We start from the raw sequence: 118,553 nt of genomic DNA, 5'->3' as shown, positions 1-118,553 counted from the left end.
CTCCAGCTGCACGGGGGAAATCCTCCCCCCGGCTCCCACTGCACTGCAGCTCCTGCTGCACGGGGGAAATCCTCCCCCCGGCTCCTGCTGCACTGCAGCTCCCACTGCACTGCAGCACGGGGGGACAAATCCCCACCTGCAATTCCCGCTGTTCCCCCTGGCTCCCTCTGCAGTGCAGCTCCTGCTGCACGGGGGGAAATCCTCTCCCCCAGCTCCCAGTGCTCGGGGGGACAAATCCCCACCTCCAGCTCCCACTGCACGGGGGGGGGGGGGGGGGAACAAATCCCCACCTGCAGCTCCTGCTGCAGTGCAGCTCCTGGTGCTCAGGGGTGGGGGGAAGGAGAAATCCCCACCTGGTTCCCAGTGTGCTGCAGCTCCCGCTGCACAGGGGGAAATCCTCCCCCAGTTCCCACTGCACTGCAGCTCCCAGTGCACAGGGGGAACAAATCCCCACCTGCAGCTCCCACTGCACAGGGGGAAATCCTCCCCCCGGCTCCCGCTGCACTGCAGCTCCCAGTGCATGGGGGGACAAATCCCCACCTGCAGCTCCCACTGCACAGGGGGAAATCCTCCCCCCGGCTTCCGCTGCACTGCAGCTCCCAGTGCACGGGGGGACAAATCCCCACCTGCAGCTCCCACTGCACAGGGGAACAAATCCCCACCTGCAGCTCCCACTGCACAGGGGGAAATCCTCCCCCCGGCTCCCGCTGCACTGCAGCTCCCAGTGCACGGGCGGACAAATCCCCACCTGCAGCTCCCGCTGCACTGCAGCTCCCAGTGCACAGGGGGACAAATCCTCCCCCCAGCTCCACTGCACGGGGGGAAAGGAGAAATCCCCACCTGCAGCTCCCACTGCACGGCACATCGCTCCCAGCAGCACCCCAGGGTGCAGCTGCCCCTGCTCCGGGCCCAAGCGCAGCCCGGCCCCGCGCGCCGCTCCACTGCGGAGCACGAGGCCCCTCTGCGCCGAGCGGGGCCAGCGCGGCTCCCCCCCGGGCCGGGAGCAGCCCCCGGGCTGCAGCGAAGGAGCGCGGCGGGAGGAAGGCCAGGCGCCCGTCCCGCTCCCGGCGCGGCGGCCTGGGAGAGGCAGGCAACGGCGGCGAGGCCTGAGCCCCTCGGCCCCGCGCCGGCCCCCCGGCGGGTCACGGCCAGGCGCGTGAAACCAGCCCCGTCTCCCACCTCCGCCAGGCGCAAGTCGGCGCTGCGCTGCTCGGCCGAAGTCGGCGGCCGCGCGAGATGGTGCCGAGGGGCCCCGAGCGCGCCCGAGCCCCTCGAGCGCCCGAAGCGTCGGGGCAGCGCCGGCGGCGGTTCCCCCAGCAGCGCTTCTCGGCCAACGGGGCCAACAGCACGCTCCCTTTCTCTTTTTAAGAGGAAAACACAGCTTTAACGAGGACAGGCTTCGGAGAAAGCCTTAAGAGGCTCCCAAACTGCCCACCAGAGTTAGGAGGAAAGCTGCGTACAGCTGGGTTTTTAAAAAAAAAAAAAAAAATCCACCTTTTCCAGACTGCCATATTGGTGCTCTGTTTACAGCTGTATTTATTTCCTCAATTGTCAAAAAAAACCAGACATCAGTAAAGTCATGCTTAGTTGTAGCAGCACAGCATTCAAATTATTAAAGAGTCAGTGACGTTTCAGGTACTTTTCCTTCTGAACTACAGAAAATTTACCCTTTTAAAGTAAATTAAATGTTACACCAAATTCCGCTCATATCCCTTTAAAACAGCTACTGCCATGCTGCTTTTTCCTTAGCGAGCCGACCTGAGTTACCACAAGGAAACCAAGCGGTTACAGACTCCACCACTGCATCACTTACCAAGCGAGGCGCAGTAGGGACAGGGGGAGAAACCAGAACCAAAATTGTTTGAATCTTTTCGTATTTTGTTGCAGCGGTGAAGCATTTATTCAAAAATCTTGTACTTGAGCAGATTGCAGTATGCAACCGAGATCAAGAAACAGGGAATATAATCAAGAGCAAAATTCATTAAAGACACAGCTGTCAAGCCCCTTGAAGACCGTGTCCTACCATCTGGGGCTCACCTCTCACGCTGAGCCCAGTCCACTCCTGGCAGCTTTCAGCCAAGGTTTCTACCGGGCTTCGCCCGCAAGATTCCTCTTGCGTCACAACAGTAAAGGTGCTGGAAGCCACGGTATCGGGCCGCACGCATACAGCGAACGAGCAAACTGCAGCAGCAGCCTTTGCGGAGAGTTTTAAAAAAAAGTCCAAAGCAGTAACTAACCACTGACCCTCCCTCCTTGTCGCAAGGCTTGGTCAGGCACAAGGCGTTCTGCACGCTTGGGATGGACAAGAGGAGGAAGATTGTTCCTGCAGTAGGTCCTCTGCCTCTCGCCAGCCCTTCTGATGTTTCTTTCGCCTTCCATCCATTTTTTGGAAGACGCCAAGTTGAAGGACAGAAAGCGCAGGAGAGGTGCGTCCCAGGTCAAAGAGAACCCAGGCCTGGGCACCGGCATACCGGAGAACTCAGAAGCGGCAGTTACTGTGGAAAGACGCTTTTCTTTAGCGACACGTAAAGCTCCCTGGACACTGGGTCGGCCTCCAAGGCACGAGCAGGCAGCCTGGGCTAACTGCTGGTTCATTCAGAACAAACGCTGCTTCATGGTACAGCAGGGAAGTGGGGTCATTTCAGCTCTCTCCTCGGCTCTCTGCCAAAACTGCAGGCAGGCAGCAGGACTGCAATACCTCAAAGTGCTATTGTGAACTGGCAACACAAGTTCCCCCAGAGACACCGTTTCAGTTGGGGAGGTACTAGAAAAATTCACAGCCAAATCCCTGTGCCGATTCTCTCAGGGCATCTGGGCTGCAGACAGATGTCCAAGCGCTGTGTATCCCACGGGTGCAAATAAGTTATTTCCAGACACGGAGAGCAGAAAGGTGGCCTTACTTCAGGTCCCTTTGGTCTGAACAGATTTTACTCCACGACCAGGACTAAGCATCTCAGCCACCCCAAGCAGCAGCCATTCAGAGTTAATCCACTCCCCTCTCTAAGAACTGGATTTGTTTTCCCCGAAGTTCATCCCATTCGCCCACTTTCACACACTACGCCCAGTCAGAAAAACAGCCCGTCGGGATATTCCCTCCCTGTGGTTTTCAGGGCGGCTGCAGACTCGGGTCATACAACACTAGTCTGAGAAGAGAGACAGCTTTTAAGCCCAACGGGCCAGCCTAAGATGGTTTCTCAGAGGATCTGAGATCTAAGCCTGATTTAATTTGGCAATATATGGGCCACCTCTCCATTTATAACATCATTTCTCTGGCCTTTCTTGAACAGAAGGTGGACCAGAGCAGGTTGCAGGGGTAAGAGGTTAATCCCAGCAGCACACAGCATCTGCTCCCATTTAATTCAGGCCTATACACTGGTATCTTCCACATTCAGGGGCACAAGATAGTTACTACCTGCATCTACCAGAACGGTTGCTCTCTCGGCTGCGGATGAGCGTCCAGCTAGCAAGTGCTAGTTCACAGCATAGCACAAAGCAGCTCTGCTGGCTACTGGCAGCAAGGAACATCCTGGAGTAATCTAGTTGCTACTCAGCTGTTAGACATGCAGCTAGTCACTAGACAAGTTCCTTCTTCTCAGGATTTTGTGCAAGCAGACAAATTCCTTCTTCAGCCTTGTAGTACTAATACAAGTAACAGAGATCACAATTAACAGCAGTAAGGAGGTACATGCAAACAGGCTAAGTTAACAGTGAAAAGGTATAAGCAACAGTGCAATCTCTAAGCCAGCATGCTGCCTGGAAAAGTTACTGTAGTCTATGAGAAGACAAGTCAGAGAAGAGAAAAAGCCTACAGAACAGCTGGACAGTCGCACAGTCCTGTTTCTAAAGCCAGGCCACACAGCATATTTAATAAACTAAGCCCTTAACTGGTGGTAGCAGAGCAGGTCCATCACTGGCCTTAGTGGAGACAGAAGTGACAGACTCAGAAGAGTTTAAGTAGCAGCATGGAAAAATTTAAATCTTCAGATGGCAATTTAAGTTACGTGCATTTTGTCTCTGCGTTTTAAATGAAGACATCTTGGGTCCCAGTCCCACTGTCTGCTTTCACAGTGGGCTCCTATAAAAATAACAAGAGCCTTTTTTTTTTTTTTTCTTTTTAAGGCTTCAAGGCTTGACTCTCCCCTACCCCAGCCTCTGAGCCACGTACCAACACTTGTAAGATGATCCATGTGTGACAAATGTGACAGTTTGAGAGTCAGGAATAGAGGGATAAATATTCATCATATAAATATGCTGTAGAACATCTCAACAAGGGCAAAGTGCTTTTTTCCTTAATTAAAACAAAATAAAAACCTAAATATGACTGTCCTAACCACAACAGAATGCTTAACTCCTAAAACATCTGAAGAGCCTAAGTTACAATGGAACTGACATTTAAAGTGATTCAGGCAGAGTGCTTAGTCCTTCGGGACCCGGAAGTTATCCTTCTCTTTTCTGATGGCTCCCATTGTTCGGATAGGGTCAGTCTCCCCAGCGTGCTGCTGAACTGTCTTCTCCCTACCAAAACAGAACACCAAGGACAGTAAATACACATGCTGCAAGGTGAACATCTCATCGGGAAAGTCACCACTATCTCATTTCATCTGCATCAAGGGGAGATTTTGCATTTAAGATGAAGGACTCAGGCTTTGCCAACAGGCTTATCAGCTCCCTTGATTTAAACAATCACGGGCAACAGAGGCTGCAAATACCCTTGAAGGGCATCTTTCACTGCACCTGTCTGCCGAACTCAGCACGACAAAGGAACGTAATCACACAGTAGAATATAGCCTGTTGTAGCTCCTGAGCCGAGACCCCAGCACAGGCAGAGATGCTCATCAAAACTCTTCAAATTCTACTGGAATAAGCCTCTGCCAGGACAGCGAGTATATTTTACCAATTTATTCTTGTACCATATTTACTCCTGGAATGCAGATGTTTTAAGGAATGTCTTGGCAGCATCCAAACAGAAGCACGTGATGCAGGATAGCAATTCACTCTCATAGTTATTTTTTGCAGACCTCATCCTCCCTACACACACCCACACCCCAAGCACAAGACAGAGGAATCTGTCCCACAATCCCTCCCTACCTCACTCGCATGAAGGGGTTGTATGTAAACTCTTCTGCAATTGTGGAGGGTATGGTTGGTTCACCACTGTCGTATTTTGCCTGCAACAAGGGGAGAGATTTCTGCTTGATGAGAAATGTTTGGGGGAACAAGAAGCGTCCCAGGTATGAACTATGTAGCAGGCTTAATGCTGCATCTAATTACTTGAACCGCTCCCCAGGCCAGGCCTTTCCCAGGGCCATGCAGTCAGACAAACACACAGGTGCACACAGAGGGACACGGGTCTTAGCCTTCCGGGGCAGAGCTCATCCTCCCAGATGGATGTGGAGGGTCAGCCTGTACTTATACCAAGAAATTCCCAGAGATGGTTATAGCTCCACAGGATAGCAAACTGTCCTCTCTGGGACACACACAAACCCTGCTCCCAAACACACTGCCCCCTTGAAAGCACGAGCTACTGCTGCTTCTGGCTCTTACTACGCTCTTCCCTCCCCTCAGCCTCTCTTTTCTCTCATGCTGTGCCCTCTCCTCTGCCTTCCCAGAGAGGCTTTACCTCCACAAAGACATCCAGCGAGTCTAGAGAAAGGATGAACCAACTTACCTTGGCCCAAGCAAGCTTTTCTTGGATAGCAACGTTATTGGGCTCAACATGTCGCGCAAATTTGAGATTGTTGATGGTGTATTCATGACCACAGTAAACTCTCTAGGAAGAGAAACAAAGAGTTATGCAGGGCTCTCGAGAGGTGGACTGCCAGGCACTATCATCAGTGTTATGGTACAAAGCAGGGCACAGAGTCAACCCTCCAGGATACACCATCCTCTCCATGGGAGACATGCACAGGCAAAGTGCCAGGTGTGATCAGCCAGACACTGGGTGCCAAGTTAGTGGCAAGTCTGATGAAAGAACCCAAGCGTCCTTGCTCTCTAGTCTTTGTTTTAATAAATAGCCTCTACTCTTTCCCCACAAAACACAAATGTATTTGGGGTAGGTATTTATTTCTCAAAGGATTCCAGCTATTCTGCATCAAAGACAGCCCTTGATGTAAGCATTCATTCCTTCAACACATGGGAAATTCTATCTTTGAACAACAGTATTATTAGGAAAATAGTTTCTTATGGTGTCTGTAGTACGTTTTGGCTAGTTAACCTACTAGCACAAAAGGAGTTTCATACCGTTTCAGGTTCCAAGCTGCCCAAAATCTCAATCAGCGCTCTGTACATTTCCTCCGGAGTTCCCTCAAAGAATTTCCCACAACCAGCCACAAACAGCGTGTCACCTGAGAGCGAAGCATAACAGGGCATCAGGACCGGACAAGGCTCCTGACACCAAAGACGAGCAAACGCTCCCCGAGGGCTCAGTCCCGCCATTGCTCAGTCCTTGCTGCAGCTCACGTTGTGCTGCAACTAGCCAGACGGTACAAGGACTTTGCAGCACTGCTCCTACTGGTACAGGGACACCCAGTCTATGCCTCTGCCCCACACAGGCTCAATGCTACACGAACCCACATGAGAAATGCCTCTCACCCACTCTTAACTTCTAATGCAGAAAATCCCACCGCCTCCACAGGCGAACAATCCCTAGCTGTGAGGCAATCTCCCTCGCCGTCCCTTCTTCAGTGGACGAGGAACACTGATTCTCTTTGCTATGAACTTGAACAAAGATAGAGGCATGTGTGTACTTTCAGTTTCTTCTGCATTTTCTCCTCAGTGCTCCCTAAACCTCTGCTCAAGCAGTTACTTCTTCTAGACACCAGCGGGTCCAGACTCTGGGGAACACTCACCAGGAGACAAACGATATGGCAGTCCAGGAAGACTAAAAGAAGTCTCATTTAAAGGGTAACCCTACTCTCCAAAATAAGAACCAAACCTAGACTACCAGAGATGGAGCACCCATCCTGCCGTATTTCCCCCCCTTTCTGTTCTCTCAATTTTGTAATGGACACAGGTACAGATATATGGAAAAGCAAACAGTCTTTGGAATCAAGACACAGGTTGGCCTGAGAGCCGGGGGGGGGGAAGAGGGTATACAAAAACCGTCTCTCGTTTCAGACAAGAAAGTATTAAAAGTAGGACTCATCCAGGGCTCTTTCTAAACGTTGCTTGCAGGGTGTCCGGCAATGCCTTTACAAACCCAGAAGGGTTTCAGTAGGTTTATCTACAATTACTATTTGGTAGCTCTTGCTAAGGGGACAAGGTAAGGAAGTCAGTCAGCCCCAGTTGTAATAAGGAACAAATACACATGCAGAGTCAGGAGCACCCAAGCAGAGGAATAGTCCATTTCTTTGTGACATAGGCTGCAGGCGATGTAACCTTCCAACTCCTCACCTGTAAAAACAGCAGGTGGCTCAGAGCTATTTGGCTTAGTCACATAATAACAGATGTGTCCAGAAGTGTGACATGGCGTACACAGGCATTTCACGTTAAGAGATCCCACCTGAGAAGAAGGCAGAAGACTAGAGTTTAAGCTACTGTTTGCCAGCATGCGTATGATTAGAAAAGAAATCTCCACTATTACAATTATCTAGTAGTCCTACAGGCAAATTCTCAAAGTTGGCCAGTAAGTCTTGGCTCCGTTCCCTGGACAGTCCAGCAAAAAGAGTTTTATGGTGAGGACTTGGAAGGGAGCCGTTTCCTCCTAGCTGGTGTTGTTACCAAGAGACCTGCCAGATTCTTTAATTTACATGCAGAGTGACTCAGCATTTGGTTGACAGCAAGAGCAACAAGAGCAAACAGATCCAGAGCAATACAAAACCCTAAACAAAGTTAATCAAGTGTAAAAAGCAAAAAAAAAAAAAAAGAAAGAAAAAAAGAGGAGCTGAAGGGAAGAAGTGGAGGACACTCAGCAACAGGGAGGGAACTACACACACTCATTAGGCTAAAGGGACCATTCCCCACAGCTCCGATTTGCACATCTTCCCATGTGCTTCTGTGCTCCCTTCTGTGCTGCTGACCCCCTGCAGGTGCACTGCAGGACTTGCAGTGACATTCATGCCAGCCTGCACATTTCACAGCAGTTTATGTCATCTGCCAGCCCACCTATAATTAAAAAGCTATGTTCCAACAAGGCTTGCTGCTTTAGCTCTGGAAAAGCAAGGCAAGCAGCTATCACTGCTGGCACACTTGCTCTCCACCCTGTATTCTCCACCACGATTGGGAGAGGACCACTTGCATTTGCTCGGTATTAACCGGGCTAGAAGGAGAACGCAAGCCCTGCCCTTTCACGCCTATGTTCTGACCTCCCCAGCAAAGGCAGCTGTCAAACAGCAGCTGGACACCTCGCATGCTGGGCAATACAGATGTGTAAGCCATACCAACGTTCTCATCAACAAAGTATCACCAGCCAAAAGGAGGCAGAGGGGTTACAGTTCATACGGTTGGAAGAGCCAAAAAGCTGCCATTAAACCATCAACTGCTTCCAGGAGATGTTAAGAAGGTAAAAGAGCTGCAACCACAATACTAATGCAAGTTGGACTGCACTAGTCCATCGCTAAAGCTGTTACACAAACGGAAGATGCCCCCAACCGAGTCCCGCAGCTCACTCCCTTTACCTTGAGTGATGTAAGGTGCGACACTTTCTGTGTTAGCGCTCCAACTCTGCTGTCTCCCCCATAAACACGCAAGCCCGTCTCCATCTTGACAAGCTTTTCATTTCCTCCAGCATGGTCCCTGGAAGGTTAAAAAGATAGCTTTGGGCAGGGATGAAGACAAATGTCTTGCAACTCAAATTGCAATAGTAACCTCCAGGTGATCATTTCTGATCAGCTAGTCTCCCAGCATCCACACATCTAACCCTGTCCTCATAGCAAAGGACATGCCACATCTCAGCACCAGTGGAGATAGTTTCTTTCAGTGCCATTTACACAGATTCCAGCGTTGTAGAGCAGCAAATTCAGGAAGGATTTCAAGACGTGACCTTGGTCAGCAGCTCTCCAAGAACACCCCTTGAGTTCACCCCTAACTGGGGAACTCTGGCTTTACGTACTTATATCAACTCCCCACTAAGTAGGAGAGACTGTGAGCAGTGAGAGACTCTGATAAATGGAGATATGGGTAATTCCCTGTCCCAAAAGATACTGGGGAGCAGGTGAACAGATGCCCAAACAGCTCAGCATTTACTCTCAGTGCTGGTCCTGCCTGGTTGTGGCTGGCTCCCAGATGACTCCACTATGACCCATGGGAGGGGTTAGTCAGGTTCAACGTTGCATAAAGTGCTAGAGGAAAACGTTCATTTTTACCTCCCCGGCAGAGTTAATCTGCAATCTAGGTAAACCTCCCACAACAGCTGACCGTGAGTAGCATGCCTTACCAGCATGTCCTAGCAGTTCAGGGCAAACGTGCTCCCTCCTGCAGTCCTTCTTTCTCACCTACCACCACACACACATTTCACTAACCAGCTGGAACAAGCCAGCATTTTAAAGGTTAAAGGCACTGACACAGAGAACCCACAATATAGACAGCGTGTCAGTTCATAGCAAGAATTACTCATAAGAAAGCTTGGCTCAACTCCAGGCACAGGAGGACTTTCCCATCTTCGCTGTGTACTTAGTTATTTTGTACTGTTTCTCTGCACTTCACTTCCTCATGTGTTCACTGTGCCTCCACAGGACTGTCCTTCCCCAGAGCTATTCTGTGGTTTCAAACACAAAACCACCAAGACGGACTACTTGTGTGTCCAGTCTATTAGCAACCTGGACATCTTTTAGGGAAGATTTTGGTGTAAGCATCAGCTTCTTAAAAGCAGCCCTTCACCAATCACACCCCTCTGAGTGAGAGAATCTGTTCCTTTAACTCACAAACTATTTCTCCACTGTGTTCCAGAAAGCCTGTGCTAACACCGAATTAGCCGTAGCGCCAAGTTACCTGGTCAGACAAGCAACTGTCACAGCAATTGGCCTCCAAGGGAGCACAACAGTGGGCTGATCCAAGCCACTGTCTCCCCAATTACTCCCAATTACTCCTCCCCCTCCATTTAACAAGCACTTACACTAATCCAAAACAGCGGTGCGGAAGTGAATGGAACATGCTGTTCTGGTGCACCAGATGGAAGAGGAAGGGGACGTTATGCTCCAAACCCAGACCTGCCCTGAACACCTATGGACCTATGTTCTCAGCGGTCCCTCTGGGTATGCTGGTATCAGACAGCCCAGGGGACACTTCCTGAGCTCTGGCCCTTCTCCTCACGCTGAAGTTCCGGCTTAGAGAAGACAGATCTGATCTGGATGTGCAATAGTTCTTGTCCGTTTGTGTTTATTCAGAGGAAATAGGGATCTCACTACAGCAGGTAAGTTTACCAGTGATGGTGTGTGGTCAAGACAGCGGTCAGCTTCACGCCATGCTTTTTGACTGCATCCAAAACCTGCAGGCACAGGACACAGCAAGAACATTTCAGCTCACATAAAATGACTTAACAGCACAGGTTGTGCCTAGGATGCAGCAGGCACCAGCACTACAAGGTTTGAGAGAGCCACGATCCACATCTGAGCTCCCCAGCGACTACGCAGAGAGCTCATCTCTCTCCAAGGAGGGGTTACACATCAGAACATGAGGTCTCTGATCTAGCTAGACTGCACCTAGGCCCCCAGTCCCATTTCCTCTGTTCTGCACCAGAGCAAATCAAGGAAGGGGAAAAAAAAAAAAAACAAAAACACCCCACCACAACAACAGGTTAATAACTCTTGAACTCAGGGACAGGCTGTCCAAGCCCAAAAGAAAACAGCCTATGAAGCCTTGTCCACAGCTATGGATGGCCGGTATTTCCTGCCTTTCCTCCAAGCCTGAGTCAGACCTGTGACTAATTCTGCCTCTGGCATACACAGCGGCCTGGAAGGATCTCCCAGACTGGTAGAGGTGAGCATCCCACGCACAAGGGCGGCATACAACATTACCTTCTGGGGCTGCACAGGATCAACTATAGCAGCCTCCTTCGTCTCCTCATCGATGAGGAGATACATGTAGTTGTCCGTGAGGGCTGGGAGCAACTCCACCTTCATGTCGGCTTGGGCAACTGTCTTTGACTTCCTCCGCTCGTGCTCTGTGTGCAGGAAGACGGCTCGCAGCTGTGCTGGACCTGGGGACCCCAAAAACAGTCAAATGTCAGGTCAGCCTAGGGAGGACAACCCATGGGACAGAGCAGAGCAGGTCCCCAAAACCACAGCCCCAGAGAAGGTCATCCACAGCCTGAGGCTGCCTCCTTCGGAGGGAGAGGAAAGAGGCCACGGAGAAATAGAGCAGTTAATGCTTGGCTGCGTTACCCTGCTACCCACAGCGTGGGAAGCTCCTGCTATACTTCACTTCCAGAGACATGCTCGTGCAGGCGAAGCACTGGGCCCCTATTCAAGGGAAGATTTCAAGAGGGAGCAAAGCAGAACAGAGAGGGGACAAATGGACAAAGGTCAGCCTGGAACAGTGCCTTTGAGGGTGGGAGGGGAGAAAAAAAGCACACAAAATGCCATGTTACAAACAAACAAACAAACCAATACTAGAGAAATACAGACACTGACAACACAGAAATATCTGGTTCATTAACTGAGGAATCACACCCTGCACAGGGCCATGGAGAGAAGACAGGCTCTCTGTGCAGAAGCTCCCCACCTGGCTCCCCACCTGGCCAGATACAAGACATGCACCGCAGAGAGGTTTCTTGCTAATGAGTTATCCTGATGCAACAGCAGCACTTTGCTATTTACTTTTGGTTAAATGTTTAATCAGATCCAAGAAGCAAATAACCTAGGGCCCACTTTTTCCACGCTGTTCAGCTCACAGATACACGGTTCTTAGAGAAACATCCAGACAACAAGAGAATCTGCCATAAAAAAAAAAAGAAAAAGAAAAGGGAAACAAAGAGAAAGAAGCCCTTCCATTGCTGGAGCCCTGCAACACAGGCCTGAGTCCACGCGCTGGAACGTAAAGTGCCTCAGTCTCTACAAATCAGAAATCATTTTTCCTAACTTCCAAGGCCCACGCACACTGATGAAGGTGACTGCATTATTTTGAATTGTGCTGGCTCAGCTGCTGTTTCATCTTCCACCACCGACTCCAGCCTCAAAGCACCAAGCACTGAGTGTTAGGAAACTTCCGTCAGCGCCAAAGGGAGGGATCACCACGCTCATAATCAACCTGCCCTCCTCTCTCAAAACAGGTCAGTCCTGCCCGCCTCCGATAAGAGACTGCTTTAGAGAGCAGAGGCCTCACACTCTCACTGCAGCCAATACAGACAATCCCCCTACAGTTCCAGAGACTGACACAACACACAGTGCTGCAAAACCAAGATCAAAGTTCTGACTGGTGCATGCAACAACTGCCACAAACCCTGGACACAGGGACAGCGGGGGCTGTGAGTCCCCTCTGGCACATTTATCCCGCCCAGACCCATTTTTCCCCTTCCCCATCCACCACCAACTCACTTGCTTATAATGAAAATGAGGTAAGAGGGGGAGAATGCAAGTAAAATTAAACACAGTACTGCAAATAAAATCCTGAGGCACAACAGTGTAGGCATGCACTGGGTATTGGACATAGAAGGCACGTAGTACTGAAGAAAGCATCCATACCTGCCAAGCGTTCCTTTGGAGCAGGAAAGTCCTTTCAAAAAAAAGAACAAAAAACACAAACCCTTGTCATTCCTTGACAGGGAAAAAAAAAAAAAAAGCAATCGCTCCTCAGCTGCTCCCTAGCACAAAGCACTTTGCTGTTGGGTGCTGTCAGTCACAACAACTGTATATACACTACATGCGTGTTTGCAGGACCAGGCACTAACCGAAAAGAAATATATAAACAGAAAAAAAAAAAAGCCACCTCAACAACTTAAGTTGAAGTCAAAGGAATTATTCATATACTTTAAAAAAAAAAAAACTTTCTTCCTATGAACTATTTCTAATGTTAGCCATGATCCTAAAGTATCTCTGCATGTTTAATTGACATTCTTGCAAAACCAACTACACCACACAGGGAAATGTTTTCTAAAATGCAATTTAAACAAAGTACTGACAAAGCATCCATGAAGTCTGAAACTCATCCTGAATTCCCACCTGTAGCTAAGCTGCACCTTCCCAGCTCTTCCCAATCGAGGAGCAGGTCAAAAGCTCTCTCGGGCACGCACAGCGCTGCTCTTAATGAGAGGAGCAGGTTCTCAGAGCCCGTTCTGCTCAGGGAAGCTGCCCTAGCGGTGGGTGACTCCTGCCCTGGCTCAGCACCTAGCACAGAGACCATTTCAGAAACCCCGTAATGCATGCAAGCCTGTTCTAAAATAAAGTTTAATAACTTCATTTTCACTCAGTTTTGTAATGCACTCTTCCTGACTTCATGCCTGATGCAAAGGCAATTGGGGATAACAGGAGTTTTCCACGGGAAATCAGCAGCCTTTGGATCACGCTTTGGTTTTCTGCAACGGTTCATTAACGCAACTCGGCTCACCAAGAGGAAAGGGTCTGCAGATGGGAAGAGCGTATGTTATCACATAAACGCATACATGCTAGAGACTAAAGGCTACAAGCAGCAGCACAGTTCAATACTAGATGCCTTTAGAAAGGAGGGGCTTTATACCTTTTCTCCACAGTACTTTGTTCTACTCTCCTTTTATTATGGATAAGAGGGGAAAATTCCCATTTCAAACTTATGGTCACACGCAGAAAGCACGACTGCACAGACGCACCCAGATAAACGGCTTCGCGTTGCCGTATAAGCAACGCCACACTCACTTCTTACATAATGCGCACTCAGGTATTTTTTGGATAGCAAGCTCCCCGAAGGCTCCCCGAAGGCGGCCGAACCCTGGGGGCTGCAGGGCAGACCCCAGCCCCGCAGGGAAGGGCTCCACGCCCACCGGCTCCCAGGAGCAAAGCCTGCACGCACGCTCAACCTGGCAAACTCGAGACCTGGTAGGTACTCAAGAGTTTGACATACTTGTTCCGAAGACAGCATCAGGGTTTCCAAGACTGGTAGTAATAACGCCCATGGATTCTGGATCATTAAGGCCAGGCCTTAAAATTGCAATAATGCAAAAGGCCTCTGGCAAGACTCGCCAGAGACACTGTCAAGCCAAAGCCCAAGCTCCAGTTCAAAGAGTCACTTCCAGAATTTAGGCCCCAAATTTAAATGCAGAGCTTAGAGGGGTTTTCAACACTACCAATACAATTCCCCACCCTTCAAGTTTAGTTTAAATATAAGCCTCCCTTCCCCGAGACCCCAGAGCAATAACCAGTGCTTTGGGAGCCCAGGAACTTCGCAGAAGCCTCCCAGACTGGTTATCAGTGCAGAAAAACCACCGACAGACAACAGACCGGCTCCAGCTGAGCAGATACTGACCTACTTGGGGCTGTGAGTCAGCTTAAAAAGTCTGGCACACCCCTGAGCCGTGCAAAAAGAGAAAACAGCATCAAACTTCTGAGCCGGCGAGGGGGACCTGCAGCCAGCCAGGTCTGAGCCCACATCCAGCCCCATCACCCAGCAAGCACAAGAGGGTCCCGACAGCCCCCCCCAAGCCTCTACCTTCCCCAGCTGCAAGAGAGCACAGCACTGCCCCTATATCCCACTGCAAGGTGGGCATTGCACAGCCCCCCCACAGCCCAGCCCCGCTGCAAGGGGGGTACCGCACAGCCCCCCCGCTGCAAGGGGGCTATTGCACAGCCCCCCACAGCCCAGCCCTGCTGCAAGAGGGACACCACACGGCCCCTCCTAGCTACAAGGGGGACATTGCACAGCCCCCCAGGTCCCCCTCCGCAAGGGGGACATTGCACGGCCCCTCCTCGCTGCAAGGGGGGCACTGCACGGCTCCCCCCACTGCAAGAGGGGCACCACACAGTCCCTCCTCGCTGCAAGGAGGACATTGCACAGCCTCCCACGCTCCCCCCCCCCCGCTGCAAGGGGGACATCGCACGGTCCCCCCTCGCTGCAAAGAAGGCATTGCACGGCCCCCCCCCTCGCTGCAAGAGGAGCATTGCACGGCCCCCCACGCCTCCCCCCCCCCGCTGCAAGGGGGACATCACACGGTCCCTCCTCGCTGCAAGGGGGGCACTGCACGGTCCCCCACGTCCCTACCATGCTGCAAGGGGGACATTGTACGGCCCCTCCTCGCTGCAAGGGGGGCACTGCACGGCCCCCCACGTCCCTACCCTGCTGCAAGGGGGGCACTGCACGGCCCCTCCTCGCTGCAAGGGGGACGTTGCACAGCCTCCCACGCCCGCCCCCCCCCCGCTGCAAGGGGGACATCGCACGGCCCCCCACGTCCCTACCATGCTGCAAGGGGGACATCACACGGTCCCTCCTCGCTGCAAGGGGGGCACTGCACGGCCCTCCACGTCCCTACCCTGCTGCAAGGGGGACATTGCACGGCCCCTCCTCGCTGCAAGGGGGGCACTGCACGGCCCCTCCTCGCTGCAAGGGGGACGTTGCACGGCCTCCCACGCCCCCCCCCCCGCTGCAAGGGGGACGTTGCACGGCCTCCCACGGCCCAGCCCCGCTGCAAGGGGGGCACCGCACGGCCCCGCCGCGCCAGAGGGTCCTACCGAGCTGCAACCCCTCCGCCCCGGCCCGGCGGGAGCGGGCGGGAGGGCGCCGGGCGAGCCGCGCTGCCCGCCAGCCGCTCGCACGTACCGGCTCGGAGCAGGGCCCCGGCTCGCAGGGCCGCCAGGGCGGTGCCGAGGCTCGGCCAGCCCCCGCCGAGCATGGTGCGCGCCAGGCCCCGGCCCCGTTACCTTCGCTCCCCGCCCTGCGGCCGGCCCCGGGCGGCCCCGGCCCCGGCCTGCAATGGGGGCGGGCGGCCGTGGGAGGGCAGCGCCCGCCCCCCTCCCGGGCCGGGCACTTTATGCAACCGAGCGATTTGCTAACCCGGGTGGAGGGGCTGGGCAAGGAGGCGGGGGGCGCACGGCGGCGCCGGGAGCGGAAGGCAGCGGGGAGGGCGGACGGACGGACGGACGGACGGGAGGGAGGAGAGCAGGGCCGGAGGAGGGGCGAGCAGCTCGCCGTGCGCCGCGGCGCCCTGCAGGCCGGTTGGCGCCTCCCGGCCCGGCAAGGACGCCCCAAGGTCAGCTGCGATCCCCGGGGAAGGAGACCCGCAGCCGGCCCCCCCCCCCCCCGCCGGCCATGGCCTCCTCCAAGTCCCTGGCCCGCTTCTGGGAGTGGGGCAGAAACATCGTCTGCGTGGGGCGCAACTACGCGGAGCACGCCAAGGAGATGGGCAGCGCGCTGCCCCGGGAGCCCCTCTTCTTCCTCAAGCCTTCCTCGGCCTACGTGCGCGAAGGCTCGCCCATCCTGCGGCCCTACTACTGCAGCAACCTGCACCACGAAGTGGAGCTGGGGGTGGTGATCGGGAAGAGAGCCCAGGCCGTGTCCCAGGAGGCCGCCATGGAGCACGTGGCAGGCTATGCCCTGTGCTTGGACATGACCGCCAGGGACACGCAGGAAGAGTGCAAAAAGAAGGGTCTGCCCTGGACCTTGGCCAAGGGTTTCAGTACATCGTGCCCTGTCAGTGACTTCGTGCCCAAGGACAGGATCCCAGACCCTCACCAGCTGAAGATCTGGCTCAAGGTGAATGGAAAGCTGAGGCAGGAGGGGGAGACCTCCTCTATGATCTTCTCCATCCCCTACCTGATCAGTTACATCAGTGAAATTGTCACCCTGGAAGAAGGAGACTTGATTCTGACAGGGTCTCCCAAAGGAGTTGGGTCCCTGCAGGTAAACGATGAGATAGAGGCTGGGATAAGCGACATCCTGTCCATGCGGTTTAAGGTGGCACAGCAAACACGTCGATCCTAGCCGAGAGCCTGGCTGTGACCCTGCTCTGCACAGGAAGAGGCGCTTTTGGAAATGGCTAGTGAATGAAGAGACACGCAGGCACATCTGCTGCCCTGGATGTTAAGCGCTTCTGTGGCCTAAGCATCCAGTTGACTGCCAGGCATCAAAAACATGTAGCCCATAAGCTCTGAAGGCCTTTGACTGAAACACCCCCCTTCCCCACAGAGGCTTCAGGCTCCTCTGAAGCAGTGAACCTCCAGAGGAAGTTGACTGCTTGGCTGAGGTCAGGCCAGGAGTCCAGCTCAGCTTGGGGGAAGCTGGTTAATATCTAAACTTTAACTGGGAACTTTCTGTGCAGACAGTGTGCCATACAGCTGTGAAGGGAGCTGGAGAAATGAAAATAGGGTAGAAAATGCAGCGGTGGGGCTGGCTGTCACTGTTTCCCCTTCCATTCTATTGATATTTTGAGCTTTGCCATTGTATCACCTTAAAATAAGAATAAAACATTAAAATGGTAATGTACACAAAGTGCTCTGGGGCCCTCGTAAGGACTGCAGCTGTCCATGCAGTGCTGTGCCGCATCCGTAGTTGGAAAACATGCATGTCTTGGCTCACCAGTACATCTCTGAAAGTCAGGCTGACTAATACGGGGCCTTAGGGTTCCCCACACACCCAGTTCCCAGTTCCCACCACAGGGGCACAGAAGTAGCAAGAAAGGGTGCAAGGGAAAATAAAAGCTTAACCCAAAGACGAATTCCCCCAGGAGGGCAGTTTCAGAGAACAGCATGACTTGTGCACTTGGAGTTTGCACCTGTGTGTCGCAGCGACTGGCAAGGTGGGGTCCTTCCATATTGGGCAGCTGCAAAGGCCCTCTTGGGGGTGATCAGCAGCAGTTGAATGTGCTGTGTTCCTGGGTGCTGGAGACCAGCGCTAACTCACCGTCATCATTAGAAAGCCGGAATGAGAAAGAACTGGAATGAAACAGTAAACCCTGTGGGAAAGGTGTCTTTTCAAGTGCTGTACAGGTTCTTACCGTTACAGTGAGCAAACCATAAGACGGTAGAGCATCCAGTGGTTTTAACTAGGATCGCTTTAGTTTGCCATCATTTTGAAAATTACACTTGCAGAGCTTTTTCATTTGATTCACTTGCTGTGGGTGGGGGGGGCTAGTTTTGGTGGTTTCATTTCCAAGACTTAGGATTGCATTTTGCAAATATATACTCCAGGGGACTGTCCTTAAAAGAAAAATCTAGCTACTTTTCAATTTTTTTTTCTTCTGAAAGCATCCTTATGCACAAGAGTTGTCAAGGTCTATTGTGTGTCAGGGGAGAAGACCACTCCAAAGAGCTAAAATTTAGGATGTAATTTAAAGGGCTATTCATATACAAATTTAGCAAATTAATCTCATACATGAATGACGGAGTTATAACATATGTAAGTAGATAACATTTCTTTTGCTGATGGTTACATTAGCTTTAGGCCACTATCCTACAAACCCCAGATATGCATTGACCAAAACCCCAACTGACCCACAGGGATTATTAGCCTTACCCACCTCTGTAGTTGCAGGATTAGAACCCTAAAATTTAATTACAGGAGATGTATGCTTATGAATAGAAATATTTCTACAGGCTGACTTACTAAAAAAAAAAAAAAAAAAAACTTCCTCTCTTTTCCATGGGTGTAAGAGGAGGGCATGAATTAATCTAGCAAAATGTCATTGTGAACAGAAACCATCTTTGCACTCTTAGTCGTGGATGGGAAAAGGGTACACCAGGGAACAAAACTGCTCCACTGCAAACACAGCTGTGCAGCAAACCAGTGTAACTGGAATAGAAGACCAAAAGGAGAGCAGCACACGTGGGCGCTGGATTAGGATGGCAGCAGTTTACAGAAATAAACGCTGCTTCTGGGTGCAGGGGTGTTGCATGCAACAGCTTTCTATCTGAGAACACACACTGTGCCCTTCTGCTGTTCTTCCTTAGCAAAACTTCTCTTTTCAGAGTTAACCAATAAAACCCGCACACGGTACACACTGCTTCTTACTAGAGGAAAAACACCTACTCCATGACACAGGGAGGCAGATGGCCTTGCTTGCTATATGGCTCATATTGTCAAATTTGGGTTGAAAACTCTTCACAGAGCATGTCAAGGAGATGTAACTTCTATAAGAGGGAATAAGAGGGCCAAGTGAGGGAAAGCAGCAAGGTATCTCTCGCTCACTTGTAATAAATCTGTTGGCCATATATCATAGCTGAGCTGGAGGGCTCACAGAGCTCCACTGAGGGAAAACAAGCACTGGGGAATGTTGCTGTGTTTTCCCCAGAGGAGTGATTATCATCTCTGGCCTGGGAACAGAGAGCATCTGTGGGCCAGCAACCATGGAGAGTAACTTTTGGCTGAAAAAACCAACATTAATTAAAATTGGGAGCTAAAACTCACCCATGCTGTATAAAATCAAAGATGTATGTGTAACAGTAAATCAAGAATTACAGCTTCAGAAAGAATATCTCTCCTTGGGGTATTCTGCAATAAAAAGATGTTTGCTTTTTAGATTAGTTTCATGATTCCTTCATGCATTTTTCAAATGTACAAATTAAATGAGAATTGCTTTCCTTCCCACTCCAAGGGGTGTAATGCAGCAGGAAGTACACCAGATGCCTGGCAGATTTCTTTTTTTCTAAAAAAGCTGAGCTTTAAATATGCTTCTAAAAGTAAAATAATACAAAAGATCAAGAATAAAGAAGCGCATTGGTAAAGATCATCAGTAAACTTATCTTTACTTTTACAGATTTAAATATATTTTAACAAAATATAACCGCAGCATTTAACATTATTTATACAATGCAATGGAACAGTTGAAGATTTTAAATATTTCCAGCTGTTAAAAAGCCATGCTGTTTAACTTTCTTCCCTGTTTCCAAACTCCAGCTGATTCAACTCTACCAGTTTGCATGACAGGGAGTCCTCTTTCAATTCAAAGGCGTGACAAAGTAAGTTGTAAAATAAAATTTTAAAAAACTTCCCCTCACCACAAACATCAAAACTTACCATTTTCAAAGGTTGCACTGAGTTGTCTAACAAAAACAGATGGATTATTTTGTTACATGCTTGTAGGCACCAAAGTTAAATGCTTCCATTTATTGGAGCCGGATCTTAATAACCGCTAGGAAAAAAGTTTTGTTTTAAAAAAATACTTTTGAAGAGCATACACAGAAGAAATTACTGTAGCCCAAAAACAAGCACCTCCATGCAAGAACAGCAAGGTCCAGCATGCTGTAAATCATATGATAAAAGACAGCAGAATATCTTGCATAAGAAAAATAGAAGATTTTCTATCAATCCATTTCTCCAGCTGCATGCATCTGTAGTACATCACTGCAAACCCTTACACCTGCGCATGGTATTGATCCTGCAAACATGTATCTATTTCAGCTCCCTATAGTGTGACTTAAGCCAATGGCTTAAAGCACATGCAAAAGTTTTTTGTGTGATGAGGCTTCGTAATCACTACATGCTCTGAATATAATTCAGATTTTATCTAAAGGCAGGCTAAAAAACTGAGGCCCACTAAAACAAACAGCCATTAAATCTGAACATCAGTGTGAAAGCTGTGCTCTGAATTTGGTGTGCAACTCCCTGACAAGCAGGGCTGGGCAGAGAAATTTTGGGTGAATGATTCTGGGAGAGAAAGGATTAAATTCTGCACTGTCTTCACTGTCTGCACTTTCTGCACTGTCTTCTTTACATTGTGCTCGGTCAAACATTTCTGTCTACTGCAACAGCAACAGTTTGGTCTTAAGCACTGGCTATTGATTGCAAAGCTGAGCTGTGATCAAAATTACTGAAAACATTCACTTCAACATTTTCCAGCTGTAACAGCTAATATTCTAAAGCTGTTTATTGCTGCAACAGCAGAGATGGAATGACCCACCATTTGCAATATGCATTTGTACATTTAATTCCATGTTCCTACTCCCACTCAAAAGAGTAAGGGGCTGCAATTATTGGTGTTTTGCTTGTCAAAATTCACTGTTTTGGTAGCTGTCTCTCTTTGCCATGGTGCTTTAATGGGTAGGTAGCATACCAGGGATAACAGAGTTTCTTAAGGTGTTCTACCCCCACAAATACTTTGCAACGGAAGGGCAGCAACATCTTCCCACAATTTGAAATTGGCCAAGTCCTAATACGCTCAAAAGGTGGGGACTGGTGTATGTAGGAAATACACCAACTGCAGGGGAAGCTAAAGGCAGAAATAGATTAAAAAAAAGAAAAAAAAAAAAGAATACATACCTGGGGAAGAGCAACATGTACATACAGGGGTTCTTTATGTTCAGGTAAGAACAACAATCCTGGTGAAGAAAAGCCCTTTCTTCTCTGCTACCTTACCTTGATCATTTGGCTGCCACAGGTCCCTTGGTAACTGATTACTCTGTTCCAGTAAGCCTTAGTCCCCCCCTAAAGAAAAGCAGCCTTGCAGAAATCATGGCTATTTCCTTGCCTCTGCAGATGCCAAAAGTTCTGTGTTTGGACTTGCTGATGTACACCACAAACACAGGCAGTACTTGAAAGTGGGTCTTTATTTTCTGAAGTAACACAGACGTATCAAGGCAGTCAAAAACACAGAAGCTCAAGAGATGTCTTGTACTACTTGTTATTTCTGAATTTTTCATATATATTCTAAACTGAATGAAAAAAGCTTCCCTCCCAGCTCTAAAGGATTTAATTCAGTAGGATTAACTTTTCTTAAACTAAGGCCCTAGTAAGGTTTTTAAATTACAATCATCTAAAAAAGATCGACACAGAAGCCCCCTCATGGGCATTAGTAATGTATATTCCTTCTTTATCATCAGAACATACTTAGAATGCTGTTGTCATTGTATTCTGCTATCTCTAACAATGTAGTGAAGAAATGGCCGGTTTTCCAGCCTGTTATCAAGCCATATAGTGTAATCTTTTTTCTTTTTGCAACAAGCTCTGACTTGCCTCTATGGGGTCTGCCAGTTTGCATGAAAGCACATTCACTTTCAATCCAGTTCTCCAACTGGGTGACAAAGTAAGCTGTAAAAATAATTAAAGTTCTTTGTTTTCATTGCTATAAAGCACTTTGAAATTTATTATTTACAAACATCACACAGCATGTTTAACTGACATATATGGTTATACATATTTTATATTATTTTATACATAAATATGCATATTTAATGTTATACACCTGTCACTATTGAAGTAAAATGCTTTCAATTTTGCTGGAAATAGGTATGGGGGAGATGGGAGAGTAAGAAGAGTTTTGTTAAGAAGTAGTAAGATAAGAAGGGTAAGTTTAAAAATGGGAGTCAGTTTAGAGTTGTCCTAAAATGGGCAATTCAATGAAAAAGGAATCCTGACCAATCTAAAGCATGCAAAAAAAAAAAAAAATATCAAGAAAGTCAAGAACATTGCAAATAATAGCAGAGGTTTTGACACTTTCTCCAGGTATGTGAATCTAATATTGTCACTTTAAGGATGAGTGCAGATTTCAGCAATACCTCAACATATTGTCTCCAAAAATACAAATCAAAAAGAATAAATACAGATAACTAAATAATAAATATATTTAGGTAACTCCATATTCCACATAGTATGTAAAAAAAATCGACTTAGCTTTATTCTTGCAAACACACACTGTTAACTTTGACCATTATAGCCCTACGGCCCTAGAAGTCAGTGACTTCAACTTTATCTTATACAAGTTTTTGCGAGATCAGCACCTTAATCAGTATTCGCTAGGAGCTGTTTGTGTCTTTCCTAATTTGCCTGAAAGGGGCCTGCATATCTGATTCTGCAGAGACACCACCTGCTGCTGAAATTTTGATAAAGAATATTTGCTTGGAATAGTCAGAATTACAAAAATTAAAGCTCATTTTAAAAATTCCAGTAGAACTGACATGCAATTTTTCCATACTAAATATACCGCCTAATTGGAAACTTCTACTGTTTAGTTTAATAGTAAATACTAACTTTAAAATAAATCTTGCTTCGTTCCAAAAGAAGGTGCCATTTCAATGCAGTCTTCTTGTCTTCTGTTAGCATTAGGAACTCATGGACCTATTAAGGACATGACATGATACCACAGAACAGTCCTTCAGCATATAGCTGTAAACATCTCCAAAACAAAAATGATGATGAAAAGAGCAACCTACTCATTTTAATACATTTCTAAACTTTTTTTTTTTCTTTTAGCATAGTGGTTGATGTGATATATGCACGAAGACAGTCAGATTGATCACAATAAATTGCAGGGTGTTTGAGAATCAAAGTTAGGGAATACCAACTATGTTCTCAGAAAAGTAGAAATTAATTAAAATAAAGTGGTATTTTTAATCGGCTATTCACTCTTACATTTAACATGTTTCTTCTTATTAGCATCTATTGCCTCTTAAGTTTTGACTATTTAAAAAACATGTACATGTGTGTGCATGTATGAATGTATATGTACATGTATGTGTATTCATACATACATACGCTTTTTTAAAACAGTGTATATATACACATATATATGGAGAACATTTAGATATATTTGTAATTTTCATCAGGCTCAGATCAAACAAGAAAAAAATAATTTGCTTCTACTTACTGTGCAGCCTAATGTTTCCTCAGCTACACAGTCGGACAGGTAACAAGAATAAAGAGTGCCTGTATGATCTGACAGATCAACAAGTATGTCAAAGCTTGTAAAAGTTGACTTTGCATCTGAAGAGATGTCACCGCAGAAAGTGCACGTGCCTGACATTTCATTCACCACAAAACGGCATATTGAACTGAAAGATACACAGACAATTAAAGCACATACGCAATCACTGATTGCTTGAAACCGTTTTCTGGAATTTGAGATTTCCCAAGGGATTCTCTCTCTTTGACAAAGTTCTTCATCTTCTACACTCAAAGTCCATCTGAGACAAAATGGCCTTTTTCTTCTCTGCCCTAGGACCAGAAAGAGCAAGTCCTTCATAAACTCAACTGCTTCTCCTTGCTCCTTCTGAAACTACACAACAGATACTCACACAGCATCATCCAGAGCAGTCCTCTTTCTTTTCTGGTACTAGACTAACATATTGTTCAAGCTTATTTGGGTTAGGGAAAGAAGGATAAAAATATTTTAATATAAATTTAAAACAAGCAGTTGCTTACCATCTGTTGCGAATAACTTTAGATGCATCGTTATCAATGTCCAACGTAGAAATGTAGCCATAAATAATGCCATAGACAGGTTCAAGTTTTCCATTGTTCTGTAAAGCTTTTACTTTCAGCTGTTCCACAGTATAAACATCCACTATAGCCTCCACTAAAAGTTAAAATGACACGTGAAGTATGTCTGAGAAAGAAACAACATAGAATAGCAACAACAACAACAAAAGGATTTGAGGTTAATAAAAAGGAGAGGATTTGATCTAAAGCAGCAGAAAAGCCCCCAAGAACTTTCCTTTTGGAGCAGGCTTATGATTTGGGGACAAAAAAAAAAAAAAAAAAAGAAACAAAAGGTGAGTCAAATCAGGAAAATATCTAATATTTAATTTTATACCCCCTCAAAACAAAATTTTGACTAAAAACTTTCCTTCTCCTTTTTTCTTATTTATTCAAGCCAAAAAGAACAAGTCAGACAGGCTGCAAGATGGCATAATCACAAAGCCTGAAGATACATAACTGATACTGTTATGGATAGTCCAGTAACAGTCCGAACGTTAAGTATTCAGCCAGACAACACCTTAGTTTTGTTTCTATAAACACATAGAATAAGAAATTGAAATTTAAAGTGCACCATAATACTACACTATACCATCATATGAAATCAAAGCACTTGGATCCATACTTACAGTTAGTGGATTCTTTTGATTGCTCCTCCATTTTATTGTGCAAAGCTCCTGATTGTGCACTCTCTTTTAGGAAGCTGAAGAGAATATTTGCTTCTGCTGTGTCTTGAAAAATATATTTAAAAAAGCTGTGACCATATGTAACTTGTCAAAATGATCAAATCATTATATTCTACAACTTTTTATTCTGGTAGTACCACCATCATGTCTCTCGCAATTAGTCAAGGGATGCTTTTCTCTTTTTCTTCCTGTCTAACCATTAGTCCTACATGGAATACACGGCAAAGGCTTAGATAGCACACAACAAAAAGCAGGGAAGCCAAAAGCATTGGTCATTAAGTAACTGACTGCCCCTTCTGTAGTATGGGGAAAGTTGCATTAAAAATACGAGCAACTGACACATTATCAATGATGCATCATTACACCATCTCAAAGAACACAGGAAAGCTGAAGGACAGCTTTAGACCAGCTTATTAGAGCATCTGAAGGCTGGCCCAACCCATTCACCTCAGATCTGCGAAAGTTACACTATAAAAGACCATTGCACAGCCACATCTCGAATATGCTGTGTCATTCTAGTTCCCCCACCTTAAATAGGAATATATGAGAACTAGAAAAAAAGCACAAAGAGGGGATGTCAAAAATCTGGAGTTATTTCCACACAAGGAATGACTAAATAGACTAGGAATCTCTAACTTTCACACAGCAATAACAGACGTATATAACACCAGTGTCATCAGTCGTGAACAGCAAGGCAAAGGTGAGTAGGGAGTAACTGTTTACTGTTTCTAAAAATTCAGTATGAACGAAAACAACACATGAAAGTGGTATTTTTTCACATAGCACTGTCAAGCACTGTTACGCTGTGAAATACATTGACAGGAGTATTCTGTGTGCAAGAAATTTGCATGTTTAAAAGAAGTCAGATGAATTAATTCCAGTAAAATCCATCAAAGATTGCTAATTATTAAGGATACAGTCTACAGCTCGGCAGGTCCTTAGGGCACAAACTGTTAAAAGGTTGAATGGGAATATCAAGGAAATATCTCTTTCTGCTTGAACTATGCCCATTCTCCTCCCTTGATAACGGTTATCTAGAAAAAGGATACTGGGCAAGATGGACCTTTGGTCTGACCAACTGACATTTATATGAGACAAAAAACACAGAAAACGTTCCCAGATGGTTAAGGTCACTCACAAGCAGACAGCTACGATGAGATTAGGCCATTCTTTTTTTCAGTTAAATTTTAAGTAAAATTTCATTTAAGTTAAATGAAATCACTCAAGCTAAATGAAATTTTTATACTTCTCCATGGACAGATACGGTTGGCCAAATTCTGCATTTTCAAAGGCCCACATTTATTGTTAGGTTCACAGAAGATGCACGTGAAATTATGAGGAATGAATCTAGTCCATGTATTTAACCAAAAAGATATTTAAGTTTGTGTTCCAGACCCAGCTCGGGGAGGGGAGGGGAATACGGTTAACTATACAATGCTCAGATAGACAGGCAAGAAGCAGGGAGTTTTCTGAGGCAGGCAGAGAGAACAAATCAGACCTCCAATTGATTCATTCATGCATTCTGTTCTATAACGGTAACTAACAGCAAAGAATACTTAACAGATCTTACCTGGATTAGTTGTAATAATGGTTTTTGATATTACAGTTGCAGTCATGCAGTTCCTAAATTTGTCAAAATTTATTCTCACATCTGATGCAAATATTACTAGGCACAAAAACAAGTTTTTTGTTACTTTATAGTAAGTATCATAGTAAGAACTACAACAAAAATATCAAAAACTGAAAACGATACCTGTTTCTCGTGGGATCCAACTTTGTGCAAGCTGGATAGATTCATTATCCCAACTAAATTTAAAAAAGTTAGTCAGTCAAAACATTTTGAAACAGTGGTGAACATATGTGAAAAATGACACATACTCCTTAGTGGCATAAAAGCTAGTATTAATCTCATCTGCCCTCAAACTACTAAATAATAGTTATAATTAATTGGTCAAAGGGGACACTATCCCCTTGTTGCACTCACATGCACATTCAACTGAAATGCTGTGTATATCCAAAGCTGTCTAGTTTGCAGCCAGGTGGTATGCGTTTCCTACTGATCTAATACAGTCCCTATCTTATCCCATGCCAAGCAGGATAAAATAAAGGGCTATTAGGTTGTTCAAAATGATTAATGCAGCATATACCTGGAAAAATATTGCGTCTATGTCAGAGCTTTGAATAGAGCAATTTTTAACTAGAGCAAATCAGAGTAAAAATAACTGCTTCTCAGCTGAGTCTTTTTTGCAGGAAAAAGCTGACTGCTCACATCACTAGTCCAGATGTTCAGCCAGCTTTCCGACACTGGAATCCTTGTAACTGTGGGTGATGAAACTAAACTGAGGTCAGTGGTATCCCTCAAAAACCGTAATTTGATGGTTAGGTCCCTGGACAAAACCTCATTCAGCTCCTTGTAAGTTCGGAAGGATGGCAGAATACTGCCAAAGTTTTTCTTTGTTGTTGTTGTTAATCCTTGGAAAAAGATTTCAAATATTTGCTTTTCATCTGGCATTGTCCACCCACCTCCTCACTGACAGCCTCTGAAATACCCTAACTACAATGTTGTTGCTTAAGAACTTCCTGAATCTTTGCCTCTACCTATAGCTTCACGAGCAAGAGGCATTGTTTATGCTGACTACAGTAACACTGCCTGTAGTCTGCTTTTGAGGACTCCTAAAATATACAGCTCTATCATTATCACTGCATACCAGTACTGAAACAGGAACGTGATATCTGGTCAACATGACTCAAAGCAACTGCTGCAAATTAACATATGTGGCAGCTCAAGGGCTTGAAAACTGCACATAGTACAGATACTTACTAGTGTTCAGATGCATAAATTTATTGTGTTAAACACGACACTGAATGATAGCACAGTTTATAACTCAGACATGCAAGGCAATCTTGCTATTTGTATCTAGGGAACAAAGGTTATTGCAACCAACAAGCACTAAATTTAGTGCAAACTAATACCTCCATATCCTTGCAGGTAGATAAGCCAGGAGTTTACCAGACAAACAAGACTTGTAAGCTATATGCAAAATGCAAATGTTCCTGGGTAAACAAATCACTGTTTATACACACAAATGGTAGGTATGTATGCAGAGTCTCGTTTGTAAGTGGAATACGGTTTGAAAATAGGGCCAAAACAGTATCAAAACTTTTCTCTCCTGTTTTAAACATTTAAAAACTATCTCAGCCTATCTCCACTTCCCTTGTTAATTCTGCTTGGCTTTTAATATGAAGCATACTCTTTTCCCCCCACCAGTTTGTGGAAGAAACGTACTGCCTTTGCAACCGGTTTTAAATGCTATGTCCTCAACCAGTTCAAATCTCACAAAAAAAGGATGTAATTACAATTTACTTGTGTATGTGCTGAGAGACATATATAAGGAAACTAATGCAAAAGCTGAGCTGTGGCTGGGACCAAATTATACTTATTTAATGTGTAACATGTCTATTACTCTGTGAACAATTCATTGATTTTTTCCCTTCATAATGTAGGTGGAACTACGCTTCATTTTGCCATCAGATAGGTAATATATTCAAGGTCTTTCTACTGAATCTTTTAAAAGTCTCTGTTTAATCAATATTGCTGCCTCATCACCAAACCAAATAGCATCAGCCAACCAAATAGCAATATATTTAAATTAAAAGACAATATTATAGCAACAGTTGAAATATAATTTCGTTACCCACTCTTGCATTAATTGGTGTATTTTAGTGAATTAAAATACATTTTACCATACTATTGGAAAAGACATCTCTGTTTCATCATACAGCTTTACTTCACACCTCTGACCTTTTCTTTTGTCTGGAGTGATAAAATACTTTGGCTCCCCAACCTTTAAAAAGTAAGACAGGCAGTCACTTTTCCTCTAAAGAACGTTTAGCAGAATAAAAGTGGTAAGCTAGAGAACAAGCAGGAAAAAAGCCCTATGCTCCACCAAAAGAAGGAAGTTTAACAGTAATTGTACTTCAAGAGAAAGGTACACATTTTGAATATTTCATAAAAAAACATTTACATATTTGCAAGGTATGTACTGGAAACCTGTCTCTACATAAAAATGTTGTTTGATATGCATGCTTTCAAAAAGATAACTGATCTAGAACGTTTCCATTTCCTTAATTTTCCCCCAAACCTTGTTTATGAAAATTTTAAGTAACTTGTATGGCTATTGTACCTCAATCAAAATGATTGCCAATCGAAACAAAAACCAAAAAATATTAATTCCTGTCCACTATGAGTCCGGAAATCCATATTCGCATTTAAGTCAATTAAGTTACCCAAGCTACAGTTGAGAAAAGCTCTTCATTCTCTTGTGGCCCCTTAACTTACTGACATTACAGCTGCAAGCACATTAACAATTCTTCCATCAAGGCTTTGTCCATTTGCAACGATGTCACCCAGCGAATAATAATCTTGAGGGTCTTTGACAGGCAGATGCAACAGAGAAAGCAGTTTGGTGTCCATTTCATAGGAGGAACACGTTTTGACCACTGAGTGATTTTCACTGATCAGTAATTTGTAGCAGCTAGATAGTATACACAAAACAAAAATCAATCAACATTTCACTTACCAATTTATTAACAAAGTGCAAAATATTAATTCAGTTCACAATGGAATATAACTGCTGATTTTTGCTTTATGATTTGCGCTAAAGATACTGAAAAGTTTGAATTAGTTTATAGATTTGTAAAATAACTTTAGAATTTTCCTCTTAAGAAAAACTAATTATTGTACGCCCTATACTTAATTAGCATTGGAAAGGCAGCATGAATTGTTAGCAATGTACAATACGTATGTATAAGTCTTTCAGCTCTTACCAAGTAATTTTTACTTTGTTGTATAAAATTCATGTAATGCAACATTTACAAAATGCTGAATTACATCATCAGTAGGGTAGCACAGTGACAACAGTCACTGCAGGATCTGGCTTCTAAACTATAGGGGAATAGTAGAAATAACACTACCAGTAAACATGCAGAAAATAGAATTATTCATCAGAATGAGTAAGTTATTTCTCCATAGCTTCAATTGTTTAGAAAGTCCATAAGGAAATACAAGTTTCTTGGCTTTTCTAGCTCTAACAATTCTCCTTCAGTATCTCACACCAACTGAGTAGGCAATACCTGGATTCATTTTTATGGTACCTCTGACAAACTCTGCTCTGAACAAACATCTTTATCAGACACAGCTGCAGCACAGCATGCTGGTATAGTAGCAATTTGCTACTGCAGTAGATCGGCCTACACCGAGGCCTGTACTGCCTCACAAGGCTGCTACAGTGGCCAAGCTAGCCAGTTAGAAGTTTCAGGCTGGTCCGTTAACTATATTAAGATATTTCTTGCTTATACTAAACTTTTGCAATAATAGATATACTTACAACAATGAGCAATACTTTAGGGTGACCTAACTAAAAGTTGTGTTCATTTGTAAAAGGTATCTGAATCTGAACGATAGACTGAAATATGTCTTACAAATACACTACTCTTAACGCTTATATAGTTGTTTTTTTTTTTTTTTTTAACAGCAATGAGAGCAATTAATTTTGTGGTACAATTAAGGGTTAGTTTGAAATGTCTGTAATCCAGGTACCTGAGAGGTTTTAGCAATGCAACATCACAAGACATTACTACAGTCAGGCTGGATTTGGTAAGGTATTTTCAAAGGTAATAGCCCTATGACTTTAGTAATATTTACACTGCACTATAACCCAATGGAAATAAGGTATATTCAATACACTCTGGATAAATATATTTTTAAAAAGCTTATGAAATCTACACATTTAGAGAGCGAAACTCCTTTCCTCAGGGAAGTTTCTACCTGACATTTAATCTTCAACTTCCTTCTATTTAGCCAAAAAGTAGACAGTGACTGCAGCTACTATGGATATACCTTCGCAATAAAACTTAGAGAATGATCAGTGAACAAGAACATACAACTTTTATCTATCTTGCCAATTTAAAGGGCAATATTCCTACAATATATTTAATCCTATAGTGGTCATCATATGACCACTTAGGAAAAAAAAATCTAATTAAAGAACAGGTGTATTATTGGTCTATCTTTACCTAACATCTACATCTCAAGATATCTAAGAGATCTCAAAGCATATCTAAATTAAGACTTACAGTGCTATTTAGTTTCATTATGGCAGTTCAAATTGCTCAGTTTTTAGAGAATACGTTGAAAGACAACATATATACATAACGTGATACAAAGGAAATGACAATGCCTTACCAAATAAGTAAGAAATAGCATTACAGTATATTTCAAGAAAATCTTCATGTGAACGGATTTTCATAAGAATAAAGACTCTTCTACAAAAGTTATGTCTGACAAAATATGATGTGACAAAATCAGATTAAATTCAATTGATTTTAGTAGACCTTTCTTGAAGAATGAAATTGTCTCTATTTAGTTACAAAGAGATTATTTTATGACAAAACTCCAAAGACCATATCACGACAAATATATTTTCTTCTGAGATCGTTCTGACCACGTATGCATAGCTGAACGTAGGGAAGAAGGTACAGCTATGTAAGACTAACCCCAAGTACTCCTACCAATAGCATGATGCTGCAGTCAGCTAAGAATTAAAGAAAATATTAACTGTGATCTTTCTGGAAAGAGCTACCAGTCTATGCTTTAAATTCACCTAGGAGTTGCAGGGTTGAACTTTTCTTCCCTTTCTGCTTCCTTCGTCTGAACTAAAGGATTTTCAATTGTAACTAAAATAAAACATTGATAAGCAATATTAGAAAACTGAAAATATAAGTATATGTGTGTATATATATATATAAATACACACACACACACACACACACACACAGAGAAACAGCTTTGCAGAATGGTTATTTTCCAGGTCGGATAGGGGAAAAAATACTTACATATGTATATGTGCAATAATTACTGGTAAATGTTTTCATAGTGAAAAACACAGCTGTCCAGACAGCTGACATTATAACCAAAGTCCCACCGGCATCCTCAAAACATTTAATGGAAACAAAATGACACAGAGTTCTAATGTATAAATTCTTCATAGTAATGAGTTTCATCCAAACGCTCTGATCCAACATCTGTGGGCAGCAGAGTCTTTTTATTGACTTACATAAGAGCACAAACCATAAATAAATACAAGCTTAGTACATTTTTGTTATATTTTCATAAACAAACATAGTAACTAAATAAAGACATAAATACTGAACTACTTTACAGAATTCATTTTTCACAATTTATAAGAACTGAATATAATGTAATCATGTAGATCAGTTAACTGTATATAAGTTCTGGGTGGCAGCACTCAGAGGATTTATATACGGTCCTTTTGTTGACATATTTAATGGTTTTGAATCTAAATTCTAGAAATCTTATTCCTTTCCTCTTTATACTTAACTGAGCAACTTGTTTCCAATTAGACTGTTTTCTGAGTCCTCAGAGAAAAATAGAGTAAAACCACAAACGCATAACACTGATTTACTAGAAAAAGGACACATTCAAACAGAAACATGTTGAGAATAAACTCCAACTTACCACAGTCACCAACTCTAAAGCTTTCTGAAAGTGATCTAATATAGTCTTCTCTGCCCCAAGAGTTTACATTTATAAAATAAGTTGGTGAATCACGAATAGTAAAACTGAAGGTGTATCTTTCAGATCCAATGTCTGCAAAAAGAAACAGTATTATTAAAATTCATTAGCACAGCTTAGTTTCAATCTAGAGCAGGTAATACAACTATTATTTCAAGACTAGATTTTGCCATTAAATTTAAAGTGTTAAAAAAACACGCTAATCCCATGCTGGTGAGTACCACTAGAGGTCAGCAGATCTTTCCGTAAACACATTGGTGTTCATGAACGGGGACCGTTAACAATTCACAAAGCAGTTGTAGCTGTATTTACCTTATCAATGTATACATATCACTTAACCTTAGGCAGCATCATATAAACCTTTAGCTCTAATGCTAGAGAAATAAAACTGCATGATGCTACATGCATCATATACACAGACAAATACATAAACAGCACTAAGAAATAAGGGAACAGTATGAAAAAATATACTATTAGGCCAAATTTTCTAGTACGTAGGCCATCTTTAGACAGCTGTAACTATGCATGAAAAGAATACAGTAACCTACATCTCTAGACATATCACTGTCTAGATAGTACTACAGGATTTAACAGAATAAAACAAGGTGTTTCTGGCCCTATGAAAAGCTCGTGATCAAGACTGTGTCAGTGTGGCTGTGCTCCCCTTTCAGCTAATTAAAAAAAGCTGAAAGTATCATCCATGATTCCATGGATCATACTGCATTATGCAATGTGTTACTTTTCAGTTATCAATGAAAACTATATAGTGATCTGCAGACAGTAAGTCTAATCTGATTGTAGTTGCACGGAGGCCTAAGTATGAAAGCACTGAATTTTCAGACTATGTAGAATTGTTTCTGAGGAAGACGAGATGACCTCCTTCCAAACATTCACCCTAACAGGCTCAACAAGACAACAGTACCAACAGAAAAGCTGAGCCCTTGACACAGAGCTGGAGTTACACTCTACAGCTGGAAATGCTTCCTAGTACTGCCTGTGTCATCCCTAAACTGTAGACACATAATTTCAATTTCCAACTCTATCAATTTAGGATTTCAAATGTCATATTAACAATATATTATTCCCTTTTCTTTTCCTTAGGAGTATGCAATAATATGAATCTGGTGCTACTCAGACCAGAAACTACTTATTTGTTTCCCTCTTCAAGACATCCCCTTAACATTTCTGTTTCAAGAAAGCATATGAAGAGACTAGAATCAATTCCAGCAGCATTTATAATAAATGTAGGTTCAAATTGATACCATCTTCTTCAGACCCCGAGGCTGAGTTACAAAAATCTGGATCTGAAACACTTCCATACTGGAGTTTTTCAAAACAAATTCTAATTGATAAGGTTTGGCCAAACTAATGCTGCTCTTCCCTCTTGCTTTCCCTCCCCAATCCAGATTTTTTTTTTTTTTTTTTTTTTTTTTTTACACACTTCTATTCTACGCATTTTGCGGTAAGAAGTCTGCTTATCATTTAACTATTAAATTCAGTCATATATGCTAAACTACACAGCATAAGAAAATGAAGTAAAAATAGTTAAAAAGGACTCTACTTTTTCTGTCTGGAAAGCCTCTGACATCTGTTTTCCCAATAACCACACCGATTACATTCTAAAAAATAAAAAGATTATAGAATACAAATATTAAACACAGATGTATATGATAAATTAGATTTCATGAACTTCTACTCCACTGATGATGGTAACCATATTTCTGACTGGTAATCATTTTAATCTGTTTATTCCTCAGTACCTTATGAACCAAGGGCTAAAATATAAATATTCAATTTTAAAAAGTGACTAATACAAAAATATTAAAAGAGATGTGTATATTTCTGGTTGTAAAGACAACAGGAGGATACCAAGTTCACCCCAAAACATTCACAATTTTGGCTGTCCTAGAGCATTCTCTCTTCAGGTAGGCATGGATACTTAAGGTCCTTTAATGCTCTGTGCACAGGCCTCAGATCTCTTTAAATCTACTACGAATAATCTGGACAGGATTAATTTCAAAGTCGAGCGTCTAGGCTTCCCAGGCTGTCAACATTGAAAAACACACATCTCTACATCCAGAGGGAGGGCCATTTATCCCATCCGTGTCTAAAAGACGCAACTTTCTAAAGGTCTCTCTTTCTTGCTGTTATCTCTCAGTTTGACTACAAAGGGAGCTTAGGCAATGAACTTTTCTGATAACTCAGGACAAAATTAATTTTACTCTCTGTTTTGCTAAACCTTTTGTTATTATGCAACAGCACTTCAGTCTCAACTGTGGAGCAAAAGGATCAGGAACAAACACTCTGATACTCTAATACTGCATAAAGACAGAGGTAAAGAGACAGGAAGCCCTGAGGTTATGGAGGTACTTTCCTCTTTTACAAACTAGTATCATAAATTTATTCTTCAACAAACCACCCTAATTGCTCTAAATTCCCAATGGTCTTTCCAGAAGGCATAATGCAAATATTGTGAATATTTGAAAAAAACGAAGCGCACCATGTCTCTTCCGCTTCATGTATGCACTTACTTGCAGTATTCCCTCATTTTCTTGTTCCAGCAAGGGAACCACAGCAGTCAGTTTGCCAGGTGCAACTGTAGCAATTTAATTATCAACACAGACTGAATTTTACACCCATTCACCAAGCTGAGCAACCCAAATGATTCCCTGAAACTATGCTGTATTCAAGTGTGCTCAAAAATTACATCTTGTGTGCCCAGTTTACTTTCCATCACTAGATGGAGCCAGGTAGCTGTCTTATATCCTATAAGGATTTGAATGAATTCATTAAAGGGACATATGTGTACGACAGTTATTTGAATCTTTCCTACACTGTCACTGTCAGCAACATATAGTGATTTAGATTAGGGTTTTTTGTTGTTGTTGTTTTCTTAAACAAAAAATTCCTTTCAATTAAACCAGATTGCAACACATCCTGTATCTCCCCACTGGTAAGAAGAACTGAAATTTAGGATGACTTTTCACATTAATTAAGCTGATGTAAATCTCCAGTTTCAAAAAGAGAAGATCTCTCCTTTCCCTGTTGTGAATATTTTTACCTCCCTTGCGTCAGCACTAAGCCACCACGGCAAGCTGGCTGAAGGAAGTGATCTAGCTGAAAACTATTTTTGGAGGGCAGGAGGAGGGGGGTGCTGAGGGAAAAGAGGTAGAAAAACTTCCAGAGAGATCATTTCCTCGATCAGCTTATTCTGCAACTACACAAGCAGCTGTTTCACAAAAAGAGGAGGAGCAGAACACATGCCTGGGACAAGGGAGTGGGCCATACTGCCTTTTTTGGCAAGAGCATTGCTTAAGGCTGCTCAACCAAATCATGAGGCTACAGCATTAAGACACTGCAAATTTCTTAGACTTTGATCTATTTCACTGTCTTTTTGGAGATAAACTGCAAAGTAAGTACTATGACATTTAGATACTTAGAATGATGTATACTCAACTGCTTTAACCTTCTAAATACAGGCTGGTCAATTCATCACCAGAAACTGGGGAGCTACTTTTATACAAAAATACTTTATTTACTATGTGTTACTAATTGCAATACTCAAAATTAGTTTTATTTGTAAAATTAAACATTTTTACAGAGGTAATGGATCACCGTATTTGGGAATAACTGTGCATGAAATACTTAAACTTTGCTGAAGACCAGGAGTTTATAATAAGCTGTAAAGAATATACAGTCCTACTGTGAGTGTGTATAAAACTCCCTCTCCTAGTTCATCCCTCTTCTGTGACTTCTCTTTCATTGTTTAAAATAAATGAGAACAGAGGGGTAAGTTGTACCCCTCCCAAATAAAAAGCTGTGGGAACAGGAAAATTCCTTGTTTTCAGCTCTTGTTTTACAAGGCATTAGGCCTTCCGTGGGACATACAGCCCCACTTTGTGCATCTACTTCAAGTTCTATGGAGAGATATGGTTATAACACCACAACATAGCTTGCAGTGCACCCATGTGGAAACGCAGCCTTTCTGTTTTGTTCTCCAAGCTCCTAGTCCCAGCAGCACTGAACGCTTGAAAAACACGTTATCATTGGTGGGCTACACAAGGGTGGGAAATGCCACAACAGAGACAATAACATAGCCTTCTCCCTCCCGTATTAAAATATAATCTTGAAGAGCAAAGAATGAAAAAATTGGGGCCCCAAGATTTCCTATTTTTGATTCAACCATCTAAAAACACAAAAGAAAAACGTTGAGTTACACTGTGCACCCCATTCTCCAACTCTTATTCTAGTGAAGATAATCCTCACTCAAATCAGGACAACAACAAAAAGTAACACTTTTGCACACATGCGTATCCAAACGTATGTATAAAACCATTGAGTACAAAATGTTGCTGTTTGCTAAGTTCACTTCTTGCAAATTTCTACTTCAAGTTTAAACTTTTACTTTCATCCTACTCTCCTATATTCCCACAAGAAAATTCTTAGCTCTTTATAGCCTGACAACTGTAGAGCCTATTTTTTGTTCTACATAAATAAATAGCAATAATCCCATTTGATATGTAATTGTGAGATTTTTATGCAGTCAAAACACCATAGTATTCAATGAGAGTTTTGTCTGAATAATTAAGGACTACATTATTTCACTCAGTGAGATTGAGCACACAAGTAAAGAGTGCAGGATTGGGCCTTACGTTCATAGCTTGCATTGAAAGACTATTGTAGGTTACGCATGTATTGTGACTACATAATGCTGACTCTGTACATGCCTTTACTAATTCAGCATTCATTTAAAACATTACAAAGAAGCCTCTTATGCTTTCAGACATTGAATTGTCCAGTCAGTATCTATAGTTGTGGTATCCACATACTATGGACAACAACAGCATCAATTTTCACTTTGCTAGTTCATACACAAAGAAGGCAAGGTACTTTATATTTAACAATTATACTAATGCTATTAGTGACTAAATATACATCAATTACATAATTTTGAGTAATATAATACAGTCACATACAATTTCATTTGGGAACAAAAGTACTATGACACTGAGACCTACAGGACGAGCAAGATTTGGATGTAGATCTGAAAGTGCAACAAAGTCCCATGTTGAACTGGAATAAGCCATTCTTTATCTGTAATTTGAGAAAACTAATTTAGAATTAAAAAAAAATCAAAACAAATCACTTAAAACTACTCATAGCAAGAATAACAAAAGGTATTTTTTAATAGAAATGTTTTGACATCTATAGTGTTTGTCTTCAATAAAAAACATTTCAAGCCTTCTGAACTAGCAAATTCCTTACTGTTTATATTTTGATACCTAAGAGTTACAATTTTACTATTCTACCTATGCTTCTTAAATAAATGTCTGGGATTTGTTCTAGTATTAAATGACTCTGTCAGCACCACCTTCCGAAAAATATTTACCCGCCTTCTCCTCTCTTGGAAGTCCAACTGAATTTAATGAGATAGTTCATATACAAAAGGCCATTTACGTGGGGAAGAAAAAGTGCTGAGCTGCAACCTTAAAGTAGTTTAATATTAAGCCCAAAAACTCAATTAAAATGTAAGTCCATTCCTTCCTCAAAAACGGAATTTATCGAGTCAATTATTTTCAGACTACCAATGTAGCTTTAGTGCCCATTCCTGTGAGCTACTGCTCAGTCAAGTCCTCTATTGATGCCAAAGTTGGGCCATAGCTGCTTCATTAGCTTTTCTGAATGCCTGTTATAATTTTAGTATTTCAGTTCTATGGGTGCACTCAGAGACATTACTGATATTTAGCAAACAGAAGTCAGGTTCTATTTTTTGTAACAAGGACCGTCAAGTTGCCAAATGCTTAATAAGCTAACGTTGAAGAACTGCTGCCATTTTTCAGAGGGCATCTGTTCCAAACTATAACAGAAGTCTGAAATGATTTCAGCTATCCTATACCTGGTACCTTGTGCAAGAATTTTTAACCTTGTTATTAGACATTAGTGTAACAATCTGTTACAGAACGTGACACAGAAGTGCAGTCTAGACTTCAAAGACAATAAGCAGTTATCTGAGAACAGAAAGCAAATTCCCTAAAACAGAACTTAAAAACAAACTCTCACAGAAAGATGTCCCAAATTTGTTTTATAAAAACTACTCAACATTGTGACCCTCAAACCTACTCCCACCCCACTACACAGCACAGAACTCACATTCACTTACGTAGGAAAGTCACCCTCAGCTATCCCCCTAAAACATGCCAATACCCTTGCCTTAAAAGAAATAAGGATTGCTAAATTATTTACCTCAAACCACAGCTGAATCAGGTTAAAGACAATAACACTGGGAACACATTTATCAGAGGAAGATTAGCAAGGCAATTCAAGATTTAAAATGCTACAGGCCCTGACAGGGGAAACTGTAGCATCCCACAGTACCACTCATTTATCCTCTCCTCTGAGGCCGGGGTGCAGCCCTGCAAGGGCACCTGAGGAAACTTTCTCTCAGCGCCATCCAGGCTCAGGCCTTTCCCTGAAAGGACAAGAAGGAAGCCACAATAAAAATAAGTACAAAACAGTTGGCATGGCCACTCCATCAACCCATCTCAAAGTGGTAACTAGCACCAGGCGAGCCTGCGTCCCCAAAGCCCAACTAGGCTCTGCGCTGCAGAGAGACTTCCGTGCGCCCGCCATTTCCAACCCCTCACTCACAGAAAGGGACGGCAAGAGCTTCAGGGCTGAGCACGGAGGAGCGCTAACACCCAGCTCCCCCTGCAGCCCGGGGTGGAGCAGGGGTGGAGGGAGAAGCAGGACAAGGCAGGAGGGGAGGGGAAGCCGCAAAAGGGAGAGGCGGGGAGGGGGAGTTGAGGGCGCAGAGACAAAATGGCACCCAGGCCCGTGGGCGGGAAGCGGTTTCGCGCCTCTGTGGCGCGCGCCGCCCTCCTTAAAGGGCCAGCACGAGGGTGAGGGGCATGAGGGTGTCACGGGGCATGTGTGGGTCAGGGTGTGTGGTGTGCTTTTTCCCCTCTAAATCCCGCCAAGCACAAGCCAAAAAATAGAAATACGGAACATTCACACAAAGGCTTCCCCATGAGGCTTAACAACAGGACCGAGCCTGGAGGGTCCAACCCGAGGCGCAGGCACGGCAGCAGCGATCTTCAGCGCGCTCCGCGTCGGCGCCGCGATCGGAGCTGGGTTTTACTTTCCGGATTTTTGTAAAACATTCGGCTCTTTGGGTTGGACCTAGTCCACCTCTAATCCCACTTTCCGATTCCAGCTGTGGTAAGGACGTGTTTTAAGTAGGGCCCGTTTTCCAAGGATAAATTCCTCGGGGGAAGAGAGCTCTTCTCGGCCTCTCCCCGGGCGGCCGCGCGCCCCGTTGGCAGATCGACGCCTTATGAAACGCAGGGACCGTTTCCAGGGGCGGCATCGCCCTCCGGACGCGCCTCTGCGGGGCCGGCGGCGCCTCCCCGCGCCCCCCGCCGCAGCTCCTGAGGGATCGCTGGCGGCTCCCGGCCCGCCGGGGCTGACGAAGCCGACGAAGCGCCAGCCTAATCGTCCAGAGTCACCCCTATTTTGTTAAAAGTTTCAGTGCCCGACACATTAAGATGTGCAAGCAAATTTCAGAAAGCTTTGGAGTAACTATTCCCTGCTGCTTTTTCTTTTTTTTTTTTTTGTTTTTGGTGGTAGATCTAAGGAAAAAAAAAAGCTGCCTATATTTCACAAATGAATTAGAATTTATGCTTTAAGACATTATTTGTATTGATTTGAACACAGCGCTCCTGGGTTTTTCAGGCCGTGCAGAAGGCCAGAGCGGGCCATTTTGTCCGTGTATGTTGCGTACAAAATTATTAAAAAAAAAAAAAAAGTCAATACTCTCCACTTCAGTACCATAAAATATTTTACTCCTGATCAGTGATTTTATGACCTCAAGGTCATAGGTATTGAAGTTTTTTTGCGTAGCCTGACAAATTCTCTGTGTTGACTCTGTATTACAGAATCTTTCACTTCTTCAATTAAACAGCTGAAAATGGATACCACCTGTGCTCTCATATTTATTGGGTCACTAAAGTCCCCGATAATTATACTGTGCTGATGACAAATGGCATGCCAGAGAGCTGACAGCCCGGGGATTTTTTTAGGTCACCTTTTATACAGTATCTCCGTGGCTCTAACTTTGTTCCCTAGGTTGGAAGTCTCCAGTAAATAGAACAAGCATGGGGCCATTTCTCTGTTTAATTCTGTTGTGTTAATTCTATCAAGCTAATGAACAAGCAGAAGATAATTAACGTGCTAATGGGTTTCCAATCAAATGGGAAGGAGGGCTTGCACGCTAGCTGGAGAACAGTCGTAGAGGCACGGGTAGCCACCGTAAAAAAGGAAACTCCCCAAAACGAGATCTGCATGGTCTCCACCACTGCAGAGAGTGATGAAAGCAGATCAAAACCCGGGGGCCTGCAGGTCTCGGCTTTGTCTAACATCTCAGCGAGGTTTTGGTGGGATGCGAACGCTGTTACAAATCGAGCTTTGCTGGACTGAGCTAAGATCCTGTACTCCTGGCCAGCACAGGCCAGCGCAGGCTTCCTTCAGGTTTTGTCCCGGTTTAGCTCCTTTCCTCCCGCAGGCATCAGGGGCAGGTGAAACCCGACGCGGCCGGCGATTTTCCGGCCAGGGCTACGGGCTTTGTGCAGTTTCAAAGCCATTAGAACAAGGGTGCTGTTGTGCCCCATCCCGGCGCGACTGCAGCCTGAATAGACGCTTAATGATGGGGTGGTTTTGCCTTGTGGTTTACTTCCCACTCCCGGCTCCCATTTTCAGCATGTCTACATTTCGAAAAAAAGCCACGTTTTACTTTCCCATGATAGCTCCTGCTAGGGAGATGTTATCGGGCACGTCTCGATGGGAGGAATGGCAGGAAAGGATCACATCGCATGGAGGTGCGCCGATCCGGCCAGAGGCACAAAGGCAGCAGATGTGAGAACGGAGTCGTTTTGCTGGGAGATGTGATGAGACGCTGAATTCCAAACTTGCAGATATTGAGAGGAGAATTTGTTCGACTTAACCTGTCCCTCAACGATGCTGGTGAATTCCTACAGCACCTGGCACCACAGGGGACAGTCAACAACAGGGACCCCATAGGCAACTATAAAGAAATAACATCCTTACTGGTGCTTCTAGTAAACAATGACCCTAACCTGAATGTGTCCAGCTAATTTACAATATCAGCAGCTTCTCCAAGTTAGAGGTTATGAATACAAACACTGAAGAGAGCCTGCAAAAACAAGGGTTACTCCAAAAACAATAAGCTTTTCTCATCAGTTGACCTCAAAGTGGTTCGTAAAAGAAATTGGCATTTTTATGTCCATTTGACAGCTAGGAAAACGGAGGCAAGAGAAAGACCAGAAGCAGCTTCCCAAAGGCCAGGTAGCACACGAGCAACAAGGAGCCCCAGGCCCCTCCAGCCTGCTCCCTTCTCCAGCACCAGCACCAGCACTAGCCCCTCTGGGAGGGCGATAGTATAAAATCACTATTTTCCTGTTCTAGTATTTGGTCCCTAGAAAGGTCTGAGTGATTTTAACTCTCGCGCACTTCAGCAGCACTTAGCACTCTGCTGGATTCAATCTGTGATTAGCAGAGACTTCCCATCCACAGCTGCAAATTGAATGGTCCCTGCTAATTAGGCCTTCATGAATGGATTTATTTAAATTACACTCATCAGTATGGTCAAGGAGTGCAAATAGCATTTCGTAATTCACTTAGCAATTTGTTATGTAATGATTAGTATTGTTTGCATGCAGGGGAAGCTAGTCTGAATTCAACAATAGTAAGGACATTGAAGACAGTCTTATCTTCAAAAGGATCTTCAAAGCCAGAGCACATCAGAATGTTTGCTCTGTAAGTTTTATGCTGCCCACAGCTTTTACTGGGTGGACTCATTTAATATTTATACATTCTTAGGACCAAAAGAATCTGTAAAATGGGAAGGCCAGACCTGTAATTTTATGTAATTGGCCTGACTGAATGCATTAAAAGCAGCAAGTTATTAAAGGTATTCACTGTTCAGTGGCTTTGGCTGATACCTGAACTGGATGGGAATTGGGAGTGCTGATGGAGTAATGATGGACATTTTTAGCAGAAGTGAGGCAGGTGCTGATGCAGCGAACAGGTGCTCAGTACATTAACGGATATTTAATCTAAACCTTCTCCCAGTCACCGCAGGGAGCCGTTGTCCATCTCCCGCTTTGCCCTGTGTCTCCCCTCCCGGACCACTGCACTGGGGTCGTCCCAGTGCTGTTTCAGTGGGATTTCCTTGCTCTGAGCAGTGCCACAACCTCCTGCAGCTCAGGAAGATGCAGCAACATGGGAATTAATTTAAAGTGAACATGAACATGGACTGTGGCTGATTTCAGCCTAAGTGCTAATTAGCCTGTGCTAATTCTGGCTGCTTTGGTGCCATTTCTGCAATGGTCTGTGCTGGGGAAGTTAGTGTCCTCGTTCTCTATGGCCAGGCCTCGATGCCCGTTCATCAGCAAGTTCAGTTCAGAACTATTTCAAGAGTAACTAATCCCTTCTGCAACATTAGCACAACAGCGGAGCAGAAATATCATGTAACGCAGGCAAGCAGGCACACAGCAAGGAGGAAAACAAACCACCAGTGCCAACCCATACACTGCAATATGCTCACATCAAGTGCCTGTTGCAGAGTTTAACAAAAATGCAAACAGCATAACTGAAATCTAAGATAGTGGTTAACATTAAGTAGTCTATATATTTTTAGCAAACTGTTTGCAAATAAACACGACCCAGAATTAATCCTTCTCAGTGTCTTTACTATTGCAACAAGTCAAAATAAGATATCTGAACAGAAATTCACTGTTTGAAAATGCTGACACACACCTTCACTTTACCTGTCTCTTCATTCACAGACCGATACCCTACCTTGCTTTTCTGAAGACGAGGCGTTGGCTGCCTGCGATTTTGCAGACGTCAGCCTGCCGTTTAGCTTGTGTGAATCTGCAGCCATGAGTAGTGCTTCTTTTTGGAGCCTCCAAGCCATGCTGTAGCCTTCAGGCTTTAGAGACTGAATTCTGCCCCATGTAATTCCAAAATAATTTCAGTGAGGTCAGTGAAATTACTTGGATTTTCATCACTTTCCCTAAGACCAGAATTTCCACTTCTCTCTATGAGCAAATGAATGATGAATATTTTCCAATAAAACATCATGAATTAGAAAATACAACAATTAAAAATAGTTTTAACGACAGCTCCCTAACACTGGGGAAGAATGCCTTGGAGGAAAAAAAAGATTTAGAATTAGTTGGCTGCCATTCAAGCATTTTCAGCTATTCAAATCAATGAAACCAAAACCAAATAAATTATATCTGCATTTCAGTTTGAGAAACATGATACTCAACAATACCAATTAGAACATATTGGAAAAGTGTCTTTCAGCAACAAAAGTGGGGGAAAACACTCCCAGCCTTGTGCTGATCTGTTGCTTCAGGTTCCAACCAAGTCTAAAACTCAGTCTCTTTTCATGATGCACCAGCAGTTCATGAGGAAGAAAACTTAGGATATGATTCTCAAAGACAGATGTAAGGGAAAACTGGAATCTTCGAGTCAATAAGATTTTTTGCTCACCACAAAATTCAGTGAACAGAACATCAGTGAAATCCAAATGATCCGTCCAAGCTAAACTTTCCAGCATAAATATATCTCTGATCTGCTGGCTGAGCCCTTGGCCAGTGGCAAGCCTCCCACTGCCGCTGGGAGCCAGGACCGCATCCAGCCCCTTCCTATAGGTAATCGCGTGTCACCATTTCCACGGTATGCCTGGCTGCCCTTCAGGCAGCTATTTAGAAAATTCCTTCAGACTGGTACTGACATTTTACAATGTCAGTAACAAAAAAAAACAAACAACTCCCCCCAAAGTCTGTTCAGAACGCAACAGAGAGGAGACCTGGTCAAAACAGGACTTTCCTGAGAAATCGTCCCTTACGGAAATGAACACTAGAGGTCAATCTAACAACTTGTCCCTGAAATATATACCCCTGGAATAAAGCAGTACAGACTTTTTCTGTAGACCGTACACCTCTCTAACTACATCCAGATTCATTGACTTGGCAACACACTTCATAGCTAACAAGAGTTTGTTCTATTCCCTTAAATTTGTTCTCGTCTTGCTATACATTACTACTTCCTTTTCTAGAGTTTGCCTGTATGATCGCTGTCCCGATTCACGTGGCTTGCTATGTACTTAACTCCCCGTTTATGAAATGAAGGGGGAAATTGGCACTTGCGTGTGTAAATACTAGAGGCCAAATGTGTCCCTGATGTAACTCCGCTGCAGCCGGTTGAGTTAGATTAAAGATGAGTGCAGAAACAAAGGAGCAGCCATCGCTGCGCAGATGAAAGCCCGTCCAGCTTGGCATCCGGTGTCTGGTGGATAATTCCAAGGTTTCAGAGCAGAGAGCCAGGCTGGGATGCGAGCGATGGGTTTATAACTTTCAGCATGCAGTTCTGATTCCCTTCAAAAGCATCTCCCATCTAACGGAAATGTGGATGACTTCATTACCTGCGTCTAACGCTTTGTTCAGCTCATCTGCCACGCTCGGAGTCTGGAGGACCTCGTGGCTATAAACTCCCGCTGACTACTTATGCATAATACAGACTAAAATATTTTTTTTCTTTAAATCTTTAAATGCCTGGCCTTCACTTCAGTGAATTCCCTCCTCCCTCTTCCCTGCTCTTCTCCACTGGGAAATAACGTACGGGACCACTGGCCCGTTTCAGCCTCCCCACTGCACCCTTCTTCAGCAAATCTCCATCTCCCCCTCTCATAAGGCTCCTTTCTCTACCAAACTAAAGGATCCGATTCCAATATGCACCATATGCAATCTGACTTTTTGGTCCACTTCGAGGCAGGTGGCGGGGGCAGTTCACGCTGGGCAATGCTGACGCACAGCAGCTCTGTCCATGAACGCCAGGGCATCAGCAAACTGCCGCTGTTGTTTGAAGCAATTATCTGGTGGCTCTGGATTAGCAGCCACGTCGTTCCCGAGGTCTGCAAGACTGGCAGTGATGCGAAGAGACGGGGACGGCAAGCGCAGGCTTCGCCGGCACGGGGGCTGCCTCCCCTGGCAAAGTGGCACGAAAAGCAAGTCGGATGAAAGCACAGATCCAGCAAAGTGTGTTTAAGCACAAATCTTCTCCCGGGCAGTCACCAGGACCACTCATGTGCTTCCCGCTAAGCACATATGTGAGTGCTTTGCTGAACCGAGGCCAAAATGCAGTTCGTCTTTGTGACCGGGGGCCAGATCCTGTAGCACTGAGCAACGCCGATGAGTAACACTTATTCACGCAAGTGGTCTCTGCAGAGGAGGGCTGCCAAGTCCTGGCCCTGTATGATTTTTTCTCTTTAGCAACCAGCCAGAGCACAGCTCCATATGGCAGCGCTGACTCCTCACTCAGCAGCTTGCCTTCTGCCAGCTCCTCGTGGAAACGGCCCAGTGAGGCAGAAACGTTCCAAGCTCAACCTTCATGTTAAAATTACCTTTAAAAACCTGCCAAATAAATTCCTTAAAATCCTTCCAGGGAGTTTCTTCCTGCCATTGCTGCCTGGAGGGCCCGGCGTTGCGGTGGCGGAGCTTGGTGCGGTGGGCCCCTGCCGGCAGCGTCCTCCCGGGCCGAAGGGGCCCGGGGATGGGAGCCGGGCTCCGGCGGGGATTGCCTCCTGTTTGCACTCCCTGGTCACGAAGAAGCTCTCGGTAGCGACTGAAGCAACTCCGATGGTCGGGACACTCATAACAGTCCTCTCCCAGGTGGATGCACGAATGTGCCCTGGAGGCTGAGCCCATGCTATGCTTTTTCACTCCAAGGTGCTACTTTGAGTCTCTCTCCTCCACCCTGCCAGCAAATTCCTATGAATGTAGGTGCTTGGACAATAACTCAGGCCTCAGCCGGGCTGGAGAGTCACTGGGACATGCTTTCCTCCAGGAAGGGTTAATGCAGACGGTGGCAGCCCTGCAGCATCCCCAGACCCCGGTGCCTACGGGCTGCGACCTGCATGAGCCGCTCACCCACAGCGGCAAGGCGGAAGCAGAAAACAGCGCTCAGTCCCTCAGAAAAGGAGGTGCTGCCTTTCACCCGAGCCCTTCACAAGGGGAAGGTGCCCCCCCCCACATGTCCAGATGGTGTCAGTCCTTAGCACCCAGCTCCTCGGTGGCCTGGCAAGTCCCAAGGCCGGTCCCCGGCTGGGGGCTGCACCCGGGGGCGAAAACATCGCTGCCCCGTGCTTAGCGCTGTCAGTAGCTCCCTGGCAGGAAGCGGAGTGAAAAACCTTCCCGCGCTGCAGAGCCGCCCCGGGCCGCGGCAGGGAGCGGCTGCAGCGCCCGCGGGCACATCTCGGCCCCCTGTGCAGCTGGAGCCGGTGGCAGGGACGCGTCCCTCCGACGGCCCTTTCCGGTTAATGCACGCGCAGGAGAGGCTTCCCAGGGGTATGAGACCGGCACGTTGTCCCACCACGCAGCCGGTCGTGCGTTAAACCCTTGTTCCAAGAGAGTTAAAATTGAGCGGAGCTGAACGGGAAAACTCCCTCCTCATAGACCCTAACTTGAACTTGCCCCCATAAACTTCTCACCTGTGTAGCTCCTTTTTCTATAAAACCTGCGAGGGAAGAAGCAAGCCTTCGCGTCGCTGGTGCTGCCCTTTCCTGGCACCCTCCCAGGCTCACGTGGGGCGATGCCAGCCCGCGCCAGCCCCCAGCGACAGCAAAGCCACACCGCCATGCCCACCTCCCCGGGAGGGGGGCACACGCGTGCAAAAGCAGGGGCACGAAAAGCAGGTGCTGTTCATGCACATCTGCCTGGGAGCCGCTGCAGCCCAAGGGCCTGCGCGCCCAGAGGGCTCCCGCTGCAGCCGGCAGCCCGCCCATCGCAGCACGCTCCCCCGCCGCGGCAGAGACCCTCCGCCAGGCCCCGCTTCTGCTGCGCCAGCCAGACGGACCCTCGCCCGAGGCAGCCGGCATCGCAGGGAACCTCACCCGAGGTGCCCGGTCTTGCAGGCACCCTCGTCTGAGGCACCCCGTCTTAGAGGCACCCTCGTCCGAAGCATCCGGCATTGCAGGGACCCTCACCCAAGGCATCTGGCATTGCAGGACCCTCACCCGAAGTGCCTGGTCCTGCAGGGACCCTCATTCGAGGCATGCAGCATTACAGCGACCCTCACCCGAGGCATCTGGCATTGCAGTGACCCTCACCCGAGGTGCCTGGTCCTGCAGGGACCCTCATTCGAGGCATCTGGCATTGCAGTGACCCTCACCCGAGGTGCCCGGGCCTGCGGGGACCCTTGCCCGAAGTAGTGGGCATTGCAGGGACCCTTGCCTGAGGTGCCTGGTCCCACAGGGACCCTCGCCCAAGGTGCCCAGCACTGCGGGGACGCCCGGCAGAGAGCAGCAGCAGCCGCACGTGCCGGCGCCTGCACGCATCCCGTGCTCTGTCCATCCTCCATCATCCCCATCTTCCACGGGGGCCGGTGCACGTAATTACCAGCTACGAGCCTTGCAGGGGCTGACATTTTGCAAAGGGCTCCAAAGAGGCAGAAAAGCGTGCTGATGCAACGTGCCTGCCGGGAACGATTGGCAGCAGTCGATGGGAGCCGGGCTTCGGCGCACGGCTGTCCGACGGGCTCGTCGCAACCCGCGGCTGCTGCCCGGCCGCTCTCCTCTTGGGGTCGGCGCCTGCAGCGGAGCCAGCAATGCCGGGGTGATGCTAGGGGGGCAAAGACCACCGTGACGCCTGACGCAGCCTGGGCTTAACCCAGCCGGGGTCAGGCCCAGCAGCAGCGAACCCAGGTTACGGCTAGGGAGCCTTTGCATCCCCGCACCCTTGGCCTTTCCGAAGCATGCTGCTGTTACTGCCAGATCAATATGTGCCTTCCTAGTAAATAATTGTGTCAGTGGGATTTTAACGGCACGCAGCTCTCGTGGTGTCAAGACTCTTTTTGTCAGCGGAGCAAAAAGTCATTCGCCCCCCCCCCCCCCCAGCTTCCCCCAGCGAGCCTTCCCGAACGCATAAAATGGGCTCCAGACCCACCTCCTGCGAGGAAATGGGAACCAGCCGCGGAGGATCACCCAGCAAGAAGCCTCTGTTCAGAGATCTGACGCCTCTTCAAAGCCGGGGAGCAAATGCGCTTCTCCCTCCGCTGATTTACGGCCAACTTCTGCGGCCCCGATGCAAGGGAAACGGTTAAACGCTAGCAGAGGGCCGGGGGAATCGAGCGCTCGCTGCCCGCGCTTGGGGGTTGCACTCAATAACCGGCCTGTTTATCATACTGCATTTTCACACAATTAGATCTATCTTACATTTTAAAGGAAAACAAACAGCCTAGCGACTGCAGCACATGCTGCCGCCTTATCTGCCCTCTAACAAAATAAACGCTGGTGCACCGCAGCCGGCGGAGAGCGGGAGGGAAGGGGCGACGCGCTGGAGCCGCGGGACGGTTCCCGCGCCGCGCTGCCGGGAGCCGGGACGGAGGCCCCGGCCCAGTCGCACCCAGCGGCCGGGGCTGCGCTGGCCTCGGCGACTCGTCCCCGTGTGCAGCCTTTCACCCGGCCTTCAAGGCAGCTCGGGGAGAGCAGGCGGCCTTCCCTTTCCGGTGGGAAAGAGCCGAAATTGCCCGGGTTAGAGGCAGGACAGAAGCAGGGTGCTGGCTCCAGGTTCCTGCTCCCTCCCGGACCCGGCTGGGCAGCGACCTGCCGTCCGGGGGGAAAAAGCAGCAGAATGGCTCAAATATGAGGACCATGGCCGCGGAGCATGTCTCGAAGCCGCTGTTTCCTTCCTTCCCCTCCGTGTTAAACTCTGGGTGTAAATTGTTCTAAGTTATATCTGTTTGCTTTTAATTTCTGCTGATGCCCCAGTATTATTTACGCTCTTGAAATACAGTCGCAGGCACATGTGCAGCGTTGCGTTCGTGAAATACAGCCAGCTGCCTATAGTATTTATTGATCAGAGCAGTAAATAACCCCAGCAAGCGCCATTCATTTGGGTGAGCAGGGGACAGAGCCGAAGGCTGCCCGTGCGCCCGGCGCCCATTGAAGCACGTCCGCAGGCAGGGCTGCGAGGGAAGGGGTTTGCCAGCGGCTCGCTCCCGAAACGCGCCGGGGGACATCCCAGGGGACGCGGGGCGGCCCCGCGCGGCCACCCGCGCCCCGGGACACGCCAGCCGGCAGGCACTGGGGAAATAAAAGCCCTCCGCAAGGAACTTTTCCGTTGGTTTGACCACACCGGGGGCGAAGAGGAAGGCGGGACGTGGCCGCCTCGGGTAGACGTTGTTGCTCCATTAGCATATTTAATGTCTGTGGAATTTATTCACTGCCTGTGAATTCTTGCATTTTTTTTTTTTTCTCCAGCGTGAAAATCAACAGGGGAATCTGCATAATGCTGTGTAGGCAGAACTGTGTCTCTCGGCTGTCCCGAATATTTCGCTGGAAGCCCTCCCTGCCCTGCAGCAAGCAACGGGAACAGGGAGAGCCAAGCGCTGCGCAGGAGAGCTTTAACGTCGGCATACTGCGACTCGTGCCGCTTAGCTCGAAGGTGAAGAGACGCCAGCCTCCGGGACAGGAGCTCCGCAAGCGAAGCAGCGGTGGCACCCGACCTGCAGCCCGACCCGGCCTCGGTCGCGCAGCTGCGCTGGCCCGGACGAGCTTGATTTGGGCCAGCGAGGAGCCACGCTCGTAGGCTCAAATTCACGCCCAGCTCTTGCTGGAGCCGTCTGTCCGGCCGGCGGAGCTCGTCCCGCGCCTGCCCGCTGTCCCCCTTTGCCTTCCCAAGGTCCCCCCAAACGCCCTCGCCCGCCCTACAGCCACGGAGAGAGACGGCGGCGGGCGCACGCGCTGCCTCCCCTGCCCCAGCCGGGGCACCTGCCCCCTCCCCATCCGCGAGCCCCGGGCACCCGCAACACCCCCCCGCTGCAAAACCCCCCCGGGTTTATGCCCAGGGCTGAAGGCGCAGGCCCCCGTCACCGCTGCTGGCGGTGCCCTTGCACCCCCTGAGCCCGGGACGAGCCGCTTCGCCTCGGCCTGCCGTCGGCGTGAGAGCTCCTTGCCGAGCTCGGGCTTAGATCTAGCAACAGACGTTTGCGCTTTGGCTGACAGCTCCCGCAAACAAGCGCTTTAATCCCGACTTGCTTTTGTGCGCCAAGAGCCAAAATTGTCTTGTTCAATGCAGGAAGCAACCAGCGCTCGGAGCGAAGAAGGTTTCAATGGCTGCTTGTGCGCGGGGTTATTCCAGGCTTGCCTCTCTTCCCCTCCGGAGAAGGATTACGAAACGTGGAAATTATTGCAAAGCCTCTCCGGGCTTGCAGTCTATCCCACTGCTCATAGGCGCTCGCCGTGGGCAGCGCTTCGGGCCGCGGTTACGTCTCCCGCGGCCGGCCCCGCGTCAACGCTCGCTGCCGCTCAGCCCCCGAAGCGGCTTTGCAGCCCAGCCTGCCCCCGAAAAGCATCCCGCCTGCAGGGCGGCACGGAGACGGGAAACGCAGGTTTTGTTGCCTCTTCTCCCACCCGCTGAGCGGGAGCCCTCGCACTGTGCCCGGGAGCTGCCGGCTCCGCCGCCTCCTCGCCCCGCTCGGGAGCCCCTCTCTCCCACCCCTTTTTTCCAGCCCTCTGTAGCATTTGCAGTATTAAAGTTTCATTTTTAGCTTTTATTGTGATTTTTCCAAAGATAAAAGCGCGCAGTGGAAGCGAAGGGAGCCCCGGCACTGACCATGTCATCCGAGTTGACAGACGGGAGAGTTTCAAGCTGGGAAAGCTGTTGTGAGCGGGGCCGGGGCCGGCTCGGGAGGAGGAGGAGGACGGTGGCATTCAGCGGCGCCGTCACTCAGCCCCGGCTTTGATCACAGCACCATTGAGAGCTGCTTTTGCCAGAAAGCGGGGAATTTCGTTGCTCTGAGCAAAGCGCCCTCGGCGGAGCGGGGGGGTTGGATCGCTTCCCCTCCGCAGACGCGGCTGGTGAGCAGAAACCTTGGGAATGGGGACGAGGGGAGGACGCCAGATTGGGGATGACTGTCGGTTTTCACCGGTTCTTGGAGCAAGGGCTAGGGCTGCAAGGGAAACGCATAACACTGATTTTTTTTTTTCTAAACACAGACAACTCCACGCGATAGCGCTCATCCTCGCCCAGCCAAGGAGCGAACCGGCGGCTCTGCTAAAGCCAGCTCCTGCGTTACCTGTAGCGCTGGCGGTGACGCATGGGGCGCTTCCCTCCCGTGCACTACGCTAATAAATGCGAGCCCGGGGGTACATGCAAATCCCAGCGGAAAGGGTCCCCCTCTAAATGCTTTCCTCCCACCACGCAGGAGCAAATTCGGAGCAGAAACCTCTGCGGGCGGACAGGGCTGCGCTCCGAGGCAGCTGCCGCCGGCGGGGGGGCGTGCTGCAGGGGACGGCTGGGGACCGTCGCCGGAAGGGAACCGCTCCAGGAGAGCATTGCTCCTAAACCGCTCCAATATGGCAAAGCGATGTCAACCAGCTGGGAACGGGCTTTAAAGACCCTTAATTAAAGGCTGCTGGTTGCACAAGCCCCTTTCCCATCCCCACCAGAAGCCTTTCCCAGGTTCCCTGCCGCTCTCCCGCTGCCCTCCAGCCCTCGCACTTTCCTCCCGCTGGCAGCAGCGTCCTGGGGGCTCCTCGCCAGCTGGGAGCCCGCGCGGGCGGGAGTTTGCTCTTGCAGCAAAGGGAACGGGTGACAAATTCTCTCCCCGCTGGCTCTGAAGCCCGGTGGGAGGCAGCGGCGGCCGCGGGCAGCCTGCCCGGCCCCAGCAGCCGGCTCGCGGGGTCCCGGCTTCCTCCCCGCGCGGGGCTGGAGCACGCCTTGCTGGCCACCATCACCTGCGGGCAACCGGGCTTCAATGAGCCCCTCCAGCACCTCGCGGGGGTCTCACGTTGTCACCTGCGGGGTTATTCGGTCCCAAACGCTACAGAAACCCCCCTCCTTTCCCTGCCGCCCGGGCTCTCCGGACCCCCCGGCCGCAGGCAGCGAGGGGTCCCGGGTCTCGCTGGGGCCGAGGGACCAGAAAGGCATCCTCGCCAGAAAGGCATCCATTTATTTTTTTCAATTGATATAAATTGGGAAATTCTGCTAGGCGAGGCATTGCTGTTTCCAATCAGAGAAAAAAGCCCGATGCTCGTGCATTAACCGAGGGGAAGCGCTCAGCCCACGCGACGGCTCTGCGGCAACGGGCCGGCTTTGGCCGAAATTCGTGACGGGCAACCCGAGGACGAGCGCTTAGGGCCGCGCTTTCCCTCCGCTCCGCTTTGCTCGCCTTGCTCCCCGGTGCTGGCGCTGCCTGACGGCGTTCAGGCCCCCGCGTGCAGCCCAGATCGCGGGTTACGTGGCTTGGAGGCCAGCGAGGGGCACGGGGCTGCCCTTAGGGCCACCTCTCCCCGGGTGCGGGCATGTCCCCGTCGATTGTGGAAGATGGCCTGAGTTTACTCCATGCATGGAGATTATGTCGGGATTTAAACCAGAGCATCAGCCAGCGGAGCCGGCAGGCCCGGCCGTTGCTCACGGTGCCCGGGAGGCTCCGCGCGAGGCGGGATGCTCCGAGGAGAGACCGTGCCGCCGTCGTGCCATGCCCGGCGCCGGGGAGGCCGCGTCCGGCTGCGCCGCGGGCCCACGGGTGCCCTGGCAGCGTCCTCCCGCTCGCGGCTGAGGCCGCCTCCGGGCTGCAGCTCGTTTCACGGGAAGGCGCAACCGAGGCACGGCCGCCCCACCGTGCGTTTGCAGCCCTCTGCCGCTCCGCTGCACTTTCACTAGTGCTTAAGCACCAGTAGCCTCCAAACCCCCATCACACCCCCCCCAAAAACACCGGAAATTGAGATGCACGAGCACCCGCAGCTGGTGCCCGAGCGCCGCTGCACCCAGCGGCATCGCCCCAGCCCCGGGGGGCTGCGCCACGCTGCCTCGCCACCCCCGTGGCACCTCCTTCCTGCAAGCAGCCCCAAACCTGCTCGCTCCCTCGGAGAAACACGACACCGAGCAAGGAGCGGCGGCGGGAGCCGGGGCGCCCCGGGGCGCCGGCTGGGCAGGTGAGGGAGAGAGGGCTGGCCGGGGCTCACCTGCATTTCGGGGGCTGCACCGAGCGTGGCAGCACCTCAGCACCCCGAGCAGCTCCGATGGGAGCACCCGAGGGTGCAGCATTGGCCCCGGGCTCCACCCGGCAGGGCTGCCACCGGGGCCCCTCCAGCTCGGCCCTCGCAACCGGCGGGCACCCAAACCCGCCGCAGCCCTCTGCACCACCGCGCAGCTGGGCCGCATCCTGCGCCCTCCCCGGCTTTATAGCCCGCAGGTGCCCCGGCGGCGTCAGCCCCAGCTGCGGGGCTCCGAGGAAACGCCGCGGGCAGCAAACGCCAGCGGCCGCGGGTGGGCGAGCGGGGCGGGCGCCGGAGGCGGGGGGGAACGGACCGGACGCGGGTGCCCGGGAGAGGAGCCGTCTCCCCTCCCCGCGCCACCCCAGCGATGCTCCGCGGCACGCAGGCGGCAGGGCAGCGCTTTCCCCAGGGGTTGCTGGCCCGGCCGTCTCCGCACGGAGGGGCTGCGTGTCGCGCGCCCCGTCCCCGCTAATCTTCCTTAAATTTGCTTTCTCACTTAAGCCCGCGTGGCAGCCGTGACCGAGGCCGTGTCCCCTCTCGCTAGGCACGAGGGACGCGTTAGGTTAGCGCGCGAGGGGGTCCCCGTCCTGCCGGGGACGGGACCCGCTGGCCGCCGGGAGCGGAGCCGCGCCGCCCTGGCAAAGGCTTCTGCGCCAGCCGCCCGAGGCGGACTTGTGAATCTTGGTTTTTAGCAGCGGGCGTCAAATGCCGCTGATGGCTAAAAGGCACCAGCGAGGGAAACCAGCCCTCGAGAGCAAGAGCCCTAACCCCAAAGCCCGCCACGGGGCACGGCGCCCGCGTCGCTGCTCGGGGCGACGGCCGGGCGGTTTCGTCCCACCTACCGTCCCCCTTCCGCTCCGGAGCTGCTTTTATTGTCTTGAGCTCATGAAGTGCAGACTTCACCTGGGCAGACCCACAAGTGGCTCCTCTCGGAGGCAATGAATACAAATACTTGACCTCGTGAGCCGTGGGGCAGCAATTAGTTTAAGCAGGGCGTTTGTGTAACACTTCAAAAGTCTTAATCCGCGCGGTCAGCCCTGGCACGGTATTTGCCAGAACCTATTGAGTAGTCTTAATGAGTCTGCAAAGCAAGCTTTCAATACATTTTGGGTCGCTTCAGATGCTTTAAATGGCATAGTCTATATGGTATTGTGCGGCTTGAGAAAGGCCTGGGCTTTAAAAAAGTATGGCTCCCTTTCACAAGGCAGACAGAAACCATCTTTAGACCGGGACCCTTAACGTTTTGCATATCAATATGGCCTGGGCTGAATGCAGCCACTCAGCTGAGAAATAGGATCACTATCAGCGTTTCCAGGCTTTCACAGGCACTTGGGAAACTTTAAAGCCCTTCGCGGAGAATAATTTGGTCGAATGTCGTGGCTGGAAACAAAACCTAAACAAGCAGAGCGCAGTCCATCATGTGGAGCGGCCAGCCAGGCTGACAAGGGGCTCCAGCGGCTCCGACATCCAACCCGCAGCGGGGCGGCGGACGGGGCACTTCCAGCCCCGGGGCTCCTCGTCCGGGCGGGATCCCCGCCGGCGCCCAGCACCCTCCGCCGCGGCCGGGGCTGCGGCTGCTCCGCGAGCGGGCGAGAGCAGCCCGCGGCGGGGAGCGGGGCCCTCGGCCGGGGCGCCGGGACAGGACGGGACACCGGCCAGCTTGGGGGACCCTCTCCTCCTCCTCCTCCTCCTCCTCGTCGTCGCTCGGCCCCACGGCTGCGCCGAGCCCCGCGCTGGGCTGCCCGCAGGGTCCCGCTCCAGTGGAGGCGTCACTGCGGTCATGCCCGCCGGCTGCACAAGCGGAAACCCGTGCAGCTTTCAGCGCTGGTCACTGTTCTTCTCCAGTGTCCTGGTGTCTCCATCAGGCAGCAGCCTTGAAAGCCCCCAGCTCCTGCCCGCACCCGGGGGTCTCCGCGGAGGCTCAGGCTCGCGCGCGGGCACCGCCGCCGGGATGCGCGCCCCGCTCGCTGCCTCCCAAAACGACTTCCTTCGCCCCGGCAGGGAGGAACGGGCCGCGAGCCGGCGCCGGGCAGGACGGTCGGCGCTCGGTACGGAGGCGGCACCGGGCAGTAACTCTGGGGAGCCAGAGCGTATTTGCAAACAACGCAGGGCCTGAGGGCCCTTGAAAACACATAATTAGCTCATTAAAGGGACAAATACAAGTCACTAATAAGATATCGAAGGTTAATTAAATGTTTTCTCCATCTTTAATTAAGGAAAAGTAGTTAATTCAGTTTAAACTAATTTCTGCAGCCTCCCATGCTGGCCCTTTATGGCTGCAGGTTTGAAAATCTACTGAGATTATTGAACTAAAAGGTCGGAGTTTGGGGGTTGTTTGCTGTGCCTTCCCGGGTAAATTCGGGGGAAGCGGGGATTTTCATCCTCAGGGCTAGAAACGTCCCCCTTTAGCCGCCGGGTTACTGCACGAGCGTGGGCAGGCGTGCGAGGTGCAGCTCCCTCCGCCTAACCCCAGCCCTGGCATTTATTCACAACGACTGCTGTTAATTGTTTTTCTTAACGGGGAAATTCTTTCCGATTATTTTCAGTCTGTAAAAACACACCGTGCTTGGGGCGCGCGTCCGGCCGGACTCGCAGCGCGGCGGCAGCCCGTCCATGCCCATGCGCAGGATGGAAAGTCGACTCAATTAAAAAAAGAAAAGATCAGCCGACGAGGCTGAGAACAAGCTGCAAAACGAGCAGAGAGCACGGGAGCGAGACGCCGCTCCGAAAACAAGCCGGGCTCGCGTGCCCACGCGCTCGATGAGCACCGGCGTCTGGCCGGAGTCGGGCTCCGGGTGCTGCAGGGCCAGCGATGCTCAGGCACCCGCTCGGTGCGTGACGTGATGCTGCTGGACACCAGAAAGCCTCGGGGTGGGATCCGGGCTGGACGGGGCTGTGGTCCTGCCGTCGCTGCGACCAGCCCAACGCCCCGGCTTATCTTTTCTTTTTCCCCTTGGCACACGGGTTGCATTAGCGGAGGAGGGCTGCACCCTGGGGTGCTGCAGGCTTGGCAGAACCGATGCAACTGCCTCGCCACGTCTGAGCACACCAAGAAATGGCTTCGGTGCCAAGTTTAGCCTTTTGGCTTTGAAAACACTCTCATAAACCCTCCTAACCACAGTACGAAACCTGGTGAGACGTAGTCCCTGGGCACAGGGAAGACGGAGCTCCCCACAGCCACCTGCGCGGCCCTTTTGGCAAGTTTGCTCTTTACATACGAAAGGCAGAAAAGAAACGGAGAGGGAACGCAGAGACCGGCCCGACACGGCCAACAACAAGGGCAAAAACAAAGAGCAGTCTGCAATGAATGTCACAAATATATATATATATATATATATATAAAATTAACAATCTGGGCTCGACAGCGGTCACTGACTCCCCTGAAAGCAGCCCAGGGGCCCACATGCTCTTGCGTAAATATAAGTCACTTTTTTTTCCCCTCCTTTGCTGGAAGGGGCCAAAACTTCAGCTGGCAGAAGCCACCCAAACCCCAGGGGAGCGGATCTGCGGCGCCGACCCGTCGCTGGTTTTCGCAGCCGGACCGGGCCCCCCGAGGGGTCGGCCCCGCGCGCGGGAGCCCGGCAGCGCGGCGAGGCACGACCGAGAGGCCCGCTCCTTTCCAAAGCTTTTATTGTGAATCTCGGAGCCGTCGTCACCACGCAGCCACACACCCACCCGCCCCAAACGCTCACGGTTAATATAGATTAGCGAGGTTTATATGGAAGAATATTTACTCTGGTTGGGGAATTGGGGGCAGAGGGGACATCTGGGTTTTTATTTCTTAAATATTTCTCTCTACTCCGTAAGGGTCCGTTTCTCGCCCGAAGAGCTCCGATATAAATTAGAACGAAGGGAGGAGTTTGTCCGAAGGGCGGCCCTGGGCGGCCCGGACCGCCTCAGTCCCACCCAAAGTCCTGCCCTGTCATCTGGTAAAACTTCATGTTGAAGGGTCTGTAGAACTCCTGCAGGCGCTGGACCACCTGCAAGTCGATTTTCGGGTGAGGCCGTCCTTTGGATTTCCCCAGGCAACGGGGCCTGCTGCTGCCTTCCGGCTTCTTCAGGCAGGGGAAACCCTTGGTCTCGTTGAAATAGAAATGTTTGTCCGTCACCACCCTCTTGAGACCCAGAAAGTCTTGGACTCGGCCCATCTCCCCGGCCGGGTCGCTCACGAGTCTCTCCCCGCTGACGAAGAGGAATTTGGACAGGGGGAAGTATTGCAGCCAGTTGTCCAGGTGCTTGGCGTAGATCCCGATCCTCACCGCGCTCCAGGTCGTGTCGATCAGTCCCGTGCTGATGTTTTTGAAGGCCAGGGCCTGGAAGCTGGGGATGGTGGGGTTTTTGGAGAGTGTCTGCGTGTAGTCCGAGATGGCCCTGGTGACGGGGTTCCTCACCACCACGATCAGCTTCGTGTCCCGGGACATGTTGTAAATCCGCCTGGGCGCCTCCTTGGTCACAAAGTAGCTGGGGGTCTTCTCCATGGTGATCTGCCCCTCCAACGTTCGTGGCATCAGGCTCCTGGGGACATAAAAGGACAGCGGTCAGGGCTCGGGGCTGGCTGCTCCGACAAGCTGCGGTGACTGGCGCCAAGGAGGGACTCAGTCCCTGACACCAAGCCAGAAATGCCCAGCTGCTCCCCGACAGCCTCATCACCTTCCCTCCCCGCCGCACCGACGCTGCCGCCTGGGGACGCCGCCTTGTCAAACCCCATCCGTCACCTCCTCTGCTTCAAAACCCTCCCTCAAAGCCAGCCTCTGCCCAGCTCGCGCCTCTCCCCCAGGCCAGGGCTGTGGCCGCTACCTCTGAGTTTCAGCTCACCCTTTTGTAGCCTCTCCCCACCCTCCGTGGCCCCAGGCCAGGGTCTGTCCCAAGGCAAGGACTCCCCTCGCCACGCCGCCCGGTTTGCAGCAGGACCCTGGCTGGGGCTTGACGCTTCTTTAATGCTGGTGAAGTGGATGGAAACAGGCTGGCCTCCTGCAAAGCATCCGTGCATTTTAATCACAAGACCTGGCCTTCCTGAGCAGGGACAAGAAGGAACGTGGTCTCACGCCCTGTCACTTCCCAAGCGAAGCGTGGGGCTACGGCCTTGTCTCACTAACGCTGCGGGACACCTGGATTCGTCTGCAAGCGGCTCGCGGGCAGCCTCGTGGCCGGGCGACGAGGGTGAACCGTGCGAGGCTGTAACTGGGCTGATGCCAGGGGAGGTCAGGGGAGACGGTGCTTTCTCCTACTTGTATTCACTGCCTACTTTGGGGCTTCCTGGAGACAAAGCAAGTAACAGCAGCAATGCTCAGGTAGCCACTGCCCCCCGACAGCTGCCTGGGGCTCAAGACCTGCGCCGACTCAAGCTGCTTGACTACCTGCATTGCCAAAGTCGTCCCCACTGTCATGGCAAATTGCCACCAAGGCTGGCACCCTCAGGAGGGACACCAGGGAGCGCAGAGCCTGTCCCTGAGTGCAGAGCAGCACTGGCCCCCCCGGCGAGGGCCAGGCTCGGGGACACCAAATGCCCTCGAAGCCTCCAAAACCCAAAAGCGCCCATTGTGTTCTCCACCAAAGTAAAGTAAAACCCCAGTAACCCTGCTGGATTTTCACCACGCTCCCGACTCAACGGTCCCAGCCGTTCAGGTTTAAAGCACTCCACAAATCCTGCAAACGCAAGGTGACGGTGGGGTCCTAGACTTCCATCAGCCTCATCTCACGCGACGGTCGGAAATCGAAGCTGCAGTTACTTTTTTGACGAAGGCCATCAGCCGGGCACCAGGGTAGACGTGCACAACAGCCGGCTGCTTCTCACACGACCGCGCACGAGCCGTTCTACGCTACGGATTTCCAGGCGGGACTGGCTCCCATAGGGGTAAGCGCACCCAACTGCGCTGACGCCCAGCTTTCAGGCTGTCCTCCTGCCTCCCACGCTGCCCGCTCGGGGATGCAGCAGGGGAGCCACCCTCTTCCTCCGCCGTCAGGCTCAGGCCGGTGCCGCGCAGGAGCAGACCGAGAACTGGCCTCTCCAGCCTGCAAGTAACGCGCAAACTCAGCCCGTCTGCCGAAACCCCCGCGCGGGCTGGCAGCGGCCTCCAGCGCCCGGCCACGCCGGCGGGACGGCGGGCGCCCACAGCCGCTGGAGGCTGCGCGAGGAGAGCAAAGGGAGCAGGCTGCGTTTCAGCGCAGCCGGCTCTGTCCTGGCTCGACGGGCGAGATGCGGTCGAGTTCGACGCCTTCGCCGCCCGGGCTGATGGGCTCCGCGCTGCCGCGTCCTCGGGGCTGCAAGGAGGGAAGGGACGGGCCCGTCGCCGCGGGGGCCTCGCGGTGCCGCGGCACGGGGGACCCTCCTGGCGGCCCCGGGAGAGGCCAGGCTGACCCTGTGCATGCCGAACCGGCCGCCAGGGCCCCCGTAACGGCCCGTCGGAGCCTCGCGGCCCTGGCACGCGCTCAGGTAACCTTTTGCTCCGGTTCGGCACGCCTCTCCCAGCAGGTCTCTTTCTATCCCGGACCTTCTGGCCTTTAAACATTCGGAAATCGCAGCATTTTCCGCGCACGGCCATTCGGCAGGGCTGCCGCGGCGCGCCCCACGGCCTCTCGCTGCCCCCTCGCGCTGCCTTTACAGCCCAGCAAGCGCAAGGGAAACGAATGAAACCGCTGATAAACGAATCGAAGTGGCGATGGCAAAAACGAGGCTTAACTGGGAGCCAAGCAAAGCCCTCGGGAGAAGGAGGCGCCTGAAGCGGGCAGCGCTCCCACCCTGACAATACGACTAATCAGCGCCCTAACAGCTTCCTTGATCCTCTGGCTCCAACCATCCCACGGACGGGAAGGGGAACGGCGCGGAGCGGGGCAGCAGGTGGAGGAGAGGCGCGATCGGGAGGCGAGCGCGCGTCCCCGCTCGGCCGAGCGAGCCGCAGCCCGAGCACGGCCCAGAGCGGTTCAGCGGCGGCTCGGACGGGGTTACATCCGACGCGGGGATCTGTTAAGTGACCCGGACGGACAGCTGCTCCGGCCTCCAGAACTGCCCTTGAGGGCGCCAGTCCCTTCCTGGAGCCGGTCCCAGCCACGCGAAGGCGAGTGGAGGGGTCCCTGGGCGCTGCCACTGCAAGAGGCAGCGCTTGGAAGGCAAAGCCCTCCTGCCGGCGGTCCCGAAGCCCAGCAGCGCGGGGAGGCGCCTGCTCCGCTCTGCTCTTCTCCTCCCAGGAGCGTTTAGAGCATCTGTAAGTCGCTCGGAAACGTTATCGATACCTGACCATCAGGCAGGATTAGGGACGAAGTGAGAGAAGCAAAGCCGTTACAAGAGCCAACGCAGGAGGAGGCTGCGGGCCCCTTGCAGGGCAGAGATGTTGGACCGGACAGGCCGTTTCCTGCAGAGCCTTGACGTCTCGCTTGAGCTCGGAGGAACCCTGGTGTCGAGGCTCCCAGGGAGCCCGCGCTGCTGCCGCGACCGCCGGCGTGCCAGGAGGGGCGGCAGGGCCCCACAGAGCAGAAGAGCCCCTTCCGCCTCCTCCGCTGTCTTCTCCAGACGCAGCGGAGGTTTCTCACACCGCTTGCTGGAGGCCAAGCCGAGCCGCACGCCCTGCCCCATAGGCGCGCTCCCTCCCTTTTTTAAACTAATTACTTACTAAAGTCCCCTTTGATGGGCTCCTAGCCCAGAGCTTTGTACTTTCCCGTTCTGAGCGATGCCCAAGCCCATAAAATCAACTGGCTAATGCCTCTGGAGGCCGGCAGGGACGGTGCCCCCGCCACGCGGGCGCGAGGACCGGGGAGGACCGGGGAGGACCGGGGGGCCCTTCCTGCCGAGCCGCGACTCGGTGCCCGGAGCGGCACCAGCAGCGCTTTCCGCTTTGGGACGTGGCCGCGACGTCAACGGCCGCTTCTCCCAAGCCGGAGAAGGGGAAGAGCAGGAGTTTGCTTCCTGGGCTGCGTGGCTGGCCGCAGGCTCCTCCAGGCTCAGACTGGCCGAGCGTTGGAGAGCCAGCTCGTTTCCCTCAACGGCCAGTGGGAGGGACGGACAGAGGACGACGGACGGACGAGCCACCTCGGCCAAGCCCCCGCGGGAGCAGCGACGCTGGCAGGGCTCGGCCTTGCCGGGGGAGAAGGGCGCCCCGCGGCGCTCCCCCCGCAGCACAGGTTGCGCCGCCTGCGAGCCGGGGCTCAACCCAGCAGCATCTGCTCCTTATGTAATGGGAAAAGGCTTGAGGTTTTGGGTTTTTTTTTTTTTCCCCCTGGACACAGGAAGGAACACTTTATTAAAAGCATTTGCGAGTAACGCTGGGCCCCGCACAACTCCTTCCCCCGAAGGGGAGGCAAAAGCCGCTTGTGCCTTTTTTTTTTTTTTTCCTCCTTTTCCCACGGTGCCAGCATTTACAGAGTCACTTACTCATCCGCAGCAAGGGAGCAGCCAGCCCGTCCCCTGCGCCCGGCACCGGCGGCGCCCGCGCAGGCTGGGCGGCAGGGCGCCCGCGGGGTGCACGCGTCCTGGCGCAGACGTCGGGTGCTTCCCTGACCTTTTCAGTGCCTTCTCCTCCCAAATAACCCCGCGCTTGTGCTTGCCGAGGCAGGAGCAGCCCAGAGGGGCTGGCTTGGAGGAGTCGGTCGAGCGCTGCGGTCTAGCAAGGCTTTCCCTAGGCAGCTTATTGCTTTCTCCCACCCTTGCAACTTCAGATGCATCTTAGACCTAAGCCGTAGGGGCCCCTTTTCAGCCGTGCAGGAGCTCGGAGGGGAGTTAGAGGGCACAGGCGCCTCCAGCCCCGCGTACAGCCAGGGAAGGGCTCTGGGGGACGTGAGCCGGGGCTGCTCCCAGGCGTCCCGGGCGGCTCCCGGACGCAGACTCGGACAAGGAGGTCAAACCGTCCGCAGAGCGGACCAAAAGCAACCGCACGCCTGTAAGATGCTACTAGCGCCCCGCGAACCCGCCGCTAGGCTCTCCCCGCCGCCCAAGGCAAGCCAGCAGCGTGTGCTTAACGCTAATCACATTCAGAAATCTGCCATAAGGTTTGCCAAGCTGTTTTACGCAGCTTCTCTGTGCCGACTTGCTGAAGAATTTATGCCGGTCTCCAGTGCTTTCCTGGGATGCCATTGATATTTCTGAACAGGAAAACAATTCTTTCCATGTGCTGCTCACCAGCATAAAAACATCACTCAGCAAACATGAGCTTAAGAGCTAAATCAGTCACTCTCCTCAATGGGCAATAAAATGTTTATTATCAAATGGGAAACGTTTGGGATGACGTCATCCGAGATAGTGAAGGGTCCGTGTTAAACCGAAACACTACTTTTCTCAAGCTCTGCTCCACAAACTGGCATTGATTTCACCTGAGCTCAGGAATTCATGGTTCTGCTCAGCTTTCATAAAACATAATGGTTCGGATTTATTTTAGTTGCCATAGCTGTGTTCCCTAAGATATAAACTTGAGAGGAAATCCATAGGATTTGGTAGCAAGCAGAGGCAGTATGTAATATCTCTGCAATAGCAGTGCTTTCTTTAAAGCTGGCTACACTAGCATTGGCATTTGGAACAGTAAAAATGTTATCCTAGACATTTCTTACGGCAGGTGAAGTGCAAATTAAAAGACAGGGAGACCCACAGTCACTAATCAAGCCAGGATACACCAGCAGGTACCCCAGGTGCATGTGGGTGGACTGCTGGGTTTTGAGAAAAACTCACCAGTCCATTTGGAAATCACCAGACTTTCTGGGCCAACAAGTACTCGTCCATCTGTGCTGTCCGTGGCTATTTGCAGAAAGGAATACAGCCCTAAGCACGGCGCTCACACCACGTTTTAGGGCCTGACCCGAGAGAGCCCCCTCCGGGATTGCTCCGTTTCCCTGGAGCCCTCGGTGCCCAAAGATGTGAGCGACCACAACAAGCAGAACGAGTCTGCACACCCCAAGCAAAGATTTTTGCTAAGACGCTTTATAAAAGCCATTCTACCCCCTTCCTCTTCTGGGAGGGGGGCAAAGCCAGCCAGAGCCCCGCGGCGACGCGGCAGCTTCAGGGGTGCCATCGCGGCCGGCCGCCCCGGGACCCCGCGGGGACCCGAGGCCAGCGGCGCCCCGCGCTGCCCTCAGCACCCGTTCGGCTGACCCAGGGTTTCTCAACGCGCTGCAGCGGCACCGGCTTTAATTAAAGCCAACCCTGCCATCTTAAACTTAATTAAAACAGAATTTTAACAAAAGGCCGCGTTAGGGCAGGGATTCCCAAGGCTGTTTGCGCAGGTACCGCCAGCGCGGGAACGGCGGCTCCTGCCTGCGCGGAGCAGGGCCGTGCCGCCAGGGCAGGGCTGGCAGGAGGCTTCGCCCATCAGCCCGGCGTCCGACCTGCCCGCGCCGGCGGTCCGGGCCACGTGCTGCGGTGGCCACTCGTCTGCCGGAGCCTGTAGCGACACCGCTGCAAGCCAGTGCTTGCATCGACCCTCGAACAGGCTTCAACGCCACGTCGACCAGCTTTGCTTCCGATGGAAACGAAAGGTGGCCGCTGTGGGATTGATTTAGCTGCCTCGGTTTAAAACCCCTCGACCCCACGTTCGGTTAATCCAGAGTAACCGCCTGCTCAGGGCAGGTCGAAGGTGGAAAAATTCAGTCCTGACGTCATCCGGGGACCGTATCAGAAACGGCAACCTCCAAAAAGTTAATTGTGCGACACATCGTCTTCCTCAGCAGCTCAGTCACACAAATTCCCAGCTACTCGCAAGGTAATTACACTATTTCACATTTTCATTAACTCCCTAATACTTTTCCCTAAATTACGCCAGTTAATTATTGATAAACCCTGTCTCTCTCCAGATCTGGCTTAAACTGGCAAATAAAAGACCAGGTTTCCATTATGCTCCACTTCAGCAAAAGCACTGGAAACTTTAATTAAATTTACAGTTAATTCTTATTGACCTTAAGAGAATGTCTTTGGAATGCTAAGTATTGCCTACAGGTACATGCAAGATATTCAAATGACGGAGCGCTCCAGCAGCCTTTGAAGGAATTCGTATTTTAAGAGGCAACAGAATGCCCAGGAGGAGGGAGAAAACACTTTTACCTCTCTATTAAGCAGATAAGTTTCAATTTTTAATAAATATTAAAGTGATTGGCATTTGATAGGCATCAGAAGTGGCATTTCCTACATAAAGATATGCAACATGTGAAATTGTTAACGTTTAAAAAAAAAAATCACAGAGAGGGATGGAAAATGTCACGTCTCTTCAAAGGCCGCGGCGGGCTCCCAGGAGCTATTTAGCTGATCGTTCCATAAAGTTTTTCTTTCTGCCTGGCCTGGGTGACCCAGCTTCCTTCTTCTCTCCTCCGTACGAGGTGCAATGGGTCATGGCAGCTCTTTGCAGCCATCCCAAACCGGACATCAGAGTCTCAACCCTCAAGCAAACCCGGGGGGCCATGCAGTGCTCCCAAAGAGCCCTCCTCACCTCCCAGGCCTGCGAAAGCCGTCCGCGTGTGACGTCCCCGCGCTGCGGCCGAAGGCATAAACGGCAGCAGCTGCCTGCGCCCCTTCCTGCAGCGAGCGATCCCGGGTCGCAGCTCTGAGCGCTGCCAGATTTACCAGCACTGCAAGAAACCGGGCACAGACTGCGTCGAGCACTGATCTGGGCTGCGCTTGGGGAAACACCAGTGCTAAGAAGGAGACACAAGTGGTCCAGAAGCTGGAACATAAATCACAGAAGCTGCAGAGCCGAGAGCATCACTCCCCTTCAGCCCTCCGGTACCTGTTTACTTTGAGGCTGCGTAATTGCTCCTGTACCATTTCGTACTCTGCACGTGAAACCAAACACGACCCGGGGCTTCAATTATCAGTCACGGAGAGGTTGAGCTAACAAGCTCATGTCTGTAACATCCTCTAATTGCTATCGGTCGAGGTGCGTTTCTGAGGGCTGCTGGACCTCTCTGAGACGGTATCCTCTATTATAGTCAAAGGGAAATTGCAGATTAAGGCTGTGCTCCCAGGGGCCCTAGTTAGATTAATTACCTCCTCTGTTGAGGTAGCAAGGTGCAATAAGTTACAACACTGATAAAAATGCAGAGAGCTGCATTAAATACAGATTAACAGCCATAGCAGGCAGGTAATCAAAGCAGACTTCAAAAACCTGGGCCAACATAACTTTCCAGGGTTAATTGGTTCATGATTCCTCGAGTCTGGGATGATTTTGTTGTAGAAGAAGAGCTTCTCCCAGTAACAAGCGGAGAGCATACAGTAATGGATGCGCCTGTCTGAGGACAAATTCACTGATAAATAAGACTCCAGAACAAGAGCCTCCCACATGCCAGGGCCTGGAGAAACCAAGCGGAAGAGCGTACGTGCGAGTCAGCCAGGAGCCAGCGCTCGAACCCTGCGGCTGCCCTCCATGCCCGCACCACTCCTGCCCTCCGCGCTGCTTTCTGACCTGCGGCACGGGGGCTGTTGGTTGAAACCACGTGACTGTCGTTTGGCCCCAGGCCCACTGCAGATGTGTGGTGGGACATGTTCACTGAATCCCCTCCTTGGGGTTTGCCCTGGTGCGCGTCACCTCGCATTTGCTGCAGATTAAGAGCACGCGCAGGGACGCTACCGCTGTCGGGGGTTACCTGCAATGGCCAGTTGAGTCAACAGACTGAGCTAGGAGCCAGGAGTTGGAGAAGACATTGCTTCCTGCACATCAAACTGCCCATTCAGCACCAACTGCCTTGGGTGTTGGGTGACAGCTTTCACCTGCAGAGCTTCTGCTCGCTCACTTCTTCATGCCAAACAGCGTCTGTAGCAGGCACATCTAAATCAGGACTCTGTGCCAGCACTGCACAGAGATCCAGCAGACGTCTCCCCTGGTCCAAGCCTCTCCTGAAACGCTCCAGATAAAGGAAGCCGGCACTCTTAGTCCAAGAGCATCTCTGCGTTAGTATCCACAACGGCCACTTGCAAAGGCAGCTGGCCTCACATGCAGAACAGGCTGTACACACACTTTATTCCTCCCCAGAAAATCCCCCTCGATATCCTCAGCATGGACACAGGGCAGAGCAATTTCGTTATCACCCCTCTCATCTGCGCTCTGACGGATGCTCCATGGCTTCTGGGGAACACTCTCACTTACAGAGAATAAAGAGGGATTTATTCGCCAACATGTGCCAGGTAAGCGCCCTCCCTGCCCAGCGCAGCAAGACCCTAATAACGCAACGGGGAAGGAGGCGTCCGCTGCCCTGCTCTCTGTCCCCACACCGACAGAGCTGTAGGGAGGCTGCTGTGGTCCCGCCACTGACGTTCTGGAGCAGCAGGGCCTTCAAGGGCTAATAGCAGTGACCTCCTTGAAGGACAGGCATGGAAAACCCAGCAGCCTTCCTCCAAAACCTAACAGGAGCAGGAGGGTGGCCCACACTTCCCATACAAATGGCAGAGCACAAGCTGCAACAGGCCAGGTTTTCAGCGGGCTTTTCCTGGGCTTAATTGCAGCATGTGCTGCAGATATTCAACATCTTCAGAAAAAACCATCCACGGGGCAGGGAGCGTTTCAGGCTGCACAGGAGGGAAGAGACAGCTGAAGTCTGCGGCTGGGAGGGGTATCTTCCCTTTACCCAGCTGCGGGGCATCTCCCCTGCTCCGGAGCACCGTGTCCCGCGCTGGGTCACACACCAGGCCACGCAGGGTGTGAAAGCAAGAAAAAGGGCCATAGAGCAGGGCCCGGAGACGCCAAGGGGACACGCTGCCCCCCACGTCCCGCGGCTCAAGCCGCGCCAGGGCCCGCGAAATCCCAGCCGAAGCAGCCGCAGGTGAAGGGTGAACAGTCCAGATCAGAGCGTTCAGGTTCTGGGTTATCACCGCATGCGCAAGGAGGTGAAAAGCCCGCTCCATTGTTATTTAAAAAAAAAAAAAAAAAAAAAACCCCGACCAAAAAAGCCCCCAACAAAAGAAAGCGGAAAGCAAAGGGCTTTCTGCTGGCGTGGATATGGTTGAGAGCTTTCTCCAAGCGCTAAAGACAGTGACTCTTTCAAGGCGGTAAGAGGGCAAGGCGACGGGATCAGGGCGCGGACAAAACCCGCAGGGAGAACAAGGCGGCTTAGCCGGGGCCGCTCCTCTGCCCGGGCAGGGCTCGGCCCCGGCGCCCCATCCAGGCAGCCAGCCCTCCTCCGGGCCGCCGAGGCAGTCAATGGAGGCCGCGCGGCCGCAGCGAGGCTGCGACCTCCTCTTTCAAAGGCAGGGTGACAGGCTGGCCCCGGGGACGGACGGAGCTTAACGGGGGACAGAACCTTTTTTGTGCAAATGTAAAGCAGTTTGGATCCAGGAAAGGGGACAAGGCTTGGTACGGATTTATCCCCTCGCAGCAGACATCCAGTGCCACCCGTATCTGCATATGAATCCCCCGAACAGGCTTATCTCCCCCCCGGCCCGGAGACAAGGCGGCCTTTGTGACGGAGCGCAGCCACCGCTATGAAGTTGTTAAACGGGAACTAAGTTACACAGACTTTAAGATACCGGCCTTTTCCTCCAAGGCAGCTAAAATAGCAGCACCTTCGCTGAAAAACAAGGCGCTGGGCGAAAGGCAGGATTTCAGGAAGGACGGAGCCTCGCGCCGGACGGCGCCAGGACGAGAGAGGGGCCTCCAAGCCCCGGCCGGGCCTGGCTCCCCTCTCCGGGGCCCGCCGCCCCTCCTCGGCCCGGGGGGAGGCACCAGGGCATCGGCCGAATCCCTGGCCGCCTCAGCGCGAGGCCCAGAAGCCTCTGCACTCCAGCAAGCGGCCCGGGAGCAAGTTAGGCCACGTTCCTTTCTACTTCTAATTACTCTAATCATCGTCCCCCTTCTTCTTTCCCGTTGCCCCTTTGGAGGGGCCAGCGGCTCCCGTCAAGCGTCTCGCAGCAGGCGCTGGGCCCTCCAGGCGCTTTCGAACCCGGGCCTGGCTCCATTATTTTTGATTCTTGCAACGATTCAGAAACGTGCAAATGAGGCCACGGCTTTCCAAATCAGGCCTGGCCGCGAGCTAATTGGCTTTAAGAAGGGAAACCTGAATATGCTAATGGAGGCCGTAACGAGCCTATGATGCGCCTGGAAGGGAAGCCAAGCCCTCGGCTCAGCCACGGCCTGACTCTGAGACACGTCAATTAACCACAAGCAAGATAATTTATTAATGCTCCTTTGCCTCCCCTCCGCCCTTTGCACCTAATTACAGTGTGATACAAGAAGAAACATCCCGGAGGTTGCCCAGTCCTCCCCCCGGCCCCGGCGCTGGCTGCTGCCCCATGGAGCGTGCTGTATTCCCTGCAGCTCCAGAGCATCTCCTCCGGGGCGGGCTTTGGCCAGGCCCCACGGCTCAGGACTGCGAGCTGGAAGGTCCTGAGGCTACGCGAGAGGCTCCACAGCCCTGCCACAAAGAGACCAAGGGGACCGTGGCCCCCCCACCGGGGTCAGACGGCAGCAGAGGCTCGTAAGAAGAGGGAGGCCGGTGGGACAAGCCAAGCCCGGGGACGCCACGGGGCCCAGAGCTGGTCCCCTTCCTCACGCCAGGCTCGGGACAGCAGGGATGGACCCCTCTCCAACAAAGCCCCCTACACAGGCAGCAGAGCCCAACCCCTCTGGCCTGCGAAGGTTCAGCGGAGTCAAGGCCCGCGACCTGGGAGCCGGCGATGGCGTCTGCTCACCAGAGCTCGGGGAAGGGCTCGGAGCCAGGAAGTTTTGTGTTTGCCTTTCCCAGCTACTTCCCGTCAAGAGCCGGGGGATTTGGAGCGACGGAAAGGAGAGACTCCAGAGCCGGAGCCAACGTTATCGTTTCTAATCGGAGCGGCTGCTCTCACAAGCTACCCGACACCCTGCTCTTAACCAACGGCAGGAACCGGGCCCGCTCACGAGATGGCGGCCGCCCCTCGGGCGGCGGATGACGCCCGCCGGTGCCGCGCGCGCAGCGCGGGAGCAGCGGGACCCCCGCACGGCCACCGAGAGGAAGCGCCTCCGCGACCTGCTCGGGACCGCTCTCCGTCCTTGCAGCCGGGATAACGGGCCCGCGTCTTCCAGACGCTCCTCGAAACCTGAACGGGTGGATGTGATTTTTAGGTTACGCTGTGATGCCTCCTGCTACGGAAAAGCTGCAGGCGATCTCGGGAGCCCCTGCGCACAACGAATCCTAAATCTGGGTAGCAGGGAGATAAAAAGGCCGTTTTGCCCCCCACCAACGGGGCAGCTAAAGCTCTCTGTAAGTGCTCTTGGCGCTCTTGCAGACACAGCCCCAGCTCCCTTCCACCCGCATTTCATTTGCATTGACATCATGCTAATGTTTATGGCTGGGAATTGTAATTATGGGCTGTTCGAGGCCCTGAAGGGTTTTGAGTGACTCACAGTAGATTTTTTTTTTCCCTTTTCTTTTGAACCAAGTGTCTCAGAAAACCCATTCGAGCCGGCTGATTCCTCCTCCGATGCGTGGTGCTACGGGCTGGCACGCCAAGCCCTCCAGTGCCACCTTTTCGTCTGGCGGCGTGAGGACGAGGGCAGCGACGTCCCCCGCCTCCGGGAAGGACTGCCGTGCTTTCTTCCCAAGTCAAGCAGCCGTGGTTATTCCAGCGGGGTCATTAAGGCTGTTAACTCAACGGGGTTCCTGGTGAGTACCCACAACGGCCCAGGACGACGGAGAGCAGACAGCAGCCGCAACTGGAGAGAGACCTTACGGCTCTCTTAAGAAAACCAACCTCATACTCCCAAGAGCAACGCTTGGCTTTCAGCGAAGGCAGGCACCTTTTGAACGACCGCTAGTGCAAAAGCAGCTGAACCCAGCTTTACGGTTAAAACCGCTGAGAAAGGGAATAGTGAAACGAATCCCCCCGCAAAACCGCAGAAGGAGTGGGCAAGCACGGCCTTGCCGCCGGCGGCTCAGCCCCGGCCTCCGAGGTCGCCCTTTCCCATTCATGGACGTGGAGGCTCGCGCCGGGCGGCCGGAGGAGCTGCCGGACGCCACCCTCAAACAGTCCTTGCCCTTAAACAAAGGGGCTTGGAGAGCCGCTATTGACGCGAGCGCGAAAGCTGGGGAGCGCGCTCGGGGACGCCCTAGCTCCCGCCGCCCTCTCGGCAGAGGCAGCCTTCCAGGGCCAAAGGAGAGGCGGCGCAGACAGGAAGAGTGGCGCGGAGGAGAGGGGCGCCGCGCCGGCCCCGCCGCCCCTCCACCCGGCGGGCACGGACGTCTCTGCAGCGCGGCCGTCGGAAACGCGTTCGGCGCGCCTCCTCGCACCGGCCGGCCCCGGGGCCGAGGGACGGCCTGTGACAGGTGTCCTGCCTGCCACCCGGGTCAGCTGAGGGCTCTGATCTCCAAATGACCCTTTCCAGCAGTGAATACGTACCCGCGCTCAAACAGCTTGCAGATGAAGGAGCAACAGACTGGAGATGATTTATTCAGGAATTAAAGGTTCAGTACCCCCTTTAAAGGCTGATCCTCAGCACTGTCAGCCTTCATTGCACACAATTAAAGGGGTTAGCTACCCAGGCCTGCCACGGCCCTCCTCCCTTACGGGGGAATAAAATAAAACAAAAACAACAAAAAGAAAAATCCCCACCCCCAACACCCACAATCCAATTCCTCCAACATATCGTTTAGGCCGTTACCGAAGGACTGGCAGACTCGGCTCACTAATGGCTCTCAGCTGCAGCAAAAAAAGAGGTGCTCTGGCTCAGCTGTCTAGGAGGGGTTGGCTCAGCTCCTACCCTGCTCCCCAGGAGGAGAGGGAGACAGTCGGGCCCAGATTCCCTCCCCTCTTGTAGAAAGGGAGAACCGGGGTCTGGATCTGCGCTTGGCTTGCTGCAAAGTTATCCCGAGCGCAATCGGTGCCAAGTGCATTCCTCCAGGGCAGCATCTGGGGCCGCATGAAACTAAAGGAGCTGCTGCTGTCCGGGATTAGAGACGGAGGGAGCTGCCTGGGAACAAACCTCTTCTGCTGGGACGCCTTGGAAGCGATACCAAACCCTGCCACACAACCCGGGAAACATCTCGAACCAGAGCTGACGCCGCTCACAACCACGGCCGCTCCCACTGCCCCGCAAGGGGAAATGCAAGAAAAAAGGGACAACGGAACGTGGAAACCAAGCTAAAAGGAAACTGTCACTGCTTGTCATGAAGCAAGCGCCCGATGGCGATAAAAGGAGCTTGGAGGAGGTTGCTCGCCGGGAAGCGGTCAGCGCAGGGCAGCTCCAGGCCCAGCGGTGCCACCTCCGGCGGCTCAGAGCCCGCCGCCCAGCCAGATGCAGGCGCTGAGCGCAGAACGCGCTCAAGAGGGTCTTTACTTGCAAGCTCACACTAGCACAGCTTAAACATAGAGTTGAACTACACCCTCACACCAGAGAAAGGGTGTAAAGATAAAATCTGGGCTCCTCTCTATTATTTTTTCCCTTCAGAGCTCTGAGAAGTGAAATGAAGGTTTTACCGCTGGCGCGAAAGCAGCACTCACAGGCAGAAGCAGTAGGAATTCAGTCAAGAGCTTCCTTCCTTTTGTAAAAGAAAAAGAAATCTGCTGGCTCCAGCGGCTGCTAATAATCTCTTCCCAAGGCAGTTAATTTTCCTGCAGCTTCCCCAGCAAATAATCCAGCCGATTACTACACCTTTCAGCGGAATCAGCCTTTTAAATATGTTCTGCTCTAGCCATGTATCTTGTGTTTTATGACCGGCTGAGGATACTCGACTTGCTGTCTGTGAGCAGTGAAACAAAAATTATGCTCTTCTGCAAACGGAGTAGAGGCACCAGCGACAAATTTTATACCTCTGGCAACCGGGATCCTTGGGCACTTCAATAAATAAGGAAAATTTGCTCTTAAAACTCCATGGGGCTGCCAAGCTCGGGGCTCTCAATCATTGCAGCAAGACAGTCTGGGGAAGGGGGGGACCAGAGCCTATCGCTCCAGGAAGGCACAACACCGAACTAGGCAATTGCAGTACCATGCCAAAAAGGGACACGCTGCCAGGATGGGTATAACAAAGTTAACGCGTACTTATGTACTTTAAACAACAAGCTATTTTTTACGGACCGGTTGTCCCCAGTCTGAATATTCCATACAGGCTGAATACTTCAAAGCAGGCAAGTTTAGATGCAAAATTTGTCGCTGTTTAAAAAAAAAAATCCCTGAGACTGCTAAAAATACTTCAAACATTTTTGTTTTCAATTCAAAATAAAACAATACATATATTGGCTTTGCCTAAAATATTGTCTTGCAGCAATAGGCTGATTGTTCCTGGTTTCACCTAGTCCTAGAAGAGCACAAGAAGTAAATAAAAAGCCTGCAAAATTTTGTTTTCCAGCTTTTAAAGCTACCTGGCTCTTATCTCACAAAGCCTGCCTTGTTCCTTTAATAGTTTTCTGCTCACACCCTTGCTCCTGCCTGGCAGCGGTGAGCTATGAGGACACTGCCAACAGAAGTGGGAATCCCTCACACTTAATCCCCATGCCTGACTGGGCAACAAGGAGCCAAGTCGACATAAAAGCAATTCTTAAAAGACAAACGAGAAAGCACAAGGCAACACAGTAAGTAATGCCTTTCCTGTGGCACGGCCCTTGTACGAGAAATGCATAAAACGTCCGTTCCTCCATATCTCCTCCCCTACCTTCTCACAACTCCACCTCATCCAGCACGGCCAGGCTACAGCCACATCCTCAGCCCGTCTGGGATGTTCCAGAGACAGAAAAGCTCCTTTCTTGCACGCGTGCATGGTTTTTCCAGACTGACGAACTCCAAAGCGCTGCACGAACCCTCTGCTCCGAGGAGGTGTTGCTCACCTCTGTGCTGGAGAAAGGAGCTCTGCTGGCTCCCCGCCGGCCGCCGCGCTGCAGGCGAACGTGCCGGGCGCCCTGGCGCAGCGTGGCCAACGTGCCCGAGCAGCAGCTCACCTCTTCTCATCGCCCTCGGAGAAGAACCGGCATAAAACTACAAGCACCTTTGGGAAACCCAAAAGCTCGGTTGCAGTGCCTAAGGGGCTATGGGCAGCCTGTGAGCTATATTTAAGCAAGGTTGCCTGAGGAAGGCGGTGTCCATGGGCAGGCAGCGTTTGTGGACTAACCTCACAGCACTATCCGCTGCCTTCGGGAAGGGAGCAAAAAAAAAAGAAAGTTATCTATAACTCAGCAATTGCGCCTGCAGGGCATTGCGGGCTGTCGCACAAAAGCGACGATTCTGCACGGCCCGCCGGGCTCTGCCCCGCCGAGGCGGTGTAATTCACACCGACACGGCGTGCAGCCTCTGCAAAATCACCAGCGGAGGCGGTCGGGGAAGCCGCAGAGCGGGCAGCTTTGGCTTCCCGCAGGGCAACCCAGGAAGGCTTCCAGTGCTGCCAGCCCTTCCCCAGCGACGGCCGCGGGGGGATCGCAGAGCTCGTCCTCGAGCAGCGGGAACACGAGAGCGCTAGCTGGGACAGAAAAGAGCAAAATCCTCAAATATTTTGAAAGCATGCATCCCCTCAGGTCGGGTCCCACCGCAGCGCGGTGCAACGCGCTGGGGAGCGGTGGCTGCAGACTGTGCCGCCGTATGAGCAGTGCTAGGCCAGGGCCACCAGCTCTCAGCTAATTACCCGCGCTAATCAGCCAGGGCTCAGTCTCCGTGGCTCTGTTGCCAGACAAGCTAAAGCTGCTGCTGGCTCGGGCGCCAGCGCAGCCAGAGCAGAGTGGCGAGCTCCGCAGTGCCCTCCGCCGCGGTTTCCGCGCGCCCGCAGGGGAGAGGTGCTCTGCAGCCGGGCAGCCCGGGGCTGCGCGCGCCCCACGCTGCTGGGCCCCGCGCGCAGATGGCTCCGGGCAGCGCAGGTAGGCAGCAGGCCGCTGCTCCCCGGCAGCCTTCCCAGGTGCAGGGCCAGCAAGAACAAACACCGGGGAGGAAGAAAGGAAGAATTCGCACATGTGATCCAGAGCGAGACCTTCCTGTTTGCCTATGAATTGACAGACGCGTTGATTTGATTAGCAGATGCTGACAAGGCATCAGGATGAGTCCCCAGAGCCATGAATAATTTCACTGTATTTGTATTTATTTGATCTCAGTATGAGGCTGGCCCTAGCTGCCTTTTCATCCGGTGCTCTCACAAATCCCACCTCAGTCACTTCATATAGCAGTGCTGCAGAAGCGGTTTCTGGGCTCTCCAGATGGTCCGTGCATGGTCACCACTGGCAGGGCTGGCTGCGTGCTGCCTGTCCCCCTCGTCACATGGCCGGGAACACAGGATGCTCCAGGTCAGGCTATGGGGAAGAGAGAGATATCCCTTCACCCCCCATCTCCTTCCATGCAAATCTGCATCTCCTGCACAGCCATCTCCGGGTTTGGGATGAGGAAAAGGAACCCATCAGCAGCTTTCAAGAAAAGTGATGTTTAAGAGAAAAGAGCTCCCCAGCCTTATGACATTTAACATAACTGGTTCCAACATTTCCAGGTCTTTTTTCCTGTTTCTCCTTTTCTGAATGGACAAAAATGAGAAGTTTGCACTATCTGGTTCCCAGACCAAAGCGGAGATTGGAAGCTAAGGCACCAGGGCCTTAGCCTTAACGGTCCTTTTAAAATTGCCAATGGGTCAGATGCTCATAAGAAAGTAATTAACACACTTGACAGTAACTAACTGGCCATAAACACCCCCATTAGGTGATATAGATAAACACACCAAATGTTAACCATGAACCAGTGTAATTAAGTGCTGCACATACCAAATAGCTACTCTCCATGATGAATGAGAGGGGGAGATGAGGGAAGAGGAAAAGGGAGATACGCTATCGGCCTGTTACTGAAGGAGGGCAGGGAAGGGAAGCTCTACAGCGCAGGACTGCAGCCAAACCAAAACAGCGAGCGGAAAATGCTACATGCAAAAGTGATTGAGGAAAAACCCTCACACTGAGGTCTACCACAGGAGACGTTGCACACAGCTCCTCAGCCCCTCTGCCAGCGGCCCGACACTCGCACACATCCATGCGACGCCTCTCAGTACCACCCAGCAGCCTCATCCCTGCTCTTCCATATCTGCACCCCCGCCATGCTGATGCTTTTAAAATCTCTTGAACTGCAACCATTGGTTTCTCCTCCTTTGTGCAGAGCACCGGAGGCAAACGGACCCATTCGGAGCCGAGGCGCTGTAGGCCAGCTTGGCAACAGGGCCCAAACTCAGGACGAGAGCTGAGATACCGCCTGCTGGATTTGGGAGTTGTCAACCTGGGAATCCAAACTCTGCACACATATCGCTGCACAGCTCCGCCACGAGGCCGCTGAGGATCGGTCCCAGAACAAGAGGGATGCAGGGGCACCGACTGCAGTAGGAAGGCTTGAAAAAGCCCCTCCATCCTGCCAGACCCAACAAGCCCCTGAGACTCAGTACCTGGGAATCCCTGGCACTGTCTCCACATGGGAGAAAAGGGATCCTGGAGAGATCTGGGAATGTGCTTGCATCCTTCTAGCTTCAACCCCAGTGAAAACAGAGCCTTCTGAGCACGACCCACAGCTTCAGCCTTGCACAGCCCGTGGGTGGGCAGCACCCATGCCGGGCAGAGGTCCAAGGGGAGCACCACCCAGCCACGGGGCATCCGATCACACCACGTTGTCCACAGCCAGCCAGGAGCAAAGCAGCTCCGAGCCGAGCGCCGATCAGCAGCCCCCTGCACGCACGTGCTGCTCAGATAACGCTGCCGTGTGAGAATTTCCTCCAGCAGCTCCAGCGGAAGCAGCTGCTGGATCTCCTGTTATCTGCAGAGCAGAGAGGCAGAGCAACATCTGATTTGGATATTTTCCTTCTTGGGATGAAACCACTCCATGAAACATGAGCGGACTCCAGAGACGGGATAACTAATCTGGTGTGGAAAAGCTGTCAAATTTGGCCAGGGGACAGAGCCTTTTTTTTTATTTATTTTTCAACGCAGGGGGCAGGTGGAAGGGCTGTTTGGGGACTTAATTCACAGTTATAAAAAGACAAGCCCCTGTTAATAAACCCAGAAAAGAGAGAAAAACGGCTGTACTTGCTCCCTAGTTTGGAGTCAGGGACGTTGCATGCGTAGGCATGCGTCAGCCTCATCCCCCGATCTGGGAAGGCTGGTCATCGCCTGCCCTGGGCTGCCTTCACATCGGTTCCCGAAGACACGGGGAACCAGCAGAGGGATGTCCCGCCTGGGGAGGAATACTGCTGTATTCCCAAAGCCTCCCTTTTTATCACCTGAGCGTGTACGTACGACCAGGAAAGAAATGCAATAGTTGGAAAAGGAGGCATGAGAGGGAAGAGAAGTGGACTGTCAACTACATTGCCAAACCGTTTAGAAATACCTTGGTGTAACTTTGCTTTTAATAAGCAAAAAACCTGAAAGTCTACTGATTTATGTCTGCACATCATAGTTTGCATCTGGAATATTTAGCTGTTACATACTGTTCATTACACTGTTCACCCTTCTCGCAGCAGAGTCACTCTCATGGGACCAGCAGCGAGATCAGACGGCTCGGCCAACGTGCGGGGAGCAAAGAGGGCTTTCCTCCAACGCCAGCCCCGCTCCCCGTCCGGCAGGGTGACCTGAGCAAGCCACAACTGGCAGACGGGACTACCGACGCAGAAGCAAAACGTTGAGTCCCTCTGCACGCACCCAGCACCAACGGCGCCTGCATGGCTCACCGGGACAAACAAACTTCCTGCAGAAAACACCAGCTGCTATTTCTCATTACCGATACTACGAGGTGGTGTGCCTGGCTGGGGGGCAGGTTCCCCTTTTAACGGGATGATTTGCTTGCCTCTTTTCCCAGCGCAGGAGCCAGCTTGAGGTTATGCCTTTCATTTTATTTCACAAGAGAGAGCTTTCCGTTTCACAGCACCTGAACTTCTGCGAGCTGGACAGGTCCTGCGCTCACAGCCAGCGTTTAGCTCTTGCTTCAAACGGCGGCTTTTCTTATTAAAAGCCTTCTCTGAGGAGAGGGCGCTCAGGGACTGCCAGCACCGCCGGGCCCCACGAGCACCCGCCGGTGCTCTGCCCTTCCTGCTCCGCGATACCGCGGACGGCTGAAAGAGCCCGACAGCGCCAGGAAAGGAAGGCACGGGTCTCTGTCGGGCTTCCGACCACGGGCCGCGATTGCTCCCAAAAGCAGTGAAGACAACAGAAATGAGTAACTCCAAACGGCTCCCATCAGACACAGACCTGAGGTCCTCCCTGGGCAGTCTTGTCCCCCTCAGCTCTTCCCATCCCAGGAAACACGGAGCAGAGGAAAGCCAGACCTTCGAGGTGGAGCCGCGGTAAAACAAAGCAGACAAGAAGCTGCTTCTTGAAGCAGCACGAGATGAAAGCATGAGTGAGGCTGGAATCCAAACAGGGCACGTGCCCCTGCCGGGCAGGACTTCCAGACAGTAGTGTGGGACCTGTAGGCAGCTTGCTCTGCAGACCGGGGCCATGACACGCCACGGTGCCGTCACGGGGCTGCAGGAGCCTACAGGGACCAGTTACACCACGTTGTCAGCTCACAACAGCTTGTCCTTGGAGCTGAGGGACCAGATGCTGACCCCTGGCTTGTTCCCCCTCCGTGCAGGAAGCACATCCCTGCCTGACTTTGATGGAGGGCTTTATTAGAGTAGCTCTGAAGAGAATCAGACCTGGGCTCTTCTGTGATGGGACACTGGAGCCTTTAGGATGAGGGGAAGAACGAGGCATAAAAGCAAATCTGATATAACAGATCTACCGAAAAGATGCTTGGCTGCTTGCAAAATTGTGCCATGATATTTAAGGCCCTGCACGAAAGTCCCTCCTGCCTAGAAGTACATGGTGAGGAAAGATGACAGAGATGAGCCCATTTTCCAGGTCATGCTCCACAACCAGCAAAGGGGGCACAGAGACCCCACAAGCAGCTAAGGCTTAGGAAGAGAGTGGGACAGAGCACAGGGTCCCTCAGCCCCCTTGCCAGCCCCTTGCATGAGGACGCAGGAGAGCTGTGTGCCCCTCTCCCCTACTGCTCATCATCTCTTTTGTACACGCCCTGCAGAAAGAGCTGGCGAAGGTCCCAAATTCCTGGAACAGTCCCCACATGCACGGTCTGTTCCCCAACCCCACCTCATCTACAGCAACACCAAACAGGGCTTGGGGAACCAGGACTTGAACCGACCCTAAAGCACGGCCAAGGTGGCATCTTGAGCATCAGATCAAGTGTGGTCTGTTCTTCAAAGCACCGTTCACCCGGATGCAGCCAAGATGAGAATCAGCCCTTGGCTGCTTCCCGTCTGCTGCGGAGACCCCGCTGCATTTCCATGCGGATGCAATCTGCCTGTGGCCGCCTGCATCGGGGGGAGCCGGGGCCGCCCTCCCACGCGCAGGGGTGCTCTGATCACTCCCAGACGCGTCTTGTGCTGAGCAGGTCACGTGTAGGCGAGCGGCCGCGAGTCAGGGAAGTGCTCCCAGCTGACTCGAAGAAAGGCTCCCAGGTGAGCCCAGCCTTTAACCAGCTGATCCGTCCCTATTTAAAATTCCTTAAACAACTGTGCAGTACAAAAGCTTTGATTCCCAGCTAAGTTACAAGATAACAGATGTTATTTCTGAGAGAGCATCAGAGGTCTCTGAACATGTTAATGTATATCCAAGACTTTCCCCGTTGGCTGCCCCTGGATTTTGAAGCCTGACCTATAGTTTTGACTAGTTTCCCCTGAAAACATAGCTGCTGTTCTGAAAAGGGAATTGTACTGGGTATTTAATATAAAACAGGCAGCATGTGTTACAAGCCCAGGCAGACTTCTGCTTCTGACACAGAAGTGCTGGGTCCCCTTAAAAGAAAATGTCTTGGGGCAAGCCAGAAGCAATCTGGATGCAGATTCCTAATAGCAAGCAAAATAGCAGTGGGGCATTGCTGATTTCCCCGCTCAGTTCGATTTGTTTTGTGATCTGAAGGTTAGAGAAGGGGATGATGGCTCCCCTGCTTTCCAGGGAAAACGACTCTCTTGTCGATATGCAGCATGATCATAAGTGACCGGCATAATATCTACACACGTCATTCTCTCTGCCTGGAAAGCGATGCTAAATGACACTTCGGGACCCGCAGGATGCCACAGGCTAAATTAACCGACTACTGGGCCAGATTCCTTCCTGGGAAGGAGACTGAACTAGCCTTTTTGACTCAAACGCATCAATTCCCCCGCCTCCACCACTACGCTGTGTTTTGATTCCTGAATGAAAGACAACGGTAGCGAGCAAGCCAGGCTCAGCTCCCTGCCTTTAAACGGTGCAGTTTGAGAGACCAGCTACCAACGCCGCGGAAGCGGAGGGCACAGCACACGGAGCAGAACTAATCCCCTGCACACAGCCCGCCAGCGCCGAGGGTCAGCCTTCCCGTCACCCATCCTGGTCCCTGACTGAGGGCCCTGGATCCTATTCCAACAGGTAAATCATAAAAAAAAACAAAAGATATGCACAAGGTCCGTATTTTAAACCAAGCAAACTAGGCTGCTTTAATGCAATTTTAAACACTGCTCATCCTGCCCATACCACCTTCATCATCCAACTTAAAATTGCACTAGCTGGATCTGATCACTGAGAAATCAAAAATGCTGGGAGTGAGGCAAGAGCCAGGCTTTTGCCCTACGAATAACTTCCACCTCCATCACTGGTGCGTGGATTTTGCACACGGGTGTGGAGAGGTCACTGGTTGCATATCACAGGGGCTTCTGCAAAAATGCTTTCCCAGTTTGGCTTCCCCGTGCTGAATAAACTTCGAGCCTTGCTCGAAATTTCAGGTTCCAGCTAACCACGAGTCATTCTGAAACTCATCCAAAACTGTCTCATTTCTACCTAAGAAAACATAAATCCATCTCCACTTATGAACTGGAGCCAGGTCTGAGGTCTGCAGTGAAGCCTTCGGGATCCCTCAGGAAACTGTCCAGTGACAGTTACAAGCTCTTTTGGCCAGATCCACAAAGGTATTTAGGTACCTAATGCTCATTGAAATCAGTGGTAACTGAGCACCTACACCCCTCTGTGAACGTGATCTCCTACTTGTGGTTATCCCAGCCTGCTGCAGGGCTGGGACGCGGTAGGGTACCTGGGCCCCAACCCAAAGCAGCTCCATTGATTCCAGTGGGCTCTGGACCAGACGAAGCATGAATTCATCTCCTGAAAGCCTGCGGCTCTTGCAGAGGGGGCCGTAGGGGGCTCCAATGGGAAGGTGTAAGGACTCAACAATCCTTTTCAAGTCCTTTCCATCACCACAAAGGGAGCCATTAATGGTTTCAAGGGAATTAACCTTTCTAAAAAGAGTTTTGCATTCCCAACACTACATCTTTTCTGTTGTTGTTGTTTTTTATTTTATTTTATTTTTAAACAAGCCATGCTGGCTCCTTGCTTTGTCCCAGGCTCCCATGTCCCCCAGAGCCTCTGGCCACAGCCCTCCCCAAGGGTGCCTGCTGCGGCGCTGGCTCGCAGAGCTTTCTGCCGTGGCCGGCAGCACCACCTCCGGTGCGGTGCCTGTAACACGGGGAGGCTGCACCACCGCGGTACCACAGCCTTCCTACCTCCACCTTCCAGACACCTCTCGCCAGCAGCTGCCCCCAGCACGGGGCTCCCCGAGCAGGAGGGGGCTGCCGATCTGCCAGCAGCGACGGGGAAGCAGGAGCAGCAGAAGCCAGCAGTGCAAGTCCTGCTCTCCCTGCGTGATCCTAAAAGCCCGGCTCGGCTGGAAACGAGCAGTTTTAAGAAACAGCCCAAATAAGCCTTAGGATATGGGCCAAGGGGGAAAAAGCACCACATTTGTGCAATTACCTGAGTTCAGGCAAACCCTGCAACTTCTGCTGGCGCCCAGGGTGGCCATCGCAGCCGGGGTTCAATAGCTGGCAGATGAGCGGTATCATCTGCAGCGAAACTCTTGGCTGGGGAGCGAGGACCTGCCGCGGGGCCGCTGGAAGACTCCAGGCAAGGAGCAGATGTCATGCACACGAAGAGCCTGCAGAGCCCAAGGCCGCGGCCCCGGCGGTGCAGGTGCGGGGGGGATCGGCAGCAGCAGGGATGCTTCCTCGCCCGGAGGGGAGGGAGGGGAAAGAGGGCGACTGCCGCGGCCTCAGCTGCGCGCGGGCAGGAGGTGCGGAAATCTGCTGACGCCCGCGGGACAGGCAGGCAGCAGCGCCGCGCTCGCACACCTCCCGGCCCCACCGGCCCCGGCCGGGCTGGCGGTGGGATCCAGCCGCTCCCGTCTTCCCAGCGCCGCTGAAATCCCTTTGACAGCTCGGGGGCCGCTGCCCGCTCGGCTCTGGCAGGAGGCCCGGCTGCTCGCTGCGGCTTTCGCCGGCCGCTGGCCACCCGCGAGCCGGCCGCGGTGGGGAGCATCCCTCCGGGGCAGGGCTCCCTGCGCCCGGCCGCCCCGGCGCTGCGCGGAGGGAGCCAGGGCTGCACGACCCTTCTCCTTGCCACCTCTCCTCCGGGCTGAGCAGGACGGGGCAGCGCCCAACTGCTGCTAGAGGAGAGACGTTTCGCCTCCTGGCTGGGGTGGGGAGCCCCTGGGTGAGAGCGGGCTGTCCCCGGGTCCCCACTCCCAGCAGGGAAGCGACCGCTTCTCCCCCTTCCCCAGGGCTGAGGGAAGAGGCAGGAAGGGGGGACGGAGGAACACACACACGTGCACGCTCTTCTGGTGACCGCAGCAAGCCCTGGGCGACCCCAGACCGCCCAGGCTGCATCCCCACGCCACGGGCGCCCGGCACGGCGCCGAGCCCAGAGCGCCGCGCTGGGCACGGCCTGCGTGAACTGCCGGCGAGAGCCGAAGTTTCGGGCTGGAAGGGCCAAATCAGGTTCACTTGCTATTCTGGCACCGCTCGATGCCTCTCCGCGTGGATTCCCTCTGCCCGGTCCGGCACGAGAGGCTGCGCGGCCCGGGGAGCAAACCTCCGTCCTTGCGGCCGCCGGCACCAACAAACCCGAGACCTCGACCCACCTCACCGGCTCGCTGCTGTGCCTTAATCCCGGTGCCAACGACATTACTCAGATGAACTTTATACGCTCAGCGTGATTCTCGCCCCCACCACCCTGACGTGGGCTATAAGCTCCAGACCTCCAAAGTACGTGTACGTCCAAAATCCCATCCTCTCCCCAACCTGAGAGTGAGAAGGGCATCAATGCTGCAGTTTCTAGCCTCTTCCTCTGTCTTTGGGGTTCAAGCACAAGTCGTTCCTTGTCCCTGTCTCCAACCCGCAGACCAGCGTTTGCCACCCAGCCTCCTCGGCCAGTACAGCGCCAGGCAGAGTCCACCCCAAAGCACTGCTCAAAACACGTGCCTCACGTGTCCGAGGGCTCACGACGGCTCCGAGTTCAAGGAGGTTGTCTCCCTTGCCCACCTCTGTTCACTACAATAAATTAAATACGGTTTGTTTGTTTGTTTTTCTCAGGCAAAATGCTGTCATATTGCCACAAAAAAAGCTCTTGCTGAGATGGAGAATGCATCCAACTTTCCACAAAAATGGAAAAGATTTCCCATCTGCGTTAAATTTGTAACACGGCCTCAGGGAAGATGAGAAACAAATTTAGCTCTTTTTTTTTTTTTTTTTTTTACTATCAGAAAAAGCCCTGTTTCCTGGCAAAGAGCACAGTCAAATTTCACTCTGGAGCACAGCAGTGATGTGAGCTGGCCGTCACCGATCACACAGCCCCGAGCTGCTCCAAGCTCTCTCAGAAACTGATGGCAGAAGCAAAAAGGGACATCCCACAGCATCTGCCAGAAGCACAGGAAGAAGCCGGACAAAAGGAAGGCAGAAGATGAGCCACGACGTGCAGCTCTAAGGATCACGGCCCCGCAGGGGCTGCCAAATGGTTATTTTTCCCGACAACCTGCTCAGCCACTTCCATTTGTGCACAGTGCTCACCTCACCAATCTGCAGCCCATCACGTATTAGCTAATAACTGCTTCCTCCACAGACAGATAAGACAAAAGCCTCAGAAATCCATCCAGGTCTGGACAATAGGCTTCAATCCTGCCTTCAGTGGATATTTTGAGATGCTGCTGAACTCACAGTGGGATGGGAGAGGGGGAAGGAGCACATCTTTCTCCCTCTCCTTACACTTAGGTTCAGCTGGTCCCCAGACAAAAGAAACCCCTCACCAAGGAGGGAGAAATGGGTCTATCTGTGTGCTTTGCCACATAGTTGTTCCTCCAGCTCCAGAGAAACGGGCCACAGAGGCGTGGGGAAGGCTCCTAAGACGCTGGGTGCTTCCTTAGCTAGCCCAGTTCTGGGCTCTGCCCGTCCAGCCAAGGCTGAGCCTTGCGCAGCTCACAGCTCCCCCATCGTCTACGGCAGGCGAGCCGCTTGCAAAGCCAACGCTGCCCGTGCCAAGACTGATGGGCTCCACCAGCAGCTCTGCAGTGGGAGCATGGTCCAGTGCATTCACATCTCAGCTGCGTGGGCGCCATCGGTGGCTCTCACCACTTTGCAAGCATCTTTGCTTCCTCCCTTCAGTAGGAACAACTGGGAATTTTCTGACAAAACATTTTTTCACTGGAAAAGCACCAGTTTGTGGCAACCAAAGCTGTTTGTGGGAAAGGACTGGATTTTGATTGTTTTTAGCCTGGCTTTCTACGGAAATGTGGCTTAAGCAATCACATGGTCTGTCCGCCTATCCACTCATCTGTCTGCCGGTCTTCCCCCAGCAATGTCTGATCCCACTGGCCAATTTCAACCAGATTTGATGGAGGAGAAGGATCAAAACCAGGAAGTTTGTACGTTTTCATGAAAATCTGCAGGAGAACGAAGGTAGGAAGCCTAGATCACTGCCCTCAACTCAAGGAAAGACAATTCCAGCACAGCCCTTTGTCCACCCCAAAACCCCATAGCCCACTCCCACCAGGAAATTGGTTTGCTCGATTTCAGGCTCCCCAACTCCAGCTCAATACCAGGGTATTTGGCTTGTCTCCAAACTGCACTCTTAGAAGGAAAAGCACCTAAGAGCATCCCAGCACACTCCAGCCCCGTGCTGTTAGCGTGACTCATCACTGGGAAATTGGATGAAGAAGAGCAGAAAAGAAAGGGCATTTCTTCAAAGCCCCAGACTTGGGGCTTTAGAAAGAAACTTCAGCGGAACAGAAATTCAAAGGCTACATTATTTGCTCCCGAGTTATTATGTATCATCATATATATTCAAGACAGTCTTAAGCCTTCAGAAGTCAGCGGCCAGCAGAGCAGTTAAGGTTAAAGCGCAGAAGGCTGTCAGAAGTAGAAAGCTGCTATTCATTTTGCCCCTGTAGAGGAGGGAAGTAAATCTTGCACAGCGTTTTCCACTGATGCAGTGACGATAATATATACTTAACTTAATTTGTGCTGTTTCCAGTCATCAACTTTTATGTGCTGCTGGGAAGAAATAGGTTGACTTTCATTTCTACATTTGAAAGCCTTTGCAAAGGCTGGCACGTGGGGTGGCCACCATGTCCCCACACTGCACATTAACCTCCCTGATTCAGTTTTGTGACTTTTGGGATGACACAGCCTTTTTAGCCAGGAGGACTATCAGGAATTCAAGCAACCCAGTGCTTCCCCAAAAGCACCTTGGCACTGGCACCAGCTGGGTTAGCACACCGCTACCTCTCACTGCTACGCCGCTCCGGCCACCGCTGAGGATTGCTGTAGGTGCCACCCAAAGGCAAAATGAGGGGGGCGCAGCCACTGGTTTTGCACTGCCAAACCAGTGCAGCCCCTTTCCCTGATGAGCAGCTCCTCTCCTGTTTCACATCTGAGAAGAGCACTGTGCACAATCTGCTGCACATTACAGCAACAAGCGTGGTCAAAACCACGGGTGGGCATCAAAGAGCCGCACTTACCACACGTCCACCTTCTGCCACTCCCCTGCCACCACCCTCTGTGCAGCACTGCTTCACTCACATCCCGCATCTCCCTCTCCCGGGTGGAGAGAAGGCCTGGGAACTACAACAAAACTTCCCAGCGGGCTGCTCTCCTTCTGAAGAGGCAGGTCCGAACCACAGCGAGAATTCAGGGTACAGGAAACACGAGGGCCAAGCCAGTTGCATGGGTGATCTCAGTGCCGTTCTTCCAAGACCTCCCAGGATGCCTGTGCCATCCCGCTGATGCTCTGGCAGGATCCCTCTAAGCACAGTGATGTGGGGAAGGCTCGAATGAAACATTGTCTTTCTGTTCAGACTGCAGGGTCAATGCCTCTCTTCCCTTCTTCTCATGTTTAGGACCTCGCCAGATGCTCTCTTGCAGTGACTGACAGCTCTTGGGGGCACTTTCTAACTCTTCCAGCAGCAGATAGCTTTGCAAAGCATGCCGTTAGCCTGGCACTGCAAGCTCACTGCTGCACACCCAGCTAAGGGCTCGTGAAGCTGCTACACTTTTGCAGAGGAAAAACAGTCCTAGGTGCCTCCAAGCTGCCCCTAAGTAAACAAGAAGAGTTTGGCTCGTCTGCTCTTGGAAATCACAGGTTTCTAAATGGGCATCTCTACCAGTGTCACAAGCCCAGTCATCGCGGAGGCAGCAGAACCGCATGAGGAGTGAACCTGGCTCACTCTGTAAGGGCGCCCGTGGGTCTGCTGACTGCTGTCCGCATAAAACCAAGATGGGAACCTGCCTTGCTTTTACAAGAGCAGTGGCTCCTCAGGAGTCTGAGACCACCATGTTTTTGCTGAGACCACCAAGGAGGAGCTGGGAGGAAATGCTTGTCTGCCCTCAACACTCATTTCGTTGTCGAAGTAGGAACCTCAGTCTATAAGTGCTGGCAATTCCCAGCAACTATTCCTACAAAAACAACCGGGCCCCAAAGAGCGCTGCTGTCCACGGCCTCGCTGGGCTCTTCCAAGGCCCAGCCCCTCCTTCAACACACTGCAGCCACCACTTATCCCTAGGTATTAATTTAGGACAAGCAGCACAAGCAGCACTGCAGAATTACAGCAACCAAGCATCTGATGTGGGTTCCCTCGTGTCTCATAACGTGGGTGAGCTCATATCGAGGCTTCCGATGTGGATTCTCCAGTGCCTAATAACAGGGTTGTGCTCCATCTGCAGCCCTTCCTCAGAGGAGCGCTCCCGCCTCTGCCTCCAGCTTGTGAGGGCGTTCAGGAACTCACCGTCCCCAGAGAGCTCTGCCTCTCTGTTGGAGTTGCTGAGCGGCTCAGAAGCTCTTGGGGGTGCTGGGAGGTACGTGTGCAGGCACATGCATAGAAGCAGGGGGTTGTGTGTCTTTAGGGAAAGAGGCTAGAAATGAGTTACCTGTCAAACACAGTTCCTGGGGGGAGTGGGCGCATGCCTGGCAAGGATCCCATGGATCTCGACCTGGTACTCCACAGTCTGAGGGCCCAGGGATGCCACTACCCCCGGATGGTTCTACATGGCCGCTGCTACCTCCACACACTGCAGAGCACCTCCCCACAGCACACCAGTGCCCCAGCAAAGGGACCAAAGCCACAGATGGCCATGTGCCTTCAGCAGAAAACAAGAGCTATATCCAGCTCCCAGCAACAGCAAGATTGCTGTGAGGACACAGTGCCCAGGCAATCCTAGGAAAAGGACCAGACCCCAAAATCACCTCTGTACAGGAGTGAAAACAGGGCTGAAAACTGGGCTAAGGTGGTCAGAGAAAACCCTTCTTTAAGGAGAGAGAGCAGTGAAGACAAAGAAACATCTTCAGAAGTCAGGATGCCACATGTTCAGAAGCGTCTTAGAGATGCCTAAGCTTCATGTCCCATTTGAGAGTTAACTGTAAGGCAAGTCCTCCTGAGCACTTGAAAACTCGTGGCCTCCCAGCAGCTGGCTTGGCGTGTGTGGGTCTCACTGGGAGAGGCCAGTGGCCTGGTCTCAGGGCTGAAGGAAACAGCATTGCTCCTCTTGAGCACTATCCCTCCTGGCCGGTCATCTTCACAGGACAGCACCGGGGGGCTGGAAGGGGGTAACAGGGCACGGGTGCTAGCAGGGTGCCTCATCAGCCCTTCCTCCCTGCCCTCAGCCATTTACTAGAACTTTGTAGTTTTGTTTTCTCCCCTAAATCTATCATTAGTAAAATGTTTCCATGCACGCAAGAGGCCGTCCTGAGCCGGAGCCTGGCAGAGCGCAGAGGGAGTAAATCACAGCCAGCGATTCGGACAGTCCTGTGGTTTGGTCGCTGCTTTCAGTTGCGAGCTCAGGGATGGGCTCAGCAGAGCGATGCCAGGAGAAACACCGACAGATCCAGTGAAAAACAGGCAGGCCAAGAGGAGAGGCCCTTCTCAGCCTGCCCCAGGCTCGGCAGAGCGGGCAGCGGGAGCAGAGGCACTGATGGCACTGCTGGCGCAGGGACGGGGTGTGCACAAATAGGACAGGGGCTCAGCAGGGCTCTCCACTCCCAGCGCGTCAGGGCCCAGCAGCCCTGAGCCCATCTCTGGCCACCCCCAGAAGTGGGACCCCCAGGTTCGGGTGGAGAGCCCTCCGGGAGAGGGGGAGCGGGACATGGCCGCACAGCCCTCCGGCTCAGCGGGCCCAGGGCTGGCAGCACAGATGTGTCCCCGGGCTGCCAGAAGGAGGGACGCGTCCCCAGCTGCGCTGCCTGCTCGCCACCATGCATGCAAGCATGAATGCTCTGGAGGGAGAGCTGGGCACGTCAGCGCCTCTGCGGGCACCAGCTTTACAGCCCGAGGCTGGGCGCCAGCAGCACAGCCAGCCGGCAGGCAGGAGCTGTTGCCTGCTCACAGGGCGGACACAGCCAGAGCCACCCAGGCACGAGCATGCCGAACAGAGGGTCTGTGTCGCGGGGAAATGCAACATCCCAGCCAAGAGATGGGGAGGCGAAACAACTGAAAGAGAGACAGACACCAAAGCAGGGAGCGGGAAGGCAGAGGGCAGAGATGCTGCTGCCAAGATGAGGTTCACACGTTCGCTTGTTCAGGGATCCTAGAGACGAACCTGTACATCAAAGCAAGTTCCAGCCTTGGCTGCAGAGACCAAGGCTGGCTGAGAACTGTCTTGCCTGGGCTGTATCCAGGAAGAAACAGTAACTCCCAAGAGAGGTGAGAACCCAGATCTTCCCCCCACCTCCCACCCCCCCACCATGAGACATCAGCAACAGAGCATGCTGTTGGCAACCTCCGCTGCCTTCGTTAACCGTTTCCAGGCCAATTGCTGCAGCACAACCCTCTGCGGGTCCAGAGGGACTCATGCCCTGCACATCCAGACCTCACCACAATATGCAAACACAACCACAGTCCACAGCAGTCTGGCACTTTGGAGACAGAAAAAAAGCAAGAAATGTGGTTCCAAGTGCTCGTCACTAACCTTAAGAGCCTGGCATCTAAACCACATACACATGTGCTTACACACATCTACACACCATAATGAACGTATTTGTATACCTGGGTGAAAAGCAAAGCAAATCAGTAATTCCAGCAGTCTGAACACATTTCTCATCTGCTACAGCTTTACTGCATTAGCATCCTTAACTAGATACTTGAGTATCATGGTGATGATGGATGGATAGATGGATGATGGATGGGAGCATGGAGCTAGACAGAAAGATCGATCCATGCATCCCCTGGCAGCTGCTGCCATTCCTGATAATCCAACTCAGCAGAGGATACCTGGTCACTTTGGAAGGGCAGGAGTCATCAAAGGAGGTGAGGAAGGTGTGTTTGGGGTGGGAAGCCTGAGGATGCGTTGAGTCAAGCCCACCTCAGGGTATGCAGGCTTGCAAAGATAAAAGAGGAGACAGAGGAACATGAGGGATATGGAAGAGAAAGAGGAGCTGTCTGGGTAAGCCCAGGTGAGGGCTCAGGGCAGTCGAACAGCCCAGCAGAGCGCCCCAGAGCCTGCGAGGCTCCCCGAGCAGAGCCCAGTGTGCACAGCCCTGACGAGGCTTGGAGGAAGCTCCAGTTCCACTAGATCAACGCCCAAGGCCCACTCCAACCTGGCAGCAAAATCAATTGCAATTAAGCTGCCGCCTGATAGTCTAGTGAGTATGAGGAAGGCAGGACACCCCACCGGGCCCCTGAATCTGCTCAAACCAGACAACATCGTAGCTTTTACACCTCCATAGGGCTCTTTACAGGCTCTCCCCCACCCACTTATTCCTAAGTGTGGGGGCGGACTGTTTAGCTCCCATATTTGGTGGCTGCATGCTGGCAAAGGGGTTGGAGAGAAGCCTTTTTTATTTCATGCAAGCATGCCAAGGAATCCTAGCACCCAGCGCTAGAAATTAAACGGACACATGCCTGTTTCCTGTTATAACATCATCATCCATTCTGCTGAGTTTCACATATGCAATTTGTTCCACTGAAAGGAAGTTAAATTTCTTCCAAAACCCCACCTAGTCCCGCCGTTCTGGCACCACCATCCCAGCAGAACAGCTAAGACAAGTAACAGTAAGGTCGGTCTGGGCTCTGCAGACACCTTGCAAGGTACAGATGGGGGCAAAGAAAGAGCGAGGAGAGAGGTGGGGGCAAACATCAGAGCTCAGCTTGAGTGCCAACTAACTAGAAGAAGCAAAAGGCATCAACTTAAATCTGAAATCACCCTGACACTGAGGATGGGGTTGGCTGTTGGTGTGAATGTGCCGGTCAGTCCAGGTCCACGCTTCCCATTTTGCCGGGCCCACAGGCAAACACACTCAGTCCCCACGTTTAGGCGGCCCCACTTTGCACCTCTCATTGCCTCTGCCAAGGAACGTCCCTCAGCTTTGTGGGGCTGGGTGTTATTTAAGGAAGATGGTGGCAGCACTAAAACTCTCCTTAAAACACCACCAGCGGCTCTCTGTTCCTAACCAATAAGACAGAACGCGTTTATAGGACTGGAGATACTAAGGCTTGCAGTGGCTGATGGTCTTGCTATGAATGAGCTTAATGAACAGCGCTGATAAGGAAAAGCGCTAGGCCGTCCGCAGCCCTGGACACACTAAGCGCAGCAGTGCAATTTGGCTTGGTGTCTGCTAGTATCCAGCCTCAGAAATCAGCAAACAAAGAGCAGTCATGGAAACCACATCCTACGCAACCAGCAGACCAAAGGTGATGAGGACAGTGCACACCAGGCATGTAAAATTAGCCTGACAACGTACCATCACTAACACCCAAGCAGCCCTGTCCCTGCTCACAAGTACAGCAACTTCAAGCAAAGAAGCATCCGTAACAAAATTTAGTTTTAACACTATAACACGGTGGCATCTGAGATGCTGTAGAGCATCTGAAAATGCAAGATGTTCTTACAGACTCTTCCAGAGGGGCTGCTCCAGCCAGGTGTGAAACAGCTTGACTCCCAAGGAAGCAATGTAACGTCAAAGACTAAACCTTATATCCCAAATAGAGACCAGGGTTTAGCGGAAATGACAGAAAGGCCTTGCCTCTGAGACTGCAGCACTAGTTCAGCTCCACATAAACCGATGGACAGGACAGTGGGAAGTCTCTTTCCACGGACTTCTGTGGGGTTGAGTTGTCCCCACATGGAGGGCCAGATCATGGGCAGGACACAAGCTCCCAGTGCCTGGCCAAGGACAACACAGTCCTGTGGGAGTGGGAGATGAAAACAGATGGGATGATTGGAACAAAACCAGCAAGGAGGGAACAGGCTATATTATCACCTGAACTCGCAGGCAGAACTGAAATAACCATAGTGGGCCCATCAGCCCACTGTTCTTCAATGCCAGGGCACTGGTCCACCAGCGTCCCCTGTCCAGGGCTCCCTAGAGCAGTCACCCAGCAACCATGCAACCGAACCAGCAAGTCTTTTAGCCAAACATAGCCACCCCTGCGCTCACGTGGTGGCCGTGTGCACGCACTCACTGCAGGCAGAGAAAACAGCATCTCCACTAAAAAGCAGTCGTGAACAGGACAGAGATTGGCAGGGCAAGGATCGGATCCTGACGCACCCTGATATAAATCAGCACATGCCGGGCTTTCACACTTAGCAGTGGTGCTGCTCATGCTCCTTTCCAGCTGGGTCGTTTCCTGATCCCTTCCTGCACCCTGCACAGCGGGGGGAGCGACGCGGGGCGCGAGTACCCAGCTGGGGAGGGCAAGGGGAAGGAGGCGAACAGCGACGCTGAACACATAAGGAACTGGAGCCTGGGATTACACCAGCCAAGAACAGGCCAATATTTCTATGGCTCAGGCAGGATCACCCACTTAGAAACCTGCAGAGGCCACGTTCCTGTTGGCCACACCAGCGGAAAGGCTGGAAATGAGCAGGACTTTTACATAGTTTTCTGCTGACATGCTGCAAGGCCAGTTCTCCTGGGATCAGACCTCGGCTCTTGAGGTCTCCATGCCCCCTGGAAAGGCTTGGAGGAAGCTCCCCAGCGCAGAGCACAACAGGGGATTGCTGTTTTCTCTTTCTTTCTTCCCTTCTCTTCCAGAATGCAATAGAAGAAAAATCTTGGGCCATTTGGAGAGCATTAAGCGGTCCGAGGCCAAGAGGCGTTCCTGGGACGCACACTCAGCTGACTCGAAAGCTACGGCAGGCACGCCTGGGAACTTCATCTGCTCCTTAAAAGCCCAAAGCGCACTGGGAGTTTGTTGACTGCTGGACTCGCGCGGGGTGGGAAGTTACCCTTGGACAAGCGCATTTCCACGAGCCTCCCACCCCAACTTGGCTCGACCTCTGGGCTTTCGCCGCTGCCCCCACCCCGCACCAGCGGGGACATCTTCCTCCTGGGTACTTGTCCTCATATCTCCAGAGGAGCTCAGGGCTGGGGCCCCTCCGGTCGGGGCTGGGGCACCCGGCTGCGACCGGAAACAACGAAAGCAAAGCGGGGGAGAGGAGAGGGAGTCGTGGCGCTGGGTCAGGACGGCGCTGAGCTGAGGCTGCCCGCTCCGGCGGCCGCCTAGCCGCTCCGCAGGCGACGCCGCAGACGTTGCTGCAGTTATCCCGGCCGGCGCTCGGCTCGCTAAACTCATCTCTTCCGCGGCTTCACGCCGCAACTCAGACTTCACTAGCAGATCAAACAGACGAGGGGTTTTTTTTGTTTGTTTTCAGTGGGCTGGTGGAGGCAGGACGTTCGCACGGCTCGAGTTCGCTGAGCGCGTTTTCGCAGTCACCGCGGTCGGGAAGAGCCAGAAATCCCACGCGGCGGAGAGCGGCACGAGCGCGGAGCGGAGCCGCCGCCGCTGCCTGCATCGCCTGCAGGAAGGCGCGCGAAGGTCCCGTGTGCCCCGCGGCGCCCGGGCCGGGCTGGGGCGCGCGAAGGTCCCGTCTCCTCCATGGCTGGATTCCAGCTTCCCCAGGTGAAACTCCTCCGCGGCAGGAGACGCGCAGGCTGCGCCAGCTTCCCAGAGGACAACGCGTCCCCAACTCACGGGAGCGAGGAGCCCCGAACGAGACCTCCTGCGTGCAAGCGGCAAAGCCCTCGCGTTCCCCTTCCAAAACGTGGCGACTGGCCCAGGAAAGACTCACGATCAGCAGGGCCGGCGCAGAGAGGGGAGCGGGAAGAGGAACGCAAGCCCGAAACGCCTCGCAGTAAACGCGCTGAACAGCTCCAAACCTGGAGACTAAGCGATACCGCAGCCCTGCTTTGTGGATCGACGCCTACCGAGGACGCCACACAAACGGGAACTACGCCGCCGGAATGGATTTTGCTTTAGGATGAAATTTAAAAAAAAAAAAAAGTTCTGAAAAGTCACCTTACAGCAAATTGATTTTTCCCTCTATGTCAGTAAATTTCAAATTAAAAAAAAAAAAAAACACAATATAAAACCAAACAAGAACTTCTCTAGGCTTTTCAGAATAGTTTTTCCTAGCTATCCTAAAAATTTAGATCAAAAAATATGTTGGGTAAAATATTCTGTTCCCCACAGCCTGGAGAACCTCATCAAAAATCCATTTGAAGTATTACTTTCAAATCCCTTATGGCAACGGGATGTTTTAAGGTCAGTTAAACTTGTTATTCACTCAAGATTTTCTTTCAGGTCCCTGCATATTTTAAACAGATTTTTCCCCATCTCCAGCCCAGCTATGCTACAAAAACCCCTTTCCCCTCTTTTTCTGAAAAGGAAAAAAGTTGTCAAAAGATACTAATCAGAAACAGCTTCTGAAGTTTTATAACCCACTACAGTTTACATTTGTTACCAAAGAACATCGATGCTATCTCCAGATCCCTAAATCCCTTGACATTTAAAATGCTGAATGGAGCTGTGCTTGGAATAAAAGAATTAACCTGAATTTGTTTTTTTTATTTGCAATTCGTTTTCCTTTACAGATTTTATACATGGACTCCCCACCTCCACTGCTCCAAGTAAGACAAAAACTGCAGTCGGCATTGTTTTTGAATTATTTAGGATTTCCAACTTAATGGAATTGCAATTTCTGTTCCTACTATGCCTTTCACCTCGAAGAAAGCTAGGCTTTTTTTCTTTTTAAACGAAGATCACAAAGAATACAGTTTTGCATCTCTGAAGTGCAGTCACCTCTGGGGTGGGAAGCAACAGCTCTTTCTAACAGCACACAAAAACAGAAGGGGGTCAACTCTTAAAATCTTTGGTACATCCACAGGTGTTAGTGGCCTCCATCCCTGAAGAGGTAACGCAGCGACTCTGACTGGAATTTGTCTGGTATACAATAGCAAATATTTTAGAGAAAACAATATATCTATTTTTAAAGAACATCTACAAAGAAACTTCACAGCAGATTGCGAGGTTCTAAGGAATAAAAAAGATGAGCGCGTCCCCTAAAATACCAACATCAGTATTCTGCTCAAGAACTTCCTAGCTTTGAAACGCTGACTAAATTCAAATTTCATTTGGAAGATCATCACGTTTTTTACATTTAAAAAAATACAGACTCCTGCTTCGAAGAAAATTAGACTTCTGACCACAACAAAACAGAGCTGAAAGTGACTTGGAATGAAATTGCAAATTCTGTCTCACCACATTGCGTCTCATCTGGCAATATAAGTACCAGAAGGAAAAACATCTGCGCTAACACATGCCCCGAGAAAAGCGGGTTTCCCCTCCAGTCCTCAGCACGAAGAACATACCTGAGCTGCTATTGCAGACATTGGTTAGGTAACATTTTAAGTCTGTAACTTCATTCGAGATGGCATTAAAACACACATGTGACTTTATGCTTGTGCTTGAATCCCCTGCTAACCCCTAAAGGGCTTAAATTTGTGTCTTCCCAAATAAGGAAGCTTTTCTGGAGATCAGATGAATCACCGACACAGACCAGCTCCTCTAGCTGAGTATGAGGGACCCTCAGAAGGATGAGAGCTTGGGTCAGATTCACTTAGAGAGTCCGATGCGCTTCTGAACAACCCAAGTCTCCCACATCTGCAAAGCTGGCTGGCAATCGCAGCAGAGCATAACTCCGCTCAACATTGCAAATATCTCCTCTTCCAGTCCTGGCCAGCAATATTGCCAAGTCAGCCTTTTCCCTGTTACTTTGGCATTTCTAGGTCTTGGAAACTTGGAGAGAAAAAAAAAATCAGCTGCTAACCTCATGACAGGCTGAAAGCCAAGACTGACCAGAGAACACAGGTACCTGCCTCCTCCAGTCTGAGCCTTGCGCTTACGCTTCAGCCACTCTGATCCCACACAGACCAGTTCAGACCCTCATTCTGCATTAACACTGCCCCTTCCCACCTCCTGCAATAATTCATTCCACTGTGTTCACCGCTTCCTAGTATCCCTCCACAGCTTGGAACGTGATTCGGTAACGAAGGCATGATATTTAGCCATAGAAATGCACTGTGCAGAAAAACAGTATGCCTGGGTCTTGAGGACTACAGAAATGGTGGGCTGGGAACGTCCCCTCAAGGTCTTCTAGTCCTTCCCTGCTTCTAGGGAGGACGATGCAGGCAGTGGGGTGATCACCAAAAAACTATCATAAGGAACTATCCTGAGGGGCATTTCTACAGCAAAGCACCTTTATCTTCATCTCCAAAGCCCTTCAAATATGTTCTCCCTCCTCCCTTTCCCCCACTTCCACACATGATTCAGCCACTGCTAGGGAGAAGAGTGGCAACTAGCAGGACCCAGTTTCTAAACCCTCTCCCAGGGAAGACGACTCCTGCAATGCAAATGGTTTTGAACTCTGCTTCTCTGTTGAGTAATACAGTTCGATAGGACCCAGACGAGAGCCAGCGTAAATCAGATCTAGCTCCACTCAAGTTCAGTGGCTAGAACAGGGTGTGCATGTCCTGGAAACCTCCTCTTGCTTTCATGCAGGGAATTTACTCTGATTTCACTAGCGTTTGGTGGAATTACTCCACTTAGCCTGATCTCAAACTGGCCCAGCTGGTCAGTGTAAACAAGATGCAGCATGCGCAGTGAGACCAGATTCTGACCCCTTTGCCATTACAGATGGGATGTTCACAACTCTGTGACATATTTAGGATTGTGCAAGCCACAAAGTCCCGTGTAGCATCTCCAAAGCCCCACCTCCCTCAGACAAAGGGGTCATCCTTACAAATCTTTGTCTGTTTCCTGAAAGATGCTCAACTTTTATACTCCAGATAATAATTTTTAAGATTTCTGAAAGTCCCAAAGAATATTAAGAGCTTTACCCACAACCAAAAGAGTAATGTTGCCAAGACAGAAGGTGAACTGAGCAGAGAGGAGAAGATTGCAAGCACCTAAACATTTGCTCCAAAGAGCAAAGAGTTCAGAAATTACTAAACAATTCTCGGTATTTCTAGCCCTCTAGCCTGCATTTCTCCATTTATTCAATCAGACATATGCTGCTTTTATCTCTGCAACTGCCAGCTCTTCCCTCTTCCCCGAAACATGTGCATCCTCCATTCTCTGCTCATTCTCAGCTTAGCACAAAGCACAGGCTGTGTGAATCCTGCGCGCAGTGCAGACTTGTAACAAGGGAACATGCTCGTTACCGCCACTTCCATCAACAGATTTCTCCCACTTGTGCCTAAAACCGGCATTTGCACAAATAACGCAGCTTTGGCAGACTCCGATGTAATTTCAAAGTTGTGAGCCCCATTGGTGTAAAGCAGCATAATTCCACTGAAGCCAGCGGCATCCTATTGATTTACGCCAGTTAGGATCTGGAAGGAGAGATCTACTCCAGTTGTGGAGACGTGGAGAACCAGAGCCCAAGAAGAAAGTTAGCGTGCCATTCTCTTCTGGACCATCACAACACACTTATGCCAAAGTAAGAAAAAAAGAAAGAAAAAAAAAAGTTCCATGCTGCTGTTCCAACGATAAGTGCATGCAGGCTCCACAGTAGACTGTAACACATGCTATAACACATCCGGGCCATCCCTGACAATGTGTAGGCCCCACAGATCCTATTCCCTGATCAGTCCATTCTTTGCATCTCTCATTTCCTGCTATGATTTCTTCTCTGTAACGAGCAGAACGCCCATCCAGAGGGACCAGAAGCCAGAACTGCAAGTAACAGATACAAAGGACATTTACGCTGAAGAACAGAGGAATGCTACGCTCCAACAAATGCAGCTTTTTCTACCACCTGAGCCAACAGCATCTTCCTTTCATCCAACTGTTCATCGCTCGTGACCTCTAAGGTCTGCAGAGGGCAAGAAAACGAGGAGATCCAACAGTCTGTGAAAGGATGGCCAATGCTGACGCATTGATGCTGGATAGATGAAGGGATGCAAGAGCCATGGAGGTTGGAGGTTGTTTCAGAGCTGCAGTCACCTCTGCTTCCTCGGCTAGCAAGAGGATACAGCCATAAGTTTAAACCAGTCCTACTGGTTTCCTGCAATATGACGCTCTTGCCCTATCAGCCTGCAGCAAAACACTTCTCTCAGCTTCCCAGCTAGACACTTACCCCTGACACTAGCTATGGCTGCACATTCCACTTTCATGAGGCTTCTCTGAAGACCATCCTTCAAATAGGAACGGTCTTCTTGGATTCCACAATAGGGCAAGGAGTGAATTACATTTAATTACACACTGTCCAGGGTCTTAAGTATCAGGCCAAGTGTTACCAGATGTGCAGGGATCTCTGTCAAAGCAATCTGCAGGCCTGAATGCCTGTTTGGATACTTAATATGTTGGTATCTAGGGTGTGAGGGTCAGAGCTGGGATTTTCTATGCAGATGTTACAAATCTTTTCTACTCTTACCGTCACCATTTAATAACACTATAAATCATCAGACGCTTCTCAGGTGACCATGTAATTGCCCATTTGTGTATCTGAGCAAGTTTATCTGGACTCTCACTCTTTGCTGCCATATGAAACTGCCAGCAAAGGAGACTTGCTGAGAGAAAATTCCGGCTACAGGACTTTGCGTACCCTGTATTTCATTCAACAAGTTATCTTTTGGCATATGTGCTTCAGATGCATTGTGGCAGTGCAAGAAAAAGACAAGTAACAGATACAGAAGATTAAAAAAAGGTTGGATCAGTCTGTTCCTAATGTGAGCCTTGTTGCTCACAGTCCTTTGATTGCACCAGAAATAAAAGATGGAAATTCACTAGAGGCAAAGGAATTAATTAAAAGGAGAATAAAGGAGCATCAGTTTGTTGGAGTCCTGGCATCAATTCTGAGACTAGTTTTGAAGTGGCAACAGTTTACTTGATCTTTAAAGTTGTTCTATGTCCTGCGCAGTGACTGAGGACTTAACGCGTAGCATGTGCTTACGCTAATGGCCTACCAAGAACAAGGCAGCTCACCCAATGCAAGAAAGGCCTGCCTACCTCCGGGGGACACTGGAGCCCCTTCCATCATTCCACCTACTTTTGCTCCAAGCATCCAGTTCTTCGGAAAGACCCTAAAAAAGGAGATCTCTGTGGAAGCTGCGTGTCTCTACAAGGAAGCCAGGACTCACAGTAACCAGGTCTCTTTATGACCTTACACACTACCATGATACCCTGAACTGCTCCAAACTGCTCTCTTCTGATCCACAGAGACCTTCAAAGCATGGTGCAGCCACCATTTTTCAGCAGGTTTCCCACACGCATTTCAGGTTTGTAAACTGTCCTGGCATGGTTTCAGAACTCTGCAAAAAATTATTGCCAAGGTTTTTCGGTAGGTGAGAAGAACGCTAACCACCTTCAACCAAATTGCAGCTCAAATCCCAACATTTATGGGAACCTCTTTAAATATAACTATGCACATACATATTGACTGTGGTTCTTTATAGTTTTCTTCTGGTTTCCGAGCCTTCAGTTTTCTCATATCTTGGAGATACTACTTTTAAGTATTCTCCCTGTGTCCCATGACTCCAGGAGCTACAGCTTTAAGAAAAACACCAAGTATCTTGAGATTCATAATAAAATAGGAAGAGTTCCCAACACCGCATTCCACATAGATTGTACTTTAAATATTTACGCTTGACTGCCATTGTAAGAGCAGCATCTGTAACTTAAAGCTTCCCAGCTGAACTCTGGAGGCTTTTACAACCAGCTTTCTTTCTAATTCTCATTCCCAAAGGGCATTTGTTACCTCTCTTCATCAATGACTTTGGCTCCAACTTCATCTAAATACAAGTACGGGGTTTGGGGACTGCTTTCAGGTAAGTGCTGCTTAACGTTGCACACGTGACCTACTGTGTAATTCATTGGCCTATAACGTCATGCAGCCAGACACCATGTAATAACACTTATACTTTCAAACATTCATGGGCAACTAGCGGAACCTTGATGCAAACTTACTGATGCCAGGTTCCCACAGCTGGATGCAGAGCACAAGTCCGGCGGTCACCAATCCTTAATGTTACCAGCACATAAGTAAGGCCTAAATTTTCCTTTAATTTTAATTGTTTCTCTGAAAACAGAATCTTGCATCAGAATATTTTATGCTAAAAATGAACCATTTATTCAAGTTTCATGTTCAGTAATTCAAATTGTATAAACCTGTTACAAGATAGAGACCTCCTTTTGAACCCTGGTAAGTCCTGTGAGCATATCAAGCCCTTACATGCTTCCTGATACACTCTAAAGTAGAGAAATAAGAATTTCAATATCTATAACAAGATCAGAACTGAACAAGGCTATCCCTTGTACCTGTCTTTTAACAAGATTAGAATTAAAGAAACGCTTTCAGCACTGAAGAGGTAGTGGGATTACACTCAAACACCAAGTTTCTCTCCTATCTGCATGCCAGTAATTAACTAGAATACTACGCTCAGAGATTCAGTCCAGGCCAATTACGACGACCCACCGGGACGTTGAATGTTTTCATAAAGGGCTCAGCAGCTCTGTCTTTCTCCCAGGCTGATGAATTCTGACACTGACTTTTTTCCCCTTATTAAAATCATTCTTGTGGACACTGCTCCAGAATTGTCTGGTTTTAGTGAAAATAAATCCAAAGCAATTCCACCGCATTCAGTAATATTATTTTGGAGGGATACTGCTGTGCGAACGAGGGCAGAATCCATGGGAACAGATACAGCGACCGTATGCAAGTCAGCTGAGCCTGGCTGAAGCCAACAAACCTGGACTGATCTGCACAAGCAGCGGAGCCAACGCAACTGTTTTAACTAGAAATTAAACTAAAGCAAAGGCCACCACGGGAAACTCTCAATGAGCGCAATAGTTTTGCGGCAGACCCTGATCCTGCCATGATCTGCAATAGCCCGGCACTGGCTTTTTGCCATGTAACGGTCAAAACGGGGACTGAGATTGGGAATAGAGCGTGTTTGGGAATGCAGTAAATAGCTCCATCAGAGAATTACAACGGTCTAAGGATAGAAGGGAGGCAAGGCTCTGGAAGAGAGGTGCGCTGAAAAGCTGTTCCAGCTCTATCAGCAATCCAAGAAAGCCAGTAACCTCTCACTACCAGCTCCACCTCACCTGAGGTGACTCAAACTGCCCACACCAACCCCAGGGGCAGTCGCTCATTTTGAGCTCCGAAGCTTTTCAAACGCTGTTTGTTCAGTCTGCAATACATGGAGATGTGTTGAAACAGCATCAAGAATAAAAACTTACGTATGGTCAATCTTTCAGGGGGGTCAAAAGCTAAAACACCAGAAATCACTTCAAATGTTGAGTCTCAGAAGAAGGCCTACTCTGTTATCAGACCCAAGGTTCAGGCCGTATAAACACTTGCCTCTGGTGCAAGGACTTGACCTAAAACAGCCCAGACATGCTGTTGAGACAGAGCGCTGCAGCAACAACTGGAAGCAAGGAGGTTGGGGGACTGCAGGGCAGTTTGAGGGACTACCCTCTCTTTCATTGCGGTCTGGACCTCCATAAGCAGGTCTGCTTGTAAGAAGAAACTAAGACAGCAAAGCCCAAGAATTCAGACATGTATTAACACCGAGCAGCGTTTCGTTAGAGGGGAAGGAGCAATCGGCCCCTCTTTAAGAGCAGGCTGAGGAGCAGGGCTCGCTCCACGGGCGCCAGTGGGGTGTTTCTAACATTCAGAACGTCATGGAAAGAACAGGAGCAGGAGGCGAGAATTTCATCCCGTGACAAAACTGCCTGTTCCCCCTGTCCGTCTAACCCACGTCACACAAAATAAGTCTAGACCTGTGCTTCTAAAAACATGCAGATACAAACAGAGCAATGCCAGCCTTTCAGCAAACCTCCCTCTTAATATAAAGCATAACTGCAGCTGCAAGAGCAAACTAGGCTCAATCTAGACCACATGAAATCCCAGCAAGGGAGCCAAGACTTGTTAGCAACGTGCTGGGAGCCAGAGCCTCCTCTCACTTTTACTTTGTTCATCAGGCCAGCGTTTGACAGTGGTGTAAGCGAAGGCCCAACATGGCCCGCTCTGCGGGGCTGCAATGCCATCTTAGAGGAGCGAGACGGAGTCTTGCATTGTTGCATCAGGCTTGGTCTCATTCTGCACACAGCCCTTGCACTGGACTGGGGCGCTGGGATGCTCCTGTCGCTGAAGTAAGCATCTCTTCCTCCCTGTGCGTGACATGGGCGCTGTTCTCTCTGCGGAGCAGGATCAGGCCCCCGGGATGCCACTCTCCTTTCTTTTTCTGGGAGCAGCAAGCAGCCTGAAGCCTGCCTGGTGACGCCTTTGTGAATGAAAGGCAAAACCGGGCAGCTCCGCATCGCCCCGGTAGGCAGCTCCACTTCCTGGTAGTAGCTAAGCGGATACAGGTTGTCACGCTTGGGTCTCCAACACCACGGGGGAACGTTTAAATCTCCTCCTCCCCCCTGTAAAGGCTTTTCATGGAGACAAACGATCCCTCCCTGCAACAAAACCTAAGTTCTGAGCCGAAAGTACTTGGCAGCAGCCCCTTGAATTTTTCTCATGGCTTGTGTGGCTTAGGAACATGACTTTCTGAAATATAAAAGCAGCCGGAGGAAGCAGCCGATGCTCTTGTTGAAGAATAATCGTCTCCCCGGCTTATGCCAAACGCTCCGAGGCTCCAAGGCAGCCACAGAACGTGCCCTGCTGAGTTGTCACTTGGAGGGACGGAGCTGGCAGGCCCCAGAAAGCAAGGTTAGAGCAAGCCATGAAAAGCTGCGCGCGGCCATCAGTAATCCACCAGGGCACAGGGCGCCACACGCGCTGCGACGACGGACAGGGCGTTATTGGCGAGGGACGGAATAGGCTGCCAACGGCTCCATGCCGAAGCCCGAGCATCTATTGACGAGTGGAAGTAATGAGGGCTCGGGCTGACACGCCGGCGAGCTCCGTCAAGCCCCTGATCAATGACACTTATCGAGCCTCCTGCGCGCGCCTTTAGCGGCCGCTCCAGCCCCCTCCTCAATCCCGGTAATTGGAGGATTTCTTTCGCTTCCACTACTATTGACGTTTCTTCCTGTCAGGCTGTCAAAGGTGAGTTGTCACTTGGAATTACGGGGGAACTCAAAGGCACAGGCAAGATCTGTAACCCCCATGCGGCGCTGGGGGCCGAAGAAGGCGGCTGCGAAAGGCAGGGAAAGCCTCCAAGGCGCAGCCGGCAGCACACCAGCGGCAGGGGAGCGCCGTGGCCGAGCGACCCGCGCGCTGCCCCGCTCTCAGCGCCTTTGGCCCAGCCCCAGCCGATGCGTTTGGAAAGCTGGACGCGTGCGGCCAAGAAGCCCGCAGGAGCATTTGATGAGCCCACGCCTGTCATCAGCACCAACGCACACAGCCTCAAGGAAGGAAAAAAGTCTCGCATAGGCCTACACGCGTGGCAAACTCATTTCAGGAGCTTGTCATACAGATGTAGAGAAACACGTAGCGCTGCTGTCAGGGGCCAGGAGGCTCAGAAACACGCTCCCGTCCTCACAAAGGCAGCACTGCCTGGTGGACAGAGCAAGGAAACAGGACTCCGCGCTCTCAGGTCCCATCTTGGTCACCTACCTGCTATGCTGTGGTTTGCTCTGGGCGTATGGAGGAGCCAGTCCTGCCCTCAGCTGGGTGCTGGGGCGAGGAGAGGAGAGGGTCTGCAGGAAGCCCAGGTGGGCAGCAGCCACAGCCAGCCAGCCAAGCCCGAGCTCAAGCCCCCCAGGGCTGGGGTTTGGGATGCTCTGGGCTCCAAAGCAGCTGCAAAGTTCAGACGTGCAGGAGGGCCTGGCACGCGGGCCACCTCCCGCGGCCACACAGCTCCGCTGCCTCCGCTCCCCGCTGCAAACGGAGACAGAAACACGACTTGGCCTCTGGCGACCGTGTCTGTCACACTTCTCACGCATTCCCATCAATCACCTTCGGTTCCTTTTTTGCACAACACGGTGCCCGCCTAAAGCGGCCGCTAATTCACCAGCTCAACTACCAAATGGGTGCAAATGGTGGCAGGTTAAGAGACCGCTAATGCTTCGTGAGGACTGCAAAGGACTTCTGTGCAGCCATGCGTGTGCACAGGCGGGCGGGCGCGCGCACACGCACGCAGCATTTAGGGGCTAAGTAGTAAATCAATAGCAAAACGGTCAGTCTTTCCATCAAGGACGCTTAACAAGGTCACATTCTTATTCTCTCCAGACTAATGAGTGGAGATTACTAATAAGACCTCAGTGACAAGTGACTATATTAATGTAATTCTTTCCTGCTTGTAATCAATTTTCTGTGTTAAAATTCACAGCTATTCTCGATGGCCGAGATCGCTTGTCCCACCCACCAGCCGCTGCAGAGCTGCTGGTTCAAATACAGAGTTGTTGTCCCCGTTGTGTCCTTGCTGGGGCCATGCCGTTTTCTCTGCGGAGCACGTTCAGTTATACAGCTCACCAGGGAGTACAAAATCACCCCCAGGAACAGCCCGGCAACTCGGACAGCACACGCCATTCTCAAAGCGCTGCTTCTCCCCTCTCTGCTACCTAGAACATTTCTGTGCTTGCGCTTGAAGAGCCCAAATAGCAAAAGTTTTGTGCAACTGCTTATGAGAAGCTAATCTCAAACATTTCACTCTCAGTTCCAAACTATGAACGGTCCTGGCCAGAACACTTTGCAGTATTTATTTGGGTGATTTATTTTACCAGCAGACGCAAACTAAGCAGCATACCCTGAAACAGAGATGCTCTTTTTGATCTGTGGCTCAACAGCACCTCACATGTGGCAAAACCTGGATTTCCTGCGTGCCACTCCAATGCATACAAAATGATCATTATAATCTGCAAATACCAGCAGGATATGGGGTTGGACATTTACAATCCCATACCTTCGGCATCATCACTTGCACATTCAAACTCAGTTAGTCCAGCACACTGCTCACGTGCCGTGGTTATGTTGCAGCCCAAACGGCACGTTTGACTGGAATCTTCACCATTTGCATTTCAAACAACTCTTCAGATCAACAGTGACTTATTTAAGGGATGCATGAATAATTTTGAAGACGTTTAGACTTCTGTGATCTGCAGGCTGTCTGTGCACTGAGGGAGAAGGAGGTGAAATTAAATTAGTTGCTGCGAATTTTTTCCACCCAGGACCATTAGCACAAAACGCGTGTAAAAATCTGAGCAACTGCGAGCACATTGTGCCCTGGACACAGACACTTTGGGATCTCAAAGAGGTAACTCCAGCTGGAAAGCCAAAGCCCCTGGATTTTACAGAACAGACCTGTGACCCACACGCACTTTGAGGCGACGCGCACTCGGCCGGCAGGTAAGGCAGAGCCCCACTGACTCGCGCAGCACGGCAGGATCGAACCCGCGCTACGCTGGACTCCCAGCACAGCTGCAGAAAGCCGCAGCGCGTTTCTTCCACGCAGCCGCAGCGCGTCCTTTCTTTACCAGGCAGCCGAGCTGGCCCACCCTGCTCGGAGGTGACACAGCTTGGGCAAGCCCATGGTAAGACCGCCCGTCAAAGAGCTCAGAGTCTGACCCTGCAAACCCCGACTCGTGACAGCAATGCAAGGAGCCCTCTGGACCCCACACAAGAGGCAGCGAAGGCTGCACACGGCCTTATCCGTTGCCATGTCCACTCCGCAAGCGCTCTTGAAAGGAAAGACCGACTGTGAAACATGGCCTTGGCCGTGCTAGCTCTGCTCTGCGCCCGTACCCTAACCCTAAACTGGAGCAGACCATAGATTCGTAAACCTTCCTGATTTTGTCTCCCATTCCTCCTGCCTCCCAGCTGCAGGCTCAACCTTCAACCAAGTGATTTTTCAAAGATCTGCGGAAAGCCGTTCGAAATAGGCCTTTCCTCCTCACTTGACAAAATTATAAACAAATGCACCACAAAAATCGTGTTGGGAGGAGAAGGAGGAGCTCTAAGACCACCACCAGCTTCTCTTCTGTGCACACCCAGGTAGATGGACTGATTTTTTTAAACCTTGTGAAGCACCACAAGAAGGCCACAGCTGGAGAGAGATACCAGCCAGAGGGGGCCGAGATGGCTGGCAGGACACCATGACTTCACCCGCGCATGCCTGGAGATGCAGAATCTCTCTTTCTCCTGCAGTTTCGTCATTGCTGGAGAGCCGAAACGCCTCAGCGTAACAAGAGAGGGGACAGAAATTAAACTGAACGGGCTGAGATGTGCCAGCAGCCAGGGCTCCTCTCCGCAAAGCGGCAAGGTGCTCTGCTGGGGGGGGTGACAGCGCTGGGCACCTCGGGAGGTCCAGCTCGGGAGGAGAACAGAAGCCCAAGAACGGCTCCAGGCTGGAGCTCAGGCACTAGGGGACCTGGCCAAGCTCCTCGGCCCCCCTGAGCCCGGCCCTCTCGGTCTTCCCAAGGGTTCGTGCACGGGGAAAGAGCAGCCAAACGGGTATTAACCAATTCCTGAAGTTCCCTACCCGAAAGGGATCTCTGTGGCAGCTCCTGCTTTGGGGCAGACCACAATCCCGCAGGAAACGGGAGAAGCGGCCCGCTGCTGACCAGCTTTCTAAGCAGATGGATTTCGAAAGCCCTTTGAAAAGCCATTTAGAGCTAAGTCCTGGTATTAAACCTGGCCTTTCATTAGTCAGGTTTTCAATCTCTACCCCAGCTTGTCTCAGCAAAGCTTTGTTAAAAGGTCAGGAAGAAGCTTTTAAGCATATTTGCCAATTAACTATTGTAACTCCCTCCTCAACGCGACGCGAGCTGCCCACTTCCGTCTCAGGGGACCGGTAATTGCTGTTTTATAAATAATCTTTGAACAGTCCTAAAGTAATAGTCTCCTCTTGCATAAAGGCACCTTCTAAATTCGCTGGCCTTTCCCACCTCTGTCACTGCCTGCATCTAAAAATAATCTACCCAAAAAAAAAAAAAAACCAAACGAAAAAATTGCCCGGCGCCTTGAAGAGGAAACGGCGGCGGCGGCGCTGAGCGAGGCTTGGCCGCGCCGCAGCTGCACGCGGCGGACGCAGCGCTCAGGCACCGCTATTCGGAGTGGCCAAGGCAAAGCGGAAGCCTGCGATATACTGCGCACGGACCAGCGTTTCCGGGGGGGCCGAGGTCCTGTCAAAGCTCAATGAGGCCTGCGGTGCTCAAAGCTCCCCCCCCCCCCCGAGCTCCCTCTCCCCAGGGCAAAAAACAAACGAGCAGGAGGAGAAAAAAAAAAAAAAGAAAAGAAAAAGAAAACCCCCAGAATGTCTTTTAATTCGGTGTTTAAGCAGCAGCTGTCTAGTAACGATTTGGTGACGGTGCTCGGGGCGGGGGGCCGGCGAGGCCGGGGGGCAGCAGCGGGGACCCGAGCGCTGCAGCGGCCGCAGCGCTCGCCCGGCCGCGTCCCGGCGTCGCGGCTCTTCTGGCCGCCCAGCGGTAACTGCCGTAACAGGGACCCTGCGGCTTTCGCTACTTGTTGTGCGAGCTACACAATGTTTTTAAAGTTCTCTGGAGTTGCATGCAGGCAATTAAAAAAAAAAAAAAAGAAAATTGATCATGGTTATATATTTAAATTTCTAGCCTCCGAGGTTAAAAAAGCGTGAACTAGGGGAGCACGAGGGAGAGGGCACAGGTTAAAAAGTAATTTCCAACGGTATTAATTCAAATAAAGTGTATTTTTTAAACCAGTCCCAGGGTTTCTAGCTGCTCAGCTTTATTTATCTGTTTAAGCACTCTCGGACAGCAACACTGGAATACTTTAAAACCTTTAGAAACTCAGGTTACTTTTGCACACTCCACTGCACAGCGCGTGTATAAAACCACCATTTATTTAAAAGAGACAGCAACAGAGAAAGAATCGCTCAGCTAGAAAGCTCACGACTCGTCACACCCTGCAAGTCACAGCTTTTATCCGAAAAAATCTCAGCCAACGCTAACGTGCGGCTTTAATCATTTGAGCCTGACCCTCCATAAGAGCACACGGAATAACCGGGCTTAATTTGCCTCGCAGCTGAACCGGTCCAAACCTCAGCCTCGCAAGCCCACCTACACGAGCACGAAGCATCGCGTCGACTCCAGCAGGCTTTGAACGGGGAACAAACCCCAGGAGCTGCCCGGGAAAGCAAGGGAGCAGCGCCGGGGGAAGCGGAGCGATGCCCGCCGCCCCGCGGCTGGGCAGATCGCCCCCAGGAACGCGGCGCGGCTTGGTTGCCCGCAGCAGCACCCGCCCGCGACCGCCCTGAGCGCTGCGAGACGTTAATTCCTCGCTGGAGCGACAAACGCTACTTTTAATCCCACGTGAAGGCAGTTTGCAGAAGACCCAACTCCGCGCGTTTTACAGTACGGTCACTGCTAGACGCTGGGGAGCAGTGAAACACGGGCACGCCATCCTGGAGGAGACCTGTCCTGCTGACCCACACGTACCGCTTTGCGCCCCTGCCTCCGTGTCCGCAGGACATAGCGGTGCCCCTCTTCGGACGGGCAACTTTTCTCCTAACAGGAAATCCAAAGCAGCATGCATTAAATACAAGTTTTAAAATATCTTCTTCACGGTTACAAAATCGCAGCTTTCTCTCACATTTCTTGTTTTTTCTTTCTATTTTAGGATTGATCTTGCTTGTTTATGGGGATGAGCTGGGAGAAGCTGATACAAAAACGTCCTATTTTTGTAGCAAAAGGAAAAGGGAAAAAAAAATAAAAAGGGTGAGCAAGCGAGCACGCACAAAATAACAAACCCCAGAAGCATGTTCCAGGATTGAGTTTCTGCGAACGCACCGAGAAAAGCAAGGGCCGCTCTCCAACACCGAGCGCTGAGCCGCGAGTCCATTAGGAGAACAGATTAGCCGGTGTCAATGAATAAAGATAATGTCCTCAAGCAGCTCTTAGTGCATTGCCACCTGACTCCTTGCGAGACTCCTTTGTCTCTTCCCACCTATGTATTTCTTAAACGTGCCGGTGAAAAGCTGGCCCTGGAGAGGGATACAAGCTGTGCGCCGAAACGCAGCCTGGTGATTCCAGAGTAGCTGAAACGTCTGACTTTATTTAACAGCTTGTGCTACAGAGCGTCTTGATCTGTCAGTACAATCACAACACACACACGCAAAACCCCCTTAAGGCATCTACTTAGCTCTACTTTTCAGCTGCCAGTAACACTCACAGCAGAAGTCCAAAAGAGCAACCCTGCAACCGCATCCTCTGCCTGCAGCTCAAAGACTTCAGGGAGTTTGGAGAAGAGAAAGCCTGGCTCAGGAAATCCCGAATCCCTTCCACGAGCGCTGCTAGCCTCCACGAACGGGGGGGACGGCACGGAGCGGCACCCGCGCCCGGGGGCTCCCGCAGGCGCCCGCCGCGCATCCCTGCTGAACGCCCGCGCAGAAGCGCGACAAACCACCCCAAGAGCTCCCCCCCTCCCCGATTCCTTCAGAAGGGCAGTAAAAAGCTAAATTTGGCCTCAAAGAAAGTCAGAGCTCTGAAACGATTCGACGGTACTGAGAGAGGCCTGAGAGACGACGTCTACCTGCAAGATAGCGCGGCAGCTGCTGCGGAGAGCAAACCTCGCCGTTCGCAAGAAAGCCTTCGCCAGCTGTCACTAGCGCTCGCCCCCTTCTGCCGCAAATTGCGGGGAAGTAAGGAATTCTTTATGATTCCTCTGAAATACAGCGTGCGCCGTCACCCAGGGCGCAGTTTGCGCCGAGCGCGACGCCAGCGGCGGCTTTCGCGCCATGCGCTGGACTGAGACGTGAGCGGTCTGGCGGGCTCTCGGCCCAGCCCTGTTTCTGTATAACTCTTTCTTCAGACGTCACAAGCAAGTGGGAAGAGGAGATGGGACAGAGAGGGACTTTAAGCTCATAAATCACAGGGGGAAGTACAAGACAGAGCAAAACTGTTAGACTGAGCTGATGCCGCTGCAAACTTTTGGCGGACGGAGACAAGACGACCGTTCTTTGTGTCGGCTGCAGCAGAATCTGACCGCTCTCAACACAAACTGCCCCAAACTCCCTTTTATGCAAAGCAGAATCGCCAAAGAGCATTCCCTGAGCTGCCTTCATACCCCAAATCTGCTGTTATCCCCCGTTTCCCATGTCCTTTTCCCAGCAACATTAAAACTGCCAAGGATGCACCAGACTAAGGTGCAAGAAGACAGAGCGATCTGAAACTCAGCTGCAGGCGTAGCAACGTGAGGCAGCTGAACGGAAAAACGAGCCTCAGCTCCTGAAACTAAAAAGGAAACAAGCCGTCAAAGGCAAAGTTTTCAAATGCTCCCCCCCAAAAACTCCACCGTCAGAACGGAGCGACTTCTGCTAGGGTCGCCACTTGAGCATAAACCTGCACAGCAATTGTACCGAACGCAACTACTCTGAGCGTTTCTATCCAATTTCTTTAAACGCAACTTGTGACTTTGAATCTGAGCTCATTCGCAGCGGGCTGAACAGGGCGCGCTGCTCCGCGGAGGCAGAGGCAGCCAGCCCACTTCACGCCCCATAAGGATCTGGCCCACTAGGAGCGCGGTTTTTCCCTACATTCACACAAACAAGGGCAGGATCGGCCCCATGCCGTCAGGCTATGCATCTCCTAAAATATTTGTAAGGTCGTTCTAAATATCACTTGGAAACGTCTCGGATTCAAGGAACTGTTCACATTCGCCCTCTTCTGCATTCCCAGAAAGCAGAGAGACGACGGCCCAAGCGACAAGAGTTCCTACAGTCCCAAACAGGACGCTCGCACTCCCAAAAGCCACGCATCCGGAGAAAAGCATGCATAAACTAACAACAAACATTTGTTTTTAAACCTAGGTTTAAACAGCGCTGAGTGCCAAAAAATTAAAACAGTGTTTTGCTTTAGGATAAAATTTCACTTCATGCTTGGATTATCCATTAAGTAATTTATGTCACAAGCCGGAAAAGGTGTTTAATCTTCTTATAATTAGCTAAACCGATAGTAACGCGAGGAATTTCACAAGACACACTTGTCACTTTTTACTGAACGCTCTCTTTTCACTAGCGAAAAGCGCCACTCCAAGAAGGGGCTTTATGCTATTTCAAGTTTAAATGAAATGAAACACTCCAGCGAGAATAAATGTTTTCAGTCAGTTACTTCCATTATAAAGTAAAGTAAACTACTCCCCACCTACAATCAGACACTCCTTCCACGGGAGAGAAATCGCTGAAACTGAACCACGAAGAAAAATAAAATTCCCCATGAATTATTGCTGCAGAGGTTTTTTTTTTGGGGGGGTTTTTTTTTAAACTTTTACTTAGGACAAGCAACGACCTACAGGTGCCTTCAGGCTAAGTAGCTTGGCATGAGAAGCAGCTGGTGTAATTTTAGTTTCCTAGCAAGTCCAAATATTTAAAAAATGTTTACCCCACTTTGAGATACTCTTTGGGGGGGAAAAAAAAAAAAACCTTCTGTCCAATCTCTATTTTCCTCCACCCAAACACACCCCAGCTTTGAATATTTATCTCCGTCTGGCTTTCACGAGGGGGGAAAAAACCCCTTGAGGAGTGTAGCAAGGTTTTGCAAGAAGACAAAACAGGAGACGCAAAGAGAAGAGGAATTATAAAAATGGTTGTGCACGTGGTTGAAAACGCACTTGTTCTATACAGAGTCAAAATAAAGCATCTACTAAAAATTTCTTCACTAGAGGGGATACACCTTCTTCACAGTCTACCGCGCTCTTCCCCGTAACGCATCTGAGCGCGCTGGAAACATCCCCTGTTCGGTATCGCCAGTTTTGCCAGACTCAGAATCACGTTAAAACGTCTCGCTGCCCCCTGCGAGTGCTTCCAGCGGTGCCAACTCACCGCCCGGCCACCGCAGCCGGAGCTTCACCTACTCATGGCTCGCTCCGGTGCGCGCTCTGACGTCTCACCCGACCACAGCGCACAACACGAAGACATTCACTCGTCTGCCCTTTAATTACGTGCTCGCAGGCGGTAAACTCCCATTCCGCCAAGTGAGATCTCTCTTGTAATTTTCACCCCAAAAAGAGTAGTGACCGCTATTGTTTCTAGAGTGCTGTAGGTACATATGGAACGTGGGAATGAGCCAATAAATCACAGCAATATCAATGCAATCATAAACGTAAGTGTGCTACTTGCTGTGTTTGAAGGTGTGTTAAGTCAACAACTTTACAACCCAGATGTGGTATTGCAGAGCCGAAACTCTGAGGGTTCAATTACTACTAAAATTACACTTTCCATTAAACATACCAATTTTCACAGGTTATTATTTTGGTGAGGTTTGCTAAGTTGAACCTCCCCCAAAACACAAAGAAATATGAAGACTATGTAAGAAATAAAGTATTCCATAATGGTTGAAAGAGAATACGACCGAGAGGCAGGAAGGACAGAGCGAGCTACTCATTTTATTATTTTCAGATGTTTCGCAAGAACACCGCAGTCCTTTTATAAATCTACACATTTGGATGCTCTTCAAAATAACGGACTAGATTCTTTCACTGGCTTCAAGGGACTTAGCGCCCTGAGTAGATTTGGCCTGGCCGCTCTTGACTTGGCCACGACACGGAAGTTTAATAGACAACACATGCACAGTAGCTGCTCTTCCGAATGTTTTATCGCCTGAAGAGTTCAACTCCATTGAAACCCTCAGAACTGAACAACTCCCTTGAATCAATATGGTTCTGCCCTTTGACACAACGGGCCGACCGGAACGTACCGAGGAATTCAAACGGGACCGCTTTCCCCTTCCTTCGCCGCTTCAGCGCGCAGCCAAGAACAGCCAGCAGCAAGCCAGGTCCTACAAGCCGGAGTCCTTGCTTGCTTTATTTTTTTAAGCCACTTAAATAAAAAACTCCTAAAGGAAGTCGGGGGAAGAACCGTAAAACACTGACTGAGAACAAAGTGTTAAAGGTTAAAACCGCAAAGCCTGGATAATTAAAAAAGCAAATTTCTGCTCCCGACCTCCGTTCCGCGGACCGCCCCGTCGCGCCGCCACCTGCCCCCAGCCGGGGCCGGGGCCGAGCGGCCGGACTCTCCCGCTCCCCCTTCAGCTGGAGGAGGCAGCAAGGGGCTGCAAACCGGCTTCCCCGAAAAAACCGACGCCGGGTCCCCTCCCCGCGCGGTTCCGGCGGCGGGTGCTGGCATCCACCGGCCAACTCTTAACGCGGCTCCCTTGCCATCACCACCGGGGACTTCCGTCTTCCCGTTTCTCGCGGATTCATTTATTGCTCCCTCACCTCGAAATCACGTTTATCTGCAAGGAGCGACAAGAGCCGAGCTGGGGGCGAGCAGCGCGCTGCCGACAGCCCGGCCCGGCCGGTCCCGGCCCGGCCGGCCCCTGTCCGCCGCCGCCAGCAGCCAGCAGGGGCGGCCCCGTCGGGGGAAGAGCCGGCGAGCGGCCAGGGCCGCCGCTTACCTGTACCAGCGCAGCCCCTTCTCGTAGCACCTGTCGAAGAAGTGGGGCTCGGCGCCCACGGCGCGCACCCCGGGGTGCACCCGCAGGAACTCCAGCAGCGCCCGCGTCCCGCCCTTCTTCACGCCCACGATGATGGCCTGGGGGAAGCGCCGGCTGCCGCCGCCGCCGCCCAGCGCCGGCAGCCCCGCGCCGCCCGCCGCCCCGGCGCCGTCGGGCGGCAGCAGCAGGGCGGGCGGCAGCGGCTCGCAGGGCCCCGGCAGGCAGTAGAAGAAGTAGGTGAAGAAGAGGATCATGGTGAGGAGGAGCGAGGCGCGGCGCCCCCCGACGGGTGCCAGCAGCCGCCCGCTACATCCCATCGGGGGCCGCTGCCGGCAGAGCCCCCCGCCGCCGCCGCCCCGCCGGACAGCGCATCCCGCGCGGGCGGCCCTGCCCGGCCGCCGCCGCCGCCGAGCGCTGCGCTGCGCTGCGCTCCCCTCCGCGCCGGCCCCGGCCCCGGCCCCCTCCCCGCGCACACCCTGCCCCGCGCCGCTGGGCCCTCCCCCTCGCGCGCCGCCCCCGCCGGGGGGCCGGGGGGGGGGCACGTGCCGCGCGCGTGGGGCGCGGGTCACGCGTGGGGCGGCCGGCCGGCAGCCCCGGCAGGACCCGCTCGCCAGGCGCGTTCTCACAGCCGGTATTATTTTGTTGTTGTTGTTCGTTGTTGCTAATTTATGGGGCTCTAATTATCGCTTTAAATCACTTACATCCTGCAAAGGGGCCTCGCAGCAAAGGCTGCGTTTTTACAGCTCAGTTTTGGATCGAAGGGAGACTACATGCTGTAAATAAACAATAATTATTGTGATGATAGCCAAGTGCCGCGCAATTAGCAAGCAACACTCGGGCGAGGCAGTGCTAATTAGACTGCACGGGCTCCTGCCGCAAGGGTGGAAACGCAGCCCGGTGCGTGCGCGTACGCTTCTGGTTTGGGATGGGAAAAAACAATTCTGTGCTTCCATCTCTTCCCCTGCACCTTGCAAAATGCGCCAAAGAGCACCCGGGCGCGTGAAATGGACGGTGGGGCGGGATGGGGAACCCCTCTGCAGCCGGGAACCCGCCTCCCTGCGGCCCCCCTTGTGCACCCGGCATCCGGCACGGGGAGCCCCAGGGTGAAACGGCCGAGCCCTGGCGCGGCCCCGGCGGCAGCGGCGTTCCCGGCCGGCCAGCGCCTCCGGACCCTGCCACCCCCCTCCAAAAGCCAGGCACCCATTTCCAATCTCCCACTAAAGCCATCTTTTTTGTTAATTGAAACCATCACTGTCTTAATTAACCTATTAATGTAATTAGCTCTTTTTTTTTTAATTAGCTCCTCAGAGTCTTCCAAAAGATGGAGAGTGTCACGGGGAGAGGAAGATTCGTGGCCTAAGATTAGAGGGAGCGCGGAGCTGGCAAAGGGCACCGCATCGTGCCGCGGCTCCGGCGCTGTTCCCGGCGAGGCGGGGGTCTTCCGGGAAGCGGGAGCGCCAGGCGGGGCGCCGGGACCCCAGCACGCAGCGCGCCCCCGTCGGCCGGAGAGCCGCGGGACCCGGGAGCAACGGCCGCGCCGGTCGGGCAGCGCGAGGAGGAGCGGCGTGGTGCTCCTGGCGTGGAGCCCTAGGAAGGGGGCAGGCGCACCTCCTCGTTTCGGCAGCGCGCGGGTCCCAAGGCTCTGGCCGAGCTGTCACTGGCAGTCGTGAGCAAGTGGGCCGCGCCGTGCCGGACCGGCTCTCCGAGCAGAGCCATCGAGGCAGCGATGCGGCTGCCCAGCTGCGCTTGCTGGGCGGTGATGTGGCTGCAGGAGGGCACGGCTGCACAACGTGGCTGCCCGGTGGCCTGGTTGCACAGCTGCACAGCTGCACGGTGGCCTGGTTGCACAGCTGCACGGTGGCCTGGTTGCACAGCTGCACGGTGGCCTGGTTGCACAGCTGCGTGGTTGCACAGCTGCACGGTGGCCTGGTTGCACAGCTGCAGGGTTGCACAGCTGCGTGGTTGCACAGCTGCAGGGTTGCACAGCTGCACGGTGGCCTGGTTGCACAGCTGCGTGGTTGCACAGCTGCACGGTGGCCTGGTTGCACAGCTGCAGGGTTGCACAGCTGCACGGTGGCCTGGTTGCACAGCTGCAGGGTTGCACGGCAGCACAGTCGTATGGCAGTGTGGTTGCACAGCTGCGTGGCAGCACAGCAGCACGGTTGCACAGCTGTCGGGTTGCACGGCCGCACAGCTGCACGGCCGCACAACGGCCCGGTCTGCTGCACGAGGAGGGGGCTTTGTGCCCTCTCGTGGCTGTGCTGGGGCTGCCTGTCCCGTCTCGCCCGGTAGCTTTTCAACAAGGGGAAATAAACGTTTGTGCGTGACTGGCTAAACTTTCCAATTTGCAACGTGAAGGTTCCCCAGGGAAAAAGGGGAGCGAAAGAGCGTGATGAGGAAGTGAATCTGTTATCAGGAGCAGTTTGATAAATAAAAAGGCATCCAAGATCCGCAGCGCGGCGCTTGCCAGCTCTTGCTGGGTTTACGCAAGCGATTAGCAATAGGAACTGTTTGACTCCGGGCTAGAGCTGGTGGGAACGTTTCCAGTGCAGTGTTTGGGTTGGGGGGGGGGAATGAAAAAAATGCCAATTTGTCAAAACGGGAGCGTTTAGCAAGAATATATCCATTTTGATGAACTGTCGAAACTCAGCCGGGGAGGCCTGGGAAGGCAGGGCCACGCGGCGCGCTCACCGTCCTCATCCTCCCGGCGCTCGGCTGCAGCCCGGCTCCCAGGAGCCTGCGGGCGTCCGGCCTCGCGGGGCTCCTGGCGCCGGTGGCTCGGGGCTGCCCCAACCTCAGCTGCTCCCTGCGCGCCCGCACCAGGCCTTTCCCGGGAGCGCGGCCGGACGCCGACGCGTCTCCTGGCTCGCTGGCGGCTCGGGCAGCTGAGCGCTAGGCGCTTGCAGGTGCCGGGGGTTTTTTTTAGCAAAAGCAAAAAGAACATTTTAGTTTGACTCGAATCAAAACAGTTGGGCTTCGGTTTTTTTGGCTCTTCAAGGTTCCCATCTGAGCTGTCATTGCAGACAAAGTCATTTTAAATTGAGTCAAGAAAGCTTTCTAAGGGCAAAACACGCTATTGTGACCTGGGGATAAGCTTGCAGGGTGGCGCGCAGGCAGGGGCGCCGGGCGCCGGTGCCTCTGCTGGGGGGATCTGCTTCTTCCTTTGGTCCCACCGCCTTCAAACCAAAGAGCCAAATCCACCTGCCTGTTTCCAAGGCGAGGTCTAGCAAGGGCTTTGCTCCTGGGCTGCAGCTTAAGCCCCGGTTGCAAGACATCCCCGCGTCCCCCCCCGGCCAGGGCCACCTGAGGAGCCCCAGCGCCGGCGTCCGTCCCCAGGGAGGGCGAAGCCGAAGGCTGCTCCCTGCCCCGGCGGTGGGGCAGGTGCCCCGCGGCGCGGGGCCGCGGCTGCCGCGCTGCCTGGAAGCCCCGAGGCGATGGTCTCCCCCAAAGGAAGAGAAGGGCCGTTTTTCGGTCGGGCCAAGCCGAGGCACTGCCCACCCCCCCCCTGCCGCCCCAAAACCGGCAGACCTCAGCAGGGTGGGAGCTCCCCAAAAACCAGCCGGAGCATCTCCGGGACCAACGGGGCCAGACCCGCTCCCTGGCTGCGCGGCCGCCGCCGGGGGGGTAGCGCGGCCCCTGTTATTAAAACGGGCGGCAGCAGCTCGAGACGGGAAGTGAGTTGTACGTTCTCCGCCGGAGGCTCGGGCAGGAGTTTTGGGCAGGGCGAGTGCCGTTCCCAGCCCGGGGGAGAGGCAGCAGCCCCAGGACCAGGCTTTTCTTACTATGGTTTTTGCAAGACTTGAACAGGGAACGCTGCCTGCAGCTACCGCAATACCCGCGTGCCAGAGGCGGTCCTGCTTCCGGAGGGGGCCAGACGGTTTTTACCAAAAAAAAAAAAAAAAAAAAACAAAAAACCCCCCAAATCCGTGAGTAAGCACACGGTTCCCGTCGGTGCAGGACGCGGGTTTGCGCTGCCCGACCGCCAACGCAGCTGCCCGTCCCGCAAAGCTCGCCCGGCGAGCGGGTGCCGGGGAGGCGCTCGGCCCTTGCGGCGTGCCCGAGGGGAAGGGGCCTCGCTGGGCAGGGCCCTGGGACGACGCGTTTCGGCAGGGCCCGCGCGGCGCCGGCCCGAGCGAGGCTCCCGCCGGCCCGGCGCCCGCTGCAGCTACAAAAGGAGCCTCCGCCGCCTTTGCGCTTCTGATTTAAATAGTCCCAATGAGGGGATGAAGCAGCCAAAACCCGCTGGGTTTCTTAAAGCTCCGATTTAAAAAAATAATATCGATGAAACGCGATTTTTATTAGACCGGGGGTTGCTGCGCAGGATGAGACGCAGCCCGGCGCTAACCACAGCCCCGGGCCCGGGCCGGCGGCGCTGAGCAGCCGCCCCGCCGCCCGCCTCGGCCCCGCTTCCCTTCCCGGGCTGCCGTGCAAAACCAAAGCGGGTGCCGGCTGCAGCTGTCCCCGTGCCGGTGCCCTCCCGGGCAAGAAACAAGAGTTTCGCGTGATCCCGGGGATAAAAAGCCGCCGAGCTGGGCGACGGTGCAGGAGCAAAGGTGCGGCCGTCGCCCTCGGTCTATCTGCGTTGGCGCGGCGTGCCGCCCCGGCGGCCGTTCTCGGGAGCGGGAGGATTTCTTTGTCCGAGGCCGAAACGCCTGCCCCTTATCGGCCTTTCGGCTGGACGTCGGCTGCCGGCAGTTATTTCGGCTACGCCAGCCCGCGGGCCGAGGGCGACTGCTCACCTGCTCTTTGCAAGCTCCGTAACTCGGCGCGACCGTGACGACACCTTCCTCGCCGGGCTCCTTATGCCGAGAGCAAGCAAAGGAGCAGGCGCTTCGTATTCTTCAATCGAGCAGGCGCGGTTTATTTTTGCAATAAATAAATAAATAAATAAATGCAAGCCCCAAACCATTTGGGGGTAGGGGGCTGTTTTGCTTGTTTGTCTTAAAAAAAAAAAAAAAAAAAAAAAGAACCCCGAACGCGGAAGCCGCAAGGCGCGGGCGGCCGCGTGGAGGAGGCCCTGCAAGGCTGGCGCGCCCGCCGCTGGCTCCTTGCGCAGCTGGGGGCAGCTTGCATTCGGCTCCAGTGCAGCCAGATATTCGGTGGCCAAGCAGGGGAGGAAGGTGCGGGGTCAGAAATCGCAACATCTGGAGCAGAGCCGAGCGATGACGACCCGCCAAGCGACGTTTTAAGGAAAAACGTCTCGAATGCACAGAGGAGGAAAAGAGGAGTTCAAAGGCTTCCCCGCTGCCAGCCGGGAGGGAGGCAGACTCCCAACGTCATTTCGTAATGCATTTGTTTGGTCTCTGGAAGCAGAAAAAATGCAGTGTTGTAAGGGGGAGGAAAAAGCAACGGCCAGATTAGACATCAGCCCTGGCCGGCTTCGCCCCGGCCCACGACAAACCCGGCTCCCTCCGCTCCGGGCGCCAGATCCCAGAGCTTTATTAGGAAAAATAACCCGATTCCAATATTTCCTTTTGCACACCCCTCGCAAGCCGGCTGCCGAGCAGCCGTGCCGGGGAAGCAGCTGGCCGGAGCGTGCAGAGAGCGCGACTCGGCGGCCGCTTCGGGTCGGAGTCCTGACTTTTGGCCGCTTCCATTTAGGGAACAAACTGGGATGCACCTCGTCCTTCCTGCCCCTCGGGGAGCGTCCCCGGCGGAGCCGGGTCCTCGGGGCTCTCCCTCCGCCACGCCGCCGCGCCGCGGGCTTCGCCTCGCCCTCGTTCCCAAGCAGCCGTGCCAACGGGATTTAAACTCGTGTCTAAGGGTAATGCATTTCCTTTGCTTGCAGTGCCTATTCCAGCCTTCATTCCGTAAAACTCCTACGGCAGCAAAATATTTCACCATTAAGAACAACTAATGAACATATAATGAAGCGGGTAATGAACATAATTAGCTAACACTCTCCTTCCCCCTGAATAGTCATACGCATTGCGCGCGCTCCCGAATTGCAGCTGCAGAAATTAGAGCCCAAGCGCCGTGTGGGTAGCGCTGCGCCGGGCGCAGGAGCTGGGAGCCGGCAGCGAGACCCTCCCGGCCTCGGCCCCAGCCCCGGCCTCGGCCCCAGGCATCGCTGCCGCGTTTGGTGAACTCAGAGCCACCAGAAGGGCCCCGGCCGGACCCCGCAGCCTCCGTTCCCGCAGCCGGCCAGACCCCGCGGCCACCGTTCCCGCACCCGGCCGGACCCCTTGACGGCTGTTCCTGCAGCCGGCCGGATGCTGTGGCAGCCGTTCCTGCGCCCGGCAGCAAGGGACGAGCCCGCTCGTCTCTCATCGCCCGCGACGCCCCGGGGTGCGACACCTGCGTGCCGCGAAGCTGCAGGTGCCGGGGAGCACATGCGTGCATGCACGCCGCCTTCGGGCGCATCTGGCTGGTGCCTCCCAGCATGC

General features: G+C 51.7%; 4 protein-coding genes across 17 annotated transcripts; 1 reads left to right on the top strand and 3 right to left on the bottom strand.

Moving 5' to 3' along the window:
• Positions 1-1,510: 1,510 nt before the first annotated feature.
• Positions 1,511-15,984, bottom strand: HAGH (hydroxyacylglutathione hydrolase). 14 transcript variants are annotated; one of them, XM_068908703.1, is made up of 11 exons: positions 15,759-15,802; positions 14,371-14,412; positions 12,618-12,648; positions 10,953-11,134; positions 10,359-10,423; positions 8,616-8,733; positions 7,393-7,501; positions 6,241-6,344; positions 5,669-5,770; positions 5,089-5,168; positions 1,511-4,515 (listed from the first exon to the last, which is right to left on the bottom strand). In XM_068908703.1, exons 4-11 carry the CDS (start codon positions 11,055-11,057, stop codon positions 4,416-4,418), a joined length of 783 nt encoding a protein of 260 aa, XP_068764804.1. In that variant the 5' UTR covers positions 11,058-11,134; positions 12,618-12,648; positions 14,371-14,412; positions 15,759-15,802; the 3' UTR covers positions 1,511-4,415. The 14 variants fall into 14 exon arrangements, with proteins under 14 accessions (XP_068764804.1, XP_068764805.1, XP_068764801.1 ...); XM_068908704.1 differs by having other exon boundaries at positions 15,658-15,780; XM_068908700.1 differs by lacking the exon at positions 14,371-14,412 and having other exon boundaries at positions 15,759-15,867.
• Positions 15,985-16,136: 152 nt separating this feature from the next.
• On the top strand, positions 16,137-16,876 carry FAHD1 (fumarylacetoacetate hydrolase domain containing 1). The gene has a single exon (XM_009666023.2). It carries the CDS (start codon positions 16,147-16,149, stop codon positions 16,816-16,818), a length of 672 nt encoding a protein of 223 aa, XP_009664318.1. The 5' UTR covers positions 16,137-16,146; the 3' UTR covers positions 16,819-16,876.
• Positions 16,877-19,676: 2,800 nt separating this feature from the next.
• On the bottom strand, positions 19,677-38,725 carry MEIOB (meiosis specific with OB-fold). Its single transcript, XM_009666021.2, has 14 exons — positions 38,545-38,725; positions 37,320-37,395; positions 33,863-33,920; positions 32,245-32,376; positions 31,370-31,442; positions 29,047-29,242; positions 28,452-28,552; positions 26,461-26,513; positions 26,278-26,373; positions 24,651-24,752; positions 23,968-24,121; positions 23,414-23,597; positions 22,798-22,884; positions 19,677-21,858 (listed from the first exon to the last, which is right to left on the bottom strand). Exons 2-14 carry the CDS (start codon positions 37,386-37,388, stop codon positions 21,733-21,735), a joined length of 1,431 nt encoding a protein of 476 aa, XP_009664316.2. The 5' UTR covers positions 37,389-37,395; positions 38,545-38,725; the 3' UTR covers positions 19,677-21,732.
• Positions 38,726-57,131: 18,406 nt separating this feature from the next.
• Positions 57,132-112,484, bottom strand: HS3ST6 (heparan sulfate-glucosamine 3-sulfotransferase 6). Its single transcript, XM_068908369.1, has 2 exons — positions 112,129-112,484; positions 57,132-57,901 (listed from the first exon to the last, which is right to left on the bottom strand). The coding sequence occupies exons 1-2, from the start codon at positions 112,482-112,484 to the stop codon at positions 57,283-57,285; spliced, it is 975 nt and encodes a 324-aa protein (XP_068764470.1). The 3' UTR covers positions 57,132-57,282.
• Positions 112,485-118,553: the final 6,069 nt, after the last annotated feature.

The sequence above is a fragment of the Struthio camelus genome, chromosome 15 (genome assembly GCF_040807025.1).
Source record: "Struthio camelus isolate bStrCam1 chromosome 15, bStrCam1.hap1, whole genome shotgun sequence".
In the NCBI taxonomy this organism is placed as follows: Eukaryota; Metazoa; Chordata; class Aves; order Struthioniformes; family Struthionidae; genus Struthio; species Struthio camelus.
This window is presented reverse-complemented; position numbering and strand designations above follow the sequence as displayed.

What these genes read in the sequence shown, in the direction of transcription:
- HAGH (XM_068908696.1), bottom strand. Translation starts at nt 13,275, where the DNA reads ATGGTCTCTGTGCTAGGTGCTGAGCCAGGGCAGGAGTCACCCACCGCT. An exon ending in AAGGTGCAGCTTAGCTACAG is followed by an intron (nt 11,135 to 13,094) that starts GTGGGAATTCAG and finishes TGGGGTCCCCAG; the next exon opens with GTCCAGCACAGCTGCGAGCC. An exon ending in ATCCTGTGCAGCCCCAGAAG is followed by an intron (nt 10,424 to 10,952) that starts GTAATGTTGTAT and finishes CTGTGCCTGCAG; the next exon opens with GTTTTGGATGCAGTCAAAAA.
- FAHD1 (XM_009666023.2), top strand. Translation starts at nt 16,147, where the DNA reads ATGGCCTCCTCCAAGTCCCTGGCCCGCTTCTGGGAGTGGGGCAGAAAC.
- MEIOB (XM_009666021.2), bottom strand. Translation starts at nt 37,388, where the DNA reads ATGGCTTATTCCAGTTCAACATGGGACTTTGTTGCACTTTCAGATCTA. An exon ending in TTGGATCCCACGAGAAACAG is followed by an intron (nt 26,374 to 26,460) that starts GTATCGTTTTCA and finishes TTTTGTGCCTAG; the next exon opens with TAATATTTGCATCAGATGTG. An exon ending in AGGAAACATTAGGCTGCACA is followed by an intron (nt 22,885 to 23,413) that starts GTAAGTAGAAGC and finishes TGTCCTTAATAG; the next exon opens with GTCCATGAGTTCCTAATGCT.
- HS3ST6 (XM_068908369.1), bottom strand. Translation starts at nt 112,484, where the DNA reads ATGGGATGTAGCGGGCGGCTGCTGGCACCCGTCGGGGGGCGCCGCGCC. An exon ending in AAGGGGCTGCGCTGGTACAG is followed by an intron (nt 57,902 to 112,128) that starts GTAAGCGGCGGC and finishes TTATGTCCCCAG; the next exon opens with GAGCCTGATGCCACGAACGT.